Genomic DNA, 144,179 nt, shown 5'->3' on the forward strand with positions numbered 1-144,179 from the left:
CCAAAGAGACAACCCATGTCCAGGCATAAATACCATTTCAGTCAGTCTTTCCTTGCTACACATTATATCTACTGTCCGATAAAAATTAGGAGACACATACACAGCAAACAACTCACTGTCAAGAGATGAAAAAAATAAACAGAATTGGGCTCAGAGATTACTCAAATACTCAATTCTATAATAAAGGATGGCAGAGGGGAGGAAAAAAGAAGGTATAAAAAGCAATTTTAATAACTGAAAGCCAGTCTTCACATTTTAAGTGATCTTTACATGCATAGCATAATGAATTTGAAACAAGACAAACCTAGATTCATCCTAACAAAACTCAGAATGCCAGGTGTGAATTAAAGTGTTTAAAATCACTGAAAAAGAAAAATAAGTTTACCTTCAAAAGTATAAAAATAAGATTTGCATTTGCATTTTCCGTCAGCATTACTGGAAACTAGAAAATGTAGCAGTCTTAAAAATTCTGAAAGCAAGAGATTTTAGAACTAGAACTCTACACTCAAAATATCAGATTTGATTTTGAAAGCAAAAGATAGACATTTGCAGCTATAAAAGGATAAAGATGACTGAAGGAATACCCAAGAACAATTTTTTAAAACATGAAATCTAATAGAGGGGAAGTGAGAGATCTGAGAAACAATGACACGAACTCAGGGGAGAATTGACAAGAAGTTGTAGAATGATACCTTTTGGGCATGTTTAGAGCGCAGTCCACTCCAAACAGAGTAAATACTCGGTATGATTAAAATGCTGCATGTTCTAAATTGTAATCTATATTTTAATTATATCACCAGGTGATTTGAATCCATGTCAGAGTCTGAGAAACATCAGTGTGAGTGCTCTATTTTGCTAGTTTACCATACCACAAGTCAATTGATAAACTCAAAAGTTGATACATCAAGAAGGCAAGGTTCAAGGATGACATTTAGAACCATGGGCAGAGGGAGTAACAAGGAGAACTGAAAATAGAAAATTTCAACAGTTATTATATATAAAAAGAAAGATTATAAGATGAAGTAGAAGTAGATTTTTACTTTTCATATTCCACTCTTGGAAAAGCTTGTATTTAACTATGTAAGTATGTTATTTTTATAGCTATTATAAGGATATAAGGATGGGAATCCCAATGATTGCAAAATACTTATAATTCCACAACAGTTTTAAACCTCCATTAACTATTTGACTTTGTTAAATTAAATTTGGTGTACTAGACCAGATAATTGTTATATTCAAATCGTGTTTACACAAAATAAATACTATTAAAAACAAGCATAAAAGATTTACAACTATAGTTAAAATTCTATTTCTTTTTAAAGTATTCCATACAACAAAATTCCATTTTGGTTCAACAAAAGTCTTTGGCAGTTTCTTAGATTTGATTGGAATAGAAATAGGCTTGGAAAAGTTTGCCTTTGGGAATGAAAAACAATTATTGTTGAAATATAACTATTCATTGTTTGTATCACAACACAATAAAGTTCCAAATAATAGGCCATTATTTCCATATATTCACAAATTGAAAGTAGTAGCTGGAGCCCTGGAATCCATGTTTAAACCAGAGTAGTTCTAAAATGAGATCAATCCCAATGCTCTACTCTAAACCCTAAAATGAATTTACCATCTCCTTGTCTTTATTATTGAAACAAATAATGCCATTCATAATGTCCTGGAGTTAAAAGTACACACAAATATGTTTTAGTAGTCAGCTGTGTTATACTAACAAACAACTCATAAATCTCAATAGGTTCTGAATCCTACCAATAGAATCCTATACCAACCCAACACCTACTTATGGGGAAATGTGCCCAAGAATTTTGTTACAACAACAAAGCTTTATTCCTCACTGTTGTTTTATGTTGGCAGCTGTGGGTCTCTGCCTCCCATATCCTTTCACACAAGGATCCAGGCTGAAGGGGAGACATTTACTTGCAACATGTAATTCTCAGAGAAGGGGGAAAGATAACCAGATAATTGGTGGGAACAGACACAATCAATGGCTGTTGAAGATTTGTGTTTGGATGTGGTATATTTCACCTCTGATCACACTCTCTTGGCCAAAGCCCAGTGTCTGCGGGACAGGAATCTCTATTTCACCAGTACACACAGCAAGTTGAATAGATATGGATGGGAATCATAATCATCTTTCACAACAGAGAAAGAAATTGGGAACGCTAATATTCCATAATCCTTTTCTTTCCCTTGAACTTCACAGTCTGTCACACTTACCTGGGAGATATTCTGAGGTCATATGCCAGATGATGAAGTATTCCACAGAGGAACTGGAAAGCTGGAGGTATTGAATTCCTGTAGAAAGTATGGCTGAGTAAATTGAATAATGAAACATTTTTAATCTTAACAAAAATTCTGCATTTTTATTAAACTGATGCCATCTCAATTTATCTTTTAATTATATGGTGAAATAATAGATTTATGATTATTTCTTTATGGAAGTTTTATAAGGACAATAAAAATAAGAAATATAGGACATGTTTCAATTAATCATGGATTAAACTGGGAGCCAAATTTGGCATGAGATGAGTTCTAACTATCGATTTTTCAGTTGAGGACAAAGATCTATTTAATTCCCATCAGATCTATGAAAAACAGACAGCTCTGAAAAGAATTCTGTGTGAAACATTAGAATTTGTCAGACTATGTGATTTTTCTCCATTTGTATGCAGAGTATATGCAAGCCAGACTGTAGACTCTGGAACTTTGTCAATATCATTGTACCACATTTATTACTAAGTTTGCCTGCACCTCTTATCCAAAAAGCTATCATCTTCAGTCAACAGAATGGCCAGTGTTAAAATTCTGACACTACTGAACAAGTAATACAAAGGGTAAATGTTTTCACCTGGATAGAGCATATACAGTAGGAATAAAAACATGTTGCAACAGTTACTTAATGATTTTTATTATAAAATTCAAAGGTTAAAGTGTACTTGTTGTTATCACACACACACACACACACACGCACGCACACGCATGCACTGGAGAAGGTATTGACTGCTCTAAATAAAAAGTAAAAACTCTAGGAATAAAACTGGACCAAACTGACAGTCACTTCTATTTTATTATTTTGTATTCAAATACAAAGCTGCAACAGCTGAGGAAAATGCCCTTTTCCTCTTGAATTTTAAGGCAAAATACTCAATGTACATAAGCTTGCCAATATAAAACCTTATGACACAGACCTAATTTCATTGTCTTGTCATTGTGAGTATTATAATGGACAAAAATAACCTTGATCAAGGGAAAGTCCATGGGGTGGGAATGGGACAAACCAAAATTTTTGAGAAACTGCAAAAATGGGCAATAAAAATAACAACGTAGCTTTCCCAACCCTATTTCATTTTGTAAAAATTTCATATACACGGAGAGCATTTCAAAAAGTTTTTGGCATGAGGAGCATTATATTGCAAACAGCCTTCTATTTGAATCTCAGTCCTATATTTATAGCTATGGGAAAGTCAGTTATGCTGTTTGAGCTTCATGTATTAAATGAGGAAAGGTAAGACATACATTGAAATAATGTAAGAATTCGAAAGAACACAGGAAGCCTGGGTGGTTCAGTTGGTTAAGCATCTGACTTTGGCTCAGGTCATGATCTCACAGTTGGAGTTTGAGCCCCGTGTTGGGCTCTGTGCTGACAGCTCAGAGCCTGGAGCCTGCTTCGGAGTCTCCCTCTCTCTGACCCTCCCCTCCTCACGATCTGTCTCTCTCTCTCTCTCTCTCTCTCTCTCTCAAAAATAAATAAACATTAAAAAAAATTTTAATAGAAAAAAATAAATTAGAGAGAGTGCATAGCATAGTTTTGGGCACACAAGTGGAATTCAATTTTTGCAAGTTTTCATGGTTGTTATGGTTGTTTTTAATGTTTATTAATATGAAAAAGTATTCAAACTTCAAGAAGCTACTCTAGTGCTTATTTTAAAGAATCCATTCAAAACATTTTGGGAGTATGAGCTATGCAAGACAATGTGTCAAGGGCTAAGCAAGGTACCAAAAAAGGGTAACTTTTTTCCCTGTTGCGAATGTGGGATTGAAAAGCAAGAAGAAGACTTAGCTAGAAAAAACACCAGAGCTATCTGGATGTCACTTTTGTGACCGAATACAGAGTTCTGTGCATTCTGGATGTTTCAGTAGGCATGGGTGAGGCAGTGCATTTTTTCTTTCTCTGTGCATTGCTTGATCATAGGAGATGTGGCACAATGAGAAATAGAGATTTGGTCTTTGTCCCTAGTTCCTGACACAGAGCTCTTATACCCTATGTAATTTCCTGTGTGACAGGAGCACCTTTTGATCCAATGAGGTGACTCTTGATGCACCTAGGTAGCTTCCGGATGGGGGCTGGTGTCCAGAAAGACGAAGGCATGGTTAGAGGGTTTCGGTCCCACCCCTCAGTCACTGGAGAAGGGAGAGAGAGTGGAGGTTTAGTTAGCATCAGTGGCCAATTATTTAATTCATTATGTCTGTGTAATGCAACCTCCATGAATGCCCCATAAATGACGGTTTGTAGAGCCTCCCAGTTGGTGGACATATGGAGGTGATGGCAGGGTGGCACACTCTCCTTCCCACATACCTTACCCTATCCATCTCTTCCACCTGGCTGGTTCTGAATTTCTATCCTTTATAATGATAGAATTATTATAGCATTAAAGTGTTTTCCCGAGACCTGGGAATTGTTCTAGCACATTATCAAACTTGAGAGAGGGTCACAAGAACCCCCAATCTATAGCTAGGAGGTCAAAAGTACAGGTAGAAATTTGGGACTTGCAATTTGTACCCGAGGCAGGAGCAGTCTTGTGGGCCTGAGTTCTTATTCTATCGGCTCTGTATTAACTCCAGATAGGTAACAGAATTAAATCGTATGACACCTGGTTCATGTCCAGAGCGTTGAGAGAATTGGTTGTTAATGGGCGGGGGGGACCTCCACCTATTTGGTGTCAGAAGTTTTAAAGGGAAAAAAGGTGGAAATAGTGTGTAAAAAAAAAACTAGTATAGCAGATATTCCAGCTGAATCATGTTCTTTTGAAAGAAGTGAAATACTAGGTACATAGAATTCGAAAGCAATTTGATGAACTGTAGGATACAAAATGATGGGATTTTTAAATTATTTTTTAATGCTTATTTATTTTGAGAGAGAGAGAGAGAGAGGGAGAGAGAGAGAGAGAGAGAGAGAATCCTAAGTAGGCTCTATGCTATAAGCACACAGCCTGACGCAGGGTTCAAACTCATGAACTGTGAGACCACGACCTGAACCGGAATGAAGAGTGGGATGCTTAACTGATTGAGCCACCCAGATGCCCACAAAATGATGTGTTTTTTTTAAATGACTTTGTTTAATCTTGGAATTTTAATGGTGTTTTGAATTCCCAAGGGGGTTAGGAGTAGGGTAAGACACTGTTCATGTGATATCTAGACATTATTAACAATAGGATGAATCAAAACTGGAAGAAGGGTAATGAATAACAGTAATGGGGGACCCAAGGAAGTGTTAAACTCTTATCTATGGTTTTGTCTACATTTTAATCTTTCCCTTCATAATATCGTTTCTGATCTGTTTGTACACATACAACCCATCATTAAACACTACACTGGCTTGTATTTTATGCTGAAATTGTAACGAGCAACATCCCAAGTCAGCACCACTGACTGCCAAGGATAGCCAGATCTTTCAGGACCAGCCCAACATGCCAACTTTAAAATAAAGTGCAAATGTCACATGGGCATATAAGGAATAGTAATAAGAAGAGAATTGTCTGGAAAAGAAACATTTGCCTAATAACGGCTTTACAAGTTTTATTTGAATTCAGTGATAGAACAGATTTTAATTATGTCTAGAATTAGTCCAAAGAAAGATAATCTTGAAAGGTGCTCTTTCACAATTATGTGGGGAATATTATACATGGTTTGAAGAATGAAGGGACTAAACTACTTCTGATATTTCTTGATACATGAAATCGTTTCATATTTATCCAATTAACACATAAAACATGCCAACAGATTAAAATCCCACAGTATACACTCCCATTAACCAGGCTGGCTGACATCCTATTGAGTACATAAGTAGCAAATTTGACCCACAGATAAACAAAAGATTATAAATGCACTTTCTAAGAAGCTTTCAAACTAATGAAGAAAAACAGAAATTAAAGAAATAGACCTAATAATAGAATAATTCACTGTCTAAAATGATAAGTCAGCATCTCTTGTATCAACTTGTTGTAATTAACTCGAAGAAAGTTCATACACTCATTTAAAGAGCCAAACTAGGGACAACTGGATAGCTCAGTGGTTAAGCAGTGGCTCAGGTTATGATCTCATGGTTCATGGGTTAGAGCCCTCCCTGCATGGGGCTCTGCCCTCACAGTGTGGAGCCTGCATGGGATTCTCTCTCTCACCTTCCATCTCTGCCCCTCCCCCACTGGGGCATGCTCGCTCACTCTCTCTCTCTCTCTCTCTCTCTCAAAATAAGTAAGTAGACTTTAAAAATAAATAAATAGGAGCCAAACTATAAATAATATAAAACTTGTTTGTCTGAGTGCCTTAGATCAATATTTTTTTGCCATTGACTAACTTTGTACCAAAAAAGGAAATCTTAGCCACATTTTTGTTTGTTTGTTTGTTTTGAGAGAGAGTGGGAGAGCGAATGGATGGGGGAGGGGCAAAGGGAAAGGGATAGACAGAATCTTAAGCAGGCTCCACACCCAGTACAGAGCCCAACCACAGTTTCTAATAAAAAGCTAAAATGATTCTTTACATGGGAACGAGAAGATCCCTAGGAAATGTGACATGTAAAGGGAATTATGTTTTAAAAGTTTGACTCCTATTTTAAAAGCTCTTATTACCTACCACTGACATAAGTAGTACCAGATAAATCTTTTCTTTTATTAGATAAACATAAGGCCACAAATTCATCACTGGAGAGTGTGTTTCTGTAAGCCACTTCACTCAGAGTGTGTGCTAGGATTTTTCTATTCATACCTATTCTCTCCTCTCTTCCTCTCCTCTTCCTGATCTCAAGTGTTCATCTACAAACACTCACCCACTATTTCTAGTAAAATATTCTGTGGTTCACAACTTTTATACAAAATATTTGTCTTTCAGAGGACAATGATGGAAATGAAAATAAGAATAGAAAAAGATGAGTGTAGGTAACTACTATAACTATGAGTAGTCATTGTTAAACAACACTACCTGTAAATACCATCAAGATCATTGCTCTTGAGAAAGCTGGAAACTAAAAAGGAAAACCATTCCCAAACATAAAAATAAAACCCGACAATGAAAACTATGTTTAATTTATAAATAAAAGTAATTAATATCTTTGAAGAAGTAATTAAGAACAAAAATCTGCTGTATAAGGAAAATCAAAATTGCATATGGAAACCAATTGTTCTAGAAGATTATATAAAAGAAACAAAAGTATACATTAAAAATTAATGAGTACCTATCAAGTATTAAGTCAGCAGCAAGGATACTAATTTTGACTATGACAGTGGGGTAGTTTGCTGTTTTTTGTTTTAGCCAAGAAGAGAAGAAAATAAATTCTCTAATTGAGAGCACTGTATTATGAAACAGTTTCTCCTAGAAACTTATTTCCATTTCACTGTTCCTACATTCAAGAGAATACACAAAATATATTTGTTGACCTAGATCTTAGTTAACTTCGAAAGATGCCTTAGAAGTTTCTTTAACTTCCCATAGGCTCAGAACAAAAGAAGTGATGAAATCTTCTCATGTGCATTACAGAAAAATTTGAGACTATAAACGTTATGCCCCATACAGCTAACAATAATTGCAAGAGAGAAGTGGGGAAAAAATTAGGAATCATGAAAAAAGTAATTCCGAATAGCTGAGTTCTCACTAATCACTGTCAGGAAGGCAGTGCTGATTAAAAGTTTTCAGACTGCCATCAGAACCTGTCAGGCCAGAGGGCACTGATTTTCAATTCACAGTAGTATCATGTGAGCATTTCATTTGAAAAGTGCATGACCTAGTCCTGAAGGAATATTTTACATATTTATTTGCCTTGAACTCAACTCAGCTTTTTTTTTTTTTTCAATCAAAACACCCCCATGATTTCAGGACATCTTTCTCAAGAAAATATATTATCCTTTTAGTGTGACAATAAAGAAACCGGCGGTCTAGGAAAATTCTAGTTGAAGCGTATTGGAAGTGGAAATAGTGATTAAGTCTAAAATATGTAATTAACCCTAGGTTCAATCCACATATTGCAAAAAGTGATAATGCACTAAAGAAGTGTTATTCAAATCACCAACATGGAAAATGATTACGTGTAGCCTTCAGTGAGACCTCTGGTATTATTTAACTCAGAGTATCATCAACAATGGTTTAAAGCTGATGGATAGACTCTAAGAAATCAAATCTGCCATTAGTAAACCATTGAGTAAACCACTGTGTACTTGATAAAGTGAAATATAAGAAGGTAACATTAATCTGGGGATCAGTGCTTAGTCATGAATGATTTTTTTTTGTTTTATAATTCAAAATAGAAGCCAAAGTACAAATCCCAAACATAACACCTTTAGTTAAAAGTTACAAATTCCACACCAATATTTACCACTAGAACTATACATTCACCTTCATTCAATTTTCAGTGAATCATGTAGCTGAAAGTTCACTATCCTATACCTTACTTTCTTCCTCTGCAAAATGGGTAAAACAATACATAACAAATAAGGTTGCAGTGTGGATTAAGTAAGGTAATACATGCAAAGTAGATACCTTGGTACCAAAAATCAAATAATAGTACATATCATTACCCAAAACAAAAAAAAAAATCCTGCCAATTACTATACACTGGCTAAACTTTATTACTTTTCATACATTTTCACTAATCCTCAAGCCTCGCTAAAAAGTTTGTTATCCCTGCTAAAGGAAACAAGCAAAGACAGATCCAATAACTTAGAGAATTAGTAAGTAGAGATATTCAGATTACAATGAATGTTTGACCACAAAGCCCACCTATTTTCAACTATACCAATGGTTCTCAAATTTAAGTGTACGTAAGAGTCTCCTGGAAAGCTTATGAAATATAGTTGCTGGATCTGATCACCAGAGGTTCTGATTGAGCACAATGAGGTGATAGCCATGAATGTGTATTTGTAACAAGCTTATAGGTGATGCTGATGCCCCCTGGTCCAGAGACCGCATTTTGATTGAATCATACCATACAGTCTCTCCTAAAATGCAGGATAAATTGATGGTAATTGCATCCATCTTAGAGGACCCTTTTTATAAACCCATACACGGATAGGTGAAAAGGCTAGATGATGCATCTGTATTCAATCTTATCATTTAAAAATCCAGGCAACAGTTGGTTTTAGTATTGTATGTGGGCAAAAATGTACTTTCTCCTTATTAGATGGAGTTCTGAATCCCCTCCTATCAAAAAAGAAATCATTCTGAAAACAATCTTGGTTTCCTAAATTCCCTAGTAAGCCAAATAACAGAATTTTCAGAGAAATCTCCAAATCTTCCTGTTTGAACTATATATTTAAAAATAAATAATTGATAAAATATACAAATGAGCACAACATTCATGGTAGAAAGCTATTTTCTGCACTGCTATAGATATATAGCACACTCAATACCTGTAATGATTTCAAAAAGGTCTTGGTAAAGATTTGCACTAATTATTGATTCATTTCTGTGCAGGCACTTTTATATGGATGAAGGTTGCAGTTAGCCCAGTTTTTTATACTTTGAGGAAAAGATTCAACAAACCTGCTGAGTAGCAGCTACCACTGTTTTAAAAATACACATATCTAAACATATCTATGGATCAAAGAATCATAGAAAGGACCGACAAAGAGAAAGTATTCAATTAATTAATTAAACAACAATTCCTTCTGTGAAATCTGAGACAGGTAATCATGTATTCACTCCTGTCCACCTAAACTCTTTTTGTGAAGGGAAATTCATCAAGCTGTGTATTTCACTTTTCAACAGTTCTACTTAATTAAAAAGGTTTCTCTTTTATTCTGTGCATTTTTAATCTGGGGTCCATGCAAACTCCTTCCCCATTGTAGTTGATCTATGAGGCTGAAATCCTAAGCAAACATTTGCATACTGTTGGTGTATATCTTCCATCAACTCAGTGACTCAAAACAGGTGCAGAACCATTGATTTACATCATGAATTCCATCCTCATGCAAAAAATCCTTCCTCCTACTTATGCCATTGGGAATTTTATAGCCTCAAAGTTTGCTACTGCTTCAATATATCAGCTTTCCCATTACTTTGAAAGAAGTAATCCTGTCCTCCCCCAATTGACTGGTCTTCTCTTTCATACATTCAACATTTCCAGTTTTCTCCACCATTCCAGTCTGATGTGCTTTCTGGATACTTGCAATTTTTCTCTCCTCCAGGATTGCTAAATATTTATTTTGAGGCATATTAGTAACCATCACATTTTTATGTGATTGAATTTGTGCAATTAATTTTTTCTCAATGTACATCATACCAAACATAAACTAAAATGCAATCTATTGTTCTGCCATCATTTATGATAAATGAAGATAGCACTTTGAAGGGTAAAATTTTGTATATTTCCTAACGTTAGCACTACTTTCTTTGGTCTAATGCTTAATTTCATGATGGAAAAACAAATCTTTCAACAATTCCAAAAATATTTCACATTTTCACTTGCTCTGTGTTAACATACTTAAATGCATTTCAAAGTAATACAACCACACAAGATAGAAGAGTATACATTAATTGATACAAACAGGAATCTTCATGCTTAATCTAATGATGCATTCTATTGTTCTTGATGACAAAAAATTTAAAAAACCTTCCCTCCGAATTTGAAAGAACCTTGCAGGCAACCTTGCAGCAACAATCTTTAGACTGTCTTGTTTCTAAACTCCACATTGTGCTGTGAGGTTTAGTATAACAACACACATGAAGGAAATGAAAATATAAGAGTGCCCAGGGATGACATATATATTGTAAGAACAGATACAAATAAAGGGAAACAAAGAGACTCTAAGAACAGAGAGGAGAGCAAATAACCACGTGGACTACAAATCATACTGTTTTCAGGGATACTGATTACAGCGCATTGCCCTCTGGGGAACTATGTGTAAGACATTTATTATTTTTCATATTATTTAAAGGTACTAAAAGGTTGTCTGACATGAAAAAATAATCAGAAAAACCTAAATAAAAATATGTTTAGGTTAACAGTCAATCAGAATTACCCATGAATTTCTCATCATATTCATCTATTTGCTCACTTGGCTAAGGTTGAAAGGAATTCCAAATAGAAAGGAATTCCAAATAGAAATTGCCCTGGATTTGACACCTTTATAAGATTCATGATAATACTAATCATAATTTTACTAAATACCGTAACACCTTTACTGAGGACTGAACAATGTGACAATGAATGTGCTTAGTATATTCAGCCAATTACCTCATTTACACCTCATAACCACTGGATAGGCCAGGAGTTGCCAAACTAGAAGCTGGGGGACAAATCTGACCACCAAACTGTTTTTGTAAATTAAGTTTTATTAGAATGCAGTTACTGCTCATTCATTTACATAGTGCCTGTGGCTGCTTTCACCCCACGAAGGCAGAGTTAGGTAGTTGCAGCAGACCATACATTCTGTGAACCTAAAATATTTGCTTATATGGCCTGCTACAGGAAAAGTCTGCCAATTCCTGAAATAGATGTTATCGATTTTACTTTGATTTTCAGTTGAAAAAACTAAGATAGCCTATTTGATAGGTGATGTTCTGTAATTATCCTTGAATGACAATAAAAATCTAATGAGTTAAATTCCAAGCCTATCATGAATGACCTTCTCCATGAGAAAGATGTATAGTTCTTATCCTATGGCCCGCATCCTATAGCCAACAGTGAAGTCACAATATGTGAATTTTAGAAAGCTTAAATTAATTGATGAAACTTGGACTTTGGTATGTATTATTTCAAACTGAAGAATAAGAAAAATAAAAGGGACAGAGTATATTTACCTTAAATATCTGCTCCGCAGAGAAGCCTTCCCTGTGTTCTTGGAAGAACTATTGCAATCAATTCCTAGTCCCTGTCTATTACGTCACCCTGGTTATTAAATTAATAGCATTTTCCACAAGTTTCAGCTGTCATGTTTGTTAGCTTGTTGTGTATCTTCTTCCACATAGATGTAAGTTTCACGAGGACAAGGATTCTGTCTTGTTCATCTCTGTATCTACAATTCCTAGTACTATTAGTGCTCAAGTATTTGAAGAATGACAGGCAGTGAAAGAGGGGGGTGAAGGAGACCAAATAGAATAAATTGTATTTTCAAGAGATAAAGAACTGAAGAAAAGCCTTTTGGGCATAAAAAAAGGAATGCATGTAGTAAAGAAAATGCTTGCTTCGCTCTTCCATTGTTTATTGCTATAAATAGAATAAGTAGAAATAAAATGAGATATCCTCAAAGAAAGAATACAGAAGGAATATTTTTTGAGGAGTTTCATTCTTCTAAATATTGATCAACTTCTTTCACTTAAATCAGTCATTTATGAACAAATTGTACCATAAAACTATTTTACAATAGAGGGGGAAAAATAAATATGGTCTTAAACCTATAATTCCTGAACATTAGGATTTCAAGGGGCTGGCAGGAATAAATTTCCACTAAGAGCAAACTAAAATTGAACTACTAAATAGGGTTTGGGTCTAAAACTGAGCAGGAGTAAAATGGTTTAATGAGTCATGAAATTTTATGAAACTGGTAAAAATACTCTATCTAAATAGCAGTCTCTGAATCCAAAATGATGCTATCTTGTTTTCAGAAATAATCCAGTTATCTTTGGACATCATCAAAAGTTGCAAGGACAACTTTTGCCTGGAAAAGTAATGAAAAGTTTTAAGTGTTTTGAGATTAGAGTCCATGTATGCTACCCCTTGATGTCCTACTACTAACACAGTGCTAACAGAGGTCACCCACTCAACAAATAAATGGATAAGTATTTCTCAGAAATACTACTCTGTATGTAGCAAATGCTGTCATACGTTGTAAGGCACACCTCCTTCTAGGGTATCTCACTCTCATGGGGAAGGCAGGTAAGCAAACACACTATTTCTCTAATGTAAGAACCAATACAGAAATAATCTCAGAGTGCTAAGAGAGGAAAGCCTTAATAAATACAGACAAGTTAGTTAGCTCTGTACAACCCATGACAAGCAATGTCTATTTACTCAGTGTACTGCAACCACGGAGTTAACCACCATCACTCAGGTTTGGCAGAAACTCAAAGGCAAGAAGAAAAAAAATAGCTTTATAGTGGAAAAAATTGAAAACTTTAGGCCTGCCATAACCAGAGGTTATGGTCGTGGGGAATTTGTAGATGGGTTAACTAGAAGTGGGCATCCTATGTGATTGGTTAGACATTGCATAGTTGGCTCTTTCCAGTTGGTCCTAGGGTGGAAGCAGGGGCAAAAATAAGGAAAGCTGTCAGTTACATGCGGAACTGGTCACTTTGTGCTGGTTACTACAGGGGTCATTGCTTGTGTACTGTTTGCTGCTGGACTGACTCCATTGGGTCAAAGTGCTATTTTTATATATTGTGTGGCCATTGCTATTTGCATATTCAATCTCTCGAATGCATATTGATGGTGATGAAGAATTTAATTAAAAAGTTAGCTTCACATTCCAACCAATTTTCCCCCTATTTTTTTTCTTCTCTTATAAGCTGAATGTAACCTACATTTTTAAACATTCATAAAAAGAAGTCATTTGCTAAAGAAAGCTTGTTTGATTTCCAAAAAAGACAGAGTCATAGTGTAGAAAGATTAGTGCTACTGCAGAGAGAATTATAAAATCAACAGATCGGACAGTTCAGACGCTTATAATAAAATAACTTTTCTCAAATCTGTATTTAAATTCAAGTTAGTCAACATGCAGTGTAATATTGCTTTTAGGAGTAGAATTTAGTGATTCCTCACTTACATATAACACGCAATGCTCAACACAACAAGTGCCCTCCTTAATACCCATCACCCATTTCGTTTACCCCCTGCCTACCTCCCCTCCAGCAACCCTCAGTTTATTCTCTATAATTAAGAGTTTCTTATGGTTTGCTTCACTCTCCTTTTTGTTCTCTTCCCCTATGTTCACCTGTTTTGTTTCCTAAATTCCACATATGAATGAAATCATATGATATTTGTCTTTCTCTGACTGACTTACTTTGCTTAGCATAATACTCTCTATCTACCTTGTTGCAAATGGCAAGATTTCATTCTTTTTCATGGCTGAGTAGTATCCCATTGTATTAATATAACACACCTTCTTTATCCATTCATCAGTCAATGGACATTTGGGCTCTTTCCATAATTTGGCTATTGTTGATAATGCTGCTATAAACATCGGGGTGCATATGTTCCTTCGAATCAGTATTATTGTATCCTTTGGGTAATTACCTAGTAGTACAATTATTGAGTCATAGGGTAGCTCTTTTTTTAACTTTTAGGAACTCCCATACTGTTTTCCAGAGTGACTACACCAGTTTGCATTCCCACCAACAGTGTAAGAGGGTTCCACTTTCTCCACGTCCTCACCAACATCTCTTATTTCCTGTGTTGTTAATTTTTGCCATTCTGACAGATGTGAGGTGTTATCTCATCATGGTTTTGATTTGTATTTCCCTGATGCTGAGTGATGATGAGCATCTTTTCATGTGTCTGTTGGACATCTGGGTGTCTTCTTTGGAAAAAGGCCTGTTGATGTCTTCTGCCCATTTCTTAACTGGGTTATTTGTTTTTTGGATGTTGAGTTTGATAATGTCTATACTACCCAAATCAATCTACACATTTAATGTAAACCCTATCAAAATCCCACCAGCATTTTGCACAGAGCCATAATAAACAATCCTAAAATTTGTATGGAATCACAAAAGACCCTGAATAGTCTTAAATAAGAAAAACAAAGCTGGAGCAATCACAGATTGAATTATTATTTCTTTTAATTAAATAAACATGACAGTTCAATTCACAATTGAAGTAGTGGCTGTACTACTACATTAAATGATAACCTTTTAAATTAAAGAAGGTGTTTTCAATTAAGAAAGTAAGAGGTGCCACTAATGCCCAACTAGTCATATTCTTCGTATGTCCCGTTTGTTCCCATAATTTCCCCTTGTATTTTCTAGTCTGGAAAACCTGTGTTTTAGATGCATAATTCTACATGTCTTTTTTTATCTTCAGTTGTTTATCTTAATTCTCAAAGACACGATGGTTTACAAAAAAAACGAATAAAAAACAGCAGAACAAAAGCCTAGTCAACCACCTAAAAACCACTTAAGTCCAGATGGTATAACACGTAGGGTGTGGGGGAAAAACAGTTCTATGTACCACACACCCTGTTACTTGCCTCAAGAATATTTAAAATGGCAGATTTTTTGCATTCTTGGTATTGAAGATGGCGCCAAAGGCTGATTTAAAAGTGACAAAAAATAATGTCCAAATGTGTTCATAGTGTGCCTTTATGCATGTGTCTCCCTCACCACATATATTTTCTTCCCACTGCTCACGGTTTGAAAATGTAAAACACAATTTAATATAAATTTAATGGATCATATTCAGTATAGTTGCCCGATTTTATATATGAATTGTGCCAGTTTTTGCTGTCTTGCCTCATAGAGACTCCAGGAAATGTGTGACTTGCCACAGCTCAAGAACTTAAATAAAAGCAAATGTGGTTTCTGATGCAAAGTCCTATACTTCTCAAGTGATTACAAATTCAGAAGAAAATGATTACTTCTGCTATTTAACAAGTTTTAGAGGCATGTCAACTTGCTAGCAAACTCTTTTCAATGTAGGCTGATAAACAATTCTGACTCTAGATCAAAGTCCTCTTCCCTTAGACAAAACCAACCAAGTGCCACAAAATATGCCAGCTCATATTCAATGAACTGGGCTTCTCTTTGCAATAACCTTAGGATTGCTGTAGCAGTGGGTATTCGCAGTATGTGATAACTCTCATTATCTGATTTGTTCATAGCTCTCCCAAACAAGGACTATTAACTTCAAGTTCATAGATATCTTGGAAGGAATCTATTAACTCTGAAATTTTACAGAAGGGCATATTTTTTTTCATGGAAAGAGGATGCCCATCTATAAATAAATTCCAAAAAGGTATCAGTGACACCCATTTGGTAAAGATATTGGGATATATCTAAATCATAAACAAATACCTTTGGGATTTATACTAGATAACCAACGTATAGAAAAAAATAGCTTTAGTGGTCTTTGAAGGATGTCACTAAGTAGTTTTCTCATACATCTGGTAGTGACATTTCTTCTCTCTCTGTACATTTATTTAAGATTTAAACACATTGGTTGTTTCAAATAATATTCTATTACTATATGGAACGTTTAAAGTCACCAAAATATTTTGCTTTAATGTTAACATGATTTAACATTTATCTTATGCTTTAATTTGATGTTGCAGTTTTAAGTAAGGTCACAGATTATTTTCAATTATTTATTCTTTCATTTACTTATTATCACTACTATATAGATAGGGTTCTTTGTTCCTAACAACAGAATCCCTGCTAAGCAGAAAAGGATGTATTAAGGGCATTAGGTAGCTTAACAAATTTCTATCTCAGCCAAAGAGCCAAACTTGGATGTTAGACAGCAGGAAAACTGCAGCCAGAACAGAACTTTGGTCCTGTTCTAGTGAAAACACCACTATGGCTTCTGCTCACCACTTACTATGCTATGAATCAAATATTTGACAACTACGATGAACCTGAACTACATATTGGCCATTTGATCTTCCATATCTACTCTCAACCCTTTTCTGCTTTGCTCCCTGCTCCAAAAGGCTGATCTACCCGATTCTACTAACAAGGTAATGACCCCTATGGATTCTCTTTGGATGGACCAGTGGGAATACTGCAAAAAAATTGGAGGGAAGAGAGTGAATTTATGACATTTATTGATTTAGGTCCCTCCCTAAATCTGTTAGGTTCTGTTAGATTGCCTCAGGATGGCTGTGTTCCTTGAGGCAACTTGCCCTGCACAATTCTCTCTCCCTCTCTACTCCAGTTGAATATCCATTTCTCACTCCTTTGGGGTAGGGTTAGAGGGCATCCCTACTGCTGCGAGACCAGGGAAATTGCTGTATTCATTAAGATGGCCTACATACCATGCAGACCTTTACCAATGGTGCCTTTATAAATAGACAGTGTGTCCTTTGTTTCCTGTTGAGACTCAAACTTAACAAAACAATATTTGCATTTTTGTTGCTGAAGACCTGTTTTATAGCTATTCCAGGAAAATCAAAATTCTCCCCTACAGGATGCTCTCTCCCTGTACTCGACTACACAAATGTAACTTAATTCCACCTTACAAATCTCAGCTGTAGATCTCGGATAGTATGAAGAACATTAGATGCGAGGATTTGGGGAAATTTAGTTTTATCTTTTAGGCCTCCGCAATTCAAGAAAGTACACCAAAAGGGACAAAGTAGATGTTGCACGAGGCAGCATACCATTACTTACTTCAAACACTGATATTTACAGATAAAAATCTATAAAAAGTTGACCTGCTATGAAGTGAGTAGTAGTGTTTTCTACAACTTTGTCATGTATCGACTTGGCTTATGTTGTTTTATACAAATATTTGGATTAGTAATCAAAGAGCACAGCTCGATATTAACCAAGAACATGCATGTATTAATTATCAATAGTACATAAAGCTTAAAAGGTCAGGTAAATATTGGCTTTGCTATGTGTATTCGGAATATATTTTTCATATATGCAATACATACACCAGAGGTTTATTCTATCACTCTACCAAATACATCCTCAAAAATGTAGCTATGACACAAGTATCATTTCCCTTGTGAATTCCATGGGTGCTGAAAATATTACACAGTGGATAGACTATGGTCATAAAGAGTATTTCCAGGATGTGGTAGACTTTAAAAAAAAAATGTTTATTTATTTATTTTGAGAGAGAGAGGGAGGAAGAGAGAGGATCCCAAGAAGGACCCTCACTGTCAGGACAGAGCCTGTCATGGGGCTCGATCCCACAAACCACAAGATCTCGACCTGAGCCAAAATCAAGGGTGAGACGCTTAACTGACTGAGCCACTCAGGCACCCCAAGATGTGGTAGATTTTTTAAATGACCACAATCTTTCATTTCTCCAATGAAGAGTAAGTACCTATTTCCCCAGCTCTTGAAAATGGATGAGCTTTGTGAACTCTTGGCCACAAGGATATAGGCAAAGTACGGCACAAGCAAAAATTTGAAAAGCATTTATACACTGGGACTTACCCATTTGCCATTCCTGGGATCTGTTGTTACCACCATCATATGAATAAGCCTTGGCAAGCCTGCTATATGACAAGAGACACGTGACTCAATTACACCATCTGTTCAGGTAACAGAAACCAATCACCAGACAAGTTTGTGAGGCCATCCTGGAGAAGCCAGCCTCCAGCCAACCTGCCAGCTAACAGCAGATACAAGAACTGGCCCAAATGAGATGAGCCTAGTGCACCTGGAACAAAAAAGCCAGCATTGAGCCCAGCCCAAATTGCAGACCCACAGAATTATGAGCTGAGAAAAAAAAATAAATAGGTTTTTTAAAGGTTTGTCAAGACACTAAGTTTTGTGGGGTTTTTTAAAACACAAACAAGTTAATGCATGTATAAAAAAAGATACCTAGAAGGAGTATGCTGCTGTTGTCTAACTGAAAAATATATAGCATTGCATGTAGGACTGGGCAGTAAACTGAAGCTGGAAAAGCAGTGAAGAAAGTTGCAAGGACTGACCTGTGCTATGAAGTAAAGACTAAGTGGCAAAACCATCACCTGTGGCAACAAGGGAGACAAAGAATGTATCTGCTAAGCTTGTTGGGCATTGACGAGATGGCTTTACAGCAGAATGTTTCAAGTGTCAGTCGGATTCTTTTAGTTTCTAAGATAAAGTGTGGGAAGAGAGATATGCTAAAAATAAACTATTTTCAAACAGAATTTATTTTTTCAGACAGAATTTAAAAGGAAAATAAAAGGGTGAGACAAGTTGGACTGGAAAACAAAATTGTTTCTCATTTCCAGTATCTTCAACTAGAAAATTATCATTATTATTACTTAGTTTCAGGTGTAGGATTTAGTGATTCATCACTTACATACAACACCCAGTGCTCATCACAAATGCCCACCTTAATACCCCTCACCCAGTTAACCCATCTCCTGCCCATCTCTTCTCCAGCAACCCTCAGTTTGTTCTCTATAGTTAAGAGTATTATTTCTGGTTTGCCTCTCTTTTTCTCCCGCTGCTGTGTTAATCTTTCTTGTTTCTTAAATTCCACAGATGAGTGAAATCATATGGTATTTGTCTTTCTCTGACTTATTTTGCTAAGCACAATACACTTTAGTTCTATTAACATTGTTGCAAATGTTAAGATTTCATTCTTTTTCATGGCTGAGTAATATCCCATTGTGTGTGTCTCTCTGTGTGTGTGTGTGTGTGTGTGTGTGTGTGTGTGTGTATGCCACATATTTATCCATTCATCAGTCAATGGATTTTGGGCATTTTCTGTAATTTGGCTTGTAATCTAAGAAGCCTTAGATTAAAAGGAACTAAGACTGCTAAAATTAAAAAAAAAATCTTCTGTGTCTCAACTGTCTATGGGAAGAAGCAAGAAAGCTACTCAGTTGCAATTGGAGGCAATTTTTGTGAAAAAAAAATAAGAAACATTTCAGAGACTTGAGCCATGAACTCAAAGGCTGGATTCAAGATCCATAGAAAACAGTGACCAAGTAACCACTCCCAAGGAAAATTTAAGAAGTTTTTACTGGGACCAGTTCTATGGAGAACTGGGACCAAATCAAGAAACATTCCCTGGTCCTAGAAGACCTGACAGCATTGGCTCTGTGGGATTCCAGAATGGCATGTATTAGCCCCTGTGATCTAGCTCCTGTTCCTTCCTTTTTTAAATGGAAAAGTCCATTAGAATTATCCTATCCTTGGGACACCTGGGTGGCTCAGTCTGTTGAGTGCCGACTTTGGCTCAGGTCATGATCTCATGGTCTGTGAGTTCAAGCCCCGCATTGGGCTCTGTGCTGACAACTCAGAGCTTGGAGCCTGCTTCAGATCCTGTGTCTCCCTCTCTCTGCTCCTCCCTCACTCATGTTCTCTCTCTCAAAAATAAAACACTACAAAAAAATTAATTGTCCTATCCTTGTCCCTCCAGTGTAGGTGAGGCACACATGTGTTTTTAGTTCACTGTTTTCTTTAGTTCATGGGATCAAGAGGAACACAACCAAGGAGCAACATTCAGACCTTATTTAAGCAAGAGAGACACATTCAAGGATCTCCCTTTAAATCATGAGATCCTGGACTTCCAGCCGAAAACTGGAATGTAATGAGACTTCTGGGGAGTCTTGGAAGGAGATAAGGGTATTTTGAAAGTCAGAGGAGAGTGAATTAATTGGGATCAACCAACAAACTATAGTAGTTTATTAAAACACAATTATCCCTCTTTCATATAAAGGCTTTCCACTTTCCCACCCCTTGAATCTAGGTTGGCCGTGTAATTTGCCATGTAAATGAGACATTAACAAAAATGATACAAGCGCTTACCTACTTGCTGTTTCTGGGCCTTCTGCCACTGCCACCATGTGAATATGCCCAGATTAGCCTACTGGTTGATGAGAGACATGCGGCTTAATTACATTTATACTCCATCTGAGAGTGTGACAACAATCAAACACGAACGAAGTTCTCGAGAGTCAGTCAGGCCCCAAGTGGCCTGCCAAGTATTAGAAAGCCCAGCTGAGTTCATCCAATTCCAACCTTAGGAAGAGTGGCACAAACTGCCAAACTAAACAAAAGGTTGTTTTTTAAGCCACTCTCTTTGTTACACTAGCTTGTTACACGGCAAAGGCAAACCAACATACAAGAGTAATCTACTTCCATGTAAACATCTGGATGGAATCTTGAAAGAACAACATGAAAGTCTTCTATATCTCCTATTGAGAAGTCTGGGAATCTAGAATTACTGAAGATTAGATTTTTTGTTTGCTAAAAGTAAGAGTTGAACCCTCTTTTTAAACTAGGTCTGTACTACCCCCAGGAAGTACTGTCTTAAAAGCCGAAGACAGTACTTTACATTGGGGTAAAAAGAGGCTTCAAATTACAGTTGAAAGATGTTGGGGGCAGGGGGGTGGGTCATGGAGGGAGCATGACCTCTGGTTGACCTGAGGGCTGGCCTGAGCAATCAGAGGCTCCTTGAAATGTACATTTTGCCCACTTTTCCCACAGTGGGAGCCATTTCCAAGGGTGTGGCCTTGCGAGAGCAGTATGTGGTTAGAACATCTACAGTGTTCATGACTTAACCCATTTAAGACCTTGTTAGATCTTGGCGGGTGGCTGTGGAAATCTACTTGGTTTGCAGCAGCCTAAGACAAGGCTTGAGTAGTTTCCCTTGCTTATCCAACCTGCTGCCAACCCCTCTGGAGTGATCCATCTCTTTCCCTGATGTCTCCTTACCCTCAGATAAAGGGCCCAGTTCTCAAACTAACAAAAGATCTGTGTTACTTTTACCTAGTAACCATTAACTGAATAGTTACATACATATTTACATATACATATACATACATGTACACATACATGTATACATATCTAGAGTACATAAGTGGACAATTCTAGTCCTCTACTGAATAAGTAAAATAAAGGGGGTTGGATGAGGTGATAGCTGAGTTTCCATCTAGCTTGAAAATGTTTTGGTTTTCTGATTTCATTTCATATTTTGAGGCCAGTCTGACCATTAAACTAATGGTCCATTAAACTAATAACAATGTCTCCCATATATAACTATATTTTTAATCCAAGTGTTTACAGAAGATTTATATAGTTGAAGACAGAAAATAATCACATTCCTAGGTTGCTCGATCAATCTGTCTAGCTAACTAGAGAAATAGAGATTTTTATTTGCTAATATTGTAAAATTGAAAGTTTCACCAATTAGTCCATTTAAAAGTATTTTTTAAATACAAATTACATGTAAAGTATTGTGTTTTGACACCTTCCAGGACACAAGAGTTGTTGTATCTAGAAACTGCCCCCAAAGACCTTACTATTAATTGGAAAAGAAAGATATTTACTTATTAAAAAACAAATCGGGGGGGGGGGCACCTGAATGGCTCATTGGTTGAGCATCCAACTTTGGCTCAGGTCATGATCTCACAGGTGGTGAGTTCCAGCCCCACATGGGGCTCACTGCTGTCAGCCTGCCAGCGCAGAGCCCACTTTGAATCCTCTGTCCCCCTTTCTCTCTGCTCCTCCCCCACTTATGCGCTTGCTCTCTCTCTCTCTCTCTCTCTCTCAAAATATAAGTAAAAAAAAAAAAAGCATTAAAAAAAGGAAGCAAATAACAAGCTAACCCATAACAATATATGACAAATACCAGAGACATCATGTAAGTCAAAGCTTAGTGGTGAAGAGGGAAGGCTTTGGAGCCAGATTGCTGAACTCTGATGCTAGCTCCATCACTTACCTGCTGTGCAGCCTGGACAGGTTTTTTTTTTATTTTGTTTTTGTTTTTGTTTTTACCATCTCTGGGCCAACCCCTTAAATACATATGCACAAAATAGGTATATCAAAGATTGTACCTACCCCAGAGATTATTATAATTAATATATATGAAGTGCCTACAACAGTCTAAATGTTAATATATGCAAAGTGCTAAGCACATAGGAAATGTTATATAAGTGCTATTTATCTAAATGTAGATGGTAAATGGCTAGGAATAATTAGCTACTCCACATGAACTGCTCTAAGAGACAAACTCCAGCCACCTCTAGAAGAAAAGTCAGCCAACTTCCTGACTTCAATTTCATATTCCATCTGTTTATCAGTTTTCAGAATTGGACCATGTTTGTTAACATTTTGTTTCCTCACATACTCAAATTCAGTGTGCCAAAGTATTTTTTACTATGGACAAATTCTAATGACAAGACATGTGAAGGGCATGTTTTAATCATAACCCTCATGTTGAGTCTGCTCTGTTTTTCTTTTTAAAATTATTTAATGTTTATTTATTTTTGAGAGTGAGAGACAGAGAGCGAGTGGGAGAAGGGCAGAGAAAGAGAGAGGAAGACACAGAATTCCAAACAGGCTCCAGGCTCTGAGCTGTCAGCACAGAGCCCAATGCTCGAACTCAGGAATGGCGAGATCATGACCTGAGCTGAAGTCAGATGCTTAACGGACTGAGCCACCCGGGCGCCCCAAGCCTGCTCTGATTTCAAATGGCTGTTAGAATCAATACAGCAATTGATGCGTTCGCATGGAAATATACATGTAAGCTCCATATCTGTGCTGTGCACTAATTCACCTCTCCTAGGAGAGTGGCATATAGTATGCATCCAGTGAATATTCTTGAAATAAATTAATGAATATGTTGAAGGTAATTTCAGAGGTAGAATACTAAAGGCAGTATAAAAAAAAATGCAAAGCTCAGTCGGTACTATTATTCAACTGAGTTTCCTTTTTTTTTTTTTTTTGACTACATGCACCTACACAAAGTTCTACAAGTAAAAAAGAAAAAAAACAACAATAACTCATCTCAAATTAATGTTAGAAAATGCATTTATGTACTAATAGATTTAGGTTTCCAGAATTTTCCTTCTGAAGTTATTTGGAGCCTAACAGTTTACAATGCCATAAGAGCCACCTTAGACGTGATTTTCAGTGAAAGCGTTCAGCGCTAGGTGTGAAAGTGTGGTCTCCAAAGGGCTGCATGGGCATCACCTGCATACTTGTTAGAGATGTAAATTCTCGGGCCCCATCCCTGACCTGGGGAAATTCTGGAAGTGAACACAGCAGTGTGTTTTAATGAAGTCTGCAGGTGTTTCTGTTGCATGCTAAATTGGGAGAACCCTGGCTTCCAGCAACTTTGTGGTCCTCACTGTCTTTTCTTACAGACTTCCAAAGGAATGATATTGTTCTGTCTTCAAAGAGATAGACAATTCTTGGGTTATTTTAGGAACTGGTTCCAATATTACAAAAATCAAAATACAAAAAGGCAAGCTCACTCCTCTTTTTCTGAAAACAATGGAATGGAACTGTTCTACCAGGGAAATTTTTTCAAACACGTGGATAGGCCTTTTTTTTTTTTAATATCTTTTACCACATAACTTATGCTAAGTGTATTTTTGTCCTTTCTTTTAGAAACTGTTGATTTAGTGAAGAGAACAAGAAATATCACATAGTACAAAGTGTAAAAGTCACCAAAGAAAAAAGCCAAAAACTAAAGGTTGAAGAAAAAGTTAATACTGAATTTCATTTCAAATAGATAAAAATTTACAAAACCATGAAATTCATCTAATGAGAGGGAGCTTGCATAAAATAGAAATAATTTATATGTAAAATGGAAGAACTGATTTTCCCAGTTTGACTTCCATTCAGAGACACATTTATAAATTATAAGTAGACATGAGGGGAAAAAAGACAAAGGAATTTAGAATCACAGTCTTAAAATACTGCCAAGGCACTGCATAAACCATTTTTAACAGTAATTGAGTATGTGTATAGGGAATTGCACTGTATTAACCACTTTGGGAATTATAATTTAGTTGAATACAGCTCTTGTTTTCACAGAAGACACAATCTACTGGATAAAGTATCTACTTTGTGATGAAAGTGCATGTTAAAAAGCACTAGGGAGAAAAGAGAAATTTCATTTTAACATGTAGAGTTATAAGACTGCGCTCTAAGAAAGAATTCTATAGCCAGTTTTTTAGATGGGCAACAAAAATTAGAGCTCCAGTAAGACAAAATGATGTTGGTACAGGTTTAGTACAGTCCCTCAGACATAGTAAGTAATCTGTAAACATTTGTTATTCAACTTTACAGTAAATTCTATTATCTTTACTTTCATAGTAGAAATATTGCCTCCTTAAATATCTGTATTACTGTACCAACTAGAAGGAGTTAATGAACAAGAAAGAGAGAAGACACAATTGTCAACTACAGCAAAGAGTTTCTTTACATTATAGGAGAATTTAAGAGACTCAATGAGAGACGAGAGACTACGAGACATATAATAATGAAACTATTAACATAAATCAATGTACCATGAGAACTTATTGAACTCCAACAGTGTGTAAGATACTCTAGAACATGTTATCATGCACTGTCAGGATACAAAAACCTGAAAAGCTTAGATTTCTTGTCTGCTGAATGAGAAGATAAGACATATCTGAGAAGTATATGGAAATGAATACAAGGTGATTAAGTGCCCACTTTATGAGGGACAGTGAAGGTTACAGGGCCAATATCAATTAAACAAGAGTTTTATATTGGCAGGTGGTATTGAAGTTTTTAGGTTGGACTGTAGTTCCTTGTTCTGCTGTGTTTTTTTTTTTAATTTTATTTATTTATTGAGAGAGAGAGAGAGAGAGAGAGGAAGAGTGGGGGCAGAGGGGGAAGAGAGAGACAGAGAGAGAGAGAGAATCCCAAGCAGGATCCATGCTGTCAGCACAGAGCCTGATGCAGGGCTCAAATTCACAGACGCTGAGATCATGACCTAAGCTGAAACCAAGTTGGCCTCTTAACTGACTGAGCCACCCAGGCGCTCCCGTTGTGCTGCATTTTTAGGATAAAATCATTACCTCCCTTGCTTCTCCCAAGCAGATGGGGGTAGGGCTGGAGGGGGAGGGAGGGAGGTAAGTATTCTTTACTCAGTATCAATGGTTCGTCAGAAAAACAAAATCCAAATCTACAAAACTAATTGTAATTGCCACCAAGTTTGCCAATGGAACTGTATTTTTTTTTTTTTACTAACTCACATTCACACGTTCTAAACGGTTTACAGAGTGACTTTGCACACATTCTATTATTAGTTGGCGCAGCAAATATGAGTAGAAACAGGTGCTCAGGAAGCTTCAAAGACTTGAGTAAAGGCTAACAGCTAGACATTGGATGGAGCCAGGACTCAGAATCAAATACTCAAAATGGTATTGAATACTTTGAAATACTCAAAATGGTATTGAATACTTTGAAAGGCCAAAGATGAAGATGTTTCCTGGTCTAAATTTAATTCAATATCAAGGAAAAAAACTTCCAACACAGGAGTAACTATCATTTGTTGAGCACTAACCGTGTGATCAGTGTTTTATATCTCTAACTGGGCGATCTCCTTGGCCCAGCCAGAGAATCTTAGAACCCATATATTAGTATATGGGATTTTGCTCATATAATCAATAGTCTCCACCTGTCAATAGTTCTAACTAATAGAAAGAGGAGGGAGTAATGTTCTGTGTCCTCCAAGGCTGTTTCAGCTAAGAAAAGACAATACTATTTCTCCTTCTCTCTCTGTTTCTCTCTGGCATCCCAACTCCCGTGCTCTAAGGAAATCAGGCCATATGTGGAAGCCATATATAATTGTTCGAGAAGGCAGTCCTAGTTGGCAACCCAGCCAACATCTAGCCTCATGACCAGACCTGTGAACAAGTCTTTGCCAGGCACTGACTGCAACATGATAGACCATGAGTGACAGTAGGCTAATTGAACTCAGTCAGCCCTGAGGGCCAAGGGAGACAAAAAGAGTGTTGCTTTAAATTATTAAGCTTTAAGGTAATTTGTTCTACAGCAAAATGACAACCAGAGCCTCGTTTTTTTTTTTTGTTTTTTGTTTTGTTTTGTTTTGTTTTTTTAACCTGGATTATTTCTTTAGAGAAGGCAATTAGTTCAATTTGTAGGCTCTCTGCGGAATCCCAGCCAGGTGATAAATATGTAGCACTTGGTCAGGTCTGAGACCTCATTGTGCAGAGACAGCTACATAAATTGTGGAACCTAGTGCCAAATGAAAATGTAGGGCCCCTTTTTCAGAAAGCAGGAAAAAAGTGTGGAGATATATAGATATAGATATATATATATATCTATATATATATATGAAGCTTTTTCCTTTCTTTTATGGTGTCTCCACCTGTTTGTGTTTTGTTGTCTCATGCCATTCCCAGGGAAGCAAAATTTACATTTTAAATTATGAGCGCTTTTTGTGCTATTCATCTTTATATTATTCAATGCAAACTTCAAATGCAAATATCAAAACATTCAACTTACATGTGGAATCGCCAAAATTACACAATTCATATTACGTGACTCCTGTCCAAAGGGGACCACAAGCCCACCAAGGGAGAGAAGAAAGGAGAAAGGGAAAGGAGAAGGAGGAGAAAGAGAGAACCTATGTCTAGGGACAGAGCGAGCCTAGGGATTGTTCTGGGGCATAAGGATTGTGAGGAGAGTGCAGACCCTCACAGGTGGCACAAGTGTGGGGCCATCTAGGGATGCAAGGTGTACACATGCTCACTGAGCCTGCCGTCGATACAGGAGCCATCCCTCAGAGAGGGTGGGGTCTGGAGAAGTCAAGTTCCCTGTCTCACTGGTCTGTGAACAACCCCTATGGATCTTTAAACCTTTGTACTGGGAGGCACTCAAACCTGGATGAAAGGTGGCCACCAAGCCAGATGCAGCATCAAGCAGATATACCACAAGGTAGGTGTTGCCACTCTGGGGTGGGAGACTGTTAATGTCATAACATTCTAGGTTCTAGGATACCATGGAGTCCGCACGCCCATCCTGTCCCTTTCCTGCACCCATGTCCACATCCCTGTTGGGGACAGAGGCTAGCAAAGGCTATGAAGTGAGGAGTGTGGAGAAGGAGGCTGGAGGGGCCCAGGATGCCAGGGAGTCAGGGAGCTGGGAAGCAGGGACAACCATCTGGGGAGGTTGCAGGGAAGCAGGATGGGTGGGAGGCTCCAGGGGCCCATGCTTGATCCATTGTCCCTTGAGACTTGCAAATCATAATAGCAACATGCAGTGCATGCCATTAGAAAGAGAAAGACTCAATAAGTAGTTACAAATGTAATTGAAATTCTAACAGAAGTCCAAGGTGCAATGGGAGCCAGTGAGGGTAGGAGGGGTCATCTTTGAAGTATGTAGAAAGACTTCTCTTCTTTCAAATGACACTGAAAGGATGAGCAGGATTGTGTGTCTTTGTTTCCTCATTTGTGGGAAAGACTGGAACAGGGTTGAGCAGGGACATAGAAAAAGGACAAAAAAGGGCAGGGCATTCCCAGCGGAAAGAAGAGCATGGACCACAGTGCTGTGTCTGGAACAGATACTAATTTTGTAGGTAATGCGAACCCAGTGCTGACATACTAAGGGGACAAGACAGCAGGTTCTGACAGACATGGGACATTAAAATGCAAACCAACAGCAAACCCTGCTGTCTCAGAAGCAGAGAGGAGCATACAGGGGACAAAACAAGTATTTTTTTTTCCCAAATTCAGAGCCTGAGATAGGATTCACATGCAACCAGTTCATTTTGGAAGCTACTGCAGAAAGCTCCACGAAGGAATAGGGATGTAGGACAGAGAAAGAAAGATAACTAATGTAGGCAGTGTTGCTCTGTGGATAACTGTTACTCCCACTGTGCGGACCCCAGCCGGGAGAGATAGTACAGAAACTTCCCTCAGACTTGTCTCCTGTGGGATAAGGAAGCTAGGGTATTTTGTCCAATTCCTATCCATCACTGACGAGAGATTGCCCAAGGGAATCTAACTCCCTGGGGCTGCTGGTTTGGCCATGTGTGGCAATAGCATACTGCCAGGACCAGAGAATGCTTCAGGCAGAGACCACGGCTGTTACTGGCATTCTTGACAATGGTGAACTTCAGGGCAGGCTGAGAGGTGTGGGCAGGGTACAGTGTTGGTCATAGCGTTGACTGAGTGGCTCACTGAGCTGAGGTAAGGAAATGGAAACTATAACAGAAGAAAATTCTAGAAAAGACCATGACCTAAGTAGGGAGATAAAATGGTAGCTAGTACTTCCTAGTTCTCCAATTAACTTAATCCATTCACAGAGTTTTGGCGCTCAGTGTTTCAACTGCCATCTTACATGACAAAACTGGGTTTTCCAAGAGCTAACTCACTTGTCCAAAGTTTAACAGCCACTAAGAGGACGAGCTTCATAGCATTGATTCCAATCTTTTTTCTACTATTACATACCTCTTTACTAACATGGCTTTCACCTTGAAAAGGAAAAAAAAAAAAAAAAAGAATAAATGGGATTGGCATAATCATCTTCATGCACCAGGACATAAGCAGCTTCTAGAAAGCGGATTTACAAGTAAAGTCAAAACAGCAGCCGGTATGAGAAGACCTCCACCTTATTGAAATGTATATAAATATTTTCCCCCAAGAACTCGCCCTTTCTTCATCTTCATATCCTCTACAGTTTTGGAGAAGAACAGAAGATTTTGCACAGAATATTGCTAATGTGCTCTATATGTGTATTAAGGTATATAATATGTATAAGTAAAAAAAAAAACAAAAAACAAAAAAAAAACTAGATTTCCCCTGGTTTAGTAAAAAAGAGTAAGACTCAATTATTGAGGGTAGTTATGCATCAGTAATCCTCCAAGGAATAAGTTAGCATATACCAGAGGAACAAAATTCTACTAAGCTCAAATACATCACAGGCTTCTAAGAAACAACTTAAAGAGCTAAAAAGAAAAAAATCAATATTAACACAATAAATTTAATTATCTATAGGAGGACAGTGTTCTTGGAACTGTACCTTAATAGCAGTCTAAAATTATATCCCCTACTATAAGAACATGGCTTTAGCCACTGGAGTGATTCAGCTGGCATAGTGATTTATTCAGGGTATAAAAAGATTTGAAATATTAAAACCTTAAATTTGAAAGGTTATCTTCTCTGCCTGGACAATAGCTACATATAAGGGTAAAAATATGATGTAACAAATAATAGGACACTTACAAATGAATGATGCCTTCGAAGGTGAACAAAAATTTTAAAATAAGGTGAATAGAATTTTTCATTAAAAATATTTGACATACTGAATATATATTTGAGGCCAAATGCAGGAATAAGTCACTGTCATCACTGCCATGAGCAATTTTAAAAATCAAAATGCTACAGGGAAGTTATTTTAATGATAGTTAAATCTTCTAGAGACCCAGGTGAGCTTTTGACATAAATCTCAACTGTCCCTAAAAATCTTCCCAAAATGATACACGATGCCCCAATCTTTCCATTCAAACAGCTTCAAAAGATCAGAGTCTCACACAGCTCATACGTTTTTTAATTCAACTTTTGTCAAATTGATTTATGATCTCAAATTGGACTTATGTCAATTTGATTTATGTTCCTGCTCTCGGTCAATGCCATGCGTACTTACCATGACGGAGTTGTCACAGAGGGAAGGGGACCCACAGGGATAGAGATGATACACCTCCCAAGGGGCCATTAACTGGAAAGAACAGAGCAAGCCTCACCCTTTGCTCTCAATGGTCCATGAGCTTCAAGAAGCATGTGTCTTGCACTTCCAGGCACAGATTAGAAGCCGGGACTCCACTGAGATAAGCAAACAGATATGATTCAGTGCTTTCTGGGAAAGTAACATCTCCCATAAAGTTCTTTTGTACTTTTAAAGATTAGCTGAGTTAGAAAACCGTTTAAAACTCATTACCTATGACCATTAGGTGATAATACATTTCTGTTCAACGTGTCTTGCTACAGAAGGAAAGCCTATGTGGTTGTCTCAATTTTTCCCACCTTAATATAGACATTTTGCCTGTCCCAGGGAGAAACGGGTTTCAAGGTTTGGTGAAGAAAAAAAGATGTGTGAGATAATATTGCACCATCACCATTCACACAAAATAAAGTTCCCAGCCAACACACTTAAGGACTTAATGGTAAATTATCTGCCCTTTTAGGCGCAAGATTGTGATTTCGCTATTAACACCTATTGGCCAAGATATATGGTCCTATTTTCTCCACGTGTGGTCTGCCATTAGCATACGTATTCTTCAAAACTTCTGATGTCACTGCTAGGTATAATTTAACTCTCTTCTTTTTATTGTTAGTATGGCAATGACCATATTTGACTTCTATAAATCTAAACTAAAAAGTGAAGTATAGAGTAGGTGTCTATCAAGCATGTCAATATTTTCTTAGATCACCACCAAACAGTGCAGTGATAAAATTCCCAAAATGACCTTTTGCTTAGCTTTGATTTGCAGAAAACATTCTCTCTTTAACAATTGGGGCATAATTTCCACAAATTGCCACTGTAACTACTTCCCAGGAAATCACCAAAAGTTAGTTTGAAAAATATGTTTTGAAAACATTTGAGAAGAATATTGTTTCTACTGAATATCTGCAGAGAACAGAATATACTGTGATTTCAAGGCCATGTCAAGGCCAGAAAATGTACTTGTCTAAGTAGATCCTCAGGTACAAAACAAGACCATTAAGAGGCACCTAGGTGGTTCAGTAGGTTAAATGTCCAATTTCAGCTCAGGTCATAATCTCACAGTTCATGGGGCTCGGTTCATGGGTTTGAGTCCCACGTCGGGCTCTGTGCTGATAGCTCAGAGCCTGGAGCCTGCTTCAAATTCTGGGTCTACTTCTCTCTCTGCCCCTCTCCCACTCACGCTCTGTCTCTCTCAAAAACAAATAAACATGAAAAATAAAAGACCATTAAAATTTTACATTTTCTGTAAACTTTAAGTTGTGACCACCAACAACTCTCTGGCCACTTTCTTCCCTCCCTGTAGCAGCACTCAAATAATAGGGTATTCAGAGAGTTATGGAAGTTTACTCTTCATAGATCTTCAGTCAAGAAAACACCCATGTCTTTCACCAGTTTATGAGCAGTACTCTAATTGAAGAGAATGTTCCAAACCAGTCACGGAGATCTAATCTATCCCTAGTATTTTATATAGATTAGATGTCCATTCTATTGATCTTAGAAGATTTCAGGCAGCCTTGAACTCTACGTGTTAGTAAGCCTCTGATGCTATGTAATTAATCTGAGGAACTTTGTATTTCTTCAAATTAGCAAATACCATAGCACCTCAAAGCAATACTGAATTCTAGTAAGGACTGATGAAACTTTCTTAAACTGAAGGTAAGAAAAACTAGGCAAGGCCCCCACAGAAAAGCCAGGGGACTCCTTCTCCACATCTAACATCCTGAGCACACGACTCAAATTTGTGTCTTCATAGGATGACAAATTATGACAGGTTATAGACAATGTTGTTGGAGCAACAAGTGCCAAAGTTCTCTTGTGATACCTCTCCTGTATCCATGGCTTTGAGCACTGTGGTATTCTCTGTCCCATCAGTGAGATCATAGAGAAGGCACAAATAGCCTTGGAGGAAAGCAATGATTAAATACAGAATATTGTGACTGTTCCATTTTATTTCATGTTATATGAAGAAATTAATCAGCTATTTAGCTGTTTCTTTCAAGACTGCTTCCTCTGACCTTTTCATAGCTCATGCAGGGCACTGAGAGAGAAGAATAAGAATTCATCGCAGATTCTTCCACACTCTTGCAGTATATCAGGTGTCACAGCGAAAGCTGATTAGCCTGGTTAGGAAAATGTTTTTTCAAAGGAGTGGAAGTGCTCACACTCTGCATGGTGCTTTTCTTTCTCATTAAGCCTGACATTTCAGTGCTTTGTTACAAATCAAAAACCCACGACTGCACTAGACCGTCAGTATGAAATTTTGCCTGCTGCACAGAACACAGTACATGGAAAGAAACGAGAGGGAAGCAAGAGAAAGAGTTCCTGATACATACTTTGTAGCTATGGTCACTTGATGACCCTTAACAAGCGGCAGCAGTAGCTGAGCCAGTTTACAGACAGCCATAGACAGCTATTAGAATACTGACTACCAGAGCAGCCTACACAATTGACAAATCAGAGGGGACTTCGACTGCAAATCCAAGCACATTTGCTTTGTCTACTCTTCATCCCAAATTAGCCTGCCTTTTCCATAGGCAAAGGTTTTGTCGGAATTCCTTGATTTATATTTTGAACTTGATCTCAGTTAAGCATCTGCCTCACTTTTACAAGTGGGAATCTAACCAGAGAGTACTGGCAGCAACAGAGAAACAGAGCAACAGGCTATCAGGGGTGGGATGACTGTTGTATCCAGCTCATCTATCATTATGATCTAAGGCTTGGGTTTTCTCTGTAAGTTGAGAGGGTGCAAGTATATCCATAAGTCACTGTGACCTCTTCATACTATATACACTGTTTGTTTTACTGATAGAAGTTTAAAATTCATGCGCATTTTTTTTTTTTTTGTAAAAAGAACAGTTGTTGCCCTATTTAGGAATTGCACCAGAAATGGAAATTCTACTCTGAAAAAAAGACTGAGATCACTTGTGGAGATTAGCATAATCAATTTGTCACCATCAGTATATTTACATACATAATAAGTTTCCCTTAAGTATACTGATATATATTTATTTATATATATATGCATATATATATATAAATGTATAATACTATAACTGTTGATTTCTATAATTAAAACACAATTTTCTCATGTACAATACATATTTATCTGTAGCTTAAGCCCCTGGTAGAACATACTAGCAAATATATTTCTACTTTATTTACTTATTTACCTTTAGAAATAATGGGCATGGATTGAGTGAAGCAAGTTATGAGGGAGAGCCAGAAAAATCCTGTTCTGAATATAAACAGCATATCCAACTATATGCAGTAAATAGCTACACAATATTAATTTTAGATAGATATACAAAGATGGCATGATAGATACAATTTCTAATCGTTTTACAATTAATGGATTTAATCTCATTTTTTATAATTTCTATTTCTATATATTTCTCCTTTCACCTGGATGTAAGTAGGCCTGGAATTTAGGAACCAAATATACGCTAACAAATATAAGACATTCCTATCCCTTTTTAAACATAATTTGTTTCTAAAAAATACCAATAACATGTAACATTAAAAAATGCAAATGCTATGTAGAATATTTCCATTAAGTAATTCATGTTGTCTTTAGTAAGAAAGCATTTGAAATTATATCTACTAAAATAAAAGAGTAACAGATTAATAAGCTAATATTATTAGTTAAGGAATTAATAAACACGGTGTCTTGGTTATCTATTGCCACATAACAAAATTAGTGGATGAAAACCACAAGCCTCCCAATTTCTGTGGATGAGGACCTGCAGTTGCAGCTATGCTTGGTGCCTCTGGTCAGGGTCTTCTGTCAAATTACAGCCAAGTTGTTGCCTAGGGCCATGTTCTTACCACAAGACTGGACTGGGAGGGTGCCCTTCCAAGGTTGTTCCTGTGGCTGTTGGCAGAGCTCGGAACACGTGCCATCTGTGTGCATTTGTCCCTCCCCACAGGTCTGCCTTACCACTCACCACATAGCAACGTGCCTCTGCACAGAGTAAATGACCCAAGAGAGAAGAGAGAACATCCAAGATGGAAGCTATAGCTTATTCTCACCTGATCTTGGAAATAACATCCCATATTGTTTACCACAATTGTTTATTGTTTTATTCATTAGGAAGTCAGTAAGTCCAGCTCACACTCAACGGAAGGGGACTATACAAGAGTGTGGATACGACAAGGTAGGGATCATCCAGGTAAAAGCAGAGGCTGCCTTTCACATATTGTGCTGAAACTCTCTTGGAAAATATCCCTTTAGGTCTCAGTTCTGTTTAATCAGCAGCTATTACTCATTTGTAATAATTTATTCAAATATTCTATATCAATATGATATCTGGATAATTTGGTTCTTTGAACCTCCTGGACTGAAGGCTCCAATAAACACATTTAAATATAATTTAGTCCTCCAAAAAGAATAAGTTATGTCTTCTGATATGGCCCATTTTTGACCCTGTAGGAAACCAATTTAAACTTTTTACACTATTTATAATTTCCTTCAAATGTAATTTGTTTTTTTTAATTTATATTTGTTAATTAATATACAGTGCAATGTTGGTCTTAGAAGTAGAATTCAGTGATTCATCAATTACATACAACACCCAGTGCTAATCACAACTGCCCTTCTTAATACCCATCAAATGTAATTGCTAATTATCAAATAATTGTTAAATGCCATTAGATTGTTTGGAAATGAGATTATGAAATCCTCTGGTAAAGTATTAGTAAACTCCAGTTTGAATCATAAATCAAATCTGATGAAGAATAACTTCTGCTTCAGTTTGGCAAGAATATTTTTCTGGTTCAGCAGAAGGGGATTAAATTATGGACAGAAACAGACAAAAAATATAAAAGACTTGGAAAGCTTGATTCATTCCAGATCTACCATTGCCTCAGTTTTTTTTTTTTTTTAATAAAAAAGGGAAAAACAAGAGCATCAATCAAAAATAGGTATAGCATCCATACCTGCCTTCATATAGCTATCATTCAGTTCATTATTTGTCAAGGTAAAAAATGTTATTCAAATCTTGCTCCAAATTACTTATATTATTTTTATATAAGCATTATCAAGGATTAAATTTCAATTCCAATAATGAGTCGCCACTTCTGTCCCTTCACCGTTTACTGAAGGATATTTTTTTATACATTCTGTATGAGGCTGCTATATTTTTTGGCTCTCTTTCTTGAGACAGAAGTAAGGATATCAGATTATCAGAATCAGATTGGATCCTTATTGCTTATTACTTTTTTTTAACTAAGAAAGGGTCAGGCCAATCCCGTGACCCATTCATATTCTAGAGGATGTCATGGTGAAGAACTAAATCCTTTCAGAGCATCCGTCTCCCTGACCTGGCTCTTGCTCATGGTTGGCCCTAAATCGAAACATTTGGATGTGACAAAAGACAGATGCTAATGATCATGCATATCTGCAAAAATCACACCTCATAGTACAATAGTCTTCTCAAGGCTTTCAGAATACCCTCCATCAATGTGATTCATCACTTTCAAGCATGCCATTTTAAAATATTTCTGGCAATCACATAAGGCACGTGCCGAGAATGACATGAATTAGATCATTTTAAATACATAGAGGTAACTTTATTTCCCTAACTGCCTCCATTATGTAAGTAGAAGACATTATTCCCAATTTAGAGGTTATTCATTAATGACAATGCAAGTTCACATAAGAAATGCCCACAGAAATACACACACACACACACACACACACACACACACACAAATACACACACACATACACACATGGTATATTCAGGCTCTCACATACTATGAATAATGAAACAACTTGCCATCTAAAATGATGCTAAAATATAGTTTTACCAAAGCATAAATGGCACTTGTATGAATATATATGCATCAAACTGCTAAGATGTACAAGCTAAGCAATTTTAAAAGGAAATTGAGTACTAAGAACTAGTTTTCATTTAAAAACTCAAGTTCCACAGGCCAAAGGAAAAAAATCTGAGTACCAACAAAGTGACATAAACCTCTATTTTAATTCCTACTAGGAAATAAGTCTTTTAACTATTATTTTAATCCATAAGCCTTACATTTCATTTTAATATGGCTGTCCTTTTCTCTGCATATGCTTTCTCAATGTGAAAACAAAGTCTTATTCAAGATCTTTACAAATACAGAAGATATTAGCTTGCCCTGTCATTTAGAAGGCCTACGTTTTGAGAAAGAGTATCATACTGAAAAGATGCCCTTGTGATTTAGCAGTTCTTTATCAGCTCCCCACAAAATAACAACTTTCACATATGCGACCCTATATTACCTAAAGATAAAAGTATCCACTGAACTTTCTGTTGGACTACCTACTCCCTGTTTTTCTCCATCTTGCTCTTTTGTGTGTCTTGCCTTAACAATATGACTCAGCCATTATTCCCCTTTGACATAAAATAGCAGTTAGTGATTTTTCTTATCAAAACCAAACTCAGAAAAATGCATACATCAGAAAGTTTTTGAGATACTCTGATGTCTTATTTCTATGAAGGTCCTTACATGGCTTTGATGTGTCCATGTTTCAATCATTATCTGTTTCAGTCTCCACAGAGCTCTTGGGAAGGTAAGAGCTTGATGGTAAAAAGGACTACTAGCTGTTTTAGTCAGCTGGTCTGCCATAACAAAAATGTCAAAGACTGGGTGGTGTAAACATAAATTTATTTTCTCATAGTTCTGGAGAGCAGAAGTCTAAGATCAAGGTACTAGCATGGCTGGCTTCTAGTGAGAACTCTCTCCTTGGCTTACAGATGGCCATCTGCTATCTGTGTCCTCACATGGCTTTTCTTCTGTGCAGCACACTCCTGGTGTTTCTCATTGAAACACCAACGCTTTAAGACATAATTTACCTAATTAACCCCTGAAAAGGCCTATTGTCAAATATAGTCACATTGGGAGTTAGGACTTCAACATATGGATTTGAGGGGTGGGGGGAAACAATTGAGTCCATAACACTTGCCAGTATGCTGGGATCTTAAATGATGTCTTTAGGGTCCCACAGGAAACTCTATGGTTCATCCAGGGGTCATTCAGCTCTAGAAGGTCTGTGACATTCCATTTGCTAGTCCCATCACAGATTATGAGCTTCCTCTGGATTTGTGTCTCAGTATATAGAACAAGTATTTATGGAGTTGTGTCTGCAGTATTGGAGCAGCCAATGGCAACTCTAAAGGAAACTCTTCTAAACTTTCCTTTACATATTAGGAAATAAGGCAAACGATTTTCCAATGACTCACAGTGATCCAGGTTACTGTTTTATAAAGGTGCCATTCTCATGACCTAAATCTCTGTCCTTTTCAGATAGTATTGATCATGACTTAGAGCCATCTGGGAGAATCAATCCTTCTTCATTAATTAATTAATTAATTCATTCATTCATTCATTCATTCATCAACTATTTACTGTTTGAACATGCTGGTCAATATCCAACACACTGGGATTCAGTGATAAGGAAGACAAGGTCCCAACTCATAGTTGAGAACTGAATTTGAACTTTTAAAATGTGGACCTTTGGACCTAAGGTTGGAGGACATAATCACTATCCTGGTTTCAATATCATAAAAAAGTGGATCAAAATTAAAATGCTTTCAGGTCAGGACCGCTGCTAGGCCATACAATGCCTTTGTGCAAGTTAAAAAATGGCAACTTCTCTATGCCCAGATGGGCACATGAACAACACCAGTGTACAACGAGCATCCCTTTCTTCAATGGACACAGGCTAAGCACGATGCACAGGCAGGACCGTGGCCACCTACAGACTCTTCGGTTGTATCCATTTGTCCAAAGAACACAAACTGCACCATTATAAGTGCCAGTTGTCTCGCAGATGGTGGGATTCAGAATATATTGGGGAGCAACACAGGCCGCCAGCAAACATTCCAATTGAACACCACCTCATACACCAAACAGTTAACCTGAGAAGATTAAGTAAGGTCTAGGAGATTTCAAGGCCAATCCAGAGATTCAAGGAGGCTAGTCAGTAGAATCCCAGATCCAAAAAAATGTGAATATATAAATTCCACAACAATGAAATTCCAGAGATCTTTGTGACTGATTTTATCCCCAGGAACTCTTTGACCTACTAGAGAAAGCAAGAAAGGTAGACTACATAGGGACCTAAGCTGTGAATGCCATGTACCTTAGAAGTACTTATGAAATGCAAAGCAACACAATCCTATTTTCAACAGAAGTAAAAAAAAAAAAAAAAAAAAAAAAAAAGGAAAGAAAGAAAGAGAGATTGAAAAAAATCAGGTATGTAGGAATGACTAATTTCTAGTTACAGAAATGATTATTGGGTGAAGAGGAACAGTCTCAAGTGTCCTGCATACACTATCCTAAAATATCTTCATATTTCATTTATTTTAGTTAGTGTTTTTCCAGTAGGCATGCATGAATGCATACCATCAATTCAGTGACTGAGAAGTTTGATAACACCATTTTTCTATATCATGAAGATAAATACACAACTTAGCTTTAGGCTTATAATTAAATGAACCACAAAACTCTGATTTATTAAAACTCTTTGCAGATTTTTGGACAGAAATTTATTCATGTTCAAAGGTAACAATAAATTATTATAAACGTTTCTGAACTGAAATTTGTGTTTTTCTGGCCTACAAAAAAGATGTAAGTAAACCCTTTATTCCCTTAATTATATTATAAGTCATACTTAGGTGGACCAAATTAATAATAAGATTGATAGAAGACAGTGTTGGCATATATGCTGATAAAATGTAAACAGCATTTTTATTTTTTCTTTGCAAAAAATTTTATTACTGAAATCTAGCTGATAAACAATGTTGTATGAGTTTCAGGTGTACAACATAGTGATATGTGGTTTAATAGCAAAACGAGTGCAATGCCTATGACCACACAACAGTCCTAGATTCTAGGGCTATCATCTAGAATCTATATTCTAGATGATCACAAACTGTCATTTCTCCTTTCCTCAAGTACATGTGCTTTTAATCTTTATCAAACCTATTCTATCTTAATTCTGTACTAATATTTCCTAACCTATATTGCCATCTCCATTTGTCCCATGAGTTGAAAATTGTTATTTCTTGGGGTGCCTGGTCACTCAGTTGGTTAAGTATCTGACTCTTGATTTCAGCTCAGGTCATGATCTCATGGTTTGTGGGATGGAGCCCCACATAGGTCTCTGTGCTGATAGCGCGGAGCCTGCTTGGGATTCTCTCTCTCTCTCTCTCTCTCTCTCTCTGTCCCCTTCCACCACTTGTGTACTCTCTCTCTCTCTCAAAATAAATAAATAAACTTAAAAAAAAAAAGAAATTGTTAGTTCTTATGATCATTCCCACATTTCTCCCACTGTGCCACTGCACTAGCTACTTTCAACAGATGATGACTAGGCTATAGTCATTTCCCTGGTTTAGAGTCTTCTTTATGTACATTTCCTGTCCTCTCTGATTATCCGGCCTCTTCAAAAGCCTCCTTTTATACTTTTTAATTAAAGAAATACTGAAATAGAAATTAAGTAAAATCAGCCATAATCATGTTACTTTAAAGTGTATAAAAAGTTAATGTATAAAAAACTAAATCCACATCTTCCTCTTTCCCAATCTATCCAATTGCAAAGGTCAGAAGTTATGGTTAATAGCTCAGTGCCCACCTCTTCTGACACTTTTCTATTTTTATACAGATGTCTTTCTCTCTCTCTTTCATATGTTTGTGTGTGTGTGTGTGTGTGTGTGTGTGTGAAAACACTTAAATGTACACTGTTTTATTCCCTCCAAACATGGGAATGTGTGCACACACACACATTGCTTTTTCCACTGAAAATATCTTATGGATATCTCTCTACATTATGAAGAGAACTACTTTATTTTACTAAAGGGCTGTATGATATCCCATTGTATGACTCCCCTGTAATTTGTCAAAGACGGTTTAGATACAGCTTTTTATTTTTATGTGTAACACTGCAATGAAATTAACATACATCTCTATGTACTCTTTAAGCACTATATTTTTTTCCATATAATTAATTTCTCAAAGTGAGATGGTGAGATCAAAAGGTTATTCTTTGATGAGATTCTTGAGAATAGGATCCATTTGTAGATTCCCACAGGATTTAGATAACACTCCAAGATATGGTGGTCACTAACTGGTGTTAGCAGACTCTAGTTAATTGAGTGGTTGACTATTCTAAAAATAGAACTGACCTTTGTAAATACCTGAACAAATACAAGTGATTGACTCTTTCACTTTTTCCTACAGCGATAGATTCTACACAGCCATCCAAAGCATCAGTTGAGGAGGTTATGGTGATAGGCAAGTCTTTATTCATAAGAAATTTTTTTTATTGTGTGACTTTGATGCAAATGAAAGCCAACCCACCATTGTCATTGAGAAAGCATTAGCATCTCTCGGTTTTGCTTCTTTCTTTCTTTCTTTCTTTCTTTCTTTCTTTCTTTCTTTTATTTATTTATTTTAGAAAGAGAGAAAAAGAGAGTTTAAGCAGAGGAGAGGGGCAGAGGGAGAAAGAGAGAGAATCTCAAGCAGGCTCCATGCTCAGGGTTCAGCGTGGGGCACCAAGTAGGCCTGACCCAGGGCCCCATGTGGGGATCAATCCCATGATCCTGGAATCATGACATGGGCCAAAATCAAGAGTCAGATGCTCAACCGACTGAGCCACCCAGGTGCCCCAGTTTTACTGCATTCTAATATACTAATCATTACTGGGAAAATACACCATGTATTAGGTTGGTGTAGTATACTTTAAAGACCACTGTCCAAAGGCTGGCCTGTTGCTATCAAAATTTGTAACTGTGTCAATACTCTCTAGCATACAGCTTCTGCATTTGTAAAATAAGATAAATAAAATAGACAAACTCCATGTTCCTTTCTGGTTCTAAATTCTCTACTATAATCCCTGCCAATAAAGACAGCAGTGCCATATTATTTGACTTTCAAAATATTCCTCCCACTTTGATTGAAAATGGAATTATTAGAAACATTTTTCCTAGATCCGTTCAAATTGTATAAAACTGGAGAAACGTGTTCATATATCCTCGAATTTGCCAACAAAGTGGACATACTGATTCCTACTGTACAATGTTTTTGTGAAAATTCAGTGATCAAATACTCTTAGAATACTTTGTATAGTGCTTAGCATATATGAGTACTCAGTGGCTACTACTTCTTTTCATTATGATCACTGGAGAAGGTTTAGAGCTTGTGTTTAAATGCTGTATCATTATATCCTGTTTTAAATCATGAAATTGCTTAAAATAGCAGAATTAAGTAATCATTATCAAAAATTTTTTACACAAATTGTGGAGTGTCTTAGCTTCTTTAATAAAGAATAATTGCAAACGTATTTACTCCTGAAAGAGCTAAAATATAAAACATAACAAGCAGAAGAGATGACCAAGAACATACTCAACGATCTTCAATCACCATCAGTTGATCCAAGTCCAGCCCATGAACTGAAAGAACCCTCTGTTATGTAACTTGAGTAATGATGGCAAACCACATCCTTGGTGGAAGCAGCATCCCAGGGTTCTAGCACTGAAAATAGCTACTTCTAGCATATATAAAGGCCAGCATATGTATACTTCATGCACTTTATTATTTCATAAAAGTTTAGGCTATAATGTATAACAGCAAGAAAGGACATATGCAATCATTAAATCCTTTAGAGCTAGAAAGAAGGCTCCAAACCTTGACCTTATTCAAGTCAATTCTGTCCCAATGTGCATTACACATACTATCCGTACTCCAAACAAACACCAACAAAGTTTTGCCTACAGCCTCTCTGCTCCAAATTCAACTCCATCTTCCCACGTTTGGAGGTGTTGTTGTTGTTGTTGTTGCTGCTGTTGTTGTTGTTGTTGTTTTCTGCACAGAATCCTTATCCCAAACATCTTTTAAGACCACAGTCAAGCTGACCTTCTGTGCAAGGCAGACCATAATCCTCCTGTACTTGGTTTGAGGTCGGATTCAACCTTCTATGATTCAGTGTGGCTCTACCTCTTGATTTCGAATCCACAGAGGCCCTAAAATCCAGGTGTCTTTTACTTTTTCATAGTATGAGGGGCTTCTTACTCATCCGGCATCAGCTGCTCAAAACATATATTTAGAATTTACTTGAATCGAATCAAATTGAATTGAAGAGGACGGTTGATTCAACCGTTAAGAACATAAGGCTCAAAATTAATATACGTTTACTGGGTTCCACTAGTAGCAGAGATAGAAAAAATAAGCCATTAAATGCACTGCAGCTAAACCATTAAACCAACTACAGTTCCCCTCATCTTTGTTGCTTAAGTGTTATTTAGAACCAGCAAATTTGGGGACGTGAAGGAATTTTACTCCCTAATTAGCTTTATTAACAGTGCTCCTTGGGTGCAATGGATCAGGTGCCATCTAAATGCTAGATACACAAGGGTGAAAAAAGATGGACAAGAATTTTTCAGTTTAGTGGGGTAATAGGCTAAGTAAATAATTAGAATTCCGTCTCCACACCAGGGTAAGTAGAGGAGCATGGGACTCCTTGAAGGCCTCTAAGAACCATCTAAGATATGATGAGAACAGTGGAAGTGAGTGAGCTGACAAAGATACAAAAGGAGGGGGTGCTAGACACAGCTACATGGCTGTGGAAAAGCAGGTGCACTGGGGTGGGGTGTCAAAAGATAAATCCATGTTAATTTGCTTATTCTTTGTAGCAACCACCAAAGGGCCTTCATGAATGAACTAAACATTCATACCTACAAGCCTGGCACCATGCCACTCAGGATTAAAATAGAAACCACGGTTTATTGGCACAGTAGTATCAAGCATCCTGTTAAGATCCCCATAAAATGGTTAGGAGAGATGCCCTGGCTAAAAAGCCTCATGTCCACAAGAACAAATATCTTTTGTAACAATGCCACAGCTTCCAAAAATCCCAGTAAAGACATGCTCAGAGACAAAATTCATCATACTCAGAGAAGATTAATGTTAATTTGCCAATCAGGGATAATTTTTCCACCAGCAAGATGGCCTGGATGTGTACTCCACATCTGAGCAGAGGCAGACAGTTAACCAGTTGTCATCATCTCTTGCGGAAGGGGAAAGGGTTTGACAAGCATCTGCCCACACTGTCCTGTGGTTAGTTCTGAGTGGAGCAATGCTCCAGGTAGTGGACACAGCATGTAGAAGCCTATGGGAAAGGAACAAATAGTACCTTCTGGTGCCTAAAGCAAAGTTCATAAAAAGACTGAAGCATACTGGGAACTGAGAGAGAGTAAGAAGCGCTGGAAATGGCAAGGAAAAGTCACAGAAGCCCGGGAGAATATATTTTACAGGGCTGTGGTTTAATGTGGGACTACCTGAAGGTTCAACGCAAGTGGATAATTTAATCATATTTGCTTTTTAGATAGCTGTCTGGGGCTATTCTATGCACAGGAGATTAGAAGAGCACAAAACAGTCTGATGTCTATGTCTGCCTCTACATACACACCCTGCAACTTTCCTGGCCCTGTTCTCTCCCCAGGGGTCAGTCTGAATGCACTACAGCAATGAGTTCCCTACCTTCTGACTTTCTGTTAGGGTCAACCTATGCAGAGCCCTAGCAAGAGACCCAAAGGAAGGCAGAGAATGAGGTCACGTAATCATTCCCCTGGATTCTTCCCTTCAAGGTTCCTTCCCTGAGATTGGCCATGTCCTTCCACCAGGTGTCATTGCTCCTTTTCAGGTTGTTCTCAGAACAGTTCACTGTCACCTGGGTTCTGATAGCCAGCCACTCCTCTTGAGATCAGCTCCAGGAGTAATGAACTAACTAGAACTATTCTTATTTTGAAGTGTTCTATCTATTTTCTCCTAGGTCCTGGTCTGATCACAATAAGACGTTAGGTTAGGCAACCAGTTAGGAGTTGTTGGGATCCTGCCCAAGATCCCCTTGGAAACCTTTCACCATGTGTGTGCCCCCTGCCCTGACCCAACCTTCTGTGTGCTCCTTCTAACAAGAGAATCTGTAACACTGGTAGGAAGATGATGGTCAGGACCAGAAATGCTTTTCCAGGACATGCAGACAAGCAGAGAACTTGAGTGTGTACATCTCCCTAGGGCAGGCCTCATAGGCTGTGACTGGCTGGTGCAGGGCTATAAAAGCCCAGCTCCTTGTCCCAGCTCCATTTCTGAGGCATGCCTATCCTCCAGGGGATCCAGAGGTCCCCTGTGGGATCAGTTCAAGTTATCCCATATTCAGGGCCCAGTCCAAAGTGAAAATGGTAGCCCATCTTGATGAAAATGCAGGGGAAAGTGCTATTAAAGGCACTAAATAATAAAACGTTTTACTCTCCTCTGTGGTCTCTCTTGACTTGTCATGGCATTTTGACCTTCTATTTAACGTCATTTTAAGAAAGAAAAATGCTTAACATCTTACACTGTAAGCCTCAGTTTCACTGTTCACATTTAGATTTTAGATTGTGCAATGCCTGCTTTAAGTATAAATATAAGAGCAATTTATTGATATAAAAAGTCACTGAAATTACACAATTCATATTTTGTGGCTTGTACATGCATAAGTATTTCATTGTTACCAGAACAGGGGAAATGCTACACAAAAGTAACTGAATTGTTTTTATTTGGTTTTTTGAATGGGCACACGTTCTATTAACACTCCATCTTTAGCTTACTGATTAAGGAAGGACCAAAAGGAAAATGAACTATGGGTTACTTTACTTCTTAGATTCCATCCGTGTCACCATTTTTAGCATAAATGACTTGCTAAGACAGTGAAGTCTGACACTAGCAAGAAAAGATCTGGTAAGTTTCCTTAGTCCTTCCTGTTTGTTCCTTGGAATGTCAGGGACTTCTTTCTGCATTCCCTGCACATTCTGTTTCAAAAGCAAAGGGCAGCTTCAAAAGCAAATGGGCACCCCAGCTTCCTTGGTCACAGATTCAACACCTCTACCTCCAACTTGCTTTCAGTGATGCTTATCTCCCACTCGTTATGGCTCCACCAAAATTCAACATTCAGGGAGCATTGTAAGCGCTATCTGTGAACAGGGACGCAAGGGATGAGAAACACACAAATTACATGTGTCTGCTCACCTGTCCACTCCATTGTGCTCCCCCCCCCCACCCCAACACACACACACCACAACCGACTGCTCTTAAAAGATACAGGTTCAAAAATCAGATTCTTAATGACTTTCAAGACCGCGGCGGCAGCAAAGCATTAAACCAAGCCCAGGGCTTGACTCAGTTCAGGACGCTACCCGTTTGCACAGGCCTTTGAAGCTAGCCTTTTCTGTTCTCAATTTTGCTGAATCACACCCTTTTATTGTTTCCCCCTTTACGCTTCTTCTACTTCCTTACTGGTTTCTCCTGGCGGCATTTCCTTGATAAATCACTTGCAAATGAGACATTTGCTGGAAGTTTGCTTAGGAAACCAACCTAAAAAAGGTTTTATTGGAAATGTCCCTAAGAGGCAAATCTAAAATGAGTTTCAGGAACTGGATCACTGGCTGGACAAGTAACAACATGCACCCCACACCTACTCCCGCAATACTGGTGGTGAGTGGAGGGTGATATAGTTCCTGGGGTGTTCCAGCATTGCAGTTACTAAGATTTCCACTTATAGAACTGGGACAGACACAGATGGAAGGAGATGCTCTTGTGTGTGCAGTCTCTCTCTTGGGTCAGGGCTGTGGTGGAAACGTGGAATTGACTGGGTTTGACTGAGCACCGCTGATGTGTAAAAAAGAGAAAATGACAGGGGCGCATCGGTGGCTCATTCGGTTAAATGTTGGACCCTTGATTATGGCTCAGGTCATGATCTCACAGTTCCTGGGTTCGAGCCCTGTGTTAGGCTCTATGGGGACAGTGTGGAGCCTGCTTGAGATTGTCTCTCTGCCCCTCCCCCACTCACGTGAATGCCCTCGCTTGCTCTCTCTGTCTGTCTCTCTCTCTCTCTTTCTCTCTCTCAAGATAAATAAGGCTTAAAAAAGAGAGAGAGAGAAAGAGAGAGAATGGCAGACTCGGCTGAGTTAATTACCAGAGTAATGAAGTGAATATCAGAAATGCTCCATGGCAGCGTATAAAGAGGTCCTCCTCTCCAGAGCAGGAGTCAGCAAACTCTTTGGGCCAAGTTTGATTCACTACTATCTTTGTAAATAAAGTTTAATTAGAACACGACCACACTTATTCATTACATGTACTCTATGACTGCTTACAGTACACCATAATAGCAGAGTTGAATAGATACCACAGAGACCTTATGCCCCACCAAGCCTAAAATATTGCTCTGGCTCAGTACAGAAAAAGTTTGCAAGTCCCTGACCTGGAGTCTGAGAGCAGCCTGAGCTGCGTGTCACATGGACTTCCTCCTTGTCTGTCTCTGCCTAAATTTTTGTCTCCTTGGAAGAATCCCAGTCACTGAAATAGGATACACCTTAATCCAGTATGATCTCACTTTAACTTGGTTACATCTGCAAAGACCCTACTTCTGAATAAGGCCTATTCACAGATTCTGGGTGGCCAAGAATTTTACTGGGATACTATTCACCTAGTATACCACAATATCAACAATTAGGTCCAAATCTCAGCATGGCACAACTAGGGAAATGCTGGCTCTGCTAAGGGATGGAAGGATTATACTTAGAAGCCCAGGAGCTAAGATGTTCATACAGTTCTAGGAGTATAATGGTCTGAGGTATCCCAGACACCTCCTGAAGATAATGTAGGAGTTACTGTACCTTGTGCCTCTGACCACAGAGGAAAAAAATTAACAAATGAAATGAATTAAAACAGAGTTTGCTAGACCTCTTCTAGTTTTAGAGGCAGCTTGCACTACAGTTGTGACTCATTTATCGAGTGACCTGGGAGATTTCCCAGTTTTGAATAGATCTGAGAGTGAGGCAAGAAGTGTTCCACAGCTGAGTCCAACCACTCCCTTTAGAATTTTCAGAGATTTCCTTGTGATAATACACCAAATTACAATACATTTTCCTTTTCCTAAGACAAAATCCTCTACTGTTCTCTGTTCAAAACCCTCAGATATTCCATTAACAGCAAGAACATAATCCAGAATCCAGAATCCATATTCCAGTGATCAGTGGACTTCTCTCCACCCTAGATTTGTCACATTTTGGACTTCTAACAGCAAGCAATTTTGAAAGGGCCAGTATCAGTAATAAAGATGAAGAATTGCTTGTGTGATTAACCATGTTTGAACATTAAAGAAAGAATAAAAAGAGATGAAAAGGAAGAGAAAGAGAGAAAGAAGAGAAAAGGAGAAAATATGTCTTCACTACAAGTATGTACAAGTATAAAGGAGTAGAGTTACTTTTCATTTTTCCTTTTCCTCATTATTTATGACTCTGCTCCCATCTATTAACATAAAACTATAGAGTGTTGTTTAAATATTTTCCAAGATAGGTAAATTCTAATTTTTTTTTTACATTTATTTAATTTTGATAGACATAGAGAGACAGAACACAACTGGGGGAGGGGCAGAGAGAAGGAGACACAGAATCTGAAGCAGGCTGCAGGCTCTGAGCTGTCAGCACAGAGCCCGACGCGGGGCTCGAACTCACAAACCGCGAGATCATGATCTGCGCCAAAGTCGGACGCTTAACAGACTGAACCACCAGGTGCTCCCCAAGGTAGGTAAATTCTAAAAAAATATTTAGTATTTAAAATCAAATGCTTTGAAGAAAATACCAAAACACGATTCAGTGAATTACAATCCACTTTCATGTAGTTCCTAAATCTCCAAGTGGCAAAGCATTTTCACATATAATACAAATACTTTACCCAATACATCTATAAAGAAGAAAATGGAAGATATTGTTATTCCTTTAAAGGCTGAAATCAGCAAAGTACAGAGCTTTTCTAATAACTTAAAGTGAAGCCATCTCTCAATATACTTGACAAACACATGCTAGGCAAGCTGATATGCCATAGGAAATAAAAATCCCTATCCCCATTCTTCTGGGGGATAGAAGCATTGTGCCAAGACTAAAAATTTAAAACTGAGTAGGATGGGTAGCCAGAGGGCAGGAGGGGGGGGCAAAATGGGTGAAGGAGAGTGGGAGGCATAGGCTACCAATTAAGGAATGAGTAAGTCATGGGAATGAAAGGTACATCACAGGGAATACAGTAACTGTATTGTAATATTGTAATGGTGTTGTATGGTAACAGAGGGTAGCTACACTTGTGATCATAGCACAATTTATAGACTTATGGAATGCTGTGCACCTGAAACTAACATAACATTATGTGTCAACTACAATAAAAAAAAAATGAGGATGATGAGAAGCTGTGCCCTTAAGGACACACACACACACACACACACATACATCAACATACATACAAGCATGCACATGTGCATGCCCATATACAACCATATGATATGATATACTCTCAGCATAAACAGTCTTCAACAACAACAACAAAGTACTGATTAATTCCAAACGAAGTTATCTGAGACCTTACAGAGAAAGTAACATATTTGATGGGACCTAAAAAGATGAGATGGATTTCATGAGGAAGTAAAAGAGGAGAAGACAGCAAGGTGGGGAAGTAGAGGCAACACCAGAGAATCTTGAAAGCTTAGACAGGTGTTCAAGGAGGAGAAGAAGTCATTAAAATGGAGGAAGAAATGACTCGTGAGGAATGGTGGGCCATGATCTAGGTGTGTACTTTTGGTAGAAGACCATTAATTTTACTATGAATACTAGAAATCAAAATGTCCCACAGATAAGATTCCTTGCATTTTCAAAGTCTAGCAAAATACATGACAAACTTTGTAAGGGAACAAGAAACATTTTTGACAAGTTAACACAGGACGTTTAAGTGTGTATTGTGTTTTATGGCCTTGTTTTGCATTACATTTCATGTACTGCATTTATTTTATATCTATACTTTTTATTACTTTGGGGATAAGCATTTATATGAAGAGCATCATTTCTACTAAAACACTGGTAGCAGCAGTTGGCATTTAACACCACTCTAAAGGATCATTTTCAGAACCTCTCTTTAGGGAACTACATTTTAGGAGAAACACAACTTTGAAGAAAATACAAGCAAAGATGGATATAGGAAAGCAAAAGTTAGTGGGAAATTTCTTGGTGAATATCAGTAAGATTCTGCCAGCAGAGTTTAAGTGCAGCTAGATCTTAGGTGTCCACCTTTATTTATCGTACACTTTAAGAAGTTCATCTGAGACCGAGGAGCTTCCTACCAAACTACACATTTGATGTGTCCAGATTATAAAAGAATTTCTACCTCACTATTCCTACATGATAACAATATAATGCGGGTAAGCATACTGTACAAACTGTATAAGTTTTTCCATATGTAATAATAATAATTACTGCTTGCTGAATAATTGAAAATGAATGATTTTGAATAATTAAATAGACACTATGCAATAAGAACTGTTAAAGAATATTTTGAGTGCTTATTCTGTGATAAGCACTGTGATAAGTACCCTGCATAATTATTTTATTGATTCCTTTCAGTAACCCAAAGGAAATAAGTAGGATCTTGGATTTATAACTGAGGAAATTGACCTAGAAAGGTAAAGTGATTTGCCCAAGGAAATATAGGAAAGTAATACAGAGATGGTAACATACAGATAACAGAAAGAAGACCTGAATATAAGCAGCACTAATATCAAAGATCCAGATATTAACCATAAGACATCAAACAATCCTAAGAAATGGCTGAACATGTAAAATGGGCAAAAGCTTTGAATATACACTTCACCAAAGATATATATATGGTTAGCAAAGAAGTATGACCAAATATACTCAGCATCATCAATTAAAATGGGAATTCAGATTAAAGATACAATGTCATACCAGTATACATCTACTAGAATGGCTAAATTTTAAGTTTTAAGTTTAAAGTGAAATAAATGACAATACCAAGGGTTGCAGGGATATGAAGGAACTTGAACTCTCACATAGTGCTGATGGCCATATAAAAGGGAAAAACCACTTGGAAAAACAATTGGAAGTTCCTTAAAAAGTTAAACCTACACTTACCATATGATCTACCCATTACAAGCAAAATATTCACCCAAGAGAAATAAGCTCATAAAACTATACAAAGACTTGTACAGGAATGTTCACAATAGCCTTACTTGAACAGCCAAAAGCTGTAAATAAGCAGAATATTCATGAGATGGTGACAGAATAAACAGATTGTGGTATCTCTACACAATGGAATACTATTCAACCGTAAAAACTATTAATACACATGACAATATGGATGGATCTCAAAACCACTCTGCTGAGTGATAGAAACCAGGCAGAAAGGTATATACACAGATTCTATTTATATGAAATTCTGTAAAGTGCAAACTAACCTACATAGTGAGGAAATGCAGACCAGTGGATGGCTGGGATGAGGTGGGGCAGAGAGGCAGGAGGGAGTGATTACATAACGAGTTGGGGTACTTGTCAGGCTCAGTGGCAGAATATGCGACTCTTGATCTAGTGGTCATTCAAGCCCCACGTTGGGGGTGGAGTTTACTTAAATAAACAAATAAAAACAAAAATAAAAAATAAAAAAAATACATATAAACAAACCTGAGAGAACTTTGGGAGTTGATGAATATGTTCATTACCTTGACTCTGATGATGGTTTCACAGACATACCTATGTCAAACCCTATCAACTTGTGCACTTGAAGTATCTGCAGTTTATTTTAGGTCAATCCTATCTCTTTAAAACTGTTAAAAATGTACATGTTGGTTGTTTTGTTTCTATGATTTTTTTTAATGTTCCTCTTTTTTTTTTTAATGTTTATTTAGTGTTTAGAGAGAGGGAGAGAGAGAATGAGTAGGGGAGGAACAGAGAGAGAGGCAGACACAGAGTCTGAAGCAGGTTCCAGGCTCTGAGCTGTCAGCACAGAGCCTGGTGCAGGGCTGGAACTCACAAATCATGAGATCATGATCTGAGCCGAAGTCCAATGCTTAATGGACTGAGCCACCCAGGCACTCCTAATGTTCTTCTTTTAATCTGTGAGAATTACTATCAACATTTTAACGATGGTTTTTTTCTGGGAGAGAAAGATTAGGAATTTTCTGAATTTTCTTCTGTGAGTTAATACTCATTTTCTCAATACACTACAACAATTACAGATATTCTTTTAAAACCAAATACCAGTTTAAATGTAATTTTTTTAAATAGTTATAAACAGAGAGGGAGGCAAAACATTAGAGATTCTTAAATACAGAGAACAAACTGAGGGTTGATGGTGGGGGGGGGGTGAGGAGAGGCGAAAATGGATGGTGGGCATTGAGGAGGGCACTTGGGATGGACACTGGCTGTTATATGTAAGTGATGAATCATGGGAATCTACTCCTGAAGCCAAGAGCACACTGTATGCACTGTATGTTAGCTAACTTGACCATAAATTATATTTAAAAAAATAAATAAATTGAATTTTTAATTGTCCTTTTTATTTTTAATTTAGTATTTTTTATTTTAGTTGAGACACAATGTTACATCAGTTTCAGATGTACAATATAGTGATTCAACTTCTCTACAGCTTTGCTATGCTCACCACAAGTGTATGTATCTGCAATAACAAAAGACAGGAAAATAACATCAAGTTTAGAGCTAGTTTATTTATTCCTCCTACTTTTCTACAGTATCCTATTTTTCTTTGCAGTAAAGATAAATTTTACATTTAAAAATAAAATGTCTTTTTATTCTTTTTTAAGTTTTTATTGTTTTTTATTTATTACTTTTAATGTTTATTTATTTTTGAGAGAGAGAGCTGAGCAGGGGAGGGGCAGAGACAGAGGGAGACACAGAATCTGAAGCAGGCTCCAGGCTCCGAGCTGTCAGCACAGAGCCTGATCTGGGGCTGGAGCCCACAAACCATGAGCTCCTGACCTGAGCCTAAGTCCCACGCTTAACCCACTGAGCTACCCAGACGCCCCCAAAATAAAATGTCTTTTTAAAAGAAGGCACTGTCTTCTTACAGACCCTTGGAAATGTGCCTATATACTACTCTGGCAATTATTTCCATACCTACATTTGTTAAAATAACCAGAAAGTCAATTTATAAAGACCCAATTTGGCTGTGGACCCCCGCGCCCAGATAAAGTTTTGTGACTTGTTTTCCTCTATGTCGCTGCCCTGCCTCCCCCAGGCCTTGGTCTTTCCACAGAAAGAGGTCACAAAGGGAGGGCAAGTACACTGGGCTCGTGCTTTCTTTTGCTAGTCGTAGTGCCTGCTTTTCTTTCTTTCTTTTTTTTTTAACAGCACTTTTAACTTAGATGAAATAAGTTACAAACGCCCAAGGGCAGAAATGGGGCAATGTTTCGTTAAATGGAGTTGTCAGGATTATCCGTCTGCGCCCAACCGCGACAGGCGCGCGCGCCCCCGCCGCCCTCCGCCTGGAACTCTGAGCCTCTCCAAGCGAAGGCGTGTGTGTGTGACGCAGTCGCCATCGCCTAGGGCTGCGTTCTGATGCAGAAGCCCCTGAAGCCCCTGAAGCCCCTGGTGCCCCTGGTGCCCGACCGCGCGGTGAGCCGCCCGGGCCTCAGTTTCCCGACTTCTAAAGAAGGGGAACCATGCCGCCCTGTTTCTTGTTCCTCTCTAAGCAGATCAGCAGTTCGCTGGTGTCCCTGCGCAGCGCGCGCCGAGGCTTCGCGCTCCGACCGCTCTGGGTTTCCTGGTGCCCCTCGGGTCCCCAGCCAGCCGCCCCCCGCCGGCCGCTGGCCGCAGCCACCTCCTCCCGGGACCCTGCCGGGCCCACCTCCGCCCCCTCCCGAGTGCGGCAGAACTTCCACCCGGACTCCGAGGCCGCCATCAACCGCCAGATCAACCTGGAGCTCTATGCGTCCTATGTGTACTTGTCTATGGCCTATTACTTCTCCCGAGATGACGTGGCCCTGAACAACTTCGCCAGATATTTCCTTCGTCAGTCTCGGGAGGAGACCCAGCACGCCGAGAAGCTGATGAGGCTGCAGAACCAGCGGGGAGGCCGGATCTGCCTGAAGGACATCAAGAAACCTGACCTGGACGACTGGGAGAGCGGGCTGAATGCCATGGAGTGTGCGCTGCTCTTGGAAAAGAATGTGAACCAGTCGTTGCTCGAATTGCACACTCTGGCCTCAGACAAAGGTGACCCCCATTTGTGCGACTTCCTGGAAACTCACTATTTGAATGAACAGGTGAAATCGATCAAAGAACTAGGTGACCACGTGCAAAACTTGGTTAAGATGGGGGCCCCGGCTTCCGGCCTGGCAGAGTACCTCTTTGACAAGCACACCCTTGGAAATGAAAACGATCACAACTAAGCCACAGGCTGCCTTCCTTGCTGCCCATGGTGTGCCAAGACCCAGAGTCGGCTGACTCCTGCTTTCTTGCCCTTAAAATGCACCTCCACCTTTATATACTGTTAAACTGTCCCAATCAAGTGACTTATGGAGAAAATGTATTTAGCCTCCAGTTAAGGGCTTTTTTTTTCTTCCTGTCCAACATCAAGATAATTTTTCTAGCCTGTAAAGTAGCCCAGGATACTATGGTATAAAAAAAAGACTGGGAAACAGCTACTGAAAAGTAGATACAAACTTTCTCCAGTTACCAAATATTATTCCAGACCATGAGCCTTCACTAAAATTCTGTGATTTTCTACTGAACAAGTGCCTGTTATTTTCAAGACTTTATGCTAAAGGCTAAAATTGGGAAGATGTGTAAGATAAATATACAAACAATTATAACAAGTTGAAGAATATATATAGTACTATAAAGTACTGTGAAAACCATACATGAAAAATTCTGTGACGTTTACCCTTTCCCAGTATTTTCCAAGAAAAAAATAATGTCTGGAGATGATCTGTTTCTAAAGGATTTTGTGATCAAATTCAAGGAAAGCTACACAAAGTGTCGATACTGGCCTTAGGAAGTTATGACACATATGAACATTTTAAGGGCTCTGGGAAGTCTGAGAATTAAAAACATCTTGGATTATTTTTGTTTAGCTCAGTGTTTTCCCAAACCTATCCAATCTCTGCTAATTTGTAGGTGTTTTAATTTTTTTTAATGTTTATTTATTTTTGAGAGAGCGAGATAGAGTGAGAGCAGCAGAGGGGCAGAGGGAGAGGGAGACCCAGAATCCGAAGCTGACTCTAGGCTCTGAGCTGTCAGCACAGAGCCCCACACCAGATTCGAACCCATGAACCACAAATCATGACCTCAGCCAAAGTGGGACGCTTAACCAACTTAGCCACCCAGGCGTACGTGTGTGTGTGTGTGTGTGTGTGTGTGTGTGTGTGTGTGTGTTAAATGATGATCTAGGTCTGTCTGATTACAAAGTATACACTTCACCCTTGGGCTTTATAGCCTCCCTTTAATGTAACTAACTACTTTTGACAAAAAGAGTGACTACACTGCAGAAAACACATTTCTGTGGCCTTTAAAATGGAGGGGGGTGCGTGGAGGAAGTCACAAAGAAATCCAGAATGAAGGAGGCATCAGCTGAGCACATGTTTTCTTGGGGGCTGGGGGAAGGAGGCATGAGAAAATGAATGCAAGAATATTTGGTCAGCAGGCCCCGGGGCTGGACTAAGAACACTGGGTGGTGTTTGGATAGATGGGCTGGAGCCAAATGTGGAGGGGGTAGGAGGGGCTTAAGCTTAATGTACTGAGCAATGGCAGTGCTTGAAGGGCTCTCAGCAAAAGAGTGCTGTGCTAAGAATTGAGCAATCACAAGTTTAGTTGTACAGAATACAAACCCGAGAACAACCTAAATGTCTGTGTTAGTTTGGGTCTTCTGAGAAACGTGCCAAGATGGGATTAAGTATATAAGAAATGTCTTAGGGGAGACCAAAAGGCCCTTGAGAGAAAATGGGAAAGGAGCTGGAGAAGCAGATACAGCCTCCAGACTCCATGCAAGTCTGATCCTGGCGGAAGGAAAAAAGGAATGTGGTGCATTGTTGTAAGCAACGTGCTACAAAGCTTTCTGGGAGACCATAGCTAGAGTCGCTCATCAGAGGAATCCCAGGTCTCCCAGAAATGGGCCTGCCTAAGAACATTTCCGGAACTCTGTTATTGACTGGGAAGTGCAGGCTTGCAACAAGCTAAGGGATGAATCGATTTTTCTGAGCAAAGCAGCAGGGTCCTTGGCAAATTGTGCTCCCTGTAGTCCCAGATCTGAGAGGCACATGCACATGACTGCACAAACTCAACAAAATGGTTTAGATTAAAATGCCATACGTGGAATGCCCTACAGCTATTAAATATGATTTTGCCAAGCACATAATGATGTGAGCAGAAATTCACAATGTGTTCTCTTAAAAACGAGAGTATTATGAAACAGGACTATATTATATAATTGTATATAGACAAGTACAGGGGAAATAATATATATGCATACAAAATGGAAGTAGATACACCAACAAAGGAAGCCAGAGAGCCTCTTAATGAGATTGTGTTTGATATTCATTTTCTTTAGCTACTTGTCTTTTTAAAATAAATTTCTTATGGACACCCACTGCACTACTCTCACAACAAGAAAAGTAAAAATATAAGGTAGAGAGAAAGCAATAGGGCCTGAACATGGCAAAATCAGTGGAAATAGAAACAGATGCTGACAGGAATTTACAGGCAGATTATTTACAATTTTGCAAATGAATGAATGGAGAGAGTTACAAAAATGGGGGAAGAAACCAGGGAATTAAAGTGACAGATCTCAGACCTATGTCACTGGAGAACAGAGGAGCCCAGAATAAAAAGGGATCTTGACAGGAGGAACTACTGGGGTGTGGGGAGTGCACAATAATTTGCTGTTGATTAAGCTGATGGGCCTCCCTTTACCTTCTAGACTTAAAGTTGGTTTATTTTGCTGCATATAATCTTATTACATGTCTTCAGAGAATTTCCTCTTCAGTTCTTCTGGATGAGTGTTTTCCAAACTACAGATTCCACCCCATCAGTGTCATGAAATTATTTTGTGACTTGCTAGCCACCATTTGTCATTAGAACAGATTTGAACAGAAGTGAAAGTAAGTTAAACAAGGGTATTGCCTCCTGAAATTCTTGTTTTGCAGTCTCCATGTGTGTATGTGTGTGTGTTTGCATATTTACCTCCTCAGTAATGTTATTTCTTATTCTGTGTTGCTGTCAAAACATACAATAGCCATTGTCCCAATTCTTTTACACATTGTCATTGTCGATCTCTCAGTCTCCTCCCGCTCAGTGCTGTCTGTTGATAATCCCCTTATTTCACTAAGAATTTAGAAGGAATCCCAGGAGAACCTCACACTTCCTTGTCATGGAATTGATCACATGCTTGTAATTGTAGAAAGCCTTCTGTTCTGCTACAGGGGTTGAAGCATCTATGCCACTTCCTAAAGCCAACCTCCCATGGTGCCCTGAGTCCCAACCCTTGAGCTTATGGAAGGACCCCAGGACATCACACCTCCAATTATTCTCTTGCTGGCATTATCCATTTTGCCCTTTCTACTGATTGGTTCCCAGGAGAAGCAAAGATGGTGTTATTTCTCCTCATCTTTTTTGGACTTACATTCCCTCCAGCACCCCCTACTTAGTTCTTTTTTTATACTCTTTTACTACAAAACTTCTTAAAAACGTTATTTCTGTTTCCCATCTCCACTTACCCTGTTCTCTCTTGATCCCTTGCAAGTAAGTTTGTGTACAGTGTTTACCCCCACGCCAACCTTTTTATTTTTCCATCAACAGCGTCAGTGACTTCCATGATGACAAACCTAGTGCTTCATTTCTCAGCCTTCTTCTCACTCACCCAGCTAGCAGGACTTGTCATTTCACTCCTCAAACACTTACTCACTGTCATTTGCCTCCCTTTCTAATTGCCCCTCAACTTGCTGAACTTAACACATTAAAGTGTCCCAGAACTCTGTCCTCTGGATCTCTTCTCCTCTTTATCTATACTTGTTCTTTAAACATCTCCTCCAGTCCTGTAACTTCTTTTTAAATACCTACCTGTTGGGTTCTAGTCAAAGAAGGCAATGTAGGAAGACCCTGAACTTACCTCCTCCATGGAACTCACCAAATGACAGCTAATCATAGAACAATTCTTCCTGAAGAACTGACCCAAGAGCTAACTGAACAATTTTTGGACAAAGATAGACAGAATGGCAAGAGAACAGCAAGAGAGACAGAGACACAGTAACAAAGGGAATCCCCATTCAGGGACACTGAGAATGGCAGTGGGGAGGCATAGTACCAAGGAGTGGGGAACAGTCCTTGGTTCTTGGGTACAGAAAAAAAAAGCCTTGGTTTAAAAGAGTAACTAGCATATAAAAGAGACAACACTAGAACTCTACCAAATGGAGGAGTGACTGTGGGAGCACTCTCCAGGTTGGAGGGACTAGAGACAGAAGCACATCCCGCTCCACCTTAAAAGCCTAGACTGGAGCAGGGTCTGGACACCATAACTGGTGGGCCAAGCCCATCATCACAGGGACCCTGAGTTCAGCAACCTCAGCAAGCCCAGGATTCACAAATATACACCAGCCTGGGTCACCCTGGGACTCAGGAAAAAGCCTGCAGTTTAAAAGGGCCAAGGAGCTATGGGACACTCTCTCCTCTTCCACTTTAAAAACCCAAGACTGGCTCATAGTGAGCCTGCAACCTCAGACAGCCAAGGTCCACAAGCCCAAATCAGCCCCTCTGGTGCTGGGTTACAGAAAAGAAGCCGAGTTTTAGATTTCTTTGTGGTTTTTTTTTCAGCCTTTAAAAGTTTGTTTTATTTTTATTTTATTTTTAAAATTATTTTTTAAATTACTCTTGGTTTTGTTTTCATTTTTGTTCTTGTTATTTTTTCTTTTTGTTCTTTGTAGATTTTTCTTTTTTTCTTTTCCTTATCTTTTTTCCCTTTTCTTTTTTCTTTTATTATTTTCTTTTTAATATTATTATTTTTCTTTTTGTAAAAAGCCACAAATTAAAAGAGTAGCTAGCATATGCAGCCACAGCTCCAGACAGCCAGCAAAAGTCACTAAGCACACACAGTCTACATAGGAGACACCATACACAAGATTATTCATTCAAATTTAGAAGAAGTAGCTGTTCTACCTAATCCATAGAATCAAACAGAAAGTCAAACAAAATAGGAAGATAGAGGAATGTGCTCCAAAAGAAAGGAAAAGAAAATGCCTCAGAAAAAGATCTAAATATAGATAAGCAATATGCTTGACAGAGAATTTAAAGTAATGATCATAAAGATGCACTGAGTTGGAGAAAAGAATGGAAAAACTCAGAGAGGTTTTCACTAAGCAGATAGAAAATATAAAAAAGAACTAATCAGAGTTTAAGAATACAACACATGAAATAAAAAAACATACTAGAGGGAATCAATAGTAGATCAGTGGACGCAGAAGAACATAGTGATCTGGAAGACAGGGTAACAAAAGCACACAGGCTGAACAGCAAAAAAAGAAAAGAATTTTAAAATGAAAATAGGTTAAAAGATCTCTTAGACACTGGGCAGCATTTGCATTTGCATTACATTTGTATTACAGGGGTCCCAGAAGAAGAGAGAAAGAAAGGTACACAAAACTTATTTGAAGAAATAATAACTAAAAACCTCCCTAACCTAGGGAAGGAAATAGACATTCAACTTCGTGCAGCACAGAAAGTTCCAAACAAGATGAGCTGAGGAAGTCCACACCACAAAATGTGGTAACTAAAATATCAAAGATTAAAGAGAAAGAGAAAAATTTAAAAGCAGCAAGAGAAGCAAAAGTTTATGTACGAGGGAAATCCCATAAGGCTATCAATTGATTTTTCGGCAGTAACTTTGTAGGCCAGAAGGGAATGGCATGATATATTCAAAGTGCTGAAAGGGAGGGAAAAAATCTACAACCAAAAAAACACTACCCGGCAAGGGTATCATTCAGAATTGTATAGAAAAAAATAGCTTCCCAGACAAACAAAAGTTAAAGGAGTTAATCACAACTAACCTCACAGAAAATGTTAAAGAGACATCTTGAAGTGAAAAAGAAATGGCCATAAGTAGACATAAGAAAGTTATGAATAAAAAGATGTAATATATGACAACATATACATAAAACATGGAGGAGGGAGTAAAAAGGAAAAGAAGAAAAAAGGAAAAGAAAACTTTTCCTGTCAATGCTTTTCTTTTTTTTTTTTTAATGTTTTTTTTTAATCTATTTTTGAAGGAGAGAGAGACAGAGAATGACCAGGGCGGGGGTGGGGGTGGGGGAGCAGAAAGAGAGGGAGGCATAGAATTTGAAGCAGGCTCCAGGCTCTAAGCTGTCAGCACAGAGCCTGCTGTGGGGCTCGAACCCATGATCTGTGAGATCATAACCTGAGTCGAAGTTGGATGCTCAACCGACCAAGCCACCCAGGCGCCCCAATGCTTTTCTTTTTTTAAGAATGTGTTTGAACTTAAATAATCATCAAATTAATACAGGCTGCTATTTACTTTGGATGTTACATATAAAACTCATGGTAATCATAAACTCAAAACCTATGACAGACACACAGAAAATAGAGAAAGAAAGCCAAACTTAACACTACAGAAACTCACCAAACCCAGAGAAAGAAGAAACAAACAAGAACTGTAAGAAAATTCAGAAAATTAATTTTAAAACGGCAATAAGTACACACCTATCAATAATTACTTTAGATGTAAAGGGCCTAAATGCTTCAATCAAAAGACATAGGGTGGCTGGTAGAATAGATTCAAAAATAATAATAACACACAAAAACACAAGACCCATCTATATGCTGCCTACAAGAAACTCACCTCAAACCAAAAGATACATACAGACTGAAAGTGAAAAGATTGAAAAATATTCACCATGCAAATGGAAGTGCAAAAAAAGCCATATAACAATACTCATATCACACAAATTAGACTTTAAAACAAAGACTGTAATAAGAGACAAAGAAGGGCATTACATAATGATAAAGGAATCCATCCCACAAGAGGATATAACAATTGTATATACCTATGCACCCAACACTGAAGCACTTAAATACATAAAGCAACTATTAACAGGCAAAAAGAGAGAAACTGATGGTAAGATAATAGTAGTAAGAGACTTTAACATCCCACTTACGCCAATGGATGGATCATCCAGATGGAAAAATCAATAAAGAAACAATGTCATTGATTGACACATTAGGCCAAATGTACATAACAGATATGTACAGAACATTCCATCCAAAACTGACACAATATATATTCTTTTCAAGTGTACACTGAACATTTTTAAGAGTATATCATATATTAGGCCACAAATAACTCTCAATAAATTTAACCATATTGAAATCGTACTGTGCATCTTTTCCAACCACAACAGTATGAAACTATAAATAAATCACAAGAAAACACTGGAAAACACACAGACTTATAGAGACTATAGAACATGATACTACACAACCAATGGGTCAATGACACAATCAAAGAAGAAATTTAAAATACATGGAAACAAATGAAAAGAAAAACACAACAGTCTAAGATCTTTAGGACACAGTGAAAGAAACTCTCAGAGGGAATACATACCAATACAAATCTAGTTCAGGAAATAAGAAAAAGCTCAAATAAACAATCTTATCTTATACCTAAAGGAACTAGGGGGGAAAAAAGCCCAAGGTGAGTGGAAGAAATGAAATAATAATGATCAGAACAAAAATAAATGTCATGGATATTAAAACAATTGAAAAAGTCAATGAAACCAAGAGCTGGCTTTTTGAAAAGATAAACAAAATTGACAAATCCTTAGCCAGACTCATTAAGAAAAAAGATAAAGGACCCAAATAAATAAAATCAGAAATTAAATAGGAAAATCAACAACTGACATCACAAAAATACAAAGGATTATAATAGAATACTATGAAAAATAATATGCCAACAAATTGGACAATCTAGAAGAAATGGATAAATTCCCCGAAGCACACAATATTGCAAAACTGAACCAGGAAGATATGGAAAATCTGAACAGACTTATTAAAAGTAACGAAGCTGAATCTGTTGATTAAAAAAAACTACCAAAAATAAAAGTCAAGGGCCAGATGGATTCAAGAGTGATTCTACCAGACATTTAAAGAAGAGTTAATACCTATTTCTTCAAACTATTGCAAAAAATTGAAGAGGAAGGAAGGCTTCTAAATGCATTCTAGGATATTTTACCAAATACTACCTGACACCAACAACAGACAAAGACACCACAAAACAAACAAACAAACACACAACAAACTACAAGCCAACATCCCTGATGAACATAGATGGAAAAGTCTTCAACAAAATATTATCAAATCAGATACAACAATACATTAAAAATATCATTCACCACAATAAGGTGGAATTTATTCCCAAGATGCAAGGATGGTTCAATATTTGCAAATCAATCAGCATCATACACCACATCAACAAAAGATAAAAATCATAGATCATCTCAATAGATGCAGAAAAAGCATTTAACAAAATTCAGCATCAGTCATTTTAAAAACTCTCAACAAAGTGTGGTTAGAGGGAATATACCTCAACATAATAAAGATCACATATGACAAACCCACAGCTAACGGCATACTCAATGGTGAGAAACTGACAGCCTTCCCTCTAAGATCAGGAACAAGATAAGGATGTCCATTCTACTGGAAGCCCTAGCCACAGCAATCAGACAAGAAGAAATAAGAGGCATCGATGTCATTAAAGAAGAAGTTAAACTGACAGTATGTGCAGATGGCATGATACTATACAGAGAAAATCCTAAAGACTCCACCAAAAAACTACTAGATACAGGGGAGAGTCTGGATGACTCAGTTGGTTAAGTGTCCAACTCTTGATTTTGGCTCAGGTCATGATCTTACCCTGCGTTGGGCTCTGCACTGCTGGCATGGGGCCTGCTTGGGTTTCTCTCTCTCCTTCTCTCTCTGTCTCTCCCCGACTTGTGCTTTCTCTCTCTCTCAAAACAAATAAATAAAAAGTTTTAAAAAGCTCCTAGAAATAATCAGTGGATTCAGTAAAGTAATAGGATACCAAATTATTACCCAGAAGTTTGTAGCATTCCTATACACTAATAATGAAGTAGCACAAAGAGAAATTTTAAAAACATCACCATTTATGACTGCATCAAAAAGAATAAAATACCTATGAATAAAGTTAACCAAAAAGGTGAAAGACCTGTACTGCAAAAACTATAAAAAACTGATGAAACAAATTGAAGATGACACAAACAAACATAAAGATATTCCATTCTCCTAGATTGAGAGAAGCAGTATTGTTAAAATGTCCATAGTGCCCAAAGAAATCTAAAGATTCAACCAACATACCAACAGCATTGTTCACAAAAGTAGAACGAATAATACTAAAATTTTTATGGAACCACAGAAGACCCAGATAGCTAAAGCAATTCTGAAAAAAAAGAACAAAGCTGGAGGTATCTTGAATCCCAGGTTTCAAGATATACAGCAAAGCTGTAGTAATCAAAACAGTTTGGTATTGGCACTGACACAGGACATAAAGATCAAAAGAACATATTAGAGACTCCAAAAACAAACCCACATTTGTATGGCCAATTAATCTACGACAAAAGAGGCAGGAATATACAATGGAAAAAAGGCAGTCTCTGTAATAAATGGTGCTGGGGAAACTGGACAGCTACACATAAAAAAAAAATGGAGCACTTTCTTATACCATACACAAAAATAACCTCAAAATAGAATAAAGACCTAAATATGAAACCTGAAATAATAAAAATACTAGAAGAGAGCATAGGCAGTAATTGTCTCTGACATGAGCCATAGCAACATTTTTCTGGATATGTTTAATTAATTAATTAATTAAATACGAATTAATTCATAATTATGAATTAATTCGTATTTAATTAATTAATTAATATTTAAGTATTTTGGGTGTTCAGTTAACTGAACTGAACACCCAAAATACATATATGTATGTAAAATACATATACACATATAAAATACATATATATATATGTAACTCAACACCCCCCAAAATTAACAGATTATAAAATGGGCAGAACACCTGAATAGACATTTTACCAAAGAAGGCCTATAGACGGCCAGCAGACACATGAAAAGATGTTCCACATCACTAGTCATCAAGGAAACATAAATCAAAACCACTATGAGATATCACCTTATGACAGTTAGAATGGCTAAAATCAAAATGACAAGAAATAACAAGTGTCACTGAGGAAGTGAAGAAAAAAGAACTCTCAAGCACTGTTGCTGGGAATGCAAACTGGTGCAGCCACTGTGGAAAACAGTATTAAGATTCCTGAAAAATTAAAATTAGAAATACCATACGATCCAATAATTGCACTATTGGGTATTTATCCAAAGAAAATGAAAATACTAGTTCAAAAATATATATGCAATTCTATGTTTACTGTGACATTATTTACAATAGTGAAGATATAGAAGCAACCTAAATATCCATCAATAGATGAATAGATAAGGAAAATGTGGTATACGTGTATATAAACATATATATATATACATATATACATATATATACACAAATGTATGTATATACATATAAATGTATATATGTATGTATGAATATTAATGAATATTATGCAGCCATAAGAAAGGATAAGATTGTACTGCTTGAGACAATTTGGATGGACCTAGAGGATATTATGCTAAGTGAAATAAATCAGACCAAGAAAGACAAATACCATATGATTCTACTCATAAGTGGAATCTAAAGACAAAACAAAATAAATGAATAAACAAATTAAAAGAGGAATCAGACCTGTAAATACAGAGAACAAACTGATGTTTGCCAGAGGGGAAAGGGTGGGAGGATGGGCAAAATGGGTGAAGTGGAGAGGTAGATAAATGCTTCCAGTTATCGTATGAGTAAGTCAGGAGAATAAAAGACACAGCATAAGAAATATAGTCAGTGATACTGTAATAGCGATGTGATGGGACAGAAGGTAGCTACATCAGTGGTGAAAGTAGCATAATGTATAAACCTGGCAAATCACTAAGTTTTACACCTGAAACTACTGTAACACTGTGTGTCTACTATATTCAAAATCATATATTTTGGATATATATATGTATCAATATTTAATCGATATTTCTTTCCAGATGTTTAACAGACATTTCATATTGACCATGTTCAAAAGCATATGGCTGATTTCACCATGCTCCACGACCTGTTCAACCCATTCTTTTGGGGTTTTTTTGGTTTTTGGTTTTTGTTTTTTTTCATAATAAATGGAAGGTCCAGTCTACCAATTTCTAAACCCAGTGATTCCTGACTACACTCGTACACTCATACCTTACACCAGAACCTTCAGCAAATCTTTTCTGGTCTTCCTTCAAAATAGATCCTTACTACTTCTAACAACTTTCATCATTGCCACCTTGGCATAAGCTTCCATCTTCTTTCCTGCATTACTACACTTTTATTTTTAATTTTTTTTTAATTTCTATTTATTTTTGAGACAGAGAGAGAGCATGAACAGGGGAAGGTCAGAGAGAGAGGGAGACACAGAATCCGAAGCAGGCTCCAGGCTCCGGGCTGTCAGCACAGAGCCGGATACAGGGCTCGAATTCATGGACCATAAGATCATGACCTAAGCCGAAGTCAGACGCTTAACCAACTGAGCCACCCAGGTGCCCCTGCATTACTATACTTTACTCTTGACTGGTCTACCTGCTTCCCCCTTGGGCACACAGAATCATTTTCTCCACAAAGCAGGCAAGTATTTCTTTGTAAGTATAAGTCAGATCTTGTTACTTCTCAGCTCAAAACCCTTCAGTGGCCTCAGCTCTCATCTGGAGTCAAAATCAGGGTCCTTACCATGTCCCACAATACAATTTGAGCCTCTGATAACATCTCTAGGTATATTATATATATATATTAGTAGATAGATAGATACAGAGATAGAGATAGATATATAAGACATGTGTGAATGTGTGTGTAAGAGTGTAAGAAATGGTAAGATTATAAAATTTTACATAGATATAAATATATAAATAATGACATCAAAGAACTCTCTCTTTCTCTCTCTGTAACAGATATCTCTATGCACATTATCAGAGAGTAGAAATAAAGATACACACACACACACACACACACACACACACACACAGAGAGAGAGAGAGAGAGAGAGAGAGAGAGAGAGAGAGAGGACATTTTTCCTCACTATATTCCAGTCACGTTGCCTCTTTGTACACTTTGCCCCTAGATATAAATATGGTTCACACACTCATTTCCTTCAGATTTCTGTTCAAGGGGCATTTTACAAAGACCTTCCTGATTATTCGATCTAAATTAGTCACAACATTTCCCATCATTCTCACTCCTCTGATCTGATTTGTTTTCCTCTGTGGCACTTACCACCACCTGACACATTGTTTATTTGCTTGTGTTTATTTGCTTGGGTCACTAGGATGTGAGCTCTGTGGGGCAGGGACTTTGTCTTGTTCACTTCTGTCTCCACACTCTAGAGCAGTTCTTATCTTTTAGTCGCTTCTCTGTGAGCTTGAATGAGTGCGTGAAGATATCCAGAAGCCAGTTGGAAGTGCTGATCTGTAGCTTTCAAAAAATTAGTACCAGAAAAGTAAACTGGGAAGTTGTCCTTATGAACATGGTAAACGACAAATGTGAAAAGGCTGAAGCGACAAAGAAGAGAGGAGAGAAAAGAGAGATACAGGAGAGGGGTCCAAATATAGCAATGTGGGAAATTGGAGGAGCTCTATAATTAGGGGAGATTATATAAGGAACCCTTGATAGGCTACAGAAAAGGAACATAAAAATAGCAAGACAGAAAAAAAAAAAAAAAACACTTATCTAGGAAGCCATGAGACAAGAGAGTTTCCATCAAATGCCGCAGAGCCTAATGAGGTTATGGGTTGAAAGGCCATCAGAGTGGGCAATCAGTAAGTGAGTGGTTATTTTGGAAAAATGGCTTTAGCAGAGGTGGAGATGGAAACCAGGTTCAAGGGAAACAAGGCGGAGAATACAGAAGGCTCTTTTGAAACTTTTTCTTTTTTAAGTAATGGAAGGTACAAGAGGGTAGAGGGTGCCCATGAGTGTGTTAAAATGAGGAAAGGAGCTAGAAACAAAGGAAAGACTTGAGAAGCAAGTGATAGAATGAGGTTCCAGGAGAGAACAGGGAACAAGAAGAAGAGCCTAAGTATATACAGCCTGGTAGGATATGTCCTCCCAAACCAGAATCAGACAGGAGGGAAGAAATGACATAGACTTTGAAGAAGAGGGCAAAGCGAGGAAGTTTATATTGGCTGAGCTCAAACTAGTTAAATAAAGTAGCAAATGATGTCATCAACTGAGACATAGCTGCCTCTATGTCAAAATATTTTAATTAACCTTATTTCTCAGATATGATTGCAAAAATAATAAATATAAGTTATTTTACAGATGGGATATAATCTTTACTCTTTGTCTGATATTTAAAACAAGACAAGCTTTCCCAAATCAAAAAGCAAGTTCCTGGAATTGAGCCAAGTGGGGGCCAGATTTCTAAACAAAAATGTAGTATACAGAAAGATATGGCTCCAAACCCCTAAATGTCATGATGGATTGTATTACTCCTGAACACAAACACTCAGTGATGCCAAGATCCCAGGCCCTCAGACCTGCAGGAAAAGACAACATATATCCCCTAACAGTAGCAGCTCTTGAAAATGATCATCTTTCATGTTCAACTGTTAATCAGATTTTGTATGGTTCATTCGAAAGGGTAAAGCTTCCTTAGAGAAGACTTAGCCTCCATGCCAAGATATCTCAGGACAGAGTGTCTGTGTGTGTGTGTGTGTACGTGTGTGCATGTGCGTGTACATCTTTTACTGAAATTTTGACCCAAAGTTCCTGAAGCCAAGAAAGTTCGCTTGACTTTTTAAAACTGTGAACTTCACCTTCAAACTTTCTGCTCTCGGATAAAAGGCAACAGAGAAAGCATTCAGCACCTCTAAGGTAAGAGAGGAAGGTAAGATGCATGTGTAGTGGAGAGAAGGGAGAACACAGATTCCTGCATGAGACACTCTGTCTACTTCCTCCAAGAGGGCACCGAGACGTACATTCAAGAATCAGATGACTAGAAAACATGCATGATTGCTAAGCAGAACTGACAACCGCGGTGTCTCTGCTTACAACAGACTGTCAAATAGCACTCACTTTATTAAATCAGAAAGGTGCACAGGCTGTTGCTCTTATGTTGTTACCTTCTCTAAGCTTTATATTTCTATTATGCGAGATTAAGACTCTTGATAGATATAATTGTTTTTAAGTGAATAAGTGAACAAATATGGTATGTGCACGCACATGCACAAAGTCACACACACACACACACACACACACACACACACACACACACACACACTTGCTGAGTGTCAGACGGAATTCCAATGCCCACCAAGGACTGAGGCTGGCTGGCAGTCCAGGAGAACAGATCGTAGACATGCATTCAGGTTTGGGCTCCTTCCAAGTAACCTGGCCAATTTCCCAGTACAGATGGTGGCCAAACAATCTCCTGAGATAGATAGAGAGAGCTAATGCTTTTGGAAATACTTTAGTTTCTCTCAACCACCACCCCCGCCCCCGAGTACCATATTATCATAGGCTGAATTAGCACAAAGAATTTCTAGGACCATAAAAGGACTGTAGACTACTAAAATCCTATTACATGACCTACACACGGAGCCTAAGAGCCTGCACTTGAGAATTCAGAATATCTGGGTGAGAATAGCTGCTTCACCACAGCAGCTGCATGATTTGGGGAGAAGTTAAACTCTCAGGGTCAGAATTTCGTTTGCAGTAATGACAGCCTGCCTCAAAGGTTATTGGGGGATTAAATAAGACAATGCATATAAAGTTCAGCACATTGTCTGGCATACAGCAAATGCTCAATAAATATTAGTTGCTTAGAACTGGTGTTTTAAAGGGGAAAAAATTATTTGTATTTGTGAACATGTTTGCTTACATATGCAGAGACTATTTCTGGAAGGGTAATGTCAATTGCACTCAATCAAAAGAAACTGGGAGCTGGGATAGGGGCTCTAGTAAGATCTTTCCATTGTACAGCTTTCCATATATCTTGAAATTTTAACCACTTGAAAATATCACCTTTGTAAAAAACCTAAAATTTAAATACAGTGAATAAGTAGGAGCTGTTATTAATTTTCCTCACTTCCAAGCACTGCACATATGCTACATTTCTCTATAATGTGTTCTCTCATTAAATTAAGAAATAATCCAAATACAAGTTGGAGGAGGACTAATACTTCTCTTTTATCTAGCCTCAGGCATTTCTCAAAATCATTTGTTTGCTTTGCTCTCTCCTTAGCCATTGATCAAATATTCAGGCAGCTCTCGAATCACATTGTCCCAATATGCATGAATTTCAGTTACTATGGTTAGTTAAATAACAACAGTCCCCCAGCAACATGGTTCAAATTTCCGTTACCATGGTATATTTACTCTGAATAAACTGCATCAAGAACACACTTCACTTCTAACTCCTTCGCCCACAAATCACTATATAAAGAGCAGATGCCCATCACGATCAGTTACCAATAGTGTCACTTCTTTCCAAGTCCAATGGCAATCGGTCACTGTGCATCTGTTTTCCAGTTTACATTCAGATGGTAAAGCTTAAAGTTGTGTTGCCTCCCCGCCAGTCTCTCAGTGAAAAACCCAGGTAACATGTGATAACATTGGATAATCCAAAGAGAGAAGGGGGCAGAGATGCAAGTGTAACAAGAATATAAAAACACAATATTGCTAGAAGCGAAATTGGATGTTCTTAAATTTATGGATCTCCATGGGTGGTTATGATGAAATGAATGAAGATATGCCAGAGAAGTGACACCAGAAAAAAAAAAAGACTTCCATTAAAAGAACTCTTGGAGATATTTCACAACATTGAAAGTGCAAAAGATGAAATTTTGGAAATGAATCCAAATTTTGAGAGAAGAATTGCAATTTATCAAGACGTTAAAAAAAAAGATGGTGGCTCCATATGCTAAGTTATATTAGAAGAAAAGGCAAACATTAATGAAACCACATGTGATATTTTCTTCAAAGAAATAAAACACTTTACTTCTCAGCATTTCTAATGTTTTAAATTACAGTGTACTAAATACTGGTCTTAGTATTTTTTAAATTTCCCTTTATATTTACAACCAACAGTAAGACAGTGTTTATTGTTTTGACAACACAATGTTAAAGGTCACACAATAATCATAATTTTTCCCAGTGATTATTAAGACCACTTTGCATGGCCTTGGGGTCAGTTTTATAGCCTTGTCCAACCACGCAAAACAAGAATTATCTGTATATTCAGTAAAACAGAAAACTGATTTCTCTGTTAAGAATATCATTCTAGGGGCGCCTGTGTGGCTCAGTCAGCTAAAGCTCAGGTCACGATCTCATAGTTCATGATTTCAAGTCCCACATCGGGCTCTGTGCTGACAGCTTGGAGCCTGGAGCCTGCTTCAGATTCTGTGTCTTCCTCTCTCTCTGTGCCTCCCCTGCTCACATTCTGCCTCTGACACTCAAAAATAAATAAAAACATTTTTAAAAATTAAAGAATATTATTCTAAATGCTTTTTTTTCTATTTGTCAGGCATTTCTTCAATCCAATTAAACATCTCTCAATTATTCCATGTAGTAATATAGGAATCAATTTATTGTGCAGGCAAGGAAACTAGAATTAGAGTCAATGTTCCCGTTTAAAATTCAATGACAAGTAATATTATCATCTTGGCGTACAATTTATAAAATATCTTTACAAACATTAATTTATTTCTCACAACAACTCTACACTCTAGGTGCTTTTTCCATCTCACTTATGAAGAAACTGAGACTTGTAAGTCACACTGTTAGCCAGTGGTTAGGCTGGACTCAGATTCTGAAGTTTCAATTTCAGGTTATGGGCCTTTCCACTCTATCATTTTGCCTTCTTCCTAGGAAAGGATGCAAAACCCTCATCTCAAGTGTTAAATAGAACACGCTTCTTTTCTACCAGAAAATGTGCACTTAATGCTTAATTTTCAAGAATTAATGATTTATTAATCTAACTATAGTCATTAATAGAATGTAATGATGTCACATCCTTAATTATTAGATGCATTTTCAGTCATGTTAATTGGCAGTGAAAATGTCACAAATGTCAATAGTATCTGAGCTCAATTTCTTGGTTGTTAAGATTCCTCCATCATTATTGATACACACACAAACACACACACACACACACGCATACACACTCTCTCTTGGGTTCATACAGTCATATGGGAAAGATAATTTTCCTTAAATTGAACAGGATCCACACAAAATAATTGAAGCTCCTTTATTTTCTCCTTTACTGACATGAGTTCAGGAGAGTCTCCCCAGTGTTGAAACAGGAAAATGTTTGATAGACTTGTTTCAAACGTTTTCTTTTTAGACAAATACAAAATGTGTTTGAGGAATAACTTAACAGTTTTAAGATGAACCATGTTATTTCTGTGTACTCTGTGTTTTGAAATGCCTACACGCTCTATATTAGTAATCTTGAAAGGACAAAAGATGTATCTTTGATAGCCAGGGGTTATTTATGAAGAAGATAACAAAAGCAAGATGGAAATACATGGGAACTATAAGTGGGTAATTTCAAGGTCACAAACTTGAAGGAATTTTAATGACATCAAGCTTCTAGTTGGTAGCATGCTACTGCCACCCATTATAATTCTCACATGGGGCACATCCAGAGGAGGAAGTCAGGAACAAGTGAAATGCTTTGTGAAGGAACTAAGAGGAGGAAACTCATGGGTGAAAATCTGTGAAACATAATGATTTAGCAAGTAAGAAAGGGAGAGCAGCTCATCATGTAACACAGGGAAAGTAGTCAAGCATACATGAAGAAATGATCATTACAATAAAGGAAAACTTGAGTGAAGAGCTAGTGGGAATACAAAGAAGAATAAGGACTACCAGGAAAAGAAAAGGGAATTTTTTTTCACCAAGTGTTTGCGATCTGGTCAGAAACCTTATAATCATGTTTAACAATTCCTTTTATCTCGGCCTCCATGTCTAAACCATCACCCAGGTCCTAAGTATTTCTTGACCGTGTTCACCCTCTGCCTCCCACCAGTGGCACCCAAGTGTAGGCCACCATGATGGCTCACCCAGACCACTGTTACCATCTTCCAAGCTGTCTTCTTACCCTGACCCAGTCTTCTCTCAGATAAGACAGTGATTTCCATAAAACAAAATCAGATGATGCTATGCATGATCAGACTCTTCTACGGTATTGCAATGTTCTTGGGAGTAAAGACAAAACTATTTAATTTGGCATGAATGCCCCTGTATGGTCTTTTTCATGGCACCTCTATAACATCATGTCTCATCTCTTTTCCCTCTCCATGCTCACTGCATGGGCATTATTTTAGTCTCTAGATTCACCCTCCTGCCACAGAATCTTGGCCACCCTGCTCTGATTGCGTGGAAATCACTTCCTTCCCTTGCACATCTACTCACCTCCTCCTTATTCTTCAATTCTGCAACTGCCACCCACACAGGGAAGAGTTCTGTTTGCCCCACCAGAACCACTCTCTGCTCTTCTTGTCTTTCTCCATTCAAACAGACAAGGACCCATCAATGGGCTAGTCTGCCATGCGGTCCCATCAAGGCATCTATCTGTTTACCAACTGACTACTTTCAATGTTACCATCGTTTGCTGCATTCCTCCTCAGAAACCAGGACTCCTGTGAGAAAAGCAGCTCCCTCCACTCAGTCCCTCTGTCCTCAAGTTCTAACAACCCCTCTAACTCTTGCTGCATTAGACCTGAGGTGGCAATGTCCAACCCTAGCCCCATTCCCCCACCACATCTTTGTAAATAGTTGCTTTATTATAGTCTCTTCAAATTATCCTACTTGATTGTGCGCTGTACTGCCTGCCAGGACTCCATGATCTTGTCCTTGCTTCTTTCTCCAGCATGATCTCCTGATACTCTTGCCTTCATCCCAAAACATGTGCCTTACAGTCTCCACCACAACATTTTGGACTATAATTACAGCAACCTGAATGTACCCTGATTGCACTCAGATCTTCTTCTTTATTACTCACCTGCCCCAATATCAACCCCACCATGCAGAAACTTCTGTTCCGGGAAACCCTGACATGATCAACCTGCAACCTGGTTTGTCCCTGGAGTTCCCACAGCACTCTGTCTATACCATGACCTTTGTCATCCTGTGACTGTTCCTTGTTTCAACTGTCTCTCCTGCAAGGCTCTGAATCACTATTTACTTTCCAGTCCCCAGGGCCTAATAACCTACCCAGCATATGATAGCTATTCAGTAAATGAGTCAGATTACAAAGGTGTATGTATTGTCCAGCTAAAGTGGTTCAGAGCCTTACTATAATACAGTACAGTATATTATCAACATGCTTGTCTGTTTACTCGAGACAAAGGTTTTCTCCAAATACAGCACCTTAGTAAGAATGTCGCTACCACAGCCAAAATACTGCAATAGGTGTGTTCAGAATGATGTAACTTCCTTCATCAGCCATTTGCTCCTTCTAAAAATAAAATATTTAAGCTTGCTTCCCAATTCGCCTTTTACTGAGCTTTTATCCTTTCAATGTTGTCAAAGAAAATACGGTGCATTGAAAAGTTAGGATGACCCAGAAAATTGGGTCAAGAAAGGTTTTAGAAGGTTCTTCCAGGTAAAACATCATGAATTTTTCATAGCATTGCGACTACTACAGCACTTGCAATATTGATGCACGTTTACCACTTGTTTAAATGCTTTTATTAAAATTATTTTTCTCTTTTCTTGTATGTTACCTCTTCCACTCTCCTCCCTCATTTCAACCATGTTATTCGTCATCCAGTTCTTTAGAGGATGTTATGGTGTGCCAACTAGATTTCCTTACCCCTCCAAGACTAAAGCAGTGGGAATGTTGACAGTTGATGGCTCACAGCTGAATCCTCCCCTCTGAGGATTAAGCCTCAGTTAATGAGAACTACAGCCACAGGATCACACGTCCTTACTGGGGGCAGTCCATACCCAATGACTAGTCAGTGAAGAGGGCAGAAAGGGAGAATACAGACAGAGAAGGTAGGGCAAATAGACCCCTGACTCCAGTTTGCAATGACCATGATGGAACATCCCAGCTCCAAATATCCCTGGGATCCTCTGAGACGTTGGTGTGATTGTATCACGGTCCACCACCCCACCTTCCCTCCCTCCAGCCTAACTGGCTTTCCTTCATTTCCCTTCCATGGAGGATCAGAGAAGCACTTCTACATAGACTTCCTGCATGCCAATCTCTATCTCAGAGTGTGCTCTCCAGGGAACTTGACTATAAGAACCTTCAAGAAGGATCTCATATAAATAAACTAACATGAGGGGCGCCTGGGTGGCTCAGTCGGTTAAGCGGCTGAGTTCGGCTCAGGTCATGATCTCGCGGTGCGTGAGTTCGAGCCCCGCGTCGGGCTCTGTGCTGACAGCTCAGAGCCTGGAGCCTGTTTCAGATTCTGTGTCTCCCTCTCCCTGACCCTCCCCCGTTCATGCTTTGTCTCTCTCTGTCTCAAAAATAAATAAACGTTAAAAAAAAATTAAAAAAAAAAATAAACATGAATGCTTCCATGCTTTCTTCCATGTCTAATTAATCATGTACAAACATGTATTGACACACACACACACACACACATATATATATACACACACATTTGTATTGTAAATATATAATATTTTTTAATTAAAAATGTAAATTGAGGCATAGTGGATATACAGTATTATAGTAGTTTCAGGTGTACCACATAATGATTTGACATTTATATACATTACAAAATATTCACCGTGATAAGTGTAGTTACTATCTGTCACCACACAAAGTTATTACTATATTATTGACTACATTCCCTATCTGCAAATGATAAAGCTAATCAGAAGTTAATATTCAAAATACAGAAAGAACTCATACAACTCAACACCAAAACACACAAACAACCTGAAAAATGGACAGAGGACCTAAAGAGACATCTTTCCAAAGAAGACATCCAGATGCCAACAGTTGCATGAAAAGATGCTCAACATCACTCATCATCAGAGAAATGCAAATCAAAACTACAATATCACCTTACACCTGTCATAATGTCTAGTTTCTGTTATGTTTTTTTTAATGGGATCTTATTATAAATCCCTTAATTTTCTCATTCATCAATATATAGTATAAATTCCTCTAGCCAATTTGTATAGCTTTGTAGCAATAGTTCATTCTTTTAGGAGATGAATAATATTTCATCATATATATCACCAGTATAGACATACTATAATGTATTCAATCATCCATTTTTTGATAGGCCTCTACCTTGTTACAGAATTATTTTGTTTTTATTTTTGGCTTCCAGGAACAAGGCTAAAGTAAAGATTATTGTATACTGTATATAACCTTACAGACTGGCATTTTCATTTCCATAGAATAGGTTTTAAAGACAGCAATAGGTTCAAGAGTGCATATATATATATTTTTTTCTTATTTAAAATTTTTTAATGTTTATTTTTGAGAGAGAGTGTGTGTGTGTGAGCAGGGGAGGGGCAGAGAGAAAGGGAGACACAGAATCTGAAGTAGGCTCCTGGCTCTGACCTGTCAGCACAGAGCCCCATACAGGGCTGGAACTCACAAACCATGAGATCATGACCTGAGCCAAAGTCAAACGCTTAACCAACTGAATCACCCAGGCGCCTTTATGTTTTTTCTTATACTGTCAGATTTATTTCCGAAATTTCTATAAAATGCACATATGTACCATTCATGGAGAGAATGACTTATGAAGTGATTCCAATATATATCATTGTGATACATTTCTTTCTTGCCCTCTGACATAGCTAAGTGATTTTATATGAACTTTCTTTTTCAGGATGAAAATATAGAATGGTCCCAAAACACTCTTTTTAACAACTCATGGCTGTGTAGATGTAAAGATAACACAAAAATGGAAAACATCTTTTCAAAGCAAAAGTTCCATTTTCGGGACACCTGGGTAGCTAAGTTAGTTAAGCATCAGCCTTCAGCTCAGGTCATGATCTCGTGGTCCGTGAGTTCAAGCCCCAAGTCGGGCTCTGTGCTGACAGCTCAGGGCCTGGAGCCTGCTTCAAATTCTGTGTCTCCCTCTCTCTCTGCCCCTCCCCGGCTCATGCTCTCTTTCAAAAGTAAAATAAAAACATTTAAAAAAATCCACTTTCAATTGCAGGGAAAATCTAGCTTTCTTTCAAGCTAGGGTAAAAAATGGCGTTCTAGTGTACTTAGTATTATCTGAAACAATTTCTTCTTTAGAATGCATAGAATGCATCCAACCTCTTTTCCCGCAGGATTTGACATTAGAAAGTCTCTTACATGTGTTCAGAAGTCTGTGATAACCAGTAAGAATTATTAGGACCAGAGATTTCTCAGGATCTTTGGAATAAATGTTGGTGTTTGAAAGCAGATAAATTCGATTCAAAAATTCAATTCAAAAAACAACATCCAAAACTTAACATATTCAAATTTGAAAAAGTCAGTTTCAAGATAAACTGATGTTACCACCTCTGATTTCAAAACCAAACCTTTATGGAAATAAAATGTAAGATAAAAAATCTTGAATTCTTATGTGTATTTCTCATGACATACATTGTACACCACACAAAGTTCAACTATTGTGCCACTTGAAAACTTGTTGTGATGTGCAAGGAAAACAGTTTTCCTCTCTGTTTTGGCTAAATTAGAAGTTAATGAACTAGGTATTCCAGTGTGGCATTAATGTAAATAAATACAAATCTACAACAAAGAGAGTTAATCAAATTGAGTTTCACAATACATTTTCCCAAGTACATTTTCCACAAGAGTACAGACTAAGGAGTAATTATTTTTATGCATGGGCACTTGGCATTTTCAACTTGAGAAACATTTTTGCCAAGTGAAGTCAATTCTATTTATAAGCAAAACCCATTGGTTGCTAATGTTAGGACACCATCTTGTGGCTAAGACATCTAGTTTGAAAACCTGTCTTTTTTAAATTACTTACATAGCAAAAGATAAAATTTGTTTTAAGTATAACAGAAACTAATCAATAGCTTCACTTTTATTTTCTTATCAAGTAGACATAAGGTTAAGTTTAAGAAAAGAATACTGAATAATTTTTATCAAAAGAACCTTTTTCTCACTGTACATATATCAGCTACAAATCAAATACTACATTCAAAAATTCCTATCTGTTCTAAAAGTATTTTAATGAAATTTTTCTAAAAAGAAATTAATTAAATCTTACTAGTAAAGGTAACCTTTCATTTAACATGATAGTATAGTGCCAAACACTTTAAATAAGATGTAGATTGACTGGCTATCTATTTTTCCTGTGTTTCACTTGGACAATATTCATAAAAATATCTGAAGGATATGAGAACTTCAAATATCAAAAAGTATTAGTATTTAAAAAGTATTTAAAAAGTATTAATATCTCCAGTAGCCTGCCTACATAGCTAAAATAAAAAAAAAAGGCCTTAACACTTATAGGAACACTGCTATAATTAGACATTTTATTTTATTATTTTTAATACTTATTTATTTAATAATATAACACTTAAAATAAATAAATAAAATAATTTCATGCTTATTTATTTTAAAGCATGAGCAGGGGAGGGGCTGAGACAGGGGAAAAGAAGATCCCAAGCAGGCTCTATGCTGACAGCAGCGAGCCCAATATGGGGCTTGAACTCATGAACCACAAGATTATGATCTGAAAGGAAGTTGGATGCTCAACTGACTGAGTCACTCAGGTGCCCCTGCAATTAGACATTTTAAAACACAAGTACATTAGCAGAGCATGGTACAAGAGGCTGAATGGGTGGTGTCTAATTCTACCTCTGTGACCAATCAGCCACCCATCGTGGACAAATCAATTCACTTATTATGTACTAATTATCATGGCTGTCAAAAGAAATAATAGCAGCTTATCCAAAGAATTTTTGCAAACATAAAAAAATGGTATGCATAAAATTTCTGGGTTGACTGTAATACAGGAAATTAAGGAGAAATGGATATTATCTTTTTCCAGATCCTGGTTCCAATCCATGACCTCTGAAACAACTGTGATTTCTTTAGCAGTTTTGATAGATCATCCCTATACCCTTCCAACACATTTTTTTTCTTCTTTTTTTTTTCTTTTAGTAAGCTATTTTAAGCCAGATTCTGTCACTTGTAATAAACCAGTTTGGTTAACACACCAATGACTTTGGGAAAGCAATTACCCCCACTTAATGGAGGAGGGATTAAAAATGCAGGGGTTGATCACAGGTATAGGTTTGAATTCTGACTTCTTCACTTGCCAGTTGTGTTACTTTTAGTCAGTTACTGAGCTTCTTCTGCCTTGATTTTCTCATTTTCCTTGCAGAATTATGTAGAGTGCTAAATTAAAGTTTGTAAGGCTTTCACATTATCACAGTGAATGGCTATGTTGAATGAAATGTGGCAAAAAATGGTAATTATCATAATTATTATAAGTTGATATTATTTTATTTGATGTCCTCTCAAACTTGAAAATAACCCATTGTGTGAAATATTCATCAGTCATAATACTTGAAAAGAAATAATGCTGTTCTGGGGTGCCTGGGTATCTCAGCCGGTTAAACATCCAACCTAAGCTCAGGTCATGATCTTGTGGTTTGTGGGTTCAAGCTCCTCATCGGGCTCTGTGCTGACAGCTCAGATCCTGGAGCCTGAGAGGGATTCTGTGTCTATCTCCCTCTCTGCTCCATCCCTGCTCATGCTCTGTCTTTCTCCGTCTCACAAAATTAAACAAATATTTTTAAAAAATTCTTCATTGATGCCCACAAAACATCCGGTCAGGGGATGACTTAAATGATATTTTGATAGAGACAGAATTGATTTCCTCTAAATGGCCAAAGCTTTAAAACAACTGGTAATTTCCCACAAAACACAGAAAACAATACATGCAACTCTTTGAAAGATTTTGATCTTCACAAATAATTAGTCTAAAATGAAAATAATTTATGAGAATATTTGACTTATAGAATTGACTTAACTTCCCTATAATAAATTTGAGGCTGCTTTAGTTAACGTGATGAGTCAAGATTCAGCAGACTATTCAAATAGCCTCATGACGAAATGATCAGGTATCTTGGAAAAATATAAGATAGCCCTTAGTCTCTTTTATCATTTGACTCATTCAAAAGTAAAAAATGCCGGGGGGAGATGGCGGCGTAGGAGGACGCTGGGCTCACCACGCGTCCTGCTGATCACTTAGATTCCACCTACACCTGCCTAAAGAACCCAGAAAACCGCCAGAGGATTAGCAGAACGGAGTCTCCGGAGCCAAGCGCAGACGAGAGGCCCACGGAAGAGGGTAGGAAGGGCGGCGAGGCGGTGCACGCTCCACGGACTGGCGGGAGGGAGCCAGGGTGGAGGGGCGGCCCGCCGGCCAAGCAGAGCCCCCCAGTCTGGCTGGCAAAAGCAGAGGGGCCAGACGGACTGTGTTCCGACAGCAAGCGCGACTTAGCGTCTGGGAGGTCATAAGTTAACAGCTCTGCTCGGAAAGCGGGAAGGCTGGAGGACAAAGGGAGGGAGAGCTGCTGAGCCCCTGGACAGTAGAGCTCAGCTTGGCGGGGAACAAAGGCGCTCGCCAGCGCCATCTCCCCCGCCCATCCCCCAGCCAAAATCCCAAAGGGAACCAGTTCCTGCCAAGGAACTTGCTCACTCCACACAAACACCCAACTCTGTGCTTCTGTGGAGCCAAACCTCCGGAAGCGGATCTGACTCCCTCCTGCTGCCACAGGGCCCCTCCTGAAGTGGATCACCTAAGGAGAAGCGAGCTAAGCCTGCCCCTCCTGCCCCCGTGCACCTTGCCTACCCACCCCAGCTAATATGCCAGATCCCCAGCACCACAAGCCTGGCAGTGTGCAAGTAGCCCAGACGGGCCACGCCACCCCACAGTGAATCCTGCCCCTAGGAGAGGGGAAGAGAAGGCACACACCAGACTGACTGTGGCCCCAGCGGTGGGCTGGGGGCAGACATCAGGTCCCCGCCCACCAACTCCAGTTATACACCACAGCACAGGGGAAGTGCCCTGCAGGTCCTCACCACTCCAGGGACTATCCAAAATGACCAAACGGAAGAATTCCCCTCAGAAGAATCTCCAGGAAATAACAACAGCTAATGACCTGATCAAAAAGGATTTAAATAATATAACAGAAAGTGAATTTAGAATAATAGTCATAAAATTAATCGCTGGGCTTGAAAACAGTATACAGGACAGCAGAGAATCTCTTGCCACAGAGATCAAGGGACTAAGGAACAGTCACGAGGAGCTGAAAAGCGCTTTAAACGAAATGCAAAACAAAATGGAAACGACGACGGCTCGGATTGAAGAGGCAGAGGAGAGAATAGGTGAACTAGAAGATAAAGTTATGGAAAAAGAGGAAGCTGAGAGAAAGAGAGATAAAAAAAATCCAGGAGTATGAGGGGAAAATTAGAGAACTAAGTGATACACTAAAAAGAAATAATATACGCATAATTGGTATCCCAGAGGAGGAAGAGAGAGGGAAAGGTGCTGAAGGGGTGCTTGAAGAAATTATAGCTGAGAACTTCCCTGAACTGGGGAAGGAAAAAGGCATTGAAATCCAAGAGACACAGAGAACTCCCTTCAGACGTAACTTGAGTCGATCTTCTGCACGACATATCATAGTGAAACTGGCAAAATACAAGGATAAAGAGAAAATTCTGAAAGCAGCAAGGGATAAACGTGCCCTCACATATAAAGGGAGACCTATAAGACTCGTGACTGATCTCTCCTTTGAAACGTGGCAGGCCAGAAAGGCTTGGCACGATATCTTCAGTGTGCTAAACAGAAAAAATATGCACCCAAGAATCCTTTATCCAGCAAGTCTGTCATTTAGAATAGAAGGAGAGATAAAGGTCTTCCCAAACAAACAAAAACTGAAGGAATTTGTCACCACTAAACCAGCCCTACAAGAGATCCCAAGGGGGATCCTGTGAGACAAAGTACCAGAGACATCACTACAAACATAAAACATACAGACATCACAATGACTCTAAACCCGTATCTTTCTATAATAACACTGAATGTAAATGGATTAAATGCGCCAACCAAAAGACACAGGGTATCAGAATGGATAAAAAAACAAAACCCATCTATTTTCTGTCTACAAGGGACTCATTTTAGACCTGAGGACACCTTTAGATTGAGAGTGAGGGGATGGAGAACTATTTATCATGCTACTGGAAGCCAAAGGAAAGCTGGAGTAGCCATACTTATATCAGACAAACTAGACTTTAAATTAAAGGCTGTAACAAGAGATGAAGAAGGGCATTATATAATATTCACAGGGTCTATCCATCAGGAAGAGCTAACAGTTATAAATGTCTATGCGCTGAATGCCGGAGCCCCCAAATATATAAAACAATTACTCATAAACATAAGCAGCCTTATTGATAAGAATGTGGTCATTGCAGGGGACTTTAACACTCCACTTACAGAAATGGATAGATCATCTAGACACACGGTCAATAAAGAAACAAGGGCCCTGAAGGATACATTGGATCAGATGGACTTGACAGATATATTTAGAACTCTGCATCCCAAAGCAACAGAATATACTTTCTTCTCGAGTGCACATGGAACATTCTCCAAGATAGATCATATACTGTGTCACAAAACAGCCCTTTGTAAGTATATAAGAATTGAAATTATACCATGCATACTTTCAGACCACAATGCTATGAAGCTTGAAATCAACCACAGGAAAAAGTCTGGAAAACCTCCAAAAGCATGGAGGTTAAAGAACACCCTACTAAGGAATGAGTGGGTCAGACTTTAGCCTCTACTACAAAGCTGTCATCATCAAGACAGCATGGTATTGGCATAAAAACAGACACATAGACCAATGGAATAGAATAGAAACCCCAGAACTAGACCCACAAACATATGGCCAACTAATCTTTGGCAAAGCAGGAAAGAACATCCAATGGAAAAAAAGACAGTCTCTTTAACAAATGGTGCTGGGAGAACTGGACAGCAACATGCAGAAGGTTGAAACTAGACCACTTTCTCACACCATTCACAAAAATAAACTCAAAATGGATAAAGGACCTGAAAGTGAGACAGGAAACCATCAAAACCCTAGAGGAGAAAGCAGGAAAAGACCTCTCTGACCTCAGCCGTAGCAACCTCTTACACGGCACATCCCCAAAGGCAAGGGAATTAAAAGCAAAAGTGAATTACTGGGACCTCATGAAGATAAAAAGCTTCTGCACAGCAAAGGAAACAACCAACAAAACTAAAAGGCAACCAACGGAATGGGAAAAGATATTTGCAAATGACATATCGGACAAAGGGCTAGTATCCAAAATCTATAAAGAGCTCATCAAACTCCACACCCGAAAAACAAATAACGCAGTGAAGAAATGGGCAGAAAACATGAATAGACACTTCTCTAAAGAAGACATCCGGATGGCCAACAGGCACATGAAAAGATGTTCAACGTCGCTCCTTATCAGGGAAATACAAATCAAAACCACACACAGATATCACCTCACGCCAGTCAGAGTGGCCAAAATGAACAAATCAGGAGACTATAGATGCTGGAGAGGATGTGGAGAAACGGGAACCCTCTTGCACTGTTGGTGGGAATGCAAATTGGTGCAGCCGCTCTGGAAAACATTGTGGAGCTTCTTCAAAAAAATTAAAAATAGACCTACCCTATGACCCAGCAATAGCACTGCTAGGAATTTACCCAAGGGATACAGGAGTGCTGATGCATAGGGGCACTTGTACCCCAATGTTTATAGCAGCACTCTCAACAATAGCCAAATTATGGAAAGAGCCTAAATGTCCATCAACTGATGAATGGATAAAGAAATTGTGGTTTATATACACAACGGAATGCTACGTGGCAATGAGAAAAAATGAAATATGGCCTTTCGTAGCAACGTGGATGGAACTGGAGAATGTGATGCTAAGTGAAATAAGCCATACAGAGAAAGACAGATACCATATGGTTTCACTCTTATGTGGATCCTGAGAAACTTAACAGAAACCCATGGGGGAGGGGAAGGAAAAAAAAAAAAAGAGGTTAGAGTGGGAGAGAGCCAAAGCATAAGAGACTGTTAAAAACTGAGAACAAACTGAGGGTTGATGGGGGGTGGGAGGGAGGGCAGGGTGGGTGATGGGTATTGAGGAGGGCACCTTTTGGGATGAGCACTGGGTGTTGTATGGAAACCAATTTGACAGTAAATTTCATATATTAAAAAAATAAATAAAGAAATAAAATTTTAAAAAAACATAAGAGACTTAAAAACTGAGAACAAACTGAGGGTTGATGGGGGGTGGGAGGGAGGGGAGGGTGGGTGAGGGGAATTGAGGAGGTCACCTGTTGGGATGAGCACTGGGTGTTGTATGGAAACCAATTTGACAATAAATTTCATATTTAAAAAAAAAAAAAAAGTAAAAAATGCCAGTTGAGGGGTAATGGCGGACTAACTAGGAGGATCCTAAGCTCACCTTGTCCCATGGATACACATAAGTAACAGCCGTATCAATGTAACTAACTCAGAAAATAAACCAAAAGACTCGAAGAACAGAATTTCCACAGTAAATCATAGAAAGAAGACCACATCAAAAATGGCAGGATGAGCAGGGACCCAGTAGAGGACAAAACTAACCTGTGAGAGTAACCACACATGGGAGGGACACCACAAGCATGGAGAAGGAAGAGGAACAGACTTCATACCAGGCACCGCAGACATAAGGGATGTGCACTGATGAGTCCTCATAACATTTGGCTTTGGAAATTACAGGGGCATAATTTCATGAGTTTTTACAATCAAAGGGGCTTAACACCAGGAACTTTAAAAATCTGTGGCTTCAGCTCTAGAGCTCGCAGAAGATAGCAAACTGAGTCCTCACCCTTAAAGGACAAGCATAACAAATAACCCAACTGAAACACAGCAAAGAGGAGCAGTTTGAAAAACATATACATGAAGAAGACTTATTAATCTCAGATTATGCCCTGGAGGGACAAGGATCTTTAGAAGACTTCTCCAAGAACAAATGTGCTAGGGGAAGATGGCGGTGTAGGAGTACGCTGGGCTCACCGCATCCTGCGGACCACTTAGATTCCACACACACCTGCCTAAATAACCCAGAAAACTACCAGAAGACTAGCAGAACAGATTCTCTGGAGCCAAGCGTGGACGAGAGGCCCACAGAAAAGGGTAGGAAGGGCAGACAGGCGGTGCGCGCTCCATGGACTGGCGGGAGGGAGCCGGGGCGGAGGGGTGGCCTGCCAGCCAAGCAGAGCCCCCGAGTCTGGCTTGCAAAAGCGGAGGGGCCAGATGTAGTGTGTTCTGACAGCAAGTGGGACTTAACATCTGGAAGGTTATAAGTTAACAGCTTTGCTCGGAGAGTGGGAGGGAGGGAGGGAGGGAGAGTTGTTGAGCCCCAGACGACACAGCGCAGCTTGGTGGGGAACAAAGGCGCTCGCCAGCACCATCTCCCTCGCCCATCCCCCAGCCAAAATCCCAAAGGGAACCAGTTCCTGTCAGGGAATGTGCTTGCACCCCGCAAACACCCAATGCTGTGCTTCTGCAGATCCATCCCTCCGATGGGTCTAACTCCATCCCGCTGCCACAGGGCCCCTCCCAAAGCACATCTCTGAAGGAAAAGTGAGCTGAGCCTGCCCCTCCCGCCCCTGTGCACCTTGTGGATCCACCCCAGCTAATACACCAGATCCCCAGCACCACAAGCCTGGCAGTGTGCAAGTAGCCCAGATGGGCCACGCCATCCCAAGTGAATCCCGCCCCTAGGAGAGGGGAAGAGAAGGCACACACCAGTCAAACTGTGGCCCCAGCAGTGGGATGGGGGCAGATTTCAGGTCTGACTGCAGCTTCACCCACCAACGCAAGTTATTCAAGACAGCACAGGGGCAGTGCCCTGCAGTTCCGCACCACTCCAGGGACTATCCAAATTGACAAAACAGATGAATTCCCCTCAAAAAAAACCCTCCAGGAAATAACGACAGCTAACGAACTGATCAAAAACAATTTAAACAATATAACAGAAAGTGAATTTAGAATAATAGTCATAAAATTAATCGCTGGGCTTTAAAACAGTATAAAGGACAGCAGAGAATCTATTGCTACAGAGATCAAGGGACTGACTAAGGAATACCCAGGAGGAGTTACAAAATGCTATTCATGAGCTGCAAAATAAAATGGAGATGACCATTGATTGGTCGGATTGAAGAGGCAGAGGAAAGAATAGGTGAACTAGAAGATAACATTACGGAAAAAGAAGAAGCTGAGAAAAAGAGAGATAAAAAAAATCCAGGAGTATGAGGGGAAAATTAGAGAACTAAGTGATACACTAAAGAGAAATAATCTACGCATAATTGGTATTCAGAGGAGGAAGAGAGAGGGAAAGTGCCAAAGGTGTACTTGAGGAAATAATAGCGGAGAACTTCCCTGATCTGGAGAAGGAAAAAGGCATTGAAATCCAAGAGGCACAGAGAACTCCCTTCAGACGTAACTTGAATCGATCTTCAGCACGATGTATCATAGTGAAACTGGCAAAATACAAGGATAAAGAGAAAATTCTGAAAGCAGCTAGGGATAAACATGCTCTAACATATAAAGGGCGACGGGTAAGACTACTGACCGATCTCTCTACTGAAACTTGGCAGGCCAGAAAGGAATGGCAGGAAATCTTCAATGCAATGAACAGAAAAAAAAAATATGCAGCTGAGAATCCTCTATCCAGCAAATCTGTCATTTAGAATACAAGGAGAGATAAAGGTCTTCCCAAACAAACAAAAACTGAAGGAATTCATCACCACTAAACCAGCCCTACAAGAGATCCTAAGGGATTTCCTGTGAGACAAAGTGCGAGAGACATTACTACAAGCATGAAACCTACAGACAACACAATGACTCTAAACCCATATCTTTCTATAATAACACTGAATGTAAATGGACTAAATGTGCAAACCAAAAGACATAGGGTATCAGAACGGATAAAAAAACAAGACCCACCTATTTGCTGTCTACAAGAGACTCATTTTAGAACCGAGGACACCTTCAGATTGAAAGTTAGGGGATGGAGAACTATTTATCATGCTACTGGAAGTCAAAACAAAGCTGGAGTAGCCAAACTTATATCAGACAAATTAGACTTTAAATTAAAGGCTGTAACAAGAGATGAACAAGGGCATTATATAATAATTACAGTGTCTATCCATCAAGAACTAACAATTATAAATGTCTATGCGCCAAATATGGGAGCCCCCAAATATATAAAACAATTACTCACAAACATAAGCAGCCTTATTGACAAGAATGTGGTCATTGCAGGGGACTTTAACACCCCACTTACCACAATGGATAGATCATCTAGACACATGGTCAATAAAGAAACAAGGGCCCTGAATGATACATTGGATCAGATGGACTTCACAGATATATTTAGAACTCTGCATCCCAAAACAAAAGAATATGCTTTCTTCTCGAGTGCACATGGAACATTCTCCAAAATATCACATACTGGGTCACAAAACAGTCCTTAATAAGTATACAAGAATTGAAATCATACCATGCATACTTTCAGACCACAATGCTATGAAGCTTTAAATCAACCACAGGAAAAAGTCTGGAAAACCTCCAAAAGCATGGAGGTTAAAAACACCCTACTAAAGAATGAATGGATCAACCAGGCAATTAGAGAAGAAATTAAAAAATATATGGAAACAAACAAAAATGAAAATACAACAATCCAAATGCTTTGGGATGCAGCGAAGGAAGTCCTGAGAGGAAAATACATTGCAATCCAGGCCTATCTCAAGAAACAAGAAAAATCTCAAATACAAAACCTAACAGCACACCTAAAGGAAATAGAAGCAGGACAGCAAAGACACCCGAAACCGTGCAGAAGAAGAGAAATAATAAAGATCAGAGCAGAAATAAACAATATAGAATCTAAAAAAACTGTAGAGCAGATCAATGAAACCAAGAGTTGGTTTTTTGAAAAAAGAAACAAAATTGATAAACCTCTAGCCAGGCTTCTCAAAAAGAAAAGGGAGATGACCCAAATAGATAAAATCATGAATGAAAATGGAATTATTATAACCAATCCCTCAGAAATACAAGCAATTATAGGGAATACTATGAAAAATTATATGCCAAGAAACTGGACAACCTGGAAGAAATGGACAAATTCCTAAACACCCACACTCTTCCAAAACTCAATCAGGAATAAATAGAAAGCTTGAACAGACCCATAACCAGCAAATAAATTGAATCAGTTATCAAAAAACTCCCAACAAATAAGAGTCCAGGACCAGATGGCTTCCCTGGGGAATTCTACCAGACATTTAAAGCAGAGGTAATACCTATCCTTCTCAAGCTGTTCCAAAAAATAGAAAGGGAAGGAAAACTTCCAGACTCATTCTATGAAGCCAGTATTACTTTGATTCCTAAACCAGATAGAGACCAGGTAAAAAAAGAGAACTATAGGCCAATATCCCTGATGAATATGGATGCAAAAATTCTCAATAAGATACTAGCAAATCAAATTCAACAGCATATAAAAAGAATTATTCACCATGATCAAGTGGGATTCATTCCTGGGATGCAGGGCTGGTTCAACACTCGCAAATCAAGCAACGTGATACATCACATTAATAAAAGAAAAGATAAGAACCATATGATCTTGTCAATCGATGCAGAAAAAGCATTTGACAAAATTCAGCATCCTTTCTTAATAAAAACCCTCGAGAAAGTCGGGATAGAAGGAACATACTTAAACATCATAAAAGCGATTTATGAAAAGCCCACAGCTACTATAATCCTCAATGGGGAAAAACTGAGAGCTTTCCCCCTGAGATCAGGAACACGACAGGGATGCCCACTGTCACCGCTGTTGTTTAACATAGTTTTAGAAGTGCTAGCATCAGCAATCAGACAACAAAAGGAAATCAAAGGCATCAAAATTGGCAAAGATGAAGTTAAGCTTTCATTTTTTGCAGATGACATGATATTATACATGGAAAATCCGATAGACTCCACCAAAAGTCTGCTAGAACTGATACATGAATTCAGCAAAGTTGCAGGATACAAAATCAAAGTACAGAAATCAGTTGCATTCTTATACACTAATAATGAAGCAACAGAAAGACAAATAAAGAAACTGATCCCTTTCACATCGGCACCAAGAAGCTTAAAATACCTAGGAATAAATCTAACTAAAGATGTAAAAGATCTATATGCTGAAAACTATAGAAAGCTTATGAAGGAAATTGAAGAAGATATAAAGAAATGGAAAAACATCCCATGCTCACGTAATGGAAGAATAAATATTGTTAAAATGTCAATACTACCCAAAGCTATCTACACATTCAATGCAATCCCAATCAAAATTGCACCAGCATTCTTCTCAAAGCTAGAACAAGCAATCCTAAAATTCATATGGAACCACAAAAGGCCCCGAATAGCCAAAGTAATTTTGAAGAAGACCCAAGCAGGAGGCATCACAATCCCAGACTTCAGCCTCTACTACAAAGCTGTCATCATCAAGACAGCATGGTATTGGCACAAAAACAGACACATAAACCAATGGAATAGAATAGAAACCCCAGAACTAGACCCACAAACGTATGGCCAACTCATCTTTGACAAAGCAGGAAAGAATATCCAATGGAAAAAAAAGATAGTCTCTTTAAAAAATGGTGATGGGAGAACTGGACAGCAACATGCAGAAGAATGAAACTAGACCACTTTCTCACACCATTCACAAAAATAAACTCAAAATGGATCAAGGACCTGAATGTGAGACAGGAAACCATCAAAACCCTAGAGGAGAAAGCAGGAAAAGACCTCTCTGACCTTAGCCGCAGCAATTTCTTACTTGACACATCCCCAAAGTCAAGGGAATTAAAAGCAAAAATGAACAATTGGGACCTCATGAAGATAAAAAGCTTCTGCACAGCAAAGGAAACAATCAACAAAACTAAAAGGCAACCAACGGAATGGGAAATGATATTTGCAAATGACATATTGGACAAAGGGCTAGTATCCAAAATCTATAAAGAGCTCACCAAGCTCCACATCTGAAAAACAAATAACCCAGTGAAGAAATGGGCAGAAAACATGAATAGACACTTCTCTGCAGAAGGCATCCAGATGGCCAACAGGCACATGAAAAGATGCTCAACATTGCTCCTCATCATGGAAATACAAATCAAAACCACACTCAGATATCACCTCACAACTTTCAGAGTGGCTAAAATGAACAAATCAGGAGACTATAGATGCTGGAGAGGATGTGGAGAAACGGGAACCCTCTTGCACTGTTGGTGGGAATGCAAACTGGTGCAGCCGCTCTGGAAAACAGTGTGGAGCTTCTTCAAAAAAATTAAAAATAGATGTACCCTATGACCCAGCAATAGCATTGGTAGGAATTTACCCAAGGGATACAGGAGTACTGATGCACAAGGGCACTTGTACCCCAATGCTTATAGTAGCACTCTCAACAATAGCCAAATGATGGAAAGAGCCTAAATGTCCATCAACTGATGAATGGATAAAGAAATTGTGGTTTATATACACAATGGAGTAGTACGTGGCAATGAGAAAGAATGAAATATGGCCCTTTGTAGCAACGTGGATGGAACTGGAGAGTGTTATGCTAAATGAAATAAGTCATACAGAGAAAGACAGATACCATATGTTTTCACTCTTATGTGGATCCTGAGAAACCTAACAGAAGACCATGAAAGAGGGGAAGGAATAAAAAAGGTTAGAGAGGGAGGGAGCCAAAACATAAGAGACCCTGAAAAACTGAGAACAAACTGAGGGTTGATGGGGGGGTGGGAGAGAGGGAAGGGTGGGTGATAGGTATTGAGGAAGGCACCTGTTGGAATGAGCACTGGATGTTGTATGGAAAACATTTTGACAATAAATTTTATATTTAAAAATAAAAAATAAAAATAAAAAATAAAAAAATATTTAAAAAAAGAACCGGAGTTAAAGAACTCAATAAATGAAATAAAAAATGCACACAACAGAATAAACAGACTAGAGGAATAAAAAGAACAGATCAGTTACCTGAAGGACAGGGGTACTGGAAAGCAACCAATCTGAACACAAAAAGAATTTTAAAAATCAGAATAGGTTAAGGGAGCTCAGCAACATCATCAAGCATAAAAACATTTGTATTATAGGAATCCAAGAAGGAGAAGAAAGAGAAAAAGGACAGAGAATTTATCTGAAGAAATGACAGCTGAAAACTTCCCTAATTAGGAAAATAAACAAACAAACATCCAGTCTTGCAATCAAGACTACTCTATCCAGCAAGGTTATCATTCAGAATAGGAGACAGGAGAGATAAAGAATTTTCCAGACAACCAAAAGTTAAAGGAATTCATTACCATTAGACCAGCCTTACAAGAAACATTAAAGGGAATTCTCTGAATGGAAACAAAAGCCTATAATCAGAAGTAAGAAAATTAGAAAAGAAAAAAAAATTTCACAGATACATACAAACATAATAAATGTGTTGATTAATCGTGTATAAAACCAGTACAGAGATTAAAGCACAAAAGCAGTAAAATCAATTGTATCTATAAAAATCAGTCAAGGGATTCACAAAATAAAAGGACGTAAGGTATGACATCATATACATAAAACATGGTGGGAGGGGGAGTAAAAATTTAGTGCTTTTAGAATGGGTTCAGACTTAAGCAATCATCATCCTGAAGTAGGCTGCTATATGCATAGGATGTTACATATAAACGTCATGGTAACCATAAATCAAAAACCTCTAATATATATGCAAAAAATAAAGATACAGGAACATGATGATTAAAAGTGAAGGGATGGAAAACATTTATTATGCAAATGAAAGCAAAAAGAAAGCTAGGTACCAATACTTACATTGGATGAAACAGACTTTGAACAAACACTGTAACAAGACACAAAAAATACTACAAAATCATAAAAGTGACAATTCAACAAGAAGTTATAATAATTGTAAATATACACCGAACATGAAAGCATCCAAATACATAAAACAAATATTAATAAGCATTACCAAGGAAGAAATTGATAGCAAAACAATAATGGTAGGGAACATTAACAACCCACTAGATCAATGGATATTTCATCCACACATAAAATCAATAAGGAAATAGTGGGTTTGAATGACACATTGGACCAGATAGACCTAACAGACATACTCAGAACATTCCATCCAAAAACAACAGAATATATATTATTTTCAAGTGCACATGGAACATTCTCCAGAATAGACCACATGTTAGGCCACAAAACAAGTCCAACAAATCCAAAAAGGTTGTAATCATATCATGCATCTTTTCTGACCACAATGGTATGGAAACTAAAAATCAAACACAAGAAAAAAGTCTGGAAAGAATGCAAAGACAAGGAGGTTAAATAACATGCCACTTAAATAATAAATGGGCCAACCAAGAAATCAAAGAATAAATAATAAAATACATGAGACAAATGAAAATGAAAACACATGATCCAAAATATTTGGATGCAGCAAAAACTGTTTTAAGAGGGAAGATTATAGGGGCACCTGGATGGCTCAGGCAGTTAAGCATCTGACTTCAGCTCAGATCATGATCTCATGGTTCATGAGTTCAAGCCCCACATTGGGCTCTGAGCTCACAGCTCACAGCTCACAGCTCACAGCTCAGAGCCTAGAGCCTGCTTTGGATTCTGTGTCTCCTTCTCTCTCTGCCCCTCCCCTGCTTGTTCTCTCTCTCTCTCTCTCTCTCTCTCTCTCTCTCTCTCTCTCTCTCTCTCAAAAATAAACTATAAAAAAAGATGGAAGATTATAGTAATACAGGCCTACTTTAAGAAGCAGGAAAGGGGCACCTTGTTGGCTCAATTGGTTGAATGTCTGACTTTGTGAGTTTGAGCCCTTTATCCAGCGGGCTCACTGCTGTTTGAGCACAGAACCCACTTGGGATTCTCTGTCTCCTTCAATCTCTGCCCCTCCCATGCTCTCACTCTCTCTCTCTCTCTCTCAAAAATAAATAAAACATTTTTAAAAAGCAGGAAAAATCTCAAACAGCTTAAACTTATGCCAAAAGGAACTAGAAAAAGAATAAACAAAGCCCAAAACCAATAGAAGGAAGAAAATAATAAAGATTAAAATAGAAACAAACAAACAATGAAAAAAAAAAAGCCCAATAGATATCAATAAAACCAAGGGCAGCTTTCTTGAGTAGACCAACAAAATTGATAAACTTTTAGCCAGATTCATAAAAGTTAAAAAAAAGTACTCAAACAAAATTGGAAATGAAAGAGATGGGGCGCCTGGGTGGCTCAGTGAGTTAAGCATCTGACTCTTGATTTTGGCTTAGATAATCATCTCATGGCTCATGAGATTGAGTCCCACATTGGGCTCTGTACTGACAGTATAGAGACTCCTTGGGATTCTCTCTCTCTCTGCCCCTCCTCTACTCAAGCATGCACGCTCTCTCTCAAAATAAATAAATAAACTTAAAAAAAAAAAGAAATAAAAGAGGAGAAATAATAATCACCACCACAGAAATACAAAAGGTTTTAAGAGAATATTATAAAAATTATATGTCAACAAATTGGACAACCTAGGAAAAATGGATAAATTCCTAGAAATACATAACCTTGCAAAAATGAATCAGGAAGAAATATAAAATTGAAATAGACTAATGAAATTGAGTGATTAATCAAAAACTTGCCAACAGACAGAAGTCCTAGACCAGATGGCTTCACAGTTGAATTCTACCAAACATTTAAAGAAGAGTTAATAAATATTGTTTTCACACTGCTCCAAAAAATAGAAGAGGAAGGAAAACTTCCAAATTTATTCTATGACACCAGAATGACCCTGATATCAAAACCAGATACAAAAAAAGGAGAACTATAGACCAATATTTCTGATTAACACAGATACAAAAATCCTGAACAAAATATTAACAAACTGAATCCAACAATATATTTTTTAAAAAATCATTCACCATGATCAAGTGGGATTTATTCCAGGGATGCAAAGGTGATTCAATATTTGCAAATCAATCAACGTGATACATCACATCAACAAGATAAATGATAAAAATCACCCAATCATTTCAATAGATACAGGAAAAGCTTTTTACAAAATACCATATCCATTCATGATTAAAAAAAAAAAAAAAAAAAACTTCAACAAAGTAGGTTTAGAGAGAACATACTTCAAAATAATAAAAGCCTTATATGAAAAACCCACAGCTAATATCAGATTGAATGGTGAAAAACTGAAAACTGTTCCTCTAAGATCAGGAAGACAAGGATGTCCACTCTCACTACTTTTATTCAACATAGTACTGGAAGTCCTAATCACAGCAATCAGACAAAAAAAAAAGAAATAAAAAGCAGTTGGTAAGGAAGAAGTAAAACTTTCACTACTTGCAGATCATATAATATATATATATATAAAACCCTAAAGACTCCACCCAAAAACTATTAAAATTGGCAAATTAATTCAGTAAAGTTACAGGATACAAAATTAATATACAGAAATCTGTTGCATTTTTATACACTAAGAATGAAGTAGCAGAAAGAGCAATTAAAAAAAAAAGTCCCATTTACAATTGTAACAAAAAGAATAAAATACCTAGTAATAAATTTAATCAATGGGGTGAAAGACCTATGCTCTGAAAACTATAAAACACTGATGAAAGAAACTGAAGATGACACAAACAAATGGAGAGATATTCTATGCCCATGGATTGGGAGAACAGATATTGTTAAAATGTCTATACTACCCAAAGCAATCCATAGATTTAATGCAATCCCTATCAAAATACCAACTGCATTTTTCACAGAAGTAGAACTAATAATTTTAAAATTTGTATGGAAACACATAAGACCCCAAATAGCCAAAGTAATTTTGAGAAAGAAGAACAAAGCTGGAGGTATCACAATCCCAGATTTCAAGATATACAACAAAGCTGTAGTCATCAAAACAGCATGATACTGACAAGAGCACTAAAAGAAACACATAGATCAATATAACAGAATAGAGACCTTGGGGACCCTGGGTGGCTCAGTCGGTTAAGCGTCCGACTTCAGCTCAGGTCATGATATCGCGGTCCGTGAGTTCGAGGCCCGCGTTGGGCTCTGGGCTGATGGCTCAGAGCCTGGAGCCTGCTTCCCATTCTGTGTCTCCCTCTCTCTTGCCCCGCCCCCGTTCATGCTCTGTCTCTGTCTCAAAAATAAATAAAACGTTAAAAAAAAAGTTAAAAAAAAACAGGATAGAGACCCCAGAAATAAACAATTATATAGTCAATTAATCTTCAACAAAGCAGGAAATAATATCCAATGAGAAAAAGACAGTCACAAACGGTGTTGGGAAAACTAGACAGCAACATGCAAAAACAAAAACAAACCAAAAAAAAAAAAAAAAACACCCGAAAATATAAAAACTGGACCACTTTTTTACACCATACACAAAAATAAACTCAAAATGGATTAAATACCTAAATATGAGATCTGAAACCATAAAGTTCCTAGAAAAAAACACAGGCAATAATCTCTTTGACATCAGCAGTACAAACATTTTTCTAGGTATGTCCCTTTTCGGAAGTTAAACAAAAGTAAAATTAAACCATTGGGACAGCATCAAAATAAAAGGCTTCTGAACAGTGAAGGAAACCATCAGCAAAAGAAAAAGACTACCTACTGAATGGAAAAGATATTTGCAAGTGATACATCTGGTAAGTGGTTCATATCCAAAATATATGAAGAACTTGTACAACTCAACACCAAGCCCATAAATAATCCAATTAAGAAATGAGAAAAGCACATGAATTAGATATTTTTCCAAAGAAGACATACAAATGGCCAGCATACACTTGAAAGATGCTCAACATCATTCATCATCGGGATAATACAAATCAACCACAATGAGATGTCACCATATGTCTTTCAGAATGGCTAAAAACATAAGAAACAACAAATGTTGGTGAGAATTTGGATAAAAAGGTACCACCATTCAATGTTGGTGGGAACGCAACATGGTGCAGCCACTGTGAAAAACAGTATAGAGGTTTCTCAAGAAACTAAAAATAGAATTACCATATGATCCAGTAATTCCACCACTGGTTATTTAACCAAAGAAAATGAAAATATTAATTCAAAAAGATGTATACACCCCTGTGTTTATAGTAACAGTATCTCTAATAGCCAAGATATGGAAGCAACCCAAGTGTCCCTCCATAGATGAATGGGTAAAGAAGTGGTATATGTATACAATGGAATACTATTTTCAGCCTTAAAAACTAATGAGCTCTTGCCATTTGCAAAAACATGAATGGAGCTAGAGAGTATAATGCTAAGAAAAGAGTCAGAGAAAGACAAAGACCTTATTATTTCACTCATATGTGAAACTTAAGAAACAAAACAAATAACCCCAGGGAAAAAAGAGAGATGGGGCACCTGAGTGGCTCAGTTGGTTAAGCATACAACTCTTGGTTTTGGCTCAGGTCATGGTCTCATGGCCAGTGAGACTGACCCCAGTGTTGGGCTCTATGCTGACAGCACACGGAGCCTGCTTGGGATTCTCTCTCCTTTCCTCTCTGCCCCTCCCCCACTTGCTCTCTCGCTCTCTTTTTCAAAATAAATAAAATAAACTTTAAAAAAGAGAGAGAGAGAGAAACCAAGAAACAGACCCTTAACTATAGAGAACAAACTGATGGTTACCAGAGGGGAGGTGGGTAGGGGGAAAGGGTTAAACAGATGATGGGGATTAAGGAGTACATTTGTCATGATGAGCATCTGGTGTTGCATGCAAGTACTGAATCACTACAATGCACACCTGAAACTAATATAACACTGTATGTTAATTAACTGTAATTAAAATAGAAATTAAAAATAAATAAAAAATAAAACAAAGGAACAAAGGAAAAAAGGGAAAACAAAAATAAACTTTTAAATATAGAGAACGAACTTGCTGCTATAGGGGAGGTGGGCAGGGACATGGGTGAAACAGATGAAGGAGATTAAGAGTATATGCATCTTCATGAGCACTGAGTATTGTATAGAATTGTTGAATCAATATGTTTATATCTGAAATTAATATAACACTGTATGTTAATTATACTTGAATAAAAAGAATTCCAACTGGCTGTTTGGGAAATTTGATAGTACACTATTTTCAGCCACCCATGTGACTATAGATAGACTGAGGTCAAAACCCAGTTAACTAAAACAAAAGCTCTGTGGACAAAATAGTTCTCAGAAAATATGTCAACATACTCCCCCATCACCATTTTTTTCTTTTCTAATTCAGTTCCTGAATTCTCTAAGGGTCAGCTCAATTTCCAACACTTTCCTGAATTCTTCCTTATCCATCATAATTAGTAATGATTATACTAGGCTATCTTATACTTGATTTTATTAAACATCTATATGTTGAGGGCAAATCAAGACACTCCAAGGTAACTAAAACCCTCAAATTTATTCAAATTAATAGCCTTTAAATATGAATTAGGATTTACCTTGGAGGGAGGAATCCTGATTTTTTTAATGTTCATAAATGTAAAAATCTCTTCTTTCATTTTCAGAGTAGAGGATTTATTACATGTATAATATATGAGCTCATTTGGATTATATTTCATTCTACATTTTTCTCATCAATCACAACGGACTCACATTCCTCACAGTCAAAAAAATTGAAAGTAGTGTACAGAAATATAGTGCCAAATTCTTTTACAAAATACGTGGGTTTTTTTTTCTGTCTTTAGTGTTAGCAAAACATTTCAAAACTGTCTATGGTTTTTGCTAGAGTTTTCCTATGCAGTATCTTGAATAAGAAATCTTTGGGAAGCATATTAAAGAGTTAAACTTTTTTTGTATTCTTTTTTTGTATCCTTGCATTTATCATTCATTTTATAAAACTTCGGCTTCCATGACTGCTGATATCAGGTGACTGTCAACTGATTGGCGCAGAGTTGGTAGCATGGCCTGCAGCTGCCCTCTGAACCTTGAATATCACTTGTTCAGATGGGTAATGTTTAAGGGCAGTGTTTATTTTGAAGTGTTTAGTTGTAGAGGCTGAATGTGTCATGAGGAAGGGTTGCATAAGGAGTCATATGGGGAACTCCAAAGTTAGTTTGGCTGCCAGGACATCTAGCCCCTCACTCTAACTCTTTTAAAAACGTGAATTCCTGCTGTGCCTCATGAATTGATCCAACTAACGACTTTGAAGCTCTCAAAATAACAAGTGGGTGAGGTGAGTGGTAACTGATTCAAAATCATCCTTATGTGACACCTACCCTCAGGTCCTAATATAATCCTCTAGGAGCAGTTAATTGAAAAATCCATATGTTATTATGTAACCATCCCTACTGTTTAAAACTCATTATCTGAGCATGTTAACAGAATATTCAGCTATAATAGGCATTTGGTATGGATCTGTAGGTTTCATAAGGACTTTTCATGAATCTATAATGCTTCTTCCCCATCTTAGATTTCTTCCTTTCTGTAATAACACATCTCCATGGCAAGAGTCATGTTTTTCAGTAAGCCATATGTTGAGGTACTTCCTAATATATATCTTTCAACAATTTCAAATATTATCTTTTTGTTTCTTGGTTACATTAGTATTTTTCAAAAACTAAACTTTTATGTACTCACACTATGCACTTAGTAACTTTATTAAAACCAAAAGTGCATTCTATTCTGAGCTGGTTCATTGGCAGCAAAGATTTGACAGAAATATACCGCATAGTACAGTATCACTTTCACCTGAATCCAGATTGACCCAGTGCATTTATATTGAGTTATTCACTGAAAGCAATGGAGCTGAGCCCAAATTAACAATGCTCCCTTGCTTTCTAAGAAGTCCCATCACAAAACTTCTTTGAAATCGGGGGCCTCTTTTATCTCCTACCTCCCTATAATGGTATGCACACTGTCTTTTAACCCAAGAAACTTGAATACCTTTTCTTGTTCTCATGGAGTATTTCTGAAATATATTGCACAGTAGAGGTCCGGTCAAAAAACAGGTGATTGTTGCAAATAATAGTTAACATAAAAGAAAGAAATTGAAAATGCCTTTTGTTGCTATTATTTTTTTGGTAAGGCTCTTACAAATCTGACAGGTCTACCGTCTCACTCGTGTGTCACAGTCCAATGGCTGAGATGATATTGTAGGACTAACATTATGGGGGGAAATGTAATAACTTAGAGTTGTTATGGTTGTGTGGGTTATACCGAGCTGCTCACCACTTGATGCTCATACTCCCTTGTGGCAGGGAGCACACATTACTGGTTGAAAGGAGATATATGATTGGAGAATGATCAGAGAAATAAGTTCTCTACAAAAAATACCCAGTTTACATAATGTGAAAATCAATCACTTAGACCTAATTAGCATCATATTTGAATGAAATTAAGTGACAGAGTTGCCTATATTTATTAAGTACTCTCATATGTATAGCAAGAAGCTCTTAACAACAGGCAAAAATATAGCCAAACAATATACTGAAGAGTCAGAGAATCATTTGACTATTTTAACTGAAAATGTCTTTAAATATCATCTTGTCCTAATATGTTAACCGGTCTTTTGTTCATGTGAAATCAAAGAATAAATAAATTCATGGCTGATCAAGGTGAGAAGAGTGAGCACTGTTTTAAGGCAGTTCTCTCTTTTTTTTTTTTTTTTTTTTTTTTTTTTTTTGAGAGAGAGAGAGAGCAGGGGAGGGGCAGAGAGAGAAAGAGACCCAGAATCAAAGGCAGGTTCCACACTCTGAGCTGTCAGCACAGAGCCTGACATGGAGCTCGAACTCATGAACCATGAGATCACGACCTGAGCCAAAATCAGATGCTAACTGACTGAGCCACCCACGAGCCCCAGGGCAGTTCTCTTTTTTAACAATGACTTCTTCAATGAACGTGTCACATATCATTGCTTAAAAGAGATTTTTTTTTAAAATATGTATTGAATTTTAAAGTCAATAATAAGAAATATCAAATCTTATTAATTCATGGTTACAAAAAATATTGCATTATAATGGTCACAGATGTAACTTGTATTAAAATTACTTTCTTCATTTTTCAGGCTTCAGTAAGCATTACCAAAATTAATTGTAATTAATTTAACCCAATCTAAATGGAGAGGATTAGGAAATCTTAGTATTGTGTTTGAGATATTAAGACTTTTAAAACCTGATTGCAGTTTTCTATATATAGATAAATATATCTTGTTATTCCTCTCAAGTCTAACAGAAACAAAATATGGTCCCTTGGCTAGAGACTTTTGGATTCTGATGATGGTTAGGCAACCAACCTGAGTCTGACCAAACTTTAAATAAGCAATCCTGCAAGAAGAGACTTCATAAAATAGAAAGTAATGTGAGAGATTCCAATATTACTATAAATTAGGAGCAGTTGGTCCCAATGTATAATGGACCCGAACAGCATTGGCCAGCAAAGAGGAAATGATAACTTCGACCAGAGACAAACAGAGAGCCCAGCACAGTTGGCAGTCTTGGTTTTGCCTGTCCAGTATTCCTTCCAACTTCTTTGGTATGCAATACTACCATCTTGTTTGGAGGTTTATTTTCTTCCCACTGAGTGCGGTCTTGGTAGGATGTCAGTTAAGGGGACTTGACTTAATCTGGCCAAAGGGGAGAGGAAGGCACAGACCAATCTAGACCAAGTCCACAGACACAATAACTCTCAAGAATTTCACTCTGTTAAGTAATTGAGCTCAGAGTTGCAAGGGTAAAAAAAGATATGGAGCTGATTCTTTCCAACTGTGAGCAAACAATCCATTAGGCAGTTCCACTGCCTCTAGCCTCAAAATTGCTTTTTTCTATGACTTGATTCTATAGCTTTTAGTGTGTATGTGACATACAGCTGTATTCTTCCAATAAATATATCAGTATCATTCTTACAATTAGCTCAAATAAGTTTCTATTACTTTTATCCGACTAGTCTAAGTGTTTCACTGAGGAGCTGGCTGAGTCCAGTACTGGCCTCCAAGTAGAGGGAAGGGCTGCTGATAGCCAATGCCAGTGTTCCAAGAACCATACCAAAGTGATGAAGCCAAGTCAATCTTGGTTCTGTCAAGTCTCAACTTCTTCAAAGAAGTTCACTCCAGGGAAAAATGCACATTGAGAAGAGAACAAGTAGGAGGACCCACACTTTTATATGAGCAGTTGTATTGCCCTTACAGAAATATCAACCTCTTCAAAATAGTAGGCCAGGCAGAAACAAAGATGCTGCAAACAGGCCTCCTAGCCAGGGGACAAGACTGGCAGAATATTAGTGATGCCATGGGCTGAAGTTTAACACAAGGGATCAAAGAAGAGGCTAGAGATGGTGTCTAGATTAGGTGGGCCCTCCTAATCATCAGGGGTCATGTTGGCATAGCTACCCTAGATCTAGGTTAACAGGACTGATTCCAAACTCTGTTTACTGGGACCAAAGTAGTCAATAAAGCTTTTTGCTCTAGTCAGAAATGGCCCAAGGGCAAAGCTGTACCAGCTCTTCTATCTGGGATGACAAGGCAGGGCTGGGTTAGAAGACGATAAAGATATTTTGCTAAGAGTGGAGAAAGTCCATGATAAGTTGTGCTTTGAGCTGGAAAACAAAAAGTTTAAATATGTAATCTAACACACTTCTTGCTGTTTCCCAAAATACTACCCCCCTGCATTTGAACTCTTCTCTTTTCTTGGGATGTCCTTTCTTTCATTCTTACATGGTTAAGATTTTATTTTTTATTTTTATTTTTTGTATAATAGATCCAGCTCAAATGCTATCCTATCTTCCAGGGAGAATTCTTGGCTCTAGAAATAAGCTTATGGTATTTTTACATAATTCTAATTTGAATTATTTATTCCTCCTACAGGAAGGCATGGGCGATTTCTAATTAATACATGGATTTGTGCACTGTGCCCTGCACATCACAGGCATACAGAACATAGTTGTTGAATGAATGAATGCCAAGTTCATGAAAGATGTAACTCCCTCTCTGGCTGAAATTATTTATATCTCTCTTTAATGTTTTAAGTATTCATGAGAAATGTTTCAGCTAGAAATTAAACTCCATTAGCATTGGAGGCACTGTGTGCCCTCCTTTACACACAAAATTAACTTTATTACTTATGGAGAAGAAATCTCTCCAAAATAAGGAGAAAGTGATAGGAATAAAGTGGAATAAAAATAAAGAGGAATAGAGGGAAAACAAAGTGTATGTTTCACAACCCAGCTGTGGAATGTATTTCCATTTTTCTTGGGTCTTCCTGGGATATAGGTGGAATATAACAACAAGGCACTTTAGTTTGTATTTGGAAAATATGCATAAGAACATCAGTTGCAATGAAAAAGAAAATGTGCTTAAATACTCCAGAACCAGCTATGGGGGAGGGGGAGTCTAGATTCTCTGTGGTTGATGATCATTCTCTGCTTTCTTCAGATAGCTCTTTATTCCAGATCAAAGGCTTGAAAAGCATCATTTCTTCTCTAATACCCGAAATCCCAGCTTTCGGTTTCCAGCGTCATCAGCATTATCTTCTTAGGAAAGAATTCTTCCTCAAGGATGAAGAATAATGAGTACCTTGTAATGTACATACCTGAAAGTATTCCATTTAGAATTCCTTGTTTCCAAAATACAAAATAAAGAATGCTTTTAAAAGGAGTGATTGAAGCATCATTTAACTTTTTTCTTTCCTCTCCATATAGAACCAGATTTACTCAATGTAAGTGAATTTAAAAATGCAATTTTAAAATAACCATGACAGCCTATTTGCTGCTAATATGTATATGAATTCAAGAAACAATAAATAATCAAGAGATCATTTGTTTCATAAAATTTCAGATAAATTTGTTTTTAGCAATTTAGAGTTCTGAAAAATATATCAGTGTATAAAGCACATTCGTGCATCTCCCAAAAGAGTGGCCTTTTGAAAGAAGTCAAACCTTGTTTCCTTTTACAGGGATAATCAGGAAGATGTCCAAACAATTGTTTTCAGTGAGCTTATGAACTTTTAGAAGGTTAAAGTCTCTATTCCTAGTTCTTTGGGGATTCTTCCTATGTCTTTCACAAGCCTGATACAAGCTTCACTCATCACATGTGTTGGCAGTTTACAAGACTACCGTGCCTGCCAGAAACTAAGCCTACATTTTCACTCATCTTGCAGAGTTTGGCATTAAAAAAAAGCCACTTACTTTTTCTATCAAATGATACTGCTCATTTATAAAAGTGAGAGGTCTGATTCCAAAATCATAGCAATTTGAAGGATTTCTCTTTTCAAATATCAGGACCTCAAAGCATAAATGCTACAAATTAGAACTTATACAGTGACAGATAAAACTTCCTGCAAAACTGTCTTTTTAAAATTAAAACCATGATAATTATGTCACACTAAGCACAAAGGAATGTTCATTTCCAAAATGCACAAAGGAAAGCACAAAGGAATGTTCATTTCTCTAAATGTAACCTGAATCATCTAAAATTTTTGAAGAAAGGAATGATCCTAATTAGCAGAGGGTCATCCTAATGATACAGTGAATTTTTTCTCTAATTTACTTCTTGGATTTTTATTGTGTCCCTTTAGAAATGCAATACCACCACAAATCTTCAATTGCCCCAAATTCCATGGAGATACATGATACAATCAAAATCCTGCTTCCCCATAAATGGAGAACAACAAGGTTCCCAGTGCACTGCAAATATCTTCAAACTCTCTCCTCAGAAAGCCCCCTCTCTCTCTTTTCCAAAGCTTTTTTCTTTTTAGCCTTCAAAACCAGTGTTGATTCATTAAAGTCTATATTAAAACTGAGAGTCTCTAGCCTGGCTGTCTATAGCAGTGTAGATGTCTAGGCCATTGTTAGATGAGGGGAGAAGGTCCAACCATCTCTCTCCATAGTACGTAGATTGAAAAAAAGTGCCTTCCTTCCAGAAAGCTAGGAAATGCTTTCCAATCCTTACTTTTCCACATCCCCTCATTCTGGAGACCAGTGCAGAATATAATCTCCAGCCGTCCTGGAGCTGGATGAATCAATTATTCTAGGGATCTTCCCATTCTGGGAATGGAGAGAAATGGATTCAGCAGAAGGGTCTGGCTCTTCCACTTCAGACAGTGAAACCATGACCAGTTATAATCAATTTCATGGTTTTACTTTACTGACCATCACTCCAGAACACCCTTCAAGGGAAGAGAATAAAAGGAAAAAAAGGCAGGCAGTCATGGCTAGAAGGGGAGGGTTTTCCATCTCCTTTGCTTTATAAGGCAGGAGAGTCTCAAGGATTCTTTGAGCAGAGGGATCCAGCAGAGGAGTAAGGTAACAACAATAATGTGAAAGGGAGCGTGTCAGCTAAAGAGAGCCTGTTCCACAGCCTGCGAGGTCATTCCACCTGCTGTAAAATCACAGGGATTGCATACTGTTTGTACAATGTGACACAGTAAGTTGTCAAAATCACCTGAAAAGGTACTTAATTCCACCCCTAATTCTTATGTCCCTTCAGTTTTGATCAAAATTGAAATGAGCTCATTTGAATAAGCGTGCTTTCCATATGGTGGTTTATACAAAGCACAAATATGTTTATAAACGTTTAAATTTTGTCAAAAGGAAAAATATAAAATAACTCAACAGTCTCTGTGATTTTGTGAGCTAGTTATAAAAATAGAAGTTGATTTTTAGGTCTTATGTACTTGACACAAATTAAAATGATACAGCAGGAGTCCAGCATCTAAGCCTAGAGTTTTCCCCATCTTTCTCACCAATGTCCTTCTCCTCCCACTGGCCCACTGCCCCTCTCTTCACTCAGCCTCTGATACCCCAAATCCAGTGTTTCTCAAGCTTTAGAAATGTAGTTATCCCTTTCAATGAAAAAAATAATCTTTGAGGATTTCTGGTGTTGACAAATTCTTCTTTATTATTATGTTCGCTAAATATGTATAAACACAAAACTAAGTATAAACTCCTCATGCTTAGAGCTTATGCTTGGAACATTAAGTCTACAACCAAAACAAATTTACCAATGTATACAAACAAAATTTAAAAATCAATAAAATTCAATTAACATTAATTGAGATAGATGATGCTATTATGTTGCAACTAAACGTAAATACGATATTTAACTGCCTCTGCACACATCTGTCATCTTTGTTCTGAATGCTTACAGTATTTTCTGATATCTTATCATTCAAGTGTTCTAAGACTTTTCTATTAAAACTATTGTAAAGCCTTAAATTGTCATGTGATGTCATTTGGCCTCTACCTGGTATGAAATGCATCATTTATGTATTAAGTTTCGCCTCTACTCTTTCCATAGTATCACACATTTTAAGTGCCACTTTGCTTAAACTCATTCTTAGACACGAATGCACATTGGCTCTCCATGGGGGCAATTTTGTCCTCTAGGGGATATATGGCAACATCTGGAGGCATTTTGGGTGGTCAGCTGGGAAGAGGGAGTACTGGCATCTAGGAGGTAGAATGCAAGGATTCTTCTAAACATCCTAAAAGCACAGGTCATGTCCCCACAAGTAAGAACCATCGAATCCAAATGTCAGTAACATGGGGGTTGAGAAACTCAGGTAAAGCAAGTGTCAGCTGTTAAATCCTTTCTCAGGACTTGGTTATAAGTGGTCCTGTGGATAATCCAAAATATGCTTATGTCAATTAATTTTATATTTTTATTTAAAATTTAAAAATCAGGGGGTCCTGGGTGGCTTAGTCAGTTGAGTGTAGCAGTCTTGATTTCAGCTCAGGTCATGATCCCAGGGTTGTGGGATCAAGCCCCATGTTGGGCTCCATGCTGCTTAAGATTCTCTCTCTAAAATAAAATTTAAAAAAATAAAAAAATAAAATTAAAAAAAATTTTTAAAGACTATTCCTTCTGAAAAATTTCTGAACTCTCCATCTGTTTGATGAAAACTAAAACTGCAATAACTTAGAGCTTCCATTCTGAAGAGGTTAATTTTCTTATATTATATTATAAAATTCCCACCAAGCTTTTGGATTTCTGAATCTTGATCTATTTATTTTATAGCCTGAATATTTATACACATGTAGAATTACTCTTGAATGTCAGTAAATTACATCACCAGAAAAACATTTGCTGGCCCATAATTGACCACAATACCATACAAAAGACACATAAAATTTACTTCAGAATCAATACTATATTATAACCAAAGATCTGGATATACATACCTACAAAGGGATGATGGGTATGAGAAAGTTTGCTAAGTATAATTATAGATCAGTCTAAAAATGAAATAGCATTTTAGAATTCTAATACCACCTTCAGTCTATCAAAAAAGTATTTATTGGATACCCGTTATGTGGCATGGTCTTTCTACAGTTTAATCTTAGGTCAAGTACAATGTATGTTTTCCCTTCGCACCGATATCCAAGTTTAATGGGTTCCAGCCAGAATGCCTGGAAAATAAATTCTTGCCACAGACAAAGAAACTAGAATGCTTTTGAAGCCAAATTTTTGTTTGTTTTAACAGTAAGTTTCAACATAGTGCGCCTTTCAGTTCCTTTTCAATCTCTTCTAGGCAGTTGCTGCAGATCGTGGAACATGTTCAGCATGTGCAAGGGCATATCCACCCTTCTCTAAGAGGCAGTATTAAGACATCAACCTAGGAACTTCCTCTGACTCTGTATTGTCCTGACAACTGTGACTTCTGGACGTTATCTATCCTCCCATTTCCTCATTTGCACAAAACAGATAATAAAATGTTTTCATTAGTATTCTGAGGACTAAATGAGGTAATATGGAGACAGCTGAAAACAACACCTGACACTTGATAAACTCTCAGTAAATGTTAGCTGTAATTATTTATTTGAATTATAATAAGAGACAAAAAGTTTATAAAAATAGCAGAAGATTGCTAAAGGCTCATTTTTTATTTTAATTTAAAAAAATTTTTTTAAGTTTATTTATTTTTGAGATAGCACATGTGCACGAGCAGGGAAGTGGCAGAGAGAGACAGAGAAAATCCCAAGCAGGCTCCGCGCCATCAGCGCAGAGCCCAACAAGAAGATTGATCCCAAGACCATGAGATCGTGACCTGAGCAAAATCAAGAGCTGGAAACTCAACCTGAGCCACCCAGGTACCCCTTAACACCTCTGGATGTTTGAAATGAGAAGCATTATTCTGCCTGAAGTAAACCATTCTCTTAATTCCTTCCAGGCATTCGTTCCACTAAAAATGTGTCCATTTACTATTTGTGAGTCCAATTATTATTTTTTCATCAATTCCAACAAATAAACATTTACTGAGCACCTCCTATGTTCCAGGGCAGATGGAGTCCAATGTGGAGTTTCAAAGATGAATAAGGCAGAGGTTCTTCACTCCAGAAGTTAATGAGCTAAAGTAAAACTGATATTGGCACAGAACCAAATATCACAAAAAAAATCGCTTCAGCCCACTACCTGCTTCACAGGCTTGTTTAAAAATGTGTTAGTGATCAGCCCAAACTCAATGATAATGCGGAAAAAACAAAGAGCAAAAGAACTGTATTTGCCTTCCTTTTGTTTGTCAAGAATTCTCTTTATGAAGACAGATGTTGATTACAGATGTGAGGAAATCATTCCAAGCTTCTATGTGCACTGATAGAAAACTCAAACACTCATGTGCACACACAGAGACTCATACACACAACACATAACGAACAGACTTTTCCTTTTAATCTCATATGAGGTTCAATAAAATACTAAGCAAAGCTTCACCTCAGTATGTACTCCACTGAAACAGGTGATGGATACATCAGCCCCAAGAGAGATAAAACAGAAAAGAGAACTAAAATTATAAGGACTGCATTACACTCTTGCCATTTGCTTGATTCCCCACGGAGTTGTGGATGAGGCTTGATCTGCAAGCACTCTGTATATTTTTGGTCTTACCTAGCTTCTGTAAAGTTCCTAGGCTTTGCCTGTTAAGAATCTCAAAAGCAATAGCATTGTGAAAGAGCGAAAATAATAAAGCAGAGTTCTGTGTGGAAGATGAGGAGCTTAAGAGTTAACTAAAAAAACAACAAAATCCACATGTAATGATCCTATTGTAATATTCCCTGGGGGAGTATTTCTACCTGCAGCTTTCAAATCACTGTCCTTGTTTCTGCCATGTTTATAACAATAACACTAAAAAAGTCATGTGACTTTTGGGAAAAAAGAAACAATTTAGGATCATGCCACAGATTAATAATGACAGATCATCCACATTTCAGCGTCATTTGGTTCTATAATAGGAAATCAGCTCTAACATCTTGTATCCGTCAAGAACTGTGAAAGCTCAGATTTCTACCATACTTGCAAGCTTCCAAGTTAGTGTACCACAATGTCATAGGCATAGTTTCACAACACTATACTCCTAATCCAGAAAGAAAAGCACACTTTGTTAGTCGAGCCCTAGCTGTAGCCAGAGCATCATCACTTTTGCTGCAGGTCTCTGAGCCTCAACTGCCATGGGCCACCGCAAAACGGGCCAAGGAACACCTGTACGCAGGGGGTGGTACTCAACAGGAAAGGAACTCGAGCTTAGCAAGCCCAAATCGTTTCTAATGGGCAGTAAGCCTGCCTGAATTTTGCCCCAGAGGCAGACATGATCTTCATCACAGTGGAGATGAAACCATCTGCCCTTTGCTCTCTAGTGAGAAATTTCCCTTCCTTTCTTCCTAGAGGGTTTGCTATAAAAACACCCTTAAATAGATAGTCTAAGATGAGGCAGGCAGTGCCTTAGTTTGTAAAACATGTAGCAATGCCAAAGACCCACAGAGAATTACTGAAATACAAAAATATAAAACATCAAAACCCCAAAAGAGCTAATGACTATAGTTTGTGTTTTTGGGGTCAATGTAACTACTGAACCATGCTGATTCCCAGTGTCTCATTAATTTAAATCCAGAAAAGGGTTGACAGATACTTCCTTTTTTTTCCAGATCTTGACTTACAGCATCAGGGATTTCATATCCACTACATTGGATTTGTTGTTGGGAGTAAGGACTTACATTCATTTCATATTCCTTCCCACCCCAATGATAACACTAGAATGGAAATAGCTTTGGCCAAAAAGCATATATATATAAAGCCATTTGGGTATAGAATTTTTGTGTGTGGGTGAGAGAGACAGAGAGACAGAGAGACAGAGAGACAGAGAGACAGAGAGACAGAGAGAGAGAGAGAGAATGAAAGCTCTGGAATACCAAAAACTATCAGAACTCATTTCTCCTCCCCAACTCAGAGAGGCTACCTTACTTTCCACACAATCCACACAGCAATAATTATTGTATTTCTATCATGCTAAACTCCACTACAGAATACGTGCTGAATGTCATGCAATACAGAGCTAATCAAGGCAAGATTTCAAAGATTCCTTTTTAGAAAAATTAAATGGACTTCCAATCCATAATTAACTATCGCCCCTACAAGACAACCAGGACTTCATTTTATCTTTGTATTTCAAATCCCTCATAAAGATGTTGAAAATGTAAGCACTCAAGGAAGTGCTATTAAATAAGACTAAATTTAAAAGATGCCCTGTCAGTATTCACACGACTACACTGAAATAAGTTCAAGGGACTCAATATATTAACAAAAACGTTTTTTCACCTGGACTAACAGCTGCACTATTGTGATAGATCTCACACGTAGCTGTTTTGACCCTACTAAATGAACCAGAGGAGGTTAATACTGTGTAGAAGTGGCAGTGATCCAAAAATTGGAAATTCATCTCCAGCCATCCAAAAGCTACCATAGCAGGTGGTTAGGGAGAATATAGCAAGTATACACACACCTTAACACAAGTTAGAAGAAGAGAACTACAATAAAGAATACATGTTTATATAAAATATCAACTTCATTCTAAATAGATCAGGCTAAATTCGCAAATACTTACTTCATAAACTTTGGTAAAAATTAAGGGTTGAATTTCCACTCCCTAATGGCTAACTGAATGCAAAACCTTACTTATTTCCCCTCCTAAAATTTTCAAGATAGCAGAAAAACATAGCAGTCAGGTCATGTAACAAGGAACTGGAGCCACAGTAGTCCGAGTATAATTTCAATCTACTGTTATTCTTTTTCAAGGCTGCCATTTGAAAGGTTCTAGCTACTTGACTATCAGAAACACGACAGTATTCTGACAAAATTAAAAATCTCTCTGCTCTTCAGCCCAGATCTTAGAATATTTTTTTACAGTAAGCTGGAAATTTCAGGGTGTCAAAAGATAGAGAAGATACAAGCCCAAAGAATTTATACTATACCTTTATTTCCTTTCCAAGGCAATGCCAAGGGATATTCCAAATCGATTCTTGCTCTTTCCATCCTTCTCCCAAGGTTGTGAGTTGTCAATCAGCATTATCTAGGACCATCAATTCACTTAGCTCAGGGGGGGTCATAAGGACAACAGAGAGGTGTACCAACCTCCTAGGCAGACTCTGTGGTCAAGTTTGGTGACTGTCTTAAAAATAGAAAGTTATTTCCAAATGTTTTTGTTACCTCTCTGGCAAAGACTGTACGATCTGGGTGACAATTCAATTATAACCTTCTTAAATCATTTCAGGTAGGTTCACAGGTCTCACCTTATTTAGAGCACTGAGAGGAAATATCATTTCTGATCTATGGTAGAAATTAAATTGGAATCTGCCATCATTTCTACACAAAGGAACACTCCTCAGAGAAATTTTGAAAACATTACACACTACACCCCCTTGTTATGGTACGCAGAATAATTCTACCCGTGGAAAGATACACACCAGGCTTTAACTAGGAAAAATAGTTTGGCAAACTCATTTGTCTCCCATGAGAAAGATGAATTGACATGTCATCTTGGTAAAGAGCCCAGAGCTTTTTCCGAAGGTCTCCTACACAGCTGCAGAGCATTATGAACGTGACACAGGACACTGGTCCACAGAATACAGTAAAGGAGAAAGAGTTCTCCGTCCCTATTCCAGCTGGCCAGTCCAGGCCCTAAAACTTCATGACTGTACCATCTCAATAGCCTCCAAACTAGTCTGATATCCTTCAAATCGTTCTTCACATGCTAATAGCCTCCCACACAGATGGCAACATTTTATTTCTAAAAATGTAGTTCTAAGAACATTATTCATCAACTCAGAATTTTCTCAACTTCTCACCACCCTTAGGATGAGTGTAAACTCCTTAGCAGGATTCCTTTATGCTCTGATATGAAGGTCTAATTCGCCCCTCTAGTTCCATTCTCCTTCATTTCCCCTCCCCCCAAGCCCATCAAGCTGAACTACTCACCTTTCTTCATTCCTTCAAGTCTCCACTCCTTTTCCAATATTCCTATTTGGAAATCATGTGCTACAGATAATTTATCAAGATACGTGACTCTGTGCTGCACAATGAGACTGGAATGCGAGTACAACTAAATCAGGTATTTGTATGTTGCCAGGGCTGGGTATTGACAAAGCAGGACTATGAAAAGTTTACAAGAGTGAGGGCACATGATATGGTCTCTAGAATAGTCTCGGTTGAATAGAGAGACAGGTGAGATCTACAAATGACTGCAGGACTGGGAGTAAGGCAGTGAAACAATTGATGGTCAAGGGAAGGGAACTAACAGTTTCCGTTGTAGAAATAGAAGAACAAAGACATGAAATCTCTGAAGTTGAGCAGCTCTGCATGATGGCAAATTGCAAATGTTGAGTGGCAAGTACAGATAATAAACAGAACTGCAAGATTTTTGAATTGGGAAGGTCAAGGGCTATGAGGCTAGGGTTTTGAAAAGCTTATACAGATCAAATCAGCCAAGTGAAGGCAGAAGATGAAGGAAAAAGGAAAATCTTGTTTTCACTGCCACAATCCTTCCTCGAGATGGGTTGTCCTCTGAAGGAGGGGAAGAAGATGTCACTGAAAAGGCATATAAACCATCATACAACTAGATGGCATGGGCCTCAGCTCACTGAACAACCTAAAATCAAACTAAAATACATCTCATTTAACTCCTTGAAATAAGATAATGAACATTTAAAAACAATTCCTCAAAAAAGTACTCAAAGAGTTTATTTGTATTTTTATAGTTTATTGAAAAAAGGAAGATACATTTTTTCTAAGCAAACAAACACTCAAAAGGCACATGTCCTGGACCAAATACACACAGTAGAGAGAACTGAGGTTTAATTATAACCACGTAAAACCTCCCAGAGTAAAAATATTGTAATCCACGTTAAGATAACTAAACATTTCACTTCCTGACAAGATTTAAAGTGTAGTAATAAAAATGGCTTGCTAGATTCCAGAAGAGAAAAGAGAATCCTGCTCCTGATGTTCAACCAGTTTTTCCCCAGGAACTTTGTTACCAGAAGAGGCACTGCTGACATGGAGCACTACTTCCTGCTTTGGCTGTACCAACCCACAGAGATGTGAATAGATTTTTTTTTAAGTTTATTTATTTTTGAGAGAGTGAGAGAGCAGGAGAGGGGTAGAGAGAGAGGGAGAGAGAGAACCCCAGGCGGGCTCTGCACCATCAGCTTGGAGCCCGACTCAGGGCTCAAACCCATGAACTGTGAGATCATGACCTAAGGCAAAATCAAGAGTTGGACACTGAACTGACTGAGCCACCCAGGCGCCCTGACATGAATAAATTTTTATTACACATATAATAGATACCCTCAAAATAGTCTACATTATCTATCAAGAAAAGAAATTTGTCATAAACCATCTATTACGAGAAAGAAGAATGTTATTTCAGTAGACACCTTAAAAGTGGATGTACCTTTCAAATCAACATTCAAGTGTGCACGTGGTAACCATATTTTATTCCTATGGTTGTTTGTTTTTATCTTAAAAAGAGAATAATATTGATTGAGAAATCAGAAAGTATAACAATTATATTTTAAAAATCTAAATTTAGCTATATATAGTCAAACTCAGAGACGGTTATTAAATAATCAACCAACCTTTTACAAGGTACTCTCCATTAACTGAATCACTGTAAAGTGTTGGAGATATTCATGAACACTGGAAAATAACATATCTTTCAAGTTGAACATTCTCAAAATCTGAAAGAGAAAGGAAAAAAGGACATTACAAAATGTACTGATGATGTCAGAAAATGGAAAATAAAACAATAACATCAATTTGATGACTTAACATTTTCAAAACTAAGTTTTATGTAATATGGTGATGTTCTAAGTGACCACCTAATGTTAGAAAATGTGCTGTTCCTGGGGCACTTGGGTGGCTCACTCAACTAAGCGTTGGACTCTGGGTGTTAGCCCAGGTTGATCTCATGATTCATGAGATCAAGCCCCACGTCGGGCTCTACGCTGGCAGCGCAGAGCCTGCTTGGGATTCTCTTTGTCTCCGTCTCTGCCCCACCCCTGCTCATGCTGTCTCTGTCTCTCCCAAAATAAATAAATAAACGTAAAAAAGAAAGAAAGAAAGAAAATGTGCTGTTCCCGCTTACCATTATGTAGTCACTAATAAGTTAAAAAACTATGGTATTCTCCTCTCATTTCTCCATCAATAAATTGCTGTTTAGGGTGCTATATAATTAGAAAGATATTTTAAATCTGGCAAATAAAGAAGTATCAACTTGGTGTTTTTATTCCTATTCACTCACGTACTTTTTATTTGTAGCCTAAGAGATACTATGATTATCCACAGATGATTAAGGTCCCCTTTGTGCATTCTGGCGCTGTGAGACATATCTCACAATGCTTCACAATAACTGGTAGAGAAATACATGAGACGTGACCTCAAAAGAAATCATGGCAAAAAGCAATGCCTCCACCACTCATAAGCAGTGGAATTGAGGGCAAGTGTCTTAACCTCTCTGAGCCGCTATTACCTCCTTTCTAATGCCTACATCCTAAAGCTGTAAGCAATCAGTGAGATAGTTTGTCAAAACTTGAGTGCAGTGTCTGACTTTGAGAAAGTGCTCAATAAGTCACAGTTTGTATTACCATTATTATATAAAACCAGTAAGTGAGCCAGGATAGGCAGAAAAGGAGATAAAATATAACGCATCAAAACTGAGTGTCAGCAATAGAAGTGAGAAGCATTGCAGGAGCCCATAGTAGGGAGACAAGACAGGAACAAGGCAGTTTCCCAGAGATGCTTTCCTTGAGATCTTGCTGCTTGGTTTGGATTCAAAGACAGAGCTCACAAAAGAGACAAGAGACAAAGAGTACAGCAGGCATGGCAGAGGGCCTGTGGCACACGCAAATGTTAGGAACTACCTCGGTGTAGCCAGAAGGATGCTCTTGGGGAAGATAAGGGGACCTTCAATTGAAGATTAATGCAGGAATAATATTGGAGAAGATATAAATACCAAAGCAAGGAGTTTAGATATACTCGGCAAATGAGAACTGAACAAAGTTTTCTAAAGCCTGAATTTTTATAGGGATGTATTTATGTACACTGATAAGTTAATTGAAGTACATTGTCAAAAAGTACCTCCTGAGCTTTCTCAGATCGGGCCTTTATTTAAAAAGTCAAAAATATAAAATTAAGCTTATCTTTCCTGGCTCCTGAAACAGCAGTTAATGTGATCCACAAAACCTAGTACTCAAAACATGGTTTTTACATTTTAAATGAATATTGTTATTGATGGTAATGGAAAATAAGGATGTGTGCATAAAATTTCATCTTATAACCCCAAGCATTACGTTGTCCAATAGTTTAACCTTTCCCTACTGTAGCAGCCGTCAAGGAGGAGCAAAATGAATGATTAGAATTCATCTCCTCTCTCTTCTACCATTGGACATGCTAATGAGCAGAAGAATTAGCAAAAAGCAGGAATGATGGGCCAGAGGTGAAAGCAGTAAATGACAAAAAAGCAAGTCACAAAAATGAAGAATCACTCCCTAAGTAATATAAAGTTGATTATGCGGTATTATGGATAATTACCCTTCAAAAGCACTTTAACAACGAAAATCATTTACAAACAGCTATCACTTGCATACTCCTAAAGGGCTCACATCCTAATTGCCCCTAACTGCACTTGTTATTGCTAAACTAATGCATGTACCACGTGGGGCTGGGGTCTTTCTTTCATGTCAAGGATAACACCGGGGTACATGAAAGCCCATCCAGTGTTCAATACTGCGAGGCACTAAGGAGTTAAGTGGATAATCATACAGGCACAGGAGCCAGATTGCCTGGGTCAAAGCCTGACTCCACCACTAAGGAGCTTTTTGATCTCAGGCAAGTGTCCTTAACTACTCTGTGCCTGAGTTTCTCAGCTTTGAAATATGTGTTATAACAGTGCTGTCTAATAAAGCATACGTAAGTCCATAATACAAAACACTTGCAAGAGTATCAAGAACATGATAAAAGTCAACAGAAGTTAACTAATAATTAGCTGTGTAAACAAAATGATAAAGAATTTCCAGAACGGAAGCAATTACGTCTACATATGACAAGTGGTGGGAGTCATGGAAGGCTTCAAAAGGAAGATACTAGTTAGACCTGAAGTCTTGGTATGAAGGAAAATGGAGAAAGGACAATTCAGAAAGAGAACAAACAAGACTGAGGAACATGGAGGCACCTGGTGGACTCCAATGGTGGGAAGAAGACCTGTCTTCTAGAAGTGGTGGTAAGTGAAGCCAAAATCTTGGACATTAGGATACACACTGGTAAGGAGGTTCTAAAGCTTGTTAAGGTTAGGAAAGCCTTGGCTAGACATAAGATTTAGAAGGAACTTAGCAGTGTGGTAGAGTCCCCCAGCCTAAGGAGAGAGAATAAAAGGGAGAGAAAACTTCAAGGTAACCTGGCTATGTGCCAATGTGACAACATCCCTCATGACCTGTAAACTGAGACTACTTAATCAGACTACATGCTTGTGTGTGTTACCATATATGGAAGAAAAAGAAATAGAAAATGTATAAAAAACTACGCCACATGACATTCAGGGCTCAGTTCTTCGGGTACTAACCCAACTGAGCGATGCTGGCATGAATAAAGTTGCTTCCTGGAAATTAAAAGGCCTCAGTGTCATGACTCTGGGTGAGAATCCTGCTACAGCAGCAGTAGAAAGGCTTCTTGAGCTAACGGTGAGATAACCCAGATTCACTGAAAGATAGTATACTGTAAGGCTATCACTACAGATTATTTAAATCCTAAATCCATCAGCCACAGCACATATACATATATGTATATATGTATGTGTGTGTGTGTGTGTATAATATATAATTTTTAACAAAACTTTGTGTAACTACTTGCCGTCATATGGTGCATATACTCAAGATCAACAAATTTAAATGATCTGCTCAAACAAACACAGCTAGTAAGAGGCAGAACTGAGTCTTCAAACATCCATGTCTATTGGGTGCCAGGGCCCTCGTTCTTTCCACAACATCTAGCTCCCTTCCCAACCTGTTCAATGGCATTAATCTAACACAGAAAACAGTAAGGACCTATACATGGCTATCAGCAATGTAGACGAACAGTGGATGGTTGCTTCCCAATGTCTTGACCATGAGCTATGAAAGGGGAAGGTAGCAAATGTAATTCTCAATTCCCTAGCATGAGTAATCAGCCTCTGAGTGAAAGAAAGATATTTTATGAGAAAGGTGACAGACTTAGTTTAAATATGTGGTGAATTTGAAGTGCCTGTGAGACATCCACTTGGAAAGATTCAGTTGGCAGGTAGAAAGAGAGCTTGAAGCTTCCCAGCAAGGCTAGGTTGCAGACAGACTTAGGAGATATCAAGGATTGGGTGATAGATGGTAATAAGAAAAAGAGAGATTTGTACAGTGGAAACATGTAAAGAAATAAGAAAATGAGAAAGAAGATCTTTTGTTTGTGATACTGGCTTAAATCATCAGTCCTTGAGAAACCAATAATTTTAAGCCCTGTAATAGTTACTCCACTCTGCCAAACTATTGAAGTGTGATAACACTTATTAATGACACACATTTTTCAGCTCTTGTCAAATGCATTAATGCAGTCAAATGCATTAAAAGCATGCAAAGCATTGTTTAACTTTACTGAGCACCCCCTTACAGAAGTCATTAACCATCAAAATCTCTCTACAAGAAAAAGGCAAGAATTGCAATAACAGCTATAGATTAAAATTTGTGACTCGAACTAGGAGCTCAGCAAAATTATTGATAAAGCTGAACACAGACTCAGCTCTTCTGATTTACACTCCAGAGTATTAGTCAGTGGAGTGACTGCATCTGTTGTTATAATGTGCATCTGTCCCTCCTTGGGACTGAATTGAAACTAAATCACTTCACACTATTGTCTTAATAGCTCTAAAATTATAATTGCTATTTAATCACTACTGAATTGGGCTTGGCCTTGATTTCTTGGCAAGTTTTATTTCATTAGTAATATATTGAGTTTCTTTCTCTATTTTTTCCTATCTTCTTGCCAAACATCTCTTTCTAAAATGATAATATGCAAAGTCTCATTTTTTAAATAAAATTATAACCACAGTGTAAGGCAAATAAGATTACAGATAAGTATCCTTTTCCATTAATAAAAAAGAATGCTACCATTAAGCATCATAAAAATATGACAAGTCCAGAAAATCTCTTTCTCAAGCACAAATTTTCTTTTACATGGCAGATCAACTTCAGTAATACACAATACGTAAACTATGAAACTGAAATACATCTCACATTTGTGTTTAAATTAGATCCAATTTCATCCCTAAAAACACATTGTGTTGATACCAGCTTCCTTGGTAATCACATTCTTGAATCCAGTTCAGAGAAAGTGTCTCCAATAGTCTAATAAAGAAAAATAAAAATTGTGACTTGATTGTGCTTTTCTGATACCTACTTAGGAATAGTTAGAATGATGCATGCATGAAATTAAGAGGTATTTTAATAGCATTAAAGCATAAAGAATTAAACTGTATGCTTGACTGAATCACTGTAACTTCTTGCCCTAGGTTTTCTCAACTATAAAATGAAACAGCTAATCTTAAATTATTTTGAAGTCTTTTCTAGTTCTAATATTTTAAGATGAAGTGACAGTACCAAGGGCTAAGTGTACGAGAACCTCTAGACCAAATTTCCCATGGCACTCAAGACCCCTCCCAAATGAGCAGAACAACAAAGTAAACACAGGGGATTATTATATAAGGGCAGCCTGATGCCAACTCACAACCCTCCCACCCAACAAGATGGCTGGTCCCAACCTTCTCTGATAGAGACATTTTAGAGCTAAATGGCTCATACTCTTGATTCTTTTAGTTTCAATAACTATTACATGTATTCATTGACAAGTCTGGAACCAGAACAAGTATTTGTCAATCAAGGGACATCGTTAACGCATACCTTCATAATTAGGAAAGGTAAAGAACATTTTGTTTTCTTTCCTATAATCCAAGATAACCTAAAATAAATGTCATAATATTCCTTCCACTACGCATATTTTGGATTTCATCACACCAAAACTAGACCCACGGCTGTAGTTTAAAAGTTTTAGTATGTTTCCCATGAGGACGCAGGAGTTCTGCTATTAAGACTTTCCTTTCAAGGTCACTGACACATGCAACTGAAGCACTTGGGAGGTAATTCTATGTTTGATTTAAGAGACAGAAGTTGAACTAAAATAAGCATATTGAGAAGCACTAGATGCTAAATTATTCGCTCAGGTTCTGTAACTAGAAAACTGGAATTAGCTTGTGCCTTGGGCACTAGTACATTAAAGTTTTAATATAAAAAGTTCTGCTTATGACTTTGCCCTGATGACTTCTTGTCACTTGTATGCCAAAAAAAAAGCCATATGGAAAAGCACATCAGGGCATGGGCAATAAGTAATTAACTGCTCCTCACTTAAAATCTTTTATCATACAAGGCAGAAACTGTCTCCTAATGACATTAACTTACTTAAAATGAATAATACATGGCAAAAAATGGGTCCCTGAAGTTCAGAAAGGGGATTTGACTCTCTTTTAGTGCATTGTACAGACAAGGCAAGGGCAATTCTCATTAAAGTGTTGAGCATATACTCATAGACCAATGAGGCACAGAATAATTACACATACCTCCCAAAAGACAAAGAACATTAATAATGTTACCTCATACACACCTCAAGGATCAGGACTGAAGGAAGTGATTACAGCATAAAGCGATTGTTTCTAAATGTTCCTGCAAGGGATCTGATTAAATTTTCATGATATTCTAAGAGATTCTTCCTTTCATATATCTTGAAAAGATGCAGAGTATATAATGAGTTTAGAGGAGAAATAATTTTTATTTTTTTCTAGGTTAAATTATTCATTGATTTATTAAATATCTAATATATTTATTTCACCCTTAAATATCTCATCTATTTATTTAAATAACATCAAGATCATTCTTTTCATGGGCAACTAGTAAACAAAACCAAACTTAATAATTTCAATGATAGGCTAAACTGTTTTCTTTGAGCAAATTTTAAACATCTCGGGCAAGGTTTCAAGGATGTCCACAATGACAGTGTTTTATAATGCCACTGTAATGTTTTAGTATATCTAAGCAGTTTACAACATAACTCTATTTTTTACTGAGGTCTTGAACAATTATTCAGTAGTTAAAAGAGAACATATATGAAAAGCAGCCATTTATCACAAATTCATAAACATTTTAACAGGAAAAATATGATTTCTGCTTTTAGATACTCTTTTAGTATAAAAATAAATGCACATGAAAAAATAAAAGGAAGCTGTCTACAAGAATGTTTTTAATAAAATTCAAATTTTTAATGAAAACATTTCTTAGGTATTCTTTGTCATTTACTCAATTTTCCAAAGTGGATCATCTGATTTTGCCATGATAACAGTACTACATTTTTAGTCAATAATCTCAATGAGATAGCTAACACTTCAAAATATAACTTTATTACTTTTTTTTATGAAATCAAAAGTGAATAAGACATAAATTTCTCACACAACCTCTGGAAGGCAAAGACCTTCCACAGTTTTACACAGCAATTATACCGGTAAGGATATTTAACATCCATTTGTAATAGGAATGGACACATTTTTGAAGAGATAAGATTTTATTTTTATTAAAAAATATATTTTTAAATAGGAGGGAAGGACTCTAATTTAAGTAAATACATAGATAGATATAAGCATATGTGTTTGTGTCTGTGCATGTTGTGGGTTTTAAAGCTAGTGCTGAAAGCTTTTTCCAAGAATGGTTGAATTAAATTATTTTTTATTAAATTACTTTCAGGGTTTTTTCCCCAATTGAGAGACCAAAAGAAAGGATTATTAGGCCAAATGCAGAAAAATTGCTTTAGAGAATACTGTAAACTGCAGGTCAAGGCATACATAGTCATCTAACCATACTGCCTGCTAACTTAACCTCATGTAAAAACTAAGCTCAATCCAGGAGTAAAGACTTGCTCTCAGCTTCATACTATGCAATGCTTCAAGGACAGTTAAAGCCAGGTGGTTTATGGACTATACAAATTAATGATATACACAGAATGTTTTGTCCTGAAGAATGGAATCCTAGCACATTCCATTCTTCAGATATGTGGTGATAGAGAAGGGAAGAGCAGCTTATTAATATCACATAGCACCCAGGTTAATAGCTATGGGTTCCTCATCATCAAAAACTACCATCAGAAATTCTAATACCTACTTATGGAACTGTTTCTTAATATCAAAAACAAAACAGAAAGAATGGTTGTGCTCTCCTATTATCAGGTATATTACTGTTTGAGTTTAAAATATTGAAACATGGTAAACAACTCACTGAACACCAGTAAGTAAAAGGAAGCCCTGGTTAGTTATTAAAAAGAGATATGCCAAATGTTTATGTGTGATCATATTCCCCCATTCCAAATTGGCAATGTTTTAGTAGCGACTGGGAAATGATAAATGATAATTGTTTCCTTTTGAGCATCTGGACATATATCACATCCAGGTTTGGTTCATTATGGCTGAGTTTAGCACACATAGCTCATGCATTTTCTCATTTATCTGAAAAAAGGTACAGAATGAGGCTTCAGTCATCTGAATCAACAGCTTTGGGGTTAGATAAGTAATTTCAATTTGAAATTAGATCAATGAAATTCCTGAAAAGGTCTCACTCTTATAATCTTAGTTGTACAGATACCTGTAGCAGTGCTGAAATACTGATCTATTTCTAGAGACAGCTAGCCTTCAGCTAAGATAGTCTTCTCTCTCTGTACAAAAAGCATATCAGCTATATATTTACTCAGCTTTGAACTCTAGGTGAAGTCATTTTACTGAATTATCACCAGGGAGTTAATCCAAAAAAGTATAGTTTTCTGGGTTTTACCCTGAGAGATTCAGATTCAGCAGATGTGGGATTGGATCCAAGAATTTGCTTTTAGTAAGTCTTCAAGTTGCTGGAAGCTTGGAAAGCATGCTCTGAGAAACATTTACATAAAAGACTGGAACCAAATCTTTATGACTCTTAACAATATCAATCTATTTATATTGTTCAAACAATTGCTCAGATTAAGAGTCACTGGAGTGTATTAAAATTATGAAAAACTTGTGTGGAAAGCATAATCTATCCAATGTTTACTCTCACATGGAATCAGAGCCTTCATGCCTTCTTTTTCCTCTTTCTCCTTACATGCTCAGACACAAACACACGCATACACACAATTTGTTATATTGATCAGATGACTGATTGATTGTTCCATTTAAAATTTTAAAAACCATAAATCACAACTTTCAAAATTTAAAGTGTAAAAGGAGCACCTGGCTCTGGAAGTATTGGAACATCTGACTTCCTTCAACTAAAGTGTGACCTAGAAAATGTAAACTGTGAAAATATGCTTTGGAAACTAGGAAAGAGTATTCATCAAATATGAAAACTTCAGAGGGCCATTATTAGTTAATGAGAGGATAAAATAAAGAATTTTATGTAAAAAATGACTAAGAAATGAATAAATTCATAGAAACAAAATTTACAAAGATTGGCTTAAGAAAATAGAAAAACTGAATAGTCCTATTGTAGATAATTGAACTTTTTCACAAAGAAAGCTTCAAGCACAAAAGACATTGTCAGTTAATGCTGAGACATTTAAGAAGAAATGAGGCCTATTTCATTTAATCACTTTCAGAACAGAATAAGAGAACACTTAGGTTTTTAATAGCATAACTTTGATGGCAATCACTGAAAGTCACATCAAGAAAATAAATTTATAGGCAAATCTTGCCCAAGAACATAGGTACAAACATCTTAAATAGTGTATTAGCAAAATGAACACAGCAGGATATAAAATGTGAAAAAAAACCCTGACATTGCATTTATTTCAGGAATAAAATCATTTGCACTTAACACTTAAAAATCAATTTATCAATTTATTTCATAACATTAACATTCTAAAGAGAAAAAAATACATAATTACCCTAATTTAATACCCATGTGTGTCAAAAATAAATAAAATTAAGAGGAGAAAGACAATTAATATACTAATCAGAATCTTCTTAGACAATCTATGTTGCACTGAAAGGGGAAATATTGAAAGCTTTCCCATGTGAAATTGGGAATAAGTGTGATTATACCTCTTTCTAGCTTGTAGTTAAGATCTTGACAGTGCAACAATATAAGAAAAATAAATGATTGGAAAAGGAGTAAATAGTTATTTGCAGATAGAGCCAATAGATGATTGTGCACACAGAAAATTTAAAAGAATTCACATAACTGTTATAATTAATATGTAAATTTATCACGGATGTGGATTAAGTCAATGTTCAAAAATCAATTGCATTTCTGAATAACAATAAACAATGAAAAATTTTAAAAATTAAACGTTACTTTTACAACAGCATCAAAAATAACAAATACTTGGGAAGAAATCTAACAAAAGATTGTGGGGAATAAGCTTAGAAGTTCCCTGACCCTGCACTGATGGGTTAAAAAGGCATAAAGAATTACAAAGCCATAGCATGCTCACACCCAAATTTGGGTAAACAAGATTAGGTAAATAGATATAGAGAGGGTGGGGCCGAGGCCCCAATACAAAGGTATGTGAAGAAGTAAATAAGATTAGGTATTCAGGGCGGATACTCCCCCCCCCCCCCAGCTCAATTTAGTACTATAGCAGAAAGCTGCTTTTGCAGGAAGGAAGGACCAAATTAGGTAAACAGGAAAACAGGGCTATAAACTGCTGCAAGGTGAAGTTGCCCAGAATGGAGCTAATTAACAAAAGAAAGGTGCCTTGTAGACCCTGAGATTACACACTCTGTCTTATCCCCTAGGCTGGCTAAGTTAAACAGACATGGAGCCCTCATGTCTGCCTTTAACATCCATCTGTCCTGCGCCAGGATTTTGGTTTCTATTGACCCAAACCCCTAACATGGTATATCTTCAAAACTCCCTTTCCCTCAGTCCATGAGTTCATGTTACAAATTCATTGTCTCTTTGTGCATGCCCATCATATTTGTAAGCCTTCTGATCTTAATAAATATGGAGCAGGAAGGACCCTTATTCGGGGCTCTTATCTTTTCCCGAACAATAGCCGTCTCTTGCATTTTAATCCTGTGTCCCGATTTCTTGTTAGACAAGAAAGAACTTAAGACCCAGAATCTATGACAAAAGATGTGCCAGATCTCTATAAAACATTACGGAGAATAATTAAAGAAAATCTAAATAGGGGTGCTTGGGTGGCTCTGTCGGTTAAGTGTCTGACTTCGGCTCAGGTCATGATCTCATCGCTTATGAGTTTGAGCCCCACTTTGGGCTCTGTACTGATAGCTCCGAGCCTGAAGCCTGCTTCAGATTCTGTGTCTCCCTCTCTCTCAGTCCCTGCCCCACTCATGCTCTGACTCTCTCTCTTTCTCTCAAAGATAAACATTAAAAAACAAAAAAACCTTTTAAGAGAGAGAGAGAGAGAAAGAAAGAAAGAAAGAAAGAAAGAGAAAGAAAGAAAGAAAGAAAGAGAAAGAAAGAAAGAAAGAAAGAAAGAAAGAAAGAAAGAAAGAAGAAAGAAGAAAGAAAGAAAACCTAAATAAATGGAGGAATATAATATCATATTAGTGGATTCAGACTTAATATCTTAAAGATTTTTATTTGCTACAAATTGAGGTACAGTTTAAATTCTGTCCCGTTAAAACTCCCAATATTTTTTTGTGTGTGTGGAAACTGAAGAGTTTATTTTGAATTATATATTAATATGCAAAGAACCACAAGTAGCTTTCCAGGATTTCTCAACCAGATTTCCATCAGAGGATTAAACCCTAATGACCTAAAACTTCCATTTCATGATTTAACTTCTCTTCTATGCTTTAAGAATGGTGCCATAATTGAAAGAATTGAGAAAAATTATCATTCTGTTTTTTTACATTTTCAGTTCAGATGAAGAACATTAGTTGAGAAAGCCTAGCAGAAAATTTTGAAGAAACAGAACACAGAATGCTATCACTAGATAATAAGATTAGTTCTGAAACTGCAGTAATTAAGTCAGTTGGGTATTGCAACAAGAGATAAACAGACTAATAGAAGAAAATTTTCAGGAACAAGTCTAGACATTTATGTCCCTTAATGTATAACAAAGACGCCAGTGCAGAGCAGTAGAAAAGGATGAGCTTTCAATAAATGCTGCTGTGTTAACTGAATGTCTACCTATGTCTGTGCATCTATGTCTATAAACAGACAGACAGATGAGGCAGAAAGAGACATGGATGGTTAGCAGGAGGGAGAAGATAGAAAATTTTACCCCTACTTTTTCTATTAACCAAAATCAATTCTACGTGGCATACAGATCTAAATTTAGAAGATACAATAACACTTCCAGTAAGTAACATTAAGAAAAAACCTTCATTAACTTAGGATAGACACAGAGTTTTAAACAGAACTCAGAACTAGCATGAATAAAAATTTTAATAAATTAAGCTATATTAAAATTAGGAACCCATGTTCATCAAATACCATAAAAAGTACGAAAATACAAGCCACTGAGAAGATATTTACAACACCTATAACTGCAGAAGGATCCTGTAACATATGCAAAGATGTGTATTCATCCTCTTCAAGAAAGGACTCATTCAGTTATTAAGAGTGTGGTTAGCTGAGAGCCTCCAGCTATTAGCGCCTTTAGAGTCTCCAACTTTTGAGCCAAGGCCCCCCTATTTTCAGGATGACAGTGACCAAGGAAGTAACAGCCCAGGCTACATTCTTCACGGGGAGGCCCCTAGCTAATGCCATGCCTTTACAATAAACTTTCTGCATTTTTAACTCTTTATCAGTGTCTGCTTCCCTCAAACACAAACTGACAGATTCATGTACAAACTACACACACACACACACACACACACACACACACACACACACACACACTTCTAATAATCAACAGGAAAAGGACAAGTCATTTTTAATGGGCAAAGACATGAATACGTACTTCACAAAATATAATATCCAAAAAAAGATGTTCAACCTCATTACTCCTCGGCAAATGGAAATGAAAACCACACTGATTTACCATTACATACCCACCAGAATGGCTAAAGTTTCAAAGACTGAAAGAACCAAGGGTCAGTGACCGTCACTTTGGAAAATTCTCTGGCAATATAAGCTAAAACAGAAAATACACACATCCTATGACTTAGCAACTTCACTCTTAGGTATATACCTGAAAGATGTGTGTGTGTGTGCATGTGTACATAACAAAAGACATAGGTTGTGCATATGAAAATGCTCTTCATAAAAACAAAAAGATTTAAATGAATAAATAATTTGTACTACATTTATCCAACAGAACACCTTACAGCAATGAAAAAAAAAGTAGTACTACGTGCAACAACATAAATGAATCTCACAATGTTAAACAAAAGAAGCCACACTTGGGGCATGTGGGTGGCTCAGTTGGTTAAGTGTCCAACTTCGGCTCAAGTCATGATCTCATAGTTTGTCAATTCAAGCCCCATTTAGGGCTCTGCACTGATAGCTCAGAGTCTGGTGTATACTTAGGATCCTCTGTTCCTCTCTCTCTGCCCCTCCCCTGCTTGTGTGTGTGTGCTCTCTCTCTCTCTCTCAAAAATAAACATTTTCTTTTAAAAAGAAATATTCAACAACCAAAAAAGAAGTTACACTTAAACTAATCATGTTATGCCATTTCATTTACATAAATGAAATCAGGAAAAACTAATCAATGTGATATAAGTCAAGGTAGTAGTTACCTTTAAGAGATATGGGAATGAGGACAAGATCTTTTGGGGTGTTAATTTTCTTTTGCCTGATCTGAGGGGTAGTTAAATGGATACGTTCAGTTTATAAATATCCTTTGAACTATATGTTCATGATTTGTATACTTTACTGAATATATTATATACCTAAAATTTAAAAAATATTTTTAAAAGATTAGAATGTTTTTGAAACTATTTAAAACATTTTTGAGGTTCATTTAGACTTGACTCTAATTAATTCAGCCCCTTCTTGTATTAACATTGCAGCCTATATGAATGAACATTATTACTTCATACTATTATGACTATGAGGTAGTTACATTCATAAGTATGGACCATGAAAATCAGTTTAATAGCTTTGCAGTCATATCACACGTTGTGGATGTTTACAATATAGCTGCATAAGGAAGTACTCGAGAAACCCCATAATGATGGGGTTATGTCAAAGGGACAACAGGTACCAAGTGGAAAGCCTCCAGTGGCCAAAGTTAAAGCAATTTGAACAATGAAATAAACAGAGTAGTATTATATTATATTATATTATATTATATTATATTATATTATATTATATGTATATTATATTACAATCAAATGTATAAAACAATCCTGGATTCATATTGATAAAAATATATTATTTTAAAAAATAATAGAACAGAATAAATATCCCATACATAAAAATTCTAAATAATTTGTGTAGATACTCTGCCCCCAAGAAGATGGAATATAATTCTCCACTCCTTCATTGTGTGTACATAATGATTTGCTTCCAAAAAATACAGTATGAGAAGGGGTGGAAGGATGGGAGAGTAACTTCACAGTGAAGATACCTGAGAAACACTACCTCAGTCAGATGAACAAGGTTACCATCAACAGTGATAAATCATGTAAATAGTATGTGCCCTTAATACAGTTTGATGAGAACTGCACTTTACCTTTGTGGTTTTCCAGTCAAAAATCAATAAACCCAGTTTAATGAGATCAAAGAAATCCCAATCAGGAAACTTCAGTAAAATATCTGACCAATACTCCTCAAAACTGTCAACATCATCAAAACCAAGAAAAGTCTAAGAAACTGTCAAATTCACAAGGAGCTTAAGGATATATGACAGTGTAATGTTTTACCCTGAATCACCAGAAAGGCATTAAAAAAGATTAAGAAAATCTGAATAAAGTAGGGACTTTAATTAATAATAATGTATCAGGGCACCTGGGTGGCTCAGTCTTTGAGTGTCTGACTCTTGATTTCGGCTGGGATCATGATCTCATGGTTCCAAAGATCAAGCCTCATGTCAGGCTGCACACTGATAGCATGGAGCCTGCTTGGGATTCTCGCTCACCCTCTCTCTCTGCCCCTCCCCTGCTCGCTTGCATGCTCTTTCTCTCTCTCTATCTCAAAATAAATAAACTTAAAAAAATAATTTATCAATATTGGATAATTGATTGTGACAAATGTTCCATACTAATGTAAGATGCTAATAACAGGGGAACTGGGTGTTGGGACTATGGAAACTCTGTACTCTCTTTGAAATTTTTCTGTATATTGAAGACTAGTCTAAGATAAAAGTTTATGTGAAAAGAATGAATGTGATTAGAAAACTAGTTTGACATGTGAAATTATTTCTAAAGGAAAAAATGGCAACTTACACATATTAGTAAAAGTATTTTCTCGTATCTTTATTGGTTTGGACTAATTCTCAGTGCTTCGAAATAGTGTCTATTCCTTTATGGTCATCGTCCTCAGTACTCATCCATGGAGACATTTAATTTTCTTTTATGGGATTTTGATTAGCATGAGTAGTATAAGGAATCAAAAAGATCTGGAATTCAGTGCCACCTTTGACACCAGCAATAAATGTGACTCAATAACCTCCTTATGTCCTCATATTTCTCATTCGTAAAACTGTGATCTAAACTACATTTTGTTAAATGCTAATATTTCTACATATTAAAATACTCTGTACATACTAGTCTTTAGAAATGACTAATGAAATCACATCTTATCTACAAAATCTCCTATAGTTTATAGTAGGCATAACAAGCTATTAATAATCCCTGATGGTGGAAAAACAAGAGAAATAAATGAAATAGAAAATATAAGATGAGTCTACTGCCTAATAGATTTTGTTGAGCCTCTCAGGAATTCAATTATTGCCAAATTTTCTAAAGATTCTATAAACAGGGGCTCAGTCAGTTAAGTGTTCAACTCTTGGTTTCACCCAGGTCATGATCTCACAGTTCCGTGGGTTTGAGCCCCACATCAGGCTATGTGCTGGCAGTGTGGATCCTGCTTGGGATTCTCTCTCTCTCCCTCTCTCTCTGTCCCTCCTTCACTCACACTGTCTCTGTGTCTCTCAAAATAAATAAACTTTAAAAAATTAAAATTAAAAAATAAAGATTCTGTAAACAACTTGAAAATCCAGGAGTAATTTCCTTATTTATACCATTTGTTGATGCACTATGTATTCTAATATAGTATCATACATAGCAAAGCTGCAGAGATTTGAGTGAAGTTTGCAAAGATTGCCTCAATCCTGTTTCATAGCTTTTTAAACCAGATTTCATAAATACTGAAAAATATTTTTGATGAGACTCTTGTCTTCATTAATGCTATACATCTTAACGTAAGCAAATTAACTTAAATAAAAATAAATGAAGTATTTTTCCTTCCAAGTAGGTAGGAATAACCTGACATTACAAATAATAAACCTGAAATAAAGGGTAGACACATGTATTTTTGAAGTTGGCAGTCATATCTCAGTAGGCCACTGGAAATGTTTCAATTCCTTAGAGATTAAGGAAGAAACTGTCAGATATAAATGAAAATACTGAACATTATATGTGCAAGACACCTCAACATTCTCTTACCACTGCAATTCTCCTGCCAAGAATCCTAGAAGATATATACACTTCGCTCCCATTAGCATCAATTAAACTCCCAGGCTATGGAGCAAATACCTTATTAATGTCAGAGTTGGGGTGCCTGGGTGGCTCAGTTGGGTAAGCATCCTACTCTTGATTTTGGCTCAGGGAATGATCTCATGGTTCTTGAGATCGAGCCCTGAGTCGGGCTCCGGGCTGTTACCATGGAGCTTGCTTGGGATTCTCTCCCTCTCTCTCTCTCTGCCCCTTCCCTGCTCATACTTTCTTTCTCAAAGTAAAAAAAAAATAAATAAATAAATAAATAAACCTTAAAAAAGAAGAAGAAGAAATGACAGACTGGTTGAAGATAAAAAAAAACCCAGGTAAAATAAATTTTGAAAATCAGTAAGCCTAACAACATAAACAGCTGAATGTCCCAGGTTGGGAGAAAGTGGTGTTGAATTATGGAATCTTTCTGAAAAGGTTTCTGAGTTACCATGTCATCACTCAAGAAAGATATAATCAGAGATGTGATATTTAAGAAGCCATGATTTTCCAAAGAGTCAAGGACAGCTTGACATTCTAGACCAAGGAAAAATATGTACACATATAAGGTATACTCTAGAAAATCCATGCAGTCCCAGATTGATAGATCAAGGCTGGGATAGTGGTCTTTGAATTTCTTGTAAGTAGTGGGTATAGTATGGGTGGAAGAGTTATTCATGTGGTTAACCTTGGCTTCCAGGCTTGCTAGCAAAAGAATGAACATAAGAAAAGAGCTGTTAAAATGTGAGAAAATGAACAACTCAATACTGAATCTGAGAGTAAACACATCAAGTTGAGGTTTGGTGGAAGTTAAGGAAATAAAAGAATACTACCTTTAACAAAAGGGAAGTTTTCCTTTCTGTCATTTAAAAGATATCTAGAAATAAATAGTACAGGTCTGATTCCACAGAATCAGGGAGTCAGTCACCTTTTATCTTGTCGTTCAGTTATTTTCAGCTCATACTTTAATTCTCATAGTACAAAATGGCAGCTGGAGCTCCAGATATCACATTTGTTGTCAGGCCAACTAGAAGGAGGAAACAGGGTAATCCCTTCCCTCAACTCACTTCAAGGACACTTTTACTCAAAATGTTGCTTACATATTATTAACCAGAAAAGAGTCACTTGGATAAGATCAGCTGTAAAAGAAGCTGGAAAGTACAGTATTTGTTTCCAGATAGTTATGCTTACCACTATTTGTGGGTTCTATCCTTAAGGTGGAAAGAGAAAGAACATCAGCGATAGGTAACTAGCCTCTCTGCCATGGTTCTTCCAGCATTTAACATTTCAGAGGTTAGAGACATTCTGGATGATAATAATGTCCAAGAGTATTATTTTGTTCAAGTGGAGAGAATATAAAAGATACTGATACTGAGGAACTTGGAAATACTTGAGGTGCAGAAGTTGGATAGATTATGCACATGCACACTGGAATCACTCAGAACAACAGAATATTCAAAGAATAAATACTGAACCAGATCCAAAACCTTCACTGGATTTTGGGGAAAAGTGGGACTCTATGAACAATTATATAATCAGAGTGTGTGATTTTTCATAGGAAGAGTATTTTTGTAACAAGATGGGAGAATCATGATACAGAGTTCCCAGATCCCTCCAAGCCAGGAGATGCAGAAGGTAAGGATGAATGAGAAGCTTTGAGCAACAATGAGAGTGAGTCCCACAGATTTCGGGCTCAACCACAACTTTGTCATTCACTAGTTTTGTGATTACTGGCAAGGTATAAAAGCACCTTGTTTCCTCATTTATGAACTGGGAATGATTCCTACCTCAAAAGAATATGGTAAAGATTAAACAATATAGTATTAAAACATTGCTGAACTCCTAGTAGATTCTCAAAAAAATTTAGCCACATGTTCTCCTCCATCCAAGAGTCCACAATATTTCTGAAGCAGTTGTTTTTGTTTTTCAGGTTACAGTCTTTTCTACAAAAATTTAGGACAGAATATAAGAACACCATGGACTGAAAACGCATAAATAACCTTTAATTATGAAGGTTCGTATTAGACTTAATTTATGATAAATGAGGACCCTCTTTTAGGTCATAAATTCAGCCACTTATTTCTCTCAGTACCCTCTATTAGACATTAGGAGAGAGAGGGTGCTGTGAGTCTCAATGCCATGTAGGGAGAATAAGCAAATATCCTCCCAGGGTGCCACTTTGCTAAAAGCCTGCCATATGTCCATGACGCACTGAAGCATTAACAGCACATTTCATTTTATATCCCCACTTGACAAGCACAACTTAAAGCGAGGAAGAGCTTGCACTACATGTGCTTGTCTAATTCCCATTACTGCTAATTATGTGCACACAGCGGGAAGACCACATCTCTTCAGACTAAGGCTTACTTTTCAAGAGAGAGATTATGAAAAGTCAGTAAACTTTCAAAGTCATGAATGATTTATTACATTTATTGGCACTTTATATGCCTGTGGATACTTTATTCGATGACCTTAATTGTTATGTAGTGGTGATCACATACTTTTTAAAAAAAATAATATTATCTTTATTTTCATTTTTATTTTTTTATAACGTTATTTTTAATCTGTTGCCTGGTAAGACCTAGTGAAATCTGTCTTCATCTAGAACCCTGGTCATGCCATTTTCTGATTGCAAAGTAGAAAAATTATCTCAGGACTAAGAGGTACTGGTGAAAGGAATGAAATACATAAAAATAAAAACATTTATCTTTTTATTTGAATATTACTAGAGTATGCCATTTTTAAATAAGCTAAGGAAATTTTACACCAGTTTTCCACGTGATTTCCTATTTTAATCTTTCTAATTATACAAGGAAGTATTTATGAAATACTTTGATAATAGCACAATATATGATGTTATAGGACACACTACTAACATTCTTCTCTGTGCAGTTGCCTGCAGGATAATTACAATGCAAAGAAAACTTTAAATCTCACAACTCTTCAGCCTTTTATCCTGGCTTATGTATTTTTAAAGTGTTTATAAACCATCAGAGAGAAAGTATAATTTGATAAAATGAAACACTGGCAAAGCTACAAAGCCTTACCGTCACTACAGTAAACCAAATTCGGCATATTCTTTCATCAAGATCTGCCTACATTTTAGAGAAATCTATTTTATTATGAAACATCTAATAGTCAAATAAAATCCATTCCTACATAATAATGCAGAGAGCAAAATAAGCCAAAATCCAATGCTTGGACATATATGGAGTTTAAACTTAACTTCTTCATCCCTAGTTGAGGGAACACATCACTTTATTTTTATCCAAGTCCTGATTCAACTCCAGATCTCTGAAAATTGCTTAATGTTAATATGCTTTTTGGCAAATGATCTTTCAGCAGATTTTGTTTGTGGAACTTCTTGAGATTTCATATCATATTTTGAGCCTCTCCTTTTAAAATTATATCTTCAGGAGTGTTTGAAGCATTTTTACAGAAGGCAAACTCTATGTCTGTCAAGTGTTGCCTTTAAAGTAAATTTTCATAAAGGTGTATCTTCAATCAAGTGAAGCATGATCATTACACTGAGCTCACAGAGAAGGTAAATAAGTGTCAAAGGGGGAAGAGGAGAGATACAGGCTCAACTTCATGCACGGTAAGGACTAGACAACTTTTCTTTGTAATCTTGCCCTATCCTCTTCAAATTATACATATTTCATCTGTGTCATCTTAAAAATGGAAAGATAAAAAATGCATGATTTATATTATTCAGATGGTTTAAGTCTTTCCACTGCTGTCAACACACAACAGAATGGAAATCTCCATTTAAAAGCAGGTCTATTATGAATATAAAACTGACCCAAAATTTCAATTAATTATAGCAGCTGTATTTTTTCTTTGAAAGATTCAAAAGATACACTCCTTTTTCCTAATCTTAGAGGAAAAGTTTTGTGATTCACCACTGAGTATGATGTTACCTGCAGTTTTGTCATATATACATGGCCTTTATTGTGCTGAGGTATAATTTCTGTAACCACACTTTGAAGAGAATTTTTATCACCAGTGGATATTGAATTTTGCCAAATGCTTTTTCTGCAGCTGTTAAGATGAAATGATTTTTGTTGATGTGATGCATCACAATGATTGATTTGCAAATATTGAACCATCTTTGCATTCTACAATAAATCCCACTTGATGGTGGTGAATGATCCTTCTAATATATTGTTGAATGTCGTTTGCTAATATTTTGTTGAGAATTTTTGCATTTATGTTCATAGGAGATACTGGCCTGTGGTTTTCTTTTTTTGTGGTATCTTTCTGGTTTTGGTATCAGGGTAACACTGGACTCATTGAATTTATTTGGAATCTCTCCCTCTTTATTTTTTGGAGTAGTTTGAGGAGATAGGCATTTACTCTTCTTCAAATGTTTGATAGAATTCACCTGAGTGTCCATCAATACACAAATGGATAAGGAAAATGAGGGGCATCATGGAGCTGTAAAAAGAAAGAGATCCTGGGGCGCCTAGGTGGCTCAGTTGGTTAAGCATCCAACTTCAGCTCAGGTCATGATCTCACAGTCAGTGAGTTCGAGCCCTGTGTCAGGCTCTGTGCTGACAGCTCAGAGCCTGGAGCTTGCTTGAGATTCTGTGTCTCCCTCTCTCTGACCCTCCCCCGTTCATGCTCTGTCTCTCTCTGTCTCAAAAATAAATAAACGTTAAAAAAAATTTGCCATTTGCAACAACATGGATGGACCTGAGGGGTATTATGCTAAGTGAAATAAGTCAACCGTGGAAGACAAATATCCTATGAATTCACTCGTGTGGAATCTAAAAAAGAATGAATAAACAAACAAAAAGCAGAAAGAGACCTACAAACACAGAGAACAAACTGATGGTTGGTAGAGGGGAGAGAGTAGGGAGATGGGGAAAATGAATAAAGAAGAGTGGCAGATACTGTCTTCCAGTTATGGAACAAATAAATCACGGGAATAAAAGGCACAGCATAAGGAGTACAGTCAATGATAGTAGCACTGTATGGTGACAGATGGTAACTACACTTGCACTGCATAAATGTATATACTTGTGAAATTACTATTTGTACACCTGAAATTAGTGTAAATTGTGATCAATTATACTAAAAAGAAGAAGAAGAAGAAGAAGAAGAAGAAGAAGAAGAAGAAGAAGAAGAAGAAGAAGAAGAAGAACCACCACCACCACCACCACCACCACCACTCTTCAGTACCCAAGAGAGCATCTCTAATTATTTGGCCTCACACATCTACCCCAAGTGAGTTCCAGAAGCTGCTTCAAGGTAAAACTATCGTCATTTATTCTTCCAGGAGACAAAGACATATGCTGGAAAGGAGAAAATATCCAACTTTCCTCTCCTTCAAACTTTCTGCCCATCCCCAAATGATCAGAATCAAGTCTACTTTCTGGACCAGCTTTCTCCCATCCAGCAACTAAGGGGCGATTCACTAAGCAACTTCTATTAAAGATAAAATGTGAACTCAGATTGAGTGAAGATATTCACTCTGTCCATACTGTAGAGTGGGCAGAATAAGACTGCTAAGAATGAACAAATAAAAATCAATTGTGGACTAGCAAGACATTCTTTGTAAATTGTATACGTGCAAAATAAGTTGTTTTTTTTTTTTTTTTTAAAGAATTGGAATTATTTCAACCTAGCTGGTTATTCTAGGCAGGAATAGGATTACTTGATCTTTTCTTCTTTTTAAATTAATTAGATAAACACTGGGAAATTGATTGGGGTTACAAATCGAGCTTCTGGAAAGAGAATAAAGAAGCCACTGTAAATGTGCATGAAAATGCCTCATTAAAGGTATAGTCAAGCTACCTGGCTCCAGCCGGGCCCTTTGATTCACACTATTGAACCAGCCGCCAAGCATCTCCCTGGAGGGTAGCCATTAGAATGCTGGCTACATGGCAGAAATTACAATACAGCCGTCCTGCATGTTTCTTCCCTACTTTTTAACAGTGGTAAAGTATTATCAGTAGTGAGAAACAAGGGGTGGGGGGGTGGTGGGAGTGAGAGAAGTTAAAAAATGAATATGATTTCTAGACTAAAAAAAATTCCTATTCCTTTCAAATAAGGGCAATAACAGAAAAAAAACATAATTTTTTTTCTGTATTTGTATGAAAGATTTGTCACATGAATTTACCCATCATTTCTGCCTATTAGATGTTACTATTTTCCTTAAAAATAAGCAGTTACTAGTTTAAGTTCACAAATCACATTCATTAAGTTCATAAATCAAATAAACTAGTGATCACATAAATCACTAGTTTAAGCTCATGAATCACTAGTTAAGTTCATAAAAAGAGTAAAAATTTACTCTTTTTTAGCATGTCCTCTAATTTTGACATTTGACATTGGCCCCAAACAACCATCCGGATGCAAAGTCATGACGTCACTTTTGCTACTTCATTCACCCTTCCATCTAACCCTATCCCTCCTTCCGTTTTACCACCTAAATTGTTCTCGCTCAGACTGCTCTCAGTTCCAGTAACAGCCTCTACCCACCTTCTCTAATGCTGATTCCTTCCTGCACAAAGGCATTGTGCAAATTCCTGAGAGAGTCCTCTTCCTGTGGCCTGCTTTTGGTTATATCCCCTGCTCAAGTGGCTTCAATAATTCCTGAAAGCCTCCCTTTAGGCCAAGTGCCTTGGTAAGTATTCAAGGAAGGCATTCAAGTCCACACTCTGATCTAACCCGACTTCTCCCATACTTTTCCCCACTGCTCTCCCTTCAAATAATCCTAGGATCCAACAATTAGATGGCTCTCTTGGATCTGCCCTGCAAACCCCTCCTTCTCTGGCCAAGTCCACCAAATCCACTGCCCAACAGGCGTCTTTCCCTATGGTTAGCCTCCTCGACAATGTCGGAAGCAAATCCCTTGCCAGTTTCATAAGGCCTCCTTCAGATCTCAAATTCCATCTCCTCAGGAAAGGTTTTGTTGACAACACATAAGAGGTTAGGACCTCAGTTTTATACACTTCTGACATCTGTTTCTCCGTGTAATTCTTATGGCATGTATCATTAATTAAATATTTGCATAATTACTTGAGTTATTCTGTTTCTGCTACAAGACAGTGAGTGACCTGAAAGCAAAGAGTGATATCTGTTTTTAATTCTGTACTCCCAGCACCGGGGGATGTAGTGATCATGCCCTCTTGCCACCTATGTGCAATTTTCTGTCCCTGTCCTAGAATTGCTCTCAGACTGTGTGTGCACTGCAGCAATGTGTCATGATGATGTGTGTATGCATCTTATCTGCAGCCTTCAGGCTTTATTCACCCTTTGTCTCCCTGACAGCACCTTGCACAAATCTCTGCAGTGTTCAGTAAATGTTTAACGTAGTTGAGTCGAAAAATAATTAAATGAAGGCTTTGTTTTGGGGGGTTTAGAGGGAGGCTTTTTGTTTGTTTGTAAAACCTACAAGTAAAAATTGACCTTTGGAAAATTGGGATTATTGGCTCTGACTTCCGATCACATAAAGTCTTGTCTAAAGGAGAATAAATGAAGTTTATACTTTCTGCCATTAAAGAGGTCTTAAACCTTGACCCTTTAATCACTTTAAATAGATTCATTTTTATGTTTACCATGTTTACACTACAAGAAGAATTTATTTCACATCTGTATGATACAAATTCCTTTCAAAGTCTTTTAAACTCTTTTTCTCATGTATGCATATTCAACAACTGCGTACAGAAATATCAGTGTGCTAAAAGGCCAATTGTTTTAGCAACATGAAATATTTGCTACATCCATGAGTCTCCCCATGTCAAAACCATTCAACCAGCTTTTCTTGAGAATGAATGTGTCAGCAGCTCTAGCATTTCCACAGCAGCTCCAGAATTTCTATCAAGAAATTGTGAGCAATATAGTTATAGCTATATAGTATCACTGGAGGACTTGTCTTTAAGGTGTAATTTCGTAATAAATGTGCTACTTCTATTAAAATTCTATGTCCACTTGGAGTGGCCTGGATGGAAGCTAATGTAGATTATGGGGAACATATTCCCACACTAACAACTGATGGCACCACTGGCCAGGTCAAGTAAAACCTAGTATTACTGTAGTTACAATTTTTCATGTTGCTTTAGAAACAAAAATTAGGCAATCATTTTCCTTTCTCTTTCCAAACTTAATTGAGGAATAACTGACAAATATAATCATAGATACTTGAAGTAGACCATGTGAGGGGTGCCTGGATGGCTCAAAGGTTAAGCATCTGACTTTGGCTCAGGTCATGATCTCATCATTAGTGAGTTTGAGCCCCACGTCAGGCTCTGTGCTGACAGCTCAGAGCCTGGAGCCTGCTTCGGATTCTGTGTCTCCTTCTCTGACCCTCCCCTGCTCGCACTCTGTCTGTCGGTCTCTCTCTCTCTAAAAAATAAACATTAAAAAAAATTTAAAGTGGACAATGTGATGATTTGATATACATATACATTGCAGAATGATTACCAAGATCAAGATAATGAACACATCCATCACCTCACATATCTTTTTTTATTTCTGTGTGGTAAGAATGTTTAAGATCTACTCTCAGCAACTTTTAAGTATACAATACTGTGTTTTAAACTAGTTACCATGCTGTACATTGGATCTTCAGAACTTATTATCCTTATAACTGGAACTTTGTACTCTTTAATCTACATCTTCCCATTTAGCTCCCTGGCAACCACCATTCTATTCTCGGTTTTTCTATGAAATCAGCAGGAGGTTTTGGGGGTGGGGGGGTTTGTTTGTTTGTTTTTAGATTACACACACAATCTACTATTTATCTTTCTCTGTCTAGCTTATTTTACTTAGCAGAATGCCTTCCAAGTTCACCTATATTGTCACAAATGATAGAAGATCTTTCTTCTTTTTATGGCATACTAATATTCCTGTGTGTGTGTGTGTGTGTGTACTTATAGTCTTTATCCGTTCATTTAGGTTGTATCAATATCTTGACTATTGTGAATCATGCTGCAATAAATATGGGTGTGCAGATATTTCTTCAAGATAAATGACTTCATTTTCTCCAGATGTAACCATTTTTCATTCTTCCACAGTCAACAATCTTGCGAAGGGGGTAGTATATTTACTGAGGAAACAGGTGCTCTATTACTTTGAGTAAAAAATGCTAATTTATGCAAAGTTCAAATTTAAAATAATTTTTATTAGCAATAGTTGTTCAAGTCCCCTCAGCATATGAACAGGATTTACTGCAGACAACGGCCTTCTCTTACAAATGAATCAGTCTACCTATTTATTTGGAGAAGTGCTTTCCCAATCTGCATCAAGAAATATCATAGAGTAAGTCATCCTGTAAAATATATGGCTTCTCTCATTCTTACCCACCTAATAAAAACCTGTGTAAGAGAAAAAGGAAACTTTACCAAAGCTGTTTGCATCTGCTAACAAAAGCTGAACCAAAATGAGGGAGAGAGAAGCAGGCAGAGATGGAGTCCGTGTCCCGCCCATGCTGATTATACTTCTGCTCCTGCCATCCTTCATTACAATCAGACTGCCCAGAGCAGTGTTTTCCAATTAGGGCATGTGAGTTACAATGAAGATACTTTTTTAAAGTTTATTTATTTTGAGAGAGAGGGCATACAAATGGGGGAGGGACAGAGAGAGAGAATCCCAAGCAGGCTCTGCAATGTCAGTGGAGAGTTGATGCAGGGCTTGAACTAATGAATTGGAGGATCATGACCTGAACCAAAGTCAGATGCTTAACTGACTGAGCCACCTAGGCGGCCCTGAAGATCCTTTTTTTTTAATTTCATGTGTTTATTTTACTAACAATCTAAGATTTTATACATAAGCACATTCTGGATATCTGTCAGTACTTCAGTGTAGCTTCATCATTTCAGTACCCATGTATCTGTCTTTCCTACCATACCGAAACCCAACAGTTCACCAATTTGCTGAAGCTAATGACTAAAAGCACAGATGTGAGGTAAATATAAAAATAATATTTTCACTCTGCACGAATGTTCGATGGATATCAATAAACACTCTCGAAACAATGGTTATATATATGTTTCCATGAAGACAAGTGAAGGGACTTTTGAGTTATCCCTGAGCAAGCAAAGGGAAGGTAAAAGATAGGCCAAATTTAAAAGAACCTGCCTTGTGGCAGCCGGTTTCATATTTATATTTTGAGCACTGATTCAGTTTTAGCAAACAACATCATCTGTCATAGTAAAACAATGTTTTTAAATAAAAATTTCTGTTCTCTTTTCATTTTGTTTGCATTGATTGAAAAGATTATTTTGGAGATTATGGGGGGAAAGGCTGGATGGAGATTATGAGGAACCACCCTCCACCACCAGCTACCAATTGACAGCACCACTAGGAAGGAAAACAGGAACACAGTATAACTGTACCATCAACATGTAATTTTTTATGTTGTTTTAAATCAAGACACAAAAATCAGTCATTATTTTTTTACTCTTCTCCATTCAACAACCTCATAAAAAGGAGTAGTATACCCAACAATAAGCCAAAAATCTTGAACCCTTAAAAATATTGAAAATAAAGAAGAAAAATAATTTTAAACTACACTGAGGGATATGAACATTTTTGTTTTCATTTAAAAGGTGCCATGGACTTCTCAACTTTGAGAATCAAGTTGATCTTGCCTAACCAGCATCTTTTGTCCTAACTTTAGTAATAGCATCCCATTCATGCCTTGGAAGACCACTCCTCTGTTACACATGGTTGAAGTAGAAGAATGAATCATGCTGCTGTTTTGTCCCTTATCCACCATATGGGCACATGACTCACATTAGTGAAATCAGATTCTCCCTCCCAGGATTGTGACTATGAGATGGAGGTATATAAAGGTATCAAATGGATAGAACTGAGTTACTTCCAAGGAACATAACTATGAGTCCTTGTTACTGAGATCAATGGAACTCTAGTAGGTTTCTCTTCTTTCTTGGAAACCTGTTGTTGAACTTACTATCCTGTATCATGAGTAATACATTATCCTTCCTATAAATTCCTTTTCTTTTTTTAAATTTAACCAAATTCAGTTTCTACCGGTCACCTAGAATCCTAACTGATGCATTCATCTAAACAAAACTAATCCACATTCACACAAACATCAAAGAAGAAAACTAAAATAGCACTCAAGAGTTTAGAGAAGGATAGAGAAGAGAAAAGCAAGACTGTACATAGTATTTTCTTCCTTTTTCTGACTAGCTCCAAATTAACTTATTAATAAATTTTAAAATTGGCATGCATTTGGCTCTATAATGTATCACACACGACTAAACGTTTCTTGAAAGCAAGAACTAAATCTTATTCATGTGGTGTTTCTAACATCTTAAAAAATACCTGGCATACATAGTAGAGTCAACAAATATGTTTGAACATATTTCATATGTCAATACACAAAGAGGTTTTTTTTGAAGTTTATTTACTTTCAGAGAGATAGAGAGAAAGAGTGGAGGAGGGGCAGAGAGAGAGAGAGAAACCCAAGCAGGCTCCCCGCTGTCAGTACAGAGCCAGATACAGGGCTCGAACTCACAAACTATGAGATCATGACCTGAGCAAAAAACCAAGAGTCAGATGCTTAACCACCTGAGCCACCCAGGCACCCACAAAGAGTTTTTAAAATTTATAGAGTTTATTGTAAAGAGAGGGACAAGTCAGTTTTGCAGTTATTTGGAGAATGACCTTTAGAAAGGTAATTATTAGTACCACAAGCATCCTTCACTCTACAGTAAATTCCTTTAAGTCAGAAAATGTTTTTTATCTTTGTATCTCCAGAGTCCTAAAAGCATCTGGTATATAAGTATCACTCAGTAATGGTTTAGTAAATTAATTTATATTAAAATTAGAAATATCACTCAGGAGCATTCATGATATAAATTAATGTGACTTGAATTTGAAGACCCTTTTTATGTCCTACTCTAGTTCACACCTAAGTCTCTATCAAACTATCTGTATTACTTACCAAATTTCCTCCTTAAGGCTATCAAGTAGGCTACATAGCAGCACCGATTATTCCAAATTCTCTAATAATTCACTAGGTCTGTTGAGGTCTAAAGCGAGAACCATGGAACAATGAATATTAATTTAATCGGTAGTACGGATTCTGTCAGGAGTACTGCCATTATCAACAACTTGATTAATATATTCTAAGTCCTTTTTGCTGAAGTACACCATATAGAAATCACTTTAATGCATGCAAAACCTCTGTGACCTAGCTTGTTCTTTCTCAGAGCTTCAAACACCAGTTAGCCTTACCTTTACTTATAGTCCACCCTTATTTCACCTTTCCAATCCAAATTTTTGTTAGACACTCAGCAGAGTTAAGGCTTGGTCTTATGTAGGTTATATCTCACTTAAAAATGGATTTTGGTAAGAAGAGTCTAAAGGAAGTGGTCTCCAAATTTGAACAAAGATGTGATAAGCATACTGTACATCAGGGAAATCACTACACTCCTTGGAGCTGTGGGATTTGAAATCCGCAATAGAAAATGAAATAAAAACTCCTTGCCTGAGATATTTAATTATCAAAACAAAGCAAAAGACAACGGTATGGTCAATGAATCTTCAACCAAGGAGGCAAGAATATGCAGTGGGAAAAAGTCTCCTCAACAAATAGTGTTGGGAAAACTGGACCACTTTATATACCATATACAAAAATAAACTTGAAATGGATTAAGGACATAAATGTAAGACCTAAACCATAAAAATCCTAGAAGAGAGCTCAGGCAGTAATTTCACAGACATTGGCCATAACAACATCTTACTGGATATGTTTCCTGAGGCAAGGGAAACAAAAGCAAAACTAAAGCATTGGGACTACTTCAAAATAAAAAGCTTGTGCATAGCAAAAAACAAAAAAACAAAACAAAAGAAAACAGCCACCAAAATTAAAAGACAACCCAGTTAATGGGAAAAGATAGTTGCAAATGACATATCCAACAAAGCATTCGTGTCCAAAATATGTAAAGAATTTACACAACTCAACATCAAAAAAAAAAAAAAATCAAATAATCCAATTAAAATGGGCAGAAGACATGAACAGACATTTCTCCAAAAAAGACATACAGATAGCCAAAAGACACATGAAAAGATGTTTAACATCACTCATCATCAGGGAAATGCAAATCAAAACCACAATGAGATATCACTTCACCCATCAAAATGGCTAAAATTAAAAACTGAAGAAACAACAAGTGTTGGCGAGGCTGTGGAGTAAAAGGAACCCTCTTGTACTGTTGGTGGGAATGCAAACTGGTACAGCTACTCTGGAAGACAGTATGGATGTTCCTCAAAAAATTAAAAATACAACTACCATATGATCCAGTAATTGCAGAAATGGGTATTTACCAAAATAATAAAAAAAAATACCAATTCAAAGTGATATATGCACTCCTATGTTTAATGCAGCATTACTTACAAATAGCCAAATTATGGAAGTAGCCCAAGTGTCCATCAGTAGATGAACATATAAAGAAGATGTGATATATATGTGGTATATGTGTATGTGTTGTGTGTGTGTATATGCATGCACACACACAACACACAGAGACACAGGGTTATCATTTAGCCATAAAACAAGAATGAAATCTTGCCGTTTGCCACAACATGGGTGGATCTAGAGAGTATAATGCTAAGCAAAATAAGCCAGTCACAGAAAGACAAATACTATATGATTTCACTCATATGTGGAATTTAAGAAACATAACAAATGAACAAAGGGGAGAAAAGAGAGACAAAGCAAAAACAGACTCTTAACTACAGAGAACAAACAGATGGTTATCAAAGGGGAAGTGGGTGGGGGGATGGATGAAAGAGGTGAAAGGGATTAAGAGTACTCTTACCTTGATGAGCACTGACTGATATATGGAACTCCTGAATTACTGTACTGTACACCTGAAATTAATAGAACACTGTATGCTAACTATACTAGAATTAACATTTTTAAATAAATAAAAATTTTAAAACTTTGTTATAATCCTCTCTCTCTGTCATTAACTAGCTTTATGTCCTTGATCAAGTTATTTATTCCTTCCAAACTTCAGCTGCCATGTTTATCCATCTATCCACACCTATACTTTGAGAAAGAACTTTTTTTCTTTGACCATATCATGCTCTCTCTTATCTTCATACTTTTGTACATGTCAGAAATGTTCTTTCCTCATGATCTCCTTATTTGCTGCAAATCAAGTTTACTTTGTGCAGCAGAAAGAAAGAAAGAAAGAAAGAAAGAAAGAAAGAAAGAGAAAGAAAAGGAAAGAAGGAAGAAAGAAAAGGAAAGAAGGAAGAAAGGAAGGAAGGGAAGGGAAAGAAAAAACAAAAGAATTCCTGCCTCCTGTTAACTGCCCGACTTTTTATTTATCAGCATATACTCAATCATTACCTTTTCCTAGAAGCATCCAAACTGCTCTAGTGTACCCTCTCTGTGCTCCTATAGCATCCTGGGCGTGTCTCTCCCATAACTCTCATCACACTATGCCATTACTGTTCTTGCTGATCTACCCATCTCTTCTCTTGGCCTAAGAGCTCTTTGTACAGGTTGTGTCTTATTCCTAATGCTACTCTTATTACTTAATATAGTCTTGTGCATATTAAGAGCTCAATAAGTGAACTAATGAATGGATGGACAGATGAATAAAAAAAGATTCTGTTCTAATACTGGTGTTTATGACAACCAAATGGCATATTTGGTAAATATTATTCTACAGATATGAAAACCTTTGGAATAATGCTTAATCTCATTAAAATACAAACTGTACATGAAGGAAAGAAATCTAGCTACATCCTTTCCTGCTAAAAGAGGACTACACGGTGGGATCTATTGTTTTTATGGTCCATAGATCAGCTTAATTGCAACGCAGGTATTTATATAAACACAATTATGCTATTTATAGTCAAGTCACTATAAATGCTTTCTTTTAATGATTTCAGAAATTAAAGGAGAAAATGAACATCATCATTGTCACAGCAGTTTTTATAATTGAGTTTTGAATAATAAATGAATAATGTATAAGAATGTAATATAAAAGCAGTTTAGGAAGTACATGTTTTTCATGATATAAATATATACTATTATATAGAAAATCACCTAATTTTACTGATAAGATAGTATTTAATATTACATAAGAAAAAAAAATGCCAGTGTTAATAATATCACTAAGCTCATTTCAAAACATACTTTAATACAATTTCGTTTCAAGTTTTCTTTACTATCAGTGTAATGAAATCAAGTATATCTAATTTTAAGCCTAAAAAGAAACCATTAGGGAGATTTCAAATATTTGTTAATGGCAAAATTTTACTGTAACAAATAAGGCATACCATTCATATTTATGTTTGTTTTTTATTTATATTTTACAACTACAAATGCCTCATGGTCTAAGCCCAAACTGCATTGTTTCTAATAGCTCAAAAACACAAATATCTAGAAACCAAAGCATGTTGACAAGATGCTATTTTATTTCTGACAATTATTTTTAATTGTTGTAAATGTTCATCTATATAAAAGATGAGATTTAGATTCTCAAAATTGCAGTTTTCCTTTTTGATGACCACTGTTCTAAAAGTTCAGTAGATTGTTTATAAATTCCCAAAAGAGTAATACATAAGGAGAAAAAAAGGGAGAAGATGCACAGTCAAAAAGTTTATTTCTTACAATCATTCAGTTTCTCTGGAGGAGCTGAATAATAGTATAGATGCATCAAAAAACCTGTAAAAAGTAGTTGATGCAAAAAAGTATTCAATCACAATTTTTTCCCTGACCTTGTATACTATCCATATTTGTGGTAATCCTCATTTCTTCATATTTGTTTCTTAAAATGTATCAGAAAAAATGAATTGATTTAGGGATTAAATACCATTTTTTCTCTAACATGTGGGACACTCAGGGCAACTATAAATTTTAGGAGAGGTAAAAAGGCAGCAAATCTGACTGTACACATTATGTGAAAAGAAAAGGTCAAGAATGAACAGTAGGGGTGCAGTGAGCCATCATTAACTTGGAACACAATTTAACTGACCACTACAGAACAAAATACCATTGGGTTGTCATCTGAAAAAACTTGTAGCTGTCAACTTAAAAATAAACAGAATTTAACTGACCCCTATAGAACAAAATGCCACTGGGTTGTCATCTGAAAAACTTGTAGCCCTCAATTTAAAAATAAAAAGCTCACTTTTACCTCTTCTAAATAATCAACAAAGAATGTTGGTAAGTTATACAAACTGCATTGTCACCATTTGGCTTTCACAGTGCTGGGGACCTCCGGCCCCCAACAAGGAAGATTCTATTTCCCTGAAAACTGAATGGTTTAGACCCACTGCTAGTGGATTTTCAATATGGTAAAGATCATCTTAACTAGGAACCTCTTTTTGATTACTTATACAAATTTTACACTTTTAAATCATGTCATTGGTTTTGGTTTACATTCATTTTCACTATTTATTATTATATTATCATTTAAAGTAATAGGTTTTGTGGAGTGCTTACTCTGTCCCTAGCATTATGCCAAGAACTTTATGGAAATTATCACATTTCAGCTCCACGAGAATCGAATTCAAGAGGTACTCTTATGATCTTCATTTTATAGATGAGAAAACTGAGGCTTAGGAAAGGTTTCTTGGTCTGGTTACCAGAAGAATTTAAGCCCTTCCCAGATCTGATTCCTGAACTCATGCTTAGCCACAAACTTAGACTGCTTGAATAAAAAACATGATGATACCACTCAAAATCTCATTTTAATGACTATTGTTGATAAAATATTAATTTTAAGTTAGACAATAAACAGGAAAATGAAATTCCTAAAATGCAGAAAGATGATTGCTTTATTGAGCAAAACTACTGTTAAATCTTGACCCTTTCAGAGTATTACCATCAGCAATTTACACCAGATTCATAAACATCCTGTACTAAAGATCAGAGCAAA

The 144,179-nt window shown here is 37.3% G+C and overlaps 1 protein-coding gene and 2 long non-coding RNA genes across 5 annotated transcripts; 2 read left to right on the forward strand and 1 right to left on the reverse strand.

The window, feature by feature from the left end:
• Positions 1 to 2,238: 2,238 nt before the first annotated feature.
• LOC122237691 lies at positions 2,239 to 117,436 on the reverse strand. Of its 3 annotated transcripts, none has more exons than XR_006216298.1 (4): positions 117,330 to 117,436; positions 115,910 to 116,020; positions 111,236 to 111,337; positions 2,239 to 2,310 (listed from the first exon to the last, which is right to left on the reverse strand). It is a non-coding gene; the product is annotated as an uncharacterized LOC122237691 (long non-coding RNA). The 3 variants fall into 3 exon arrangements; XR_006216299.1 differs by lacking the exon at positions 2,239 to 2,310 and adding an exon at positions 30,354 to 30,431; XR_006216295.1 differs by lacking the exon at positions 2,239 to 2,310 and adding an exon at positions 108,581 to 108,672.
• FTMT (ferritin mitochondrial) lies at positions 52,502 to 54,268 on the forward strand. The gene has a single exon (XM_007086847.3). The coding sequence runs from the start codon at positions 52,865 to 52,867 to the stop codon at positions 53,591 to 53,593; it is 729 nt and encodes a 242-aa protein (XP_007086909.3). The 5' UTR covers positions 52,502 to 52,864; the 3' UTR covers positions 53,594 to 54,268.
• A 10,161-nt stretch (positions 117,437 to 127,597) lies between the features above and the next one.
• On the forward strand, positions 127,598 to 132,776 carry LOC122237698. The gene is made up of 4 exons (XR_006216307.1): positions 127,598 to 127,637; positions 128,858 to 128,934; positions 129,230 to 129,313; positions 132,581 to 132,776. It is a non-coding gene; the product is annotated as an uncharacterized LOC122237698 (long non-coding RNA).
• The last annotated feature ends 11,403 nt before the right edge of the window (positions 132,777 to 144,179 follow it).

This window comes from Panthera tigris, chromosome A1, assembly GCF_018350195.1.
Source record: "Panthera tigris isolate Pti1 chromosome A1, P.tigris_Pti1_mat1.1, whole genome shotgun sequence".
NCBI classification, from domain to species: domain Eukaryota; kingdom Metazoa; phylum Chordata; class Mammalia; order Carnivora; family Felidae; genus Panthera; species Panthera tigris.

Bases quoted from the DNA above. Each gene is read 5' to 3' on its own strand.
- FTMT (XM_007086847.3), top strand. From the start codon at position 52,865: ATGCCGCCCTGTTTCTTGTTCCTCTCTAAGCAGATCAGCAGTTCGCTG.